Source organism: Branchiostoma belcheri, unplaced genomic scaffold, assembly GCF_001625305.1.
Source record: "Branchiostoma belcheri isolate BF01 breed outbred unplaced genomic scaffold, Haploidv18h27 scaffold31, whole genome shotgun sequence".
NCBI lineage: Eukaryota > Metazoa > Chordata > Leptocardii > Amphioxiformes > Branchiostomatidae > Branchiostoma > Branchiostoma belcheri.
In genome coordinates, this window is record NW_017803921.1 from 872,857 (window position 1) to 981,470 (window position 108,614).

General features: G+C 40.3%; 11 protein-coding genes and 1 pseudogene across 16 annotated transcripts in view; 3 read left to right on the forward strand and 9 right to left on the reverse strand.

The window, feature by feature from the left end:
• Positions 1-22,161, reverse strand: part of LOC109474597 — a 22,943-nt gene extending 782 nt beyond the window's left edge. The window contains exons 1-4 of the mRNA XM_019774936.1: positions 21,936-22,161; positions 1,687-1,819; positions 1,201-1,340; positions 707-845 (exon numbers count right to left, since the gene is read on the reverse strand). Coding sequence (XP_019630495.1) covers positions 707-845; positions 1,201-1,340; positions 1,687-1,819; positions 21,936-22,146 — 623 coding nt within the window. The 5' untranslated portion in view covers positions 22,147-22,161. The remainder of the gene's footprint in view (positions 1-706; positions 846-1,200; positions 1,341-1,686; positions 1,820-21,935) is intronic.
• A 4,089-nt stretch (positions 22,162-26,250) lies between these two features.
• LOC109474653 (probable tRNA N6-adenosine threonylcarbamoyltransferase, mitochondrial) lies at positions 26,251-30,059 on the reverse strand. The gene is made up of 10 exons (XM_019775001.1): positions 29,731-30,059; positions 29,259-29,358; positions 28,875-28,969; positions 28,678-28,740; positions 28,374-28,503; positions 28,055-28,265; positions 27,584-27,726; positions 27,204-27,334; positions 26,605-26,676; positions 26,251-26,456 (listed from the first exon to the last, which is right to left on the reverse strand). Exons 1-10 carry the CDS (start codon positions 30,057-30,059, stop codon positions 26,375-26,377), a joined length of 1,356 nt encoding a protein of 451 aa, XP_019630560.1. The 3' UTR covers positions 26,251-26,374.
• A 3-nt stretch (positions 30,060-30,062) lies between these two features.
• LOC109474642 (ankyrin repeat and zinc finger domain-containing protein 1-like) lies at positions 30,063-37,586 on the forward strand. The gene is made up of 14 exons (XM_019774990.1): positions 30,063-30,593; positions 30,966-31,062; positions 31,293-31,522; positions 31,732-31,847; positions 31,991-32,095; positions 32,222-32,270; positions 32,451-32,673; positions 32,968-33,234; positions 33,683-33,964; positions 34,060-34,525; positions 34,951-35,062; positions 35,147-35,326; positions 35,735-35,802; positions 36,283-37,586. Exons 1-14 carry the CDS (start codon positions 30,336-30,338, stop codon positions 36,398-36,400), a joined length of 2,571 nt encoding a protein of 856 aa, XP_019630549.1. The 5' UTR covers positions 30,063-30,335; the 3' UTR covers positions 36,401-37,586.
• Positions 37,587-38,416: 830 nt separating this feature from the next.
• On the reverse strand, positions 38,417-53,429 carry LOC109474638. Its single transcript, XM_019774985.1, has 16 exons — positions 53,052-53,429; positions 52,721-52,824; positions 49,968-50,049; positions 49,463-49,630; positions 48,847-48,965; positions 48,552-48,651; positions 48,064-48,147; positions 47,648-47,735; positions 46,089-46,395; positions 44,170-45,685; positions 42,375-42,671; positions 40,583-40,768; positions 40,051-40,095; positions 39,858-39,922; positions 39,369-39,462; positions 38,417-38,781 (listed from the first exon to the last, which is right to left on the reverse strand). The coding sequence occupies exons 2-16, from the start codon at positions 52,771-52,773 to the stop codon at positions 38,554-38,556; spliced, it is 3,432 nt and encodes a 1,143-aa protein (XP_019630544.1). The 5' UTR covers positions 52,774-52,824; positions 53,052-53,429; the 3' UTR covers positions 38,417-38,553.
• Positions 53,430-53,527: 98 nt separating this feature from the next.
• Positions 53,528-60,497, forward strand: LOC109474640. The gene is made up of 13 exons (XM_019774988.1): positions 53,528-53,622; positions 53,938-54,172; positions 54,414-54,517; positions 54,893-55,018; positions 55,241-55,443; positions 56,050-56,336; positions 56,709-56,969; positions 57,449-57,555; positions 57,778-57,891; positions 58,153-58,474; positions 58,907-59,816; positions 60,026-60,101; positions 60,249-60,497. Exons 1-13 carry the CDS (start codon positions 53,578-53,580, stop codon positions 60,264-60,266), a joined length of 2,808 nt encoding a protein of 935 aa, XP_019630547.1. The 5' UTR covers positions 53,528-53,577; the 3' UTR covers positions 60,267-60,497.
• Positions 60,498-61,369: 872 nt separating this feature from the next.
• LOC109474579 (isocitrate dehydrogenase [NADP] cytoplasmic-like) lies at positions 61,370-67,673 on the reverse strand. Of its 2 annotated transcripts, none has more exons than XM_019774911.1 (9): positions 67,556-67,673; positions 65,677-65,942; positions 64,990-65,157; positions 64,758-64,863; positions 64,241-64,419; positions 63,588-63,738; positions 63,266-63,406; positions 62,895-63,057; positions 61,370-62,686 (listed from the first exon to the last, which is right to left on the reverse strand). In XM_019774911.1, exons 2-9 carry the CDS (start codon positions 65,917-65,919, stop codon positions 62,602-62,604), a joined length of 1,236 nt encoding a protein of 411 aa, XP_019630470.1. In that variant the 5' UTR covers positions 65,920-65,942; positions 67,556-67,673; the 3' UTR covers positions 61,370-62,601. The 2 variants fall into 2 exon arrangements, with proteins under 2 accessions (XP_019630470.1, XP_019630471.1); XM_019774912.1 differs by having other exon boundaries at positions 65,677-65,945; positions 67,591-67,664.
• A 539-nt stretch (positions 67,674-68,212) lies between these two features.
• On the reverse strand, positions 68,213-72,188 carry LOC109474582 (GTP-binding protein 10-like). Its single transcript, XM_019774914.1, has 10 exons — positions 72,043-72,188; positions 71,427-71,620; positions 70,964-71,055; positions 70,436-70,580; positions 70,133-70,206; positions 69,916-69,968; positions 69,705-69,812; positions 69,324-69,401; positions 68,881-69,004; positions 68,213-68,633 (listed from the first exon to the last, which is right to left on the reverse strand). Exons 1-10 carry the CDS (start codon positions 72,085-72,087, stop codon positions 68,395-68,397), a joined length of 1,152 nt encoding a protein of 383 aa, XP_019630473.1. The 5' UTR covers positions 72,088-72,188; the 3' UTR covers positions 68,213-68,394.
• Positions 72,189-72,602: 414 nt separating this feature from the next.
• On the reverse strand, positions 72,603-79,921 carry LOC109474618 (ORM1-like protein 3). Of its 3 annotated transcripts, XM_019774961.1 has the most exons (5): positions 79,793-79,899; positions 79,013-79,093; positions 75,890-76,082; positions 75,287-75,441; positions 72,603-74,959 (listed from the first exon to the last, which is right to left on the reverse strand). In XM_019774961.1, exons 2-5 carry the CDS (start codon positions 79,042-79,044, stop codon positions 74,824-74,826), a joined length of 516 nt encoding a protein of 171 aa, XP_019630520.1. In that variant the 5' UTR covers positions 79,045-79,093; positions 79,793-79,899; the 3' UTR covers positions 72,603-74,823. The 3 variants fall into 3 exon arrangements, with proteins under 3 accessions (XP_019630520.1, XP_019630521.1, XP_019630522.1); XM_019774962.1 differs by lacking the exon at positions 79,013-79,093 and having other exon boundaries at positions 79,793-79,921; XM_019774963.1 differs by lacking the exons at positions 79,013-79,093; positions 79,793-79,899 and adding an exon at positions 77,444-77,553.
• Positions 79,922-81,665: 1,744 nt separating this feature from the next.
• LOC109474548 (late secretory pathway protein AVL9 homolog) lies at positions 81,666-91,367 on the reverse strand. Of its 2 annotated transcripts, XM_019774879.1 has the most exons (19): positions 91,088-91,367; positions 89,837-89,957; positions 89,532-89,617; positions 88,597-88,668; positions 88,249-88,338; positions 87,942-88,008; positions 87,784-87,824; positions 87,636-87,674; positions 87,325-87,394; positions 86,579-86,973; positions 85,911-86,123; positions 85,389-85,523; positions 84,939-85,077; positions 84,693-84,710; positions 83,305-83,385; positions 82,911-83,028; positions 82,693-82,746; positions 82,366-82,466; positions 81,666-82,128 (listed from the first exon to the last, which is right to left on the reverse strand). In XM_019774879.1, exons 1-19 carry the CDS (start codon positions 91,178-91,180, stop codon positions 82,043-82,045), a joined length of 2,019 nt encoding a protein of 672 aa, XP_019630438.1. In that variant the 5' UTR covers positions 91,181-91,367; the 3' UTR covers positions 81,666-82,042. The 2 variants fall into 2 exon arrangements, with proteins under 2 accessions (XP_019630438.1, XP_019630439.1); XM_019774880.1 differs by lacking the exon at positions 84,693-84,710.
• Positions 91,368-92,089: 722 nt separating this feature from the next.
• Positions 92,090-98,824, forward strand: LOC109474442 (annotated as a pseudogene).
• LOC109474624 (transmembrane protein 35B-like) lies at positions 98,230-101,481 on the reverse strand. Of its 2 annotated transcripts, none has more exons than XM_019774972.1 (3): positions 99,970-100,078; positions 99,441-99,591; positions 98,230-99,069 (listed from the first exon to the last, which is right to left on the reverse strand). In XM_019774972.1, the coding sequence occupies exons 1-3, from the start codon at positions 100,060-100,062 to the stop codon at positions 98,936-98,938; spliced, it is 378 nt and encodes a 125-aa protein (XP_019630531.1). In that variant the 5' UTR covers positions 100,063-100,078; the 3' UTR covers positions 98,230-98,935. The 2 variants fall into 2 exon arrangements, with proteins under 2 accessions (XP_019630531.1, XP_019630530.1); XM_019774971.1 differs by lacking the exon at positions 99,970-100,078 and adding an exon at positions 101,344-101,481 and having other exon boundaries at positions 98,234-99,069.
• A 679-nt stretch (positions 101,482-102,160) lies between these two features.
• On the reverse strand, positions 102,161-106,766 carry LOC109474565 (coiled-coil domain-containing protein 173-like). The gene is made up of 8 exons (XM_019774898.1): positions 106,472-106,766; positions 105,960-106,133; positions 105,444-105,649; positions 104,864-105,020; positions 104,451-104,590; positions 103,851-104,043; positions 103,321-103,485; positions 102,161-103,116 (listed from the first exon to the last, which is right to left on the reverse strand). The coding sequence occupies exons 1-8, from the start codon at positions 106,664-106,666 to the stop codon at positions 102,757-102,759; spliced, it is 1,590 nt and encodes a 529-aa protein (XP_019630457.1). The 5' UTR covers positions 106,667-106,766; the 3' UTR covers positions 102,161-102,756.
• Between the last annotated feature and the right edge of the window lie 1,848 nt (positions 106,767-108,614).

A 108,614-nucleotide genomic window follows, 5' to 3' on the forward strand; every position in this document is an offset into this window, starting at 1 on the left:
TACTAAGTACCTAATACCAGCCCAGAAAAGAACAAGAAATAGCCATGCATTCAAGTACCAGAGTTATTGAGGTGTTCAAAAATTAATTCTCTCCTAGAACAATCGCGGAATGGAACTCGCTGTCACCAAGTACAGCAGGGACATTATCACTAGATAGCTTTAAACAATATTTAGAGTTAGATTTCAATTTTTTTTTTTCATTTTATTAAGAATAGTCAACATAGCAGGGGTACATAGTACTCCTGAATTGTGTGGACTTTACAATTACATATTATTAAGTATAAGAAACGCACAAGACAGTTACGTACAAGAGTGGGACATGAAACAAAAGAAAAGAACACTATGTCTGCATATGGCTATTGTACAGTCTGATTGTGCAGTGGAGGAACGAGTTATACAGTCTGTTTGTCCGTGCCTTGGGCACCGTGATTCCCCCAGAGTTCCTCAAACACCTCCCTGTGCTGTCCGACCTGGCTCCTGGTACCAAATCATGTGGGTGGTCAGGGCTGAGCATACGCTTGAGCAGCTTGACAAGGGTTCAAGGGTTAGGTGTAACAAGTCGTTGGTGTAATGTAGCCAGCTGCTTCCGTGCCGTGTACCTGCGAAGCTGTTGTGTTAACGCTGAAGGACAGGTACACCGCCTAAACAGATACAAAATGTTCTATCTGGATGTCTAACCTTCATGCAAAACTAGCTGTGATTTTACCTGCATAGCCTGTGGTCTGCATGGTTGTTCTGGTACATCATGATGAGTCCCCGGGTACAGTCCTGACTCTCCTCCGTGTACCTGGCGTCACACGGGTTGGTGTGGTACTCACTGAAGTCAATCGGTCCCAGACCCGTACCTAAAGGGATTCAATTTGAAAGATTATTTGCAAGTTCTTGCCTGAAGGTGACATGTAACTATAAGTATGTGGACTACATAGATGAGACTTACAATAGACTTACACAAGCAGTACCGGTACTGTCTACTACTGTAAATCCTGATTGAAGTATGCATCTTGATTAAAATATGCACAATGCTCTATGGTTGGAGACAATTCTGCCGGTCTGACATGTAAACTGAAAGAACTCAAATCAAATATGCTCCCTTTCTATGCATAAGGACGTAACAAACATGCAGAGATTGCTGGTAGTATATCGAGAGAAGTTGGGTTTAGCTTCAGGTAAAAGTTAGAAATGAAGAAGCAGATGAAATACCTTCACAGAAGGCCTCCTGTGAGGGGAACTGAGTCATGATACTGCTGACCTCGTGGTTGAGCTGGTCTCCCTCGTACAGATCCACGTAACATCCTCGGATCTCCTTCCAGTAACAGAACTCTGCCTCTTTGTACCTCAGGCTGGATAACAAAGGAATTTTGTGAACACGATAAGACAGAATAAGAAAGGGATGGATAAGAGAGGGTTTAAACCACACTGCCGTATATCCATGAAAAATTTCATCAGTCTGTCTTGAGAAAAAAAATCTTGGGGGAAAACATAAATGCATCCAAATGACCACCAACAGGCACTTTCAATCCCGTGATTTGCCTCTCAAAATGTGGGAAATTGCATTTTTAAAGGACCCCCTAGATTGCAAGCACTCTCTCCCTAGGTCAAATCATTAACTTGGTGACAGAAAAAAATTTTGAGCTGGCTAGAGCCTAGGATGGCACCCATGCAATCTCAAGAACTTTCAGAACTCACCCACAGTCCCCCTCTGGGTCTTTCCTCATGGCTGTGAAGAAGTGATTGTCACAGGTGAGCAGTTTGAGGATGTAGGGCTCCAGGTCACATGTTCCGATACTGTGGGACTCGTACTGGCCACTCACGTACGCCACTGTAGGAAACAACACAACACGAGTCAACAAAAAGGAAAAATGAAAGTGATCTAGATTCAGCACAGCAAATGGAAGAGTTAATCCACCAAGCTGCTATGAAGCTGGTGTTACATCGAAGGGCGGTTATACCTGCTATACAGAATTGACTTTTTTTTTCTAATTGGCCCAAGTATTAAGGAGTCTGTAGTAGCCACCAGTGTCTACTGTGACATTTCTTCAAGTCACTTCAGTGATCACTATAAATGGGTTGACTGTATGAATAACCAAACTTTTTTTTTACATGGACCAGTCTTCTCTTTCAGATCCAGTGACATCTTTTACCGGTATTTGATCTTGGTTTATCATTGGTAGAAAAGTTACCAAAGCCTCTAGTTTCTCCTGACCTCCCAGCAGAGTTCAGCATCAGAAGGTTTCCTGAGGAAACGGTGAGTCCTGCCTCGCCAAACATGGACAAAATAACTTTCCACAACAACTACAGCAGAACTCCCAGGCGGAACAACACCAGCTTCCTGCTCACAACTCAAAACGTGTTCTGTGTGCTCTATCATTTCTGACCTTGACTGGGTATGCCTTTTTTTTTTCATAAGGCCACACTGACTTACACTGTCTAGTTTAACTGTGTTGCCTGGGTACTCTGCCTTTACGTGTTGCGTGCAACTGCAGTAAAGCCTGGAGACCAGGCTAGAGACCTGGAGACCACATGAGTGCACTCTCTGCTTGAAGTGTTACATGTAGCCCTGGGAAATGCCTGAAAAGTAGACTAGAGACCTGAGTAAACTATCTGCCTGAAGTGTTGAAGCCTGAAAACCAGGCTACATACTGAGTGGCAGAGAGTGCACTATCTGCCTGTTGTGCGTAGCCCTGGGGAGAGCCTGAAAACCAGACTCGAGAGCTGAATGCACTACCTGCCAGTGTTGCGTGCAGCCCCGAGAAAGTCTGAAACCGAGGCTAAAAGACCTGAATGCACTATCTGCCTTGCTGTATGCAGCCCTGAGAAAGCCTAGAAACCAGGCTTAAGACCTGTACACTACACGATTTCTCTGCCTGTAGTGTTGCATGCAGCCCCGGGTAAGCCTGAAAACCAGACTACAGACCTGAGTGCACTATCTGCCTTATGACAAGTATTGCATAAAGCCCCAAGGAAGCCTGGAGACTTGGCTAAAGACCTGAGTTCACTATCTGCCTTGCTGTATGCAGCCCTGAGAAAGCCTGAAAACCAGGCTAAAGACCTGAGTGCTCCAACTGGGTTGATCTGTTGACAGAAACACTGCAGGACGTCCAGTCATGGGGAACAAGAAGGGGATTTCATCAACTTATAAGGTTTACATGTGGTCACTGAGAGATTTATACTGCAATGGGAGCTGCCACTGAGTTTACAGTCAAAATGTATTTTCTGGAACAGCCTATGTTCTGACACCCCTATATATTCCGACATAGGGATAGGGTTGTCTGAACATAGGTTGAGTTGTTACAATATAGGGGTGTTGGGACATCAAGGTGTAACCATACTTTTCCAGGTGAAATCTCTTTCCAGGTAGCATCTAAATATGTGGAAAATTCTGACTTTAAATTTTGAACATGAAAGTTTCTCTTTCCAAAAAAGCTTTTTTGCTATTAAAGAGGATGACAACCTGAGGATGATCAAGATGAACTGATCCCATGTGTAAAGAACATGACAGGTGACTCAGAAGTCAGGAACAATCAACTTTTGACTCACATGTATGGCTCATTTTGTGGACTTGGGCCAGACACGTAACAACTACATCTATTCCTCATGATGACGCAAAAACCTTGTTCAGTACTCACACCCAAATTCCACATGACGTCAAACTTCTGTTATGCATCACGACACACCTGCTGTATTTCCATGGATTAACCAGGAAGTATACAGATAAGAACGAGGCAGATACAAGGAAGTGGTTCTATATCACTTATTAAGCGTGCTCATGACTTAATAGTAAATTCAGGCAGCTCTTGTGTAAAGTTCTGGGAACGACTTGGAATCATTGGAATGTTCTTTTGTATGGGGTGTCTGGCAAAACTAGTCTGTGGATCTTGGATGCTCTATCATGATTTTTGGTAATCTGTGTTCAAATACACCACACTAAGAATTTTTCAACACTGAATTTAGGATAAGAAATAATGTATGACATGGAATAAAAGCAGTTTCAGTTTCAGCAACCAATTACACTTCACAAAGAAATCAAGGGCTGTCTTCTACAATTAATGTTGAATTACAATGGTTTGCTATGCCTCGCGGAAAAAGGAATGCACACCCCTCATAAGAACATCTGCGTAATATCAGTTGATGTCAGATAATGACATTAACAGCAATGTCATCATGAGAAAACCTTGTGACTCACTGATATGGATTAGTAGCTGGGCTCCCCTTTTAGGTGATAAAGTCTAAAGTAATCATCGTCAGTAATGGTATTAACACTGTCGGAATGTGGGTATTTACGTCAAGGCTGACGGGACAGACAAGGAAATGGCAAAGCCTTCAGGAATGGTGTCTGACACATGTTCTCAGTTCTGGTAAATACATAACTTGATAAGAGCGTTGAAAACTCATGATGTTGATGATGATGATGATGCACTGTGTATAAAAACTAGTGGATATTGACGTCAAGACTGACAAGATAGAACAGGAAATGGTAAATCCTTCAGGAATGGTGTCTGACACGTGTTCTGAGTTCTGGTAAATACATAACTTGATAAGAGTGTTAAAAACTATGAAAACTCGTGATGATGATGATGATGCACTGTCCTTTTTGAACAAATTTTGTTCGTCTAGTAGAGTCTAGTCACCAAGTACTGTATTCTCAGTAGCTTAGAGGTACATGTACATTGTAGGTGTGCAAAGGTTAGTTGTGACAGCTAGCATGTTCAATGTAATATAACCATCTGCTACAACAAGCTAAGACAAAGTTGGTATCATGCCAAGGGGTTATACCAGTTGAACATCGTGCCATGTGCAGAGGATTTTCGTGACAGGCTGCAGCCCGGAATTCAAAGTCTTACACAAGGAAAATAAACTGACCGTACTGCTGGTGGATTACCCAAAATGCACTGTCGGACATGTGTCGAAATGTCCAAATAAGGGCATGAATGGTGCTTAACAAGGAACAATCCAGACTCAAAGTTATCAAATGATCTGATAAGGGAACTCAAAGGAAAACAGACCTTGGGAAAAGCAATTAATTTCTTAATGCTTCTAACAGCTTAGTGCAAGGCTACATCAGTTCACTTCCTTGGTTCTCACACCTTCTAATCTAACCTGTCTTCTGTAAAAATGAAGCAAGAAGTCGAAGATGAAAATAGCAGGCCTTCTAGTATATGATTGTCTCTTAGCACCCCTATGATCAATTTGGACTCTCCAACCATAAGCTTTTATTTCCAAGAAGTACGTAAAATCTGCAAGATTTTTTACCCATCCATGAACCAACAAACTGAACTGTCATGGCCCAACCCCACTGACTAGGGCTGTCCTTGTACTGACATGTTAGCAGTTTCCTGTGACTATAATGATTCAGACCAAACAGTGGTGTAACTAATTACATGTGTTAATTAGTTGTCAGATTGGTGTACTGGCTTCTTTCAAAGAGGTCGTGAAGGCATAGCTATCAGTACAAAACTGTTGAGGGTCATGAGCACAGAACACTGAGGGGTTATGGATTGACGTCTGATGTCTTTCTGATCAGTAATGTAGCTATAGACCATGAAATTTACACAAAATCTATGTAACAAGTTGCGAGTGTTATGCATGTCCAAGTGATACAATTTCAAAGACAATCTAAACTCTACTACTGGATATGTTATAGAGGTTACGTCCACACATTTTGAGTGACATCCATCACTCTTCTTCAATACTATATCTATTTTATATTGTTAATGTTGACCTGGATGTCAAACCTTCATCAATTTGAAAAAGCCAACTATTTTCATACAAATGATGTAACATCATTGAATGCAGTACAATATTTGGTACCTATAAGTCCTGGCTATTGGCAGTTGATTTTGTGTATTTAATTTGTTTCATAGTCTCTGCACTCTGACAACTTAACATGCATTTGATCCTGAGCAGAACGTCCAATCACAACATATGGAGATCTGCCATACAATCTTCACATGCACTAGAAGGTATCACCATGCACATTCACCACCCCAGCCTTAGAGTTCAAAATCACAAGAGTATGTTTTTAATTTCTTTAACGACCTTTCCAGCTCCATATGCCTTTGAGCGTGGTTCTTTGAGAAGAAACATGTTCCTGAACTTGGAGTCTTGACTTTGTCAATGTCACCTTGAAGGTCCCAAAGGTTTTATGGGTTGGTGGTGTTTGGTGGCAAAGTTACTTCAGCAGAACATATATCAACTGTATTGTAAACAACAGTGTTTTGTGTAAAAACATGTGTATGGAGACCCTACTTGAGTATGTTTTGAGTAATGTTTATAAGGTTATGGAACTGGAAGTCACTTTTTGTTTAAACAACTTTTTAGGAGACAACATTCTAAAGTAAAGAAAATAAGGGTTTTCGTATCAGTCTTATGGTCTTTGTGGGCAGACTTCCAGCTCCAGCCTGGTGTATTGACTGCTGTACCATATGACAAGTTAAAGACAAGACCATGCCAACCCTTGCTACCCCCTGTATAGCTGACTGTACAGTGACTGATGCACACCTGTATGGCACTAAGGGCAGTGCCGTTCTCTCCTCACCCCAGCAGAAACACTGCAGCAGAACTGAGGGCTGATATTTACTGCCTACCTCAAGATAAAGCCTGTCTGGCTGTCTTCCTTTGTTAGAAACATGGAGGAAAACTGCTTTTGATCTTACAGTGTTCTCTGACAGGCTAGGAGACTGGTGAAGACCTTTACTTAGATGGTCCGTCAGATAACTTCTACTTAGTTAACCTCTGGTATAATGAGGGTACATGTACTGCTGATGTGACTTATGTGTGGTACTCACTGGCAGATGACAGCATGGTTTACTACACTGATCAAAGCTTTGCAGAAAAAATCTGGCCAGTGGCCACCATTCATAATGATGGGGAAAATTTTGGCTTGTGCAGTGACACTGCTTTGGGCCTTTGGCAAAATATTCAATTCCCATAATACTAGTAATGCCAGATACAATGGGTGTCCATAGCTAGAAAAGGAAGAATACCAGGCTTACAACATTCTATCATAAGCATTTCCTTCACAAATCTAAACGATGCAGGACTTCAATATTTTGAAAAACTGAAGAAAATTGACAACACATGAAGAGTAATCAAACTGATGCACATCTCTGGAGCCTGAGGCTGTTACCATGGTGACGGGTGACCCCACAGTGGTGACCTCTCAGGGGGGGTCACCTGGTTTGACTTAGGACCAGCATTTGAGTTCAATTTTCTCCAAATTGCAGGCCAAAAAATCAGGTCAACTAAAATCTGTGCTTATTCATCTTTGCCTTGCCAATTTCAATCAACCTAAAAGTTATAGGTATCCTAAAGGATTACCATCAACCATCATGCTAGTAGATGTAAGTCTAACCATGGTCTAACTATAGAATAGATAAAACTTCTTCATGACCTTGATGTGAAGAAAGAACACATTGCCAAGGTCAGACCACCTGTGTACATGACCACTCATGAATTGGTCCTTGGAGACAACCTCCCTCTAGTCCTTCAGAGGGGTTCTGTGTATGGGTAGCCTGGGTTCCAGACCCATAGCACACTGGACACAAAATATCTCAGTGAGCCAGGGATGGGTAATGTTTTTCTCTAGAACATTTCATTATTAGTTCTAATCTAAGGAAAACATTTCAGGCTCCCAAATCTTTTAGATTTACTGAAAACAATTTGATGAAGTTGATTTTTTACAGGAAAGTTCCCAAGTGAGCCTTAAATTTCTTTCAACTTTCCCACTACTGGCCCCTGATCTCCTGACAAAAACATCCAAACACCCTGCAAACACTGACACTTACAGCTTGTCACCTACATGTTCCACAGACAGTTCACACCTTGTGCTGAAGTGCACCATTTGGCAGCTAAAGCTTTGCAATGTTTTCATGATCATTTGATGAACCCCAGAAGAAAGCGACAAGCTCATAAACTCAAAGCAAGAAGATTTAGAGAAAGGAAGGAGGTCTAGAGAAAGATGACTTGCTTCAAGCAGATATTGTAGGCAGCTGTTAAGTTTTCTGACTGACTAGCTCTTCTGACAGTCCTCTAGAAGTACCCCAAATCTCGAAGCAGATCTTTCAGTGGCAAAGCCACCTGGCAGGACAGTATCTATTAGGCAAGACATTATCTAATAGGCCACAAATGGATTTGGCCAACAAAGAAAAAAGATGTCCCCTCCAACCTCTACTTGGAGAGAAATGTCTTCACCCTACTCCAGGATGTGGAGACTGTAGAGATAGCCTCTACCAGGCACCGCGGATCGCTGGAAAAATAGTAGAAATTGGCCGAAATAAAGGGATAGTATACCAGAGAAGATCCAGGGCCATGGAAGCTCCAACTTGCGACACCAATTGGAGCTTCTATGGCCCTGGATCTTCTCTGGTATACTATCCCTTTATTTCGACCAATTTCTACTATTTTTCCAGTGATCCGCGGTGCGTGGTAGAGGCTATGTAGAGAGACAAGAAGTCTCTTTGAAGTCAGGATTGTTTGAGTGTTGAGGCACTGCAGAAACATACAGCTGTTCTCAATTTTGGGTGATTGTCTACCTTTTATTGGTGGGTTTACCTACTTGAAACCATATATAAAGGCCTAAACCATACGATATAAAAGTTATTAGAAAGTCTGAAATACATTTGTACTAGTAGTCTTTGAAGGTGTAAGAGATGTTTGCAAACTCTAAAGTCAGAGTTTCTAGTTACCTATTGTGTCTTACCAAGGACATTACATACATAGAGACTATATAATGTAGCCTGGCTGAAGCCTACTCTATGGCTTGTGTGTAATTATGACCATGTGTAATGTAGGTAATTGTAGCTGTCAAAGAGTTTTAAAAAGGTGCAATACACACAAGATGCCTGATAGGGGTTGCAAAATATGAAGTAGCTATCACCCCCTCCCCACTCACACAGACAGACAGACACCACTCCCAAAGTAATCATAACAGCCCCCTGCCAGCAGGAAAGAATCAATTATCCCTGGTGGGACTAATCCTTTCCAGATCACAGACTTGACAGTGTAGTAGTTTGTCTGTTAATCCCTGGACAGACAGACAAAACTTCCTTGCAATCTCCTGTATTTGTTCTCCTAGATCAAGCTATTTGATAGATGATTCTCTATCCAGATTTTAAGAATATTTTGTTCAAGAATCATCCATAACCAGAATTACACATTTAGGCCACACCAATTTAATTTGTTGGTTCTCGGATTTTTTCAGAAAAAATATGAAGCGACAGGGCGAAAAAGAATAAAAATAAAAACAGGTCTAGGCATCCAATTATAGCCCCAAATGCTACAATATGAGCCATGAAGTCAACAAAAAAGGCTGGGTTAAAATTTAAAGTATAAATTTTGAACTTTTAATCAAACCACTGCATTGATAGATGGAAAAAACTGTAAAAACTAGGAAGAAAAGGAATTTTCTCAACTGTTGGGGGCAAAATATGAGCATTTTTAAGTTGATTCAGAACCAGAATCTTTTTTTTTTTGCAAATCAGAAAAAAATGAAGAGGCGAATCCGAGAACCAACAAATTAAATTGGTGTGGCCTTATCTACAGATAGATCTAGGAGATATGATGATGGATCTTGAAATACTTGCATACCTGCATTGAAAATTACCTGCACCAGACAAATTTTACCTGCATCAGAAATACCTGCATCAGAAATACCTGCACAGCTCCAAATTTACCTGCACTGACTTGCACATGCAGGTGGTATTTCCAGCATATTTTCCCATGGTCAGTTCAAAGGACTAACAAGCACATGAAAATAATCTGATGTTGACTGACAACAGCAGGAATCCCAAATGAGCCTTGGATTTCTGTCAACTTTACCCTCCACTGGCTTCTGATCTCCAGCTGTACGCCTTATGAAAACATCCCAACACTGCAGGCCACTTGTCACCTACTTGCTACAGTGTTCAACGACAATTCACACCTTGTTGTGAAGTTTACCATTTGGTACTAGTTAATCTACACTGCTTTGCTTTATAAATTAATCTGTAAGTAAAGTGATTTCTATTTACCATTTGGTAGTTAATCCTACACTGATTTGCTTCATAAATGTCTAAGCAAAGTGATTTAACAAATTAATAGACACAATTTACACGTATGCAGAAACCTGACAGTACGAAAACTGCATACACATGCGGATGTACAAAAACTGCAAGGATCAAATTTTTAAAGTGTGTAAATGGGTCTGCTTTGACATACAAATGTACATAAAGAAGATACGTTCAGATCGTATGCCAGCCCTCCAGGTAATGTACAGTCAAAGCAGACCGATTTACAACAGGAAGAATTGTTTACCATCATTTTTCTGCCTACATGTAACTCAGGTATTAATTCGCATGACCTTTCCCCTAAAGGATGTGAGTTTGATGTTAGACTTAGAGACAGGACACTCCCCCTACACAGGACCAATGCCCTTCAAAGGAGAGTCTGATCCCTTTACATCTACATTTACATTCACATTTAGGCATAGGATTTATATTCCCCATGTACCTACTAATATTTACATTTATCATCCTAAAATAATCGCATGACAAAACAGGGAAAGAGGTAAAAGGAGCCGAAAGCATCTGGTAGAAAATTTGACCTTTAATTAATTTCAAAACAACCTCTCAGCACATATTTGGACACTCCCCCTGCCTCCTACATGTACAGGAATGAGTTAGCTCCCCCATAGAGGGAGGATCATCACAGAAAAACATAGGGATTAATGAGTGACATACTAGTAAGGCTTCCTACAACTTTAACATGCAAAAAATGAATACAAGAAAGTAGAAGTACACTACAATGTGATTTGACTAAACAAGTGTTCAGGGGATTTTGTCCTATGATGCACTTTATGGGGTTGTTAGAGGGTACTGCAGATGAAGATGAAGACTTTAAAATATCTGGGATGAATTGTTTTCTTTGATGCAAATGTGTACACAAGACTCAAACAAATTTGATTGGGCACAGCCCCAACACTGGCATAAGGATAGGTAGGGTTACTGTTGTCGAAACAAACATGTACTATGATGTAGGTTGAGTTGTCCGAACATTGATCTGCAGATGTGTTGCAACAAAGGGGTGCATAGGGGTGTTGGAACATACATGCAGGGCCAGTGCATCAGCATTTCTTTACTTTTTGACTTCTGGGGGTGGGGGGTGGTGGAATATCAGCATGTAGTTGACTTGAGGAACCAGGAATGGCACAGGAAGACAACCTCTTGGTCCCCGTCCATCATCAGAGGTCCTGACAGGCGTTATCATCACCTCAGTCTCCACCCTGGGCACCAGTCTCCAGTCTAGACTCCACACACTTCACAATCACTTGTTTGGACTACAGTAAACTCCTGGTACAGCTATACTAGAAGTAGGACTGTTACAGTACTCCAACCCACACCTTAAACATGTTCATGTCTTCTTAATATTTCAACTCAGAGAACAATCCATACAGATTAGAATGCCCACACTTCACAATCATGACAATGAGTTGTTTGGACTACAGTAAACTCTTGGTACTGAAAGTATCAGCTACACTGGGCTGCTACAGTACTCCAACCCACCCCTAACAATCCACACAGATAAGACTCCCAACACTTCACAATGAGTTGTTTGGACTACAGTTAACTCTTGGTACTGTTATGCCAGCTACACTGGGACTGCTACAGTACTCCAACCAGTGTTCTAGCCAGCCTCAATTTTGTCTGACATAACATCATCTAGAGGGCCGAAGCCAGGTGTCATGCCTCTGGAATTTTGAAATCTTGACCCTCTGAAATGCTATTTCTAGCACTTTGTCATGAGCAGCACAATGACTTGTTTGGACTGCAGTAAACTCTCAGTGGACTGCAGTAAACTCTCAGTACTGGTACCAGATAGTGTACACTGGCACCGTTACCTCAAGATGTTTCATTTCCCATGATTTGTCTCTTCTTAACAGTTACTTATATCAGGTATGCTGATTGAAAAGCCAGACTGAACAGAAAATGTCTGGGCCACAGCCTACAAGTATGTGAATAAATGATATGCCAGCATGTAACATTGATCAGTCTATCCTACATGACATTGCACAACTCCTGCTTACTAGTTTGGCTGGTATTAGTGGTAACCAGCCAGATAGGGCATGACTTCTTGACAAACAACACATGTACAATGGTACAGATTCAGTTGTACTAGCGGGTAATTAAAAACTTAAACTAAAATTTCTAAATCTGATCTTTAAATGATATAGCTATAGCAGGTAGACTTGGGGACATTTTTATTGGGGGGGATATTTTTTATTGGATATGCAGCCATAAAAGGTGCTTATTTAGTCGTTATACCCTCAACGGCGTAGCGAAACTGGTGTACGACTCCATAACTGTGGTTTCCACTTCCTGATGAAGTTCCTGTGTTTACATGATGCAGACTATCAGCAGCCCCTGCCTGTAACAGAAGGGGGGGGGGAGTTCCACACCACTTAACATGGAACTGACAGTGGATCTGACCTTCCCAGCAGGAAGTTGAAACCACAGATGCGATGTAACAAATGTCTTAAGTCTCTCACTAGAAGACTGGCAGATTGTTCTTGCCTCCTATTTCCTTGCCAAGATGAACTTCCAACAGCATTGTGTGGGGGAGAGAAATCAAGTTTTCATCTGTCAAAACAGTTGTTTTCATTGGGAAGTGAAAATGGGAAGAAGCCAAGTTAACCCAATACAGAGAATTATTAGAGATATTCATCTAATGAAGGAAGGAATGGATAGATCTTGTCCCCATATAAAGTGGCAAAAACAAATCCTTCAACTTCAAGCTTACAAAGACTTACTTGACCCACACATACTTATGTCAAGTGCCTGTTGTCCTCAGCTTTCAAGAGACGCTGATAGATTTAGCAACATGAAAAATGATCACACATGAATGGTTAGTTACAACATGTGTAGTATAGTAACACATGTAACAGGTCCCATATATTGTATATGTTAACATTCAACTTATATATATACATGTAACAACAAAAACGTACTTCACAAAACCTTTGAATCAAAATATTATCCACGAATATATGATGAGTTTTAATTTTTTCCAGTCTATCTTGCATCATTTGGGATTATCAGAGAGTGTCATTTGTAAAACTTGCTCTTATCAGAAAAGGGAGTGACTCGGCTTTAAAAGCATGACAACTTTCTGTACTATTTATTTTTCTTAGCCGACTTCCTGTGTACTTAACTACAAGTTATAGGTGTGACCTTGTTTCTTAGAACATAGGTTCCACCCCAGGAACTTTAAACTAAGTCTTGCCTGTACATGTAGGTGTGTATAGTTACACAAAATGACCACCTGTCCATTGTGGATACCTGCTCTGGTCCCTTGGATTATTTTGTGTATTGTTTCAACAGTTAAGAATCTTTTCTGTAGTGGCCAAAAAAGAAAGCCCAATAAAATACACATCAAAATGCATAAGCACAAGCCAAAACCTCAGGTTGGAGAGTACTCTACTACTACAATTCATTGATACCATCAACGTGACGGGCATGGACCTTGGTACCACACTTTCCTGTGTTAAGAGCAGATTAGACTAACTATTTCCTACAGCTCACTTGTGCAAGAAACCTTTCTTGTTGACGTAAACACGGTCACACACGTAGTTCTCTCACACTTGTGATTTTTAAGTGACCAGGTACAAACAAGTCAGTTGCTACAAAAACAGGAATCGCCACTCTATGGCACATCCTGCCTCGGAAAACAACAAACACTTTTTTTTAACTGGTTACAAAAATAGCTTGGCAAGGAATCTAGAAAACTTGGCTTTGTGACCAAAAGATGGTTAAAAAGTAATCCTTTCCTTCCATAATGGAACGATGCTAACTTTTAAGTTAACATAATGCTAACTGTTAACCACACATGTGGCGTCGTGTGGTGTAGTGGTACATCACTGGACTATGAAACGGGGAGACCCGGGTTCGATTCCGTGTCGTACCCGAACAAGTCCGAACATGCGCCCCGACGTTGTACCCTTGGAAAAGGTACTTTACACGACTTTCCTCACTTCACTCAGGTGTAAATGAGTACTTAGCTTCGGCTAGGGACGTCCCTCGGATAGGACGTTAAATGGAGGTCCCGTGTTTGGGAGAGCCACACCCCACGCACGTTAAAGAACCCACCGCACTTATCGAAAAGAGTAGGGGACCTTCCCGGTGTGAGTGGTTCAAACCTAACAATCTGGTTTCGGGGTTGACATCTTTGAAAAGGTGATAGTCACCTGTTATGTCAATCCTTCCACAAATGTGGTAAATCTTAATAAAATAAAATAAAATAAAATAAAATAAAATAAAATAAAAAACTGTTCATTCCCTTGGTTACTAATTAGGATGATGACACTAGTCCTTAAATGTGTTGACAACAAATAGAAGTAGTTTTCATGTTTTGGTACTGATGCCGAGATCTACCCATTATACTATCAAGGTTAGTTTTGTGTCCACACCCAGACTCTACAGTTGATACTGTATAAAGAAAGTCTGGGTTTCGCGCAGATGCTGTAGGTTGTGCTGACGTGGTGTGGTTCTCTTCCAGTTGTTGGATTCAAACTCTTGACCTTCAAGTACTAGCTTGAGTGTCAGCCTTTTTAGCTTTCGTCCACTCCCCACGATCCGCTACCGGTAGCAGATCGTGGGGATCCGGAACGGACGAAAGCTAAAAAGGCTGACACTCTGGCAGGCTATCGCAGTCCAGTAGCAGGATTACTCATCCCTGGAGCCCTGATGTTGTGCTGAGTAAGAGGAAGACCCCGGTGCTGTTTCCTCCACTTGGAGGGGAGAACCGGAATGTGGAGCAGCGCTGCGAGGAAATCCCATGATCCTCTCTGCTTGGAGGACTTCCCATCTGAATCCTTGTGACAGTGACTTGTCAATAGCCTCTACCAGGCAGGCAAACATACATGTAGTCTCCACCAGACTCCTTTGCAGGCTGAGTAACCACTAGTAGAAATCGGCCTAAAAAGAGAATTTCATTGGCCAGAAGGGTTGAGCAGGCAAATAGACCCTCTCTGGCCGCCCAACTCCTCTGGCAAGTGATATCCCCTTTTAGACCAATTTCTACTATTTATTCAGCCTGCAAAGGAGTCTGATGGAGACTAAGGCCAACAAGTTACGATGCATTGCATACCTGACTTTTTGGCAAATGAACTTTATGCTTACTTATGATTGCTTTCATGTCATTTTATCATTCTTGACCAAATTACTCATCCATGTTTATTCCAGTCAAATTTAGATTCAATGCCAAATCTTGTGTAGCAACTGTATTGTACATTAAATTTAGAAGTGTTTTGCAAACATGTACATAAATGGATGTTTATGTACTGAGTCTCTCCCCTGCCAATGATGATGTATTTCCAAGGTGTTTGAACACAGCACCAGCCTCACCCCAGCTCAAGGAGTGTAGTCTCAACAGAGAAGTTTTCTAAGGTCACAGACTTTGTTACCATGGCAACAGGGCCAAGGTCAGTCCCGATGCAGTGACCTTGCCCAGCCCTGTCTCCCGGCATTGAAAGGAACATTCGCTTACGTAATCTCATGAATCATTCCTGGGAGCAGGTCTAAGATGTGACAGCTGTCTTCTTGGAGACATTCTTAAGAGTCTTATTATGCTCCATCTGTTCAAACTTTAATGAAGTTTTTCTTCCTTGGGTGATTAGAGGTGGACTTGGGAGGTCAGATGTTGCGGTTGCCAACAACAGATCCGACCTTGAAGACGGGAGATTAACGAACGAAGGCGCCACAGCGGGAGACGTGGCACTTATCACAGAGGGTCTGCATGCCTTTTACTGTGAGGTGTTACGTGTAGCGAGAAATTTTTAATTACTGTTAATTGTAGCTGGTCACTTGAATTCAATGTGGAGCGTAGTTTTGAAATACTTCACAGAGCATACTTTGGTTGCTTCAAATCCACGTACAATGTTTATATCCTGAATTCATCGTTAATCATTATTGGGCAATTCTTTGTATCCTGCAGTCAAACGTCATGATCAGATTGACAAAAAATAATACTGGAGCGTCTAAGGTCCGCAGTTTTGCCAGGCACCGGGCACCCCGTTAATACAAAAGAACATCCCAATAAAGTCGCGTCCAAAGTCTTACGCAAGAACAACTGCATTTTCGCCAGCGTGCGTGAATTTACTGCATTGTCGAAAGTCCTAATTGTCATGATCCCCCCATGCAGACCCTCCTGTAAGTCACACTGGAGACATTCTTGTTCAAAAGAAGAAAGAAAGAAAGCCTTGACCTGTGGTGCAGTTTGATGCAGTTCTGGATCATTCATCAACAGTCAGAATTTGTAAAACATCTAGTAAAACATCTGCATGCACATAAGTTATTGTTTTGACATCTCTAAGCATACTAACTAGTAGTCAACCATACCACCTACCGATTTGGTTTAGTGCCCTGAAGTGGTCTTTTGGCCTTGCATTGAAGTGTTTGAAAGGTTGTTTTCATAGAAGCAGAATGCAGATATTTTTCCAGTTCAAACAAGGGCAATGGCATTACATAGAAAAGGACTGGGCATGGCATTAGTCCCTATCCAATCCTGTGAAAAAAGGAATTGGTTCAACTTCTTACTTGCACTGCTACCTACGGTACCTGCCTAAATACTCATGCCTTGCTCCTTTTACTATGTACAGACCTTCCACTCAAATATTGTTACTCCGTGAAGGAGGTCAGGACCTCCGGACGGAGTGTTGTAATCGGCTGATTTTTCATGTTCGCAGTCAAAACACTGGGTTCTCTTTGTGTAATCGGCACGCAATTTGATACGCCGTCTGCGGGCATGCCCGTGTTGATGCACGAATGTGTATTTTTGCCGTTGCTGCTTTCGCGGTCAATGTAATATCGCAGACGCACCCCTACAATTACGAGGCGAATTGGAACGGTCCAGAAAAACGCGTTGTTTGGAATAGCGGGGGGGAGGTAAAAGTTCATGCAGATACGGGGTGGTTTTTAAAAGTGGTTCCAGATGTTTTTGCCCATGGTTAAGAGATGCCAAGTTTTTTGGAAGATGTTCGCAGACAGAACGCATTCTGCCGTACGTCGCATATCTGTGTAATTTCGCATGTGGTGTTGCATTATGTCCGGGATGATGCACGTCTTTTTATTTTTACCGTAGCTGTTTTGATATTGGAGTAAATGCATATTTTAGAAACATCCCTACTTTTACAATCCTGTGGAATAGGCCGTAGGTTTAGGCAGTTGTCTGGTAGCAGAGGTACTGTAAGCAGATATCCTGGTTATCTGGCCGACGGTAGTAACACTCGCGGTGATTACGGCAACTCCAGGCGCGCTTAATTAGGTACAGGCACGGTAAGACGGTGGGGCTGACCATGATAGTCCGATCTTTACCTTCGCCAAGAAGGTTATGTTTTCAGAGGCGTTCGTGTATGCGTGTGTGTGTGTGTGTGTGTGTCTGTAAACACGATAACTTGAGAAGGCCTTGATGGATTGTCTTGATACTTGGTAGGTGGGTAGGTCTTAATGAGACCTCAAAATGATTAGATTTTGGGCCCCCTAGCAGCTTGTTACGGTACTGCAGCTGAACTTCCGGTTTTGATATCTCATGATCCAGATATGCCAGGGTGACGAAATTCAGATGGCACGTAGCTCTTGTGCTGGGAAAGAAGTGACGTGAGTTTGGGCCCCCTAGCGGCTTGCTCTGAAACTGCAGGACTATCTGTTTGAATATATTCAAAAGAGAATAACTCAAGAATCGGTTGACGGATCGTCGTGATTTTTGGTATGCAGGTAGCTTAAGTGATGCTTAATATAATTATGTGACAATTATAAAAATATGGATGTAATTTGCATAATTTATGGAGAAATTCTATAAATCAGCTGCATTCCATCATAGGACTATTGAAGCTTGTCGCATTGGTAATTTTGAACGAGATAAACACAGGCAGATATTGATTATGTAAATGAAGACTTAATTTGCATAATTAATGAGAAAATGTTATAATTCTGTAATGATAACTGCCTGGAATTTCATATTTATGGTCTTTGAAAGTACAGTGAAGGTGAACATCATTAAACATAATGTATTCAAATCAGGACCTCATTTGCATAATTTATGAGGAAATGCTAGAATGGCATTGTTTGTTAATATAAGACTGTCTTTTGGTTGAGAATATGATAAACTGATAAAATTCATAAGAAAGAGGATCCTATTTGCACAAGCAGGGGGAATAATCTATCATTTGTCAGCCATAAAGATTAACATCATTTGGCGAAGGTATGAGATCGGGGAGCTCTAGTTATGTGAATGCAAAGATTGTGTGTGTGTAATTAAAATGAACTTCGAACTTGAAGCACAGTATCTTTACACGCCCTGGGAGCAGTAATGGATTTAGCTCTTTGTATGTTTTATGGTTGTGACGCGCCCTCATTGTATTAACCGTTGCCTAATTTAATATAATGTCTGCACAGTAGGTCTGGCGTTGACGCTTGGGATTTTGTTTAAATATGTAAAACTTCACGGAGGATTGTCACCTATGGCTTCTTGTTTTAATTATTACTGAGAACCAAAGAATTGAATTACTGTGGCCTAAGTACTCGCTAAACGGCTGTTGTATCATGACAGCACTAAGTGCTTTACACGTACATGAAAATGACTCGAATGGAGTGTTAATGACCTCAAAATAGTCTGGGAACTTAAAAGCTTGTAAACTAAATTTATATCAGTCTGAGAGAGCTAGACCACCCCATCTGTACCCTTACAGGGGCAGGGAAAAGTGGGAATGCGAAAAGGTTGAGTCTGGCCTAAAACCAGGCTTAGCCGTGAGGAATTCTATTTCGCTTTTGGATCCAGGCTATAATTAAAATGTATAACAGGTGTCTGGCACAAAACTTTGTGATGTCAACCCTTTAATTGTGTCTGTGTATATAGACTACAGTTGTATTCTGTGTCTGGTGATTTAACTCTGTGTTTTCTATGTGGATTGGTAGAAATCATTGGTAGAAATCATTCTGAAGAAAAGTTGACCTGAAATTTTCATTCCAATGCAATGGACATGTAAACTTTCACCACAAATACCACTACCAGTGCAAAAATATAAGTAAGTCCAATGTTTCCCATTATGTTGGAAATTACATTTCAACTTTGACTAGTTTGCCTCTGAAATTTCTTGCAACACAACATCATAACTTATATTCTTTAAAAGACATTTCCAAGGCCTTCCTTAGCTACTTTCCTCATGCATATGAGGGTCCCCCTGGTCCTATGACTCTCCACATAATGATAATCACATTTTCACGCTGTTTTATAGAGATCAATTACTGGTTTCACACATCCAAACAACAGAGTCAATACTGCTTGTCATTGACAAAAATGCTGAGTTTGGTAAAGACGTTGAAATAACAGAGACAAAACTGTTTGACATTGGAAAATACAGTCCAGGGAAAAAGGACGAATTCCACATGTCTGTGTTATGATTACCACATTCCGGAGGGATTCGGGTTAAGTCTAACCTTGGTGGAAAACTTTCTTCTAATCCTCGGACTATCTTGGAAGACTTATTTTCTTCTATTTAACATTATCTTTCGAAAAGCTTCTTCACAGTTACGTAACTTACATTACTAGCGTACATGCACAAATATCTGCGCCTTAGACCTATCTCTTTCGTATTCAACATTTGTAAACACATTTCACAGTTTACAAAAGGCATAACCTTACCAAAATGCCCTTTCTTTTTCTTCCCTTAATGTTAAACGTTTTCTTTCGAAAAGCTTCTTACTTTCATACATCAAAATCTGCTCCTTAGCTTTCATATTCAACATTCGCGTAGACAAGTTTCACAGTTTTCACAGTTAGAGTACAAAAGGCATAACCTAAACCAAAATGCCCTTTATTCATAACATTGTGAGCATGCATGCCATGTGGCAGCTTTTAACAAGACATTTAAACTGTTGAAGTGGAGATAGTTATTGTAACTAATCAGGCTTTCCAGTGTGTAAGAGGCCATGAACTTTTGGAGTGTAGAACTTGTTTACCGAGTTCTGCCTCGCTGCCAGTGTATATAAACAACAACCACCAAGGGATGCAGATAGTCTTACACAACTTCTAAACAGCTCATGTTGGGACAACCAGGCCAGCTGTGTTACTTACAAGTTACAGAATTAACCTTCCAGTAAAAATGTTTTTCAGAACATCTAGATGCAATTGTTGTGATATTCTAATACAACTGAAAGTTATGGACATAAATGAAATAGTGCATTTTTCACTCTTACCATTTATCATTTAATGTCTGCAAAATATATGGAGAGCTCTGTGTGACCTTGTATCAACGTAGGGCAGAGTTCGACCTTCAAAAATGTTCTCTATGTCAAACAAGACACAAGAGAATGATAGAGAGTGGTTTTAGTTGACAAGCCTGCCCCCCTCCCTCCTAAAATGGAGCCTAATGTTATGAGAAATGGGCCCGCAGACATGTGTCCCTGTTTGACATATCTGTGTCAGGCCACAGTCCCTCATCAATCTTCATCAAGGCAACAACACCACTGTCTTTACTCTTTCATTTGTGTGGTTCACAAAGGATAATGGATGATCATGAAGGAAATCAACCATACAAGTAGTTCATGGCCAAAGAAAAGGGAAAACCAAGCCTTCCACAACTTTAACGATGAAACTGATATGCCCCAATTATGTAACACAATAGGCTACAAATTGACCCCTTTCACAATGACGCACTGTCAGATGACCTCTATTCCAAGAATCTTTTGTGTATTGACTAATAATTGAGGGAAAACCACAACAAAAGACACTGCACTCTGCAGTCAACCAAGTGTTTTTCAAACCATCCCACCTTTATGTAAACCAAACCATCTTGGAGTCGTTGGAGTTGGACAGACATCCTAATCCTAGATCCTTTTGCAGAGCTCTATCAAAGGAAAATAAAGCTGACAACAAAAGAACAACATTACACAATAAAATCTAAACACACAGCAGCCAATTTAGTACAAGAGTTTAGGCCAAGCTTGCAGGGTGGGCCAGGGTCAGACAGGGTTCAGCACTGAAAAGCTCTTAGCCATCAAAATTGGCTGACCGCCCTTGACACAAAGTAAACAAAGACTCCTGGTAGGACCAAGCACCTAATTGAATTGTAATATATAGGTTGCCCTTCCCTGCATCAACTAAAGACAAGATAAATTACATAGTGAACTGCTGCTTTACAGTTCACAGAAACTTGAAATTCAAACTTGTCAAAAGAGTCTATGAAATAAATCATTCTACTTTAGTTTAAACCAAAGTTTTAAGTATACACATCCCCTTTCCAGTAAGAATTTCTATAACACTATTTAATCTTAGCATGGATGAATTAACATTTTCCACAATGACCGGATGAGTGAGTGACCGGGCAAAAACCTTTCAGAGAGACTCAAGACGAAACCCTTCAAACTTCTGACTCATCATTTTGAGTGACAATTCCTCTATCTAAAGTTTGTGTTTAGTCTTCAAATTCTTCACAAATTAACATACAGATGTGCTTGTGCATCGTGTCTAGTATACTGTGCCAAAGACATTAAAAAAATCTGACTTGTTAGATTTTCTACCAGGAGACAAAAAGTTTACAAAGCCAGCCCTCCCTCTGACATTTGATCCTGCCAGATTGACCCAACTGCAAACATCTGTGATGATGAGCTTTTATCTGTGTCATCTGCAAATCATTAATGATTAAAGCACCCTATTTTTCCCTTCCACCAGTAGGAGCCTGCATTTATAAATCTAAAACACCACTACAGTAACCTATCCCAAGTCTCACAAACTGCACATACCAGTTCCAAACCCACAAACTTCTTAACTTGAACTCCAGATCTAACAAACTTGTCTACGCATAATCCTAACCATCCCTGGCTTTACCAAACCATCTGTGGTGTTGCAATTATACCATTCAAAAAGAATCCTCCTGAATTATGCAGAACTCAAAGCTTAGAAGTACTTACCAAAAGGCAGGAGAAGTAAGACTGTGTAGAGTAGCATCCTGAGAGTAGAATCCGAGGTTGACTGTTGTCTGGGTCCTGTGTGAGAGTGTGTGTTGGTTCCCTGCTGCCCGGCAGTCAAATGAACCCCTGGCTGGGAGGCAGGGCTGGCTGGCCCCTCTGCCTGAGTTCCCAGGAGGCAGTGCAGGAAGCATATGGTAATAGTTTCCGACATCCTGTGACACACACCGTGGTAGCAGATTACAGCTCCTGACTGGCTTTGAAGTCCCAGGCTTTATTTGGGGCTTCAAAGGGGGGAGATTCAGGGTTGACCAGGGGGTAGGGGTGGGGCTGGTCTGATTTGTAGACTTGAGATCATTAGGAGTAATTATCGGGAAGTGCCATGACTAAATGGTGGAATGATATGAGGGTGGAATTTCTATATTGCTCTCGTGGGAGACTTCTATTCACTTTGAAAAAAATTGGCCGTACTTTTGTTGGGATGTTCCATCTATCGTTGCAGGGGTGGTTGTGATCTTTTTAACCCATATAAAATGAGCAGTGCTCCCCTTCCCTATTCTAACTCTTGGAATTAATTGCTTTAATTAATTTTCACGGGAAAATTTGTACTTCAGGTTCAACAATATCAGGGTCATAGTCAGAGTTTAAATATTTGTCCTTTTGTCTTAATTTTCCAAGAAACAAGAAACTAAGTCAGTGTAGCCTAAAAAAGTGCCTTGGGATCCAGACATGTGAAACCAGATCCAGTTGAAGTTATCATATGGCTATGAAATTCTTAACAAAGGACAGATGTAAGAAATGGTTTCTTTTGTGAAAAAAAGTCTGCATTCAATCAATGCTCATAAAAGTTCCTCAAAATAACACACTACAGGAGGCTAGGTAAAGTTTGGACACTTGGAGGGATAGTTGTATCTTTATGCAGGATCTTTTGTCTGAATTTTTCTGCTTTTATGAAAAAAAAGGGGAATACTAAAAACAATACAAGAGACGACAGTGAAAGATAGCTACCCTGAAGACATAATCCCCTCTAAAAAGACAATTGTCAAGTTGAAATTGTTAGAATTTACTTCCACCTGAAAGCAACGTGCTTCTAATTCCCTATTGCATAATGATGTTGGCAGCAAGGAGAATTTCAACTGACATGTACATGAACCTATATAACAGTCATACTTGAATTGTTACTAAGGGCTTCCAAAGTGCTACCCTCGGAAATGTGGAAAATGTCTGTCTAAATTCTAAGTGACCTGCAGTATAGTATACTCGGGAAGGGGAGCCGCGAATGCTTCCAGCGTTACAACTTCCACCTGAAAGCAATTCTTTCAAAGCCTTTAAAAATCCCCAAAGCTTTCCTGTGCTGGGGGCTACAACAATTCCTTGGGATAATTTTAGGACTTCTTTGATCTTTATATTAAGTAACAAAATTTAACAATGGTTTTGGGAGTTCCACTACAATGAATGGAGGGAAACCACCATTATTACCATTTTTGAAATTTGGTCACGTCATCCTTTTCACAACTATAAGGGTGGCACCTTCCTTTCATGAAGCTTTAACCTCTTCTTTACAGTTAAGATTACTGTGGTTGACTTTGGCATTCCAAGGGTGTGAATGGGGGTTTCATGAAAAATCATTTTGAGTAGATCAAGTACCCAGTAGTTGAGAATTTTCAAATGCCTTCTTTCTTTCTATTATTTCCTTCATTTTTCTTGCAGTTTGTTTTCTTTTTCTTTCTTCTTTTCTTTCCATCTGTCCTTTTAATCTTTGTGTTACTTCCCACACACTCGAACAGGTGGTTTGTCCAGCATTACCTTGCTGTGACTGGTATGTAGAACAGACATCCCCGGCATGTACATATATCTGACAGCCAGGGGAGTTTTTACCTTCCACAGTCAGGAACAATTGAAGCAGATACAGACCAAACTTTGGGTCAGATTTTTTTTTTTTAACTTTTAGTTTTACAGTTATTGTTGACTCAGAATCAGAAGGTTCTTGGTTCGAATCCTTGGCAGGCCCCGGTGTTGTGCCCTTGGGAAAGGCAATTGTCATTTGTTTGATATGTCAACCCTTCTACCACTGTGGTCAATTGTGTGTATTCATGTTTGGGATTCTGATTTTCAGATTTTTTTTTTCTGAAATATCTGAGAACCAAAAAAATAAATTGGTGCGGACATTAGCAACAAGCGTTGTATTGGTGTAAGACCCAGTTTTGAGGTAATCTTCTGACACCACAGTATCCTGTGCAGACCTTGTATCCGTCCTCCTACCGTTTCCTCATCCTTCTTGTCATCTTATAAATAGTAAGCTTAGAACTCTCGTGAGCCAATAGGAGAAGCTTTGCAATCTGGAGATTTTGAAAATAACCTACTATTGGTGACAGATGCTGTGAAATGTTAGCCTGGTTACCAAACCTATTTGTGGAGAGGATGTAGGACTTGGGAGCTATAATAGGTTTGGTAACCAGGCTAGTGAAATGTCTGACTCTTCATAGAATTTTTCCATCTGCTTGATTTGTTACATAACCTATTCTACCTGGATGTCTATATGAACCTTCATCAATATGCAAACACAAAGCACTTCAGCAGAATACTGCACCTGCAAAAAATCTGCAATATATTGTGGTCTTAGTACTTTGGCAGAATGTCTCATATTTGAGGTCATATTCACACATTTCATTTATAGTTTTCAAATGTTGTGTCGGGAAAGATATTGCCAAGTTGTGTAACAGGAAAAATTTTGATGCAATGTTGACCAAACATCCAACAGAAACTGTGACTTCGTTCAGGCATTCTGCTGACAATTGTTGGCACATATTGAAGGCAACCATTGATATGAGATCATGACCTAATTCCAACATAAACCTCACATGATTACGAAAAACCTATTACTGCATACAGTGTCTAATGTTTTCTCATTTTGCATAATGATTTTGATAATAGACTTATCTTGCCATTAGAGATTGTTTATATCTGTATCCCCAAAAATGCTCCCTCTACAAAAGGTTTTGGTAACCTGGTAGCATAGTCATCAATAAACTATTAGTATATCTATATATATATATATATGGATTATATGTATATGATGATTGCCATTTAAGTCATTGCATTCTGACAAACCGGAAAAAATTGTTAAATTTTGCCATCATTTTGCATAATGATTTTGATGATAGAATCATGTTGGCCTTTAGGGATCATTTAGATCCTTATCCCCAAAAAGGCTGCACTCTACAAAAGGAAGCTTTTGAATAATCTTCTAAAACAGTGATATAAACAAAAAGCCTACATTCCTAGCAGAATTTGAACCCAATTATCCGTGTATTCACTCACCTGGCTTTTACAGACACACCTGGCTTTATTTTCTGTCAACCGACAGTTTAATGTGGATTTCTCATCCATCAAACTATGACATCACATCCCAAGTGGTTTTTGTCACGTACAAAATATTGTACTCCTTTGTGTCATGTATACTGATATGCATATAAAATTACCTTATTAAGGGTTGAGGTAGTTGACAATAACTATTTTATAGCACTACCGTATGACCTAATTCCTTATATACGTGTACATGTAAAATCTCCAAACCTACGTACCATTCGATTACAACAATGTATGTGGTACTAAATACCTAGTTACCCGGTATTTTCTGTAGATAATTAATAAAAAGGAAACAAAGCTCCCCTCTGGGTCTCAGCCTTCAGAATGTCCCTCTATCAAGTAACTGTAATACTGTATCTGGAAATATTGCGAAAGGGATACAGAACTCCCCTTCGTGAGCCTTTAGAATCCCTCTTCTATCAAGAGACAAAGTCAAGCCCCCTCCCAGACAGTCTCGGGAGACGGGGATTAGACACGCTAATCTGGGATGATCTCCTCTGCTTGGAATGTGACCTAATGAAGCACTTATGCACATGACATCATCAGGATTAACTGCCTACAGCTATTATGCGGGGTTTGAAATACCCACGCTCAGACTTACTCTTGCCGCACAAGTCATATTTTTTGCAAGACTTGTAGGAGACGTGAGGCACAAGTTATCATTTGCCTACAAAGCGCCTTTTTGGCCAGTTACAAAGCAGAGACCCCTAGCATGGAACAGAGGTACTGCATGACTGCAGGCATGACATGCAGATGTAACAGAACCGCTTAAAACTAGAACCAGAAAAATAAGATAGTAAAGGAAAAAGTTTTATTGTACAATATAAGGTACGTATATTTTATAACATCTGACAATGATATGCTACATGAGATTTGTATCAATTTTACCACCACACTTGTTTGTAGAGTAGAGGTTTAGTCCCATGTGCTCTGGTTAAACTTGGTGGCATTGCACTCTTGTGTAATACAAAGTTAATCAAGAAACAGGATAAATCTTCAAGAGTGAACAAACAAACAAACAAACAAACAAATTTTCTATCGGTACAGGAACGATGCATACCGGTACTGAGAGGTCATGTTGGTATTTTGATTTTTGGGCTTGTCTTGATTCCTGCATTAAGAACATCTGTAGACATGTCAACTCCGAGAGGACACCTGGAATAACAGGATAATTGGGATTTTAAAAATTATGAGAATATGGAATGGGAATTTAAAAAATTTACTTATTCTTATCTGAAAAGATGGAAAAAAAGAAAAATGGATCAAGTCAGGTAGTGATTTTAGATAAAAGTCAAAATCCGACCTTGGCTGAAACTCAACTGCTTCTGGGTCTTCAGCGATTCCCCGGCCTTCTTTTAACCACTCCATCCCAGTCCTTTATACAAAAAAAAGGGGATATAAGTGGCCAATTAACAATGTGAAATACCAGTTGAAACGAAATTCTGATAACAGTACCAAGGACAGTGTTGTCAGTGTGAATGCTGTTCAGTACCAAGGCCAGTTTTGGTAGTGAGAATGCTGTTCAGTACCAAGGACAGTGTTGTCAGTGTGAAATCTGTCCAGTACCAAGGACAGTGTTGGTAGTGAGAATGCTAGTCAGTACCAAGGACAGTGTTGGTAGTGAGAATGCTGTTCAGTACCAAGGACAGTGTTGTCAGTGTGAATGCTGTTCAGTACCAAGGATAGTGTTGTCAGTGTGAATGCTGTTCAGTACCTAGGACAGTGTTGTCAGTGTGAATGCTTAGTTAATGTTATTTAGTTCCAAGGTCAGTATTACCACTAAAATACAGTACAAATACTTAAAATACCACTACCACTAGATACTACATAAGTACATGTACACATGAAAGTCAGGACAGGTGAAAAGCACACGGAAGGAGGGAGAGGATGTGATCTTCTTACCATGCTATCATGACACCATTGTCTGTACACAGTCTGGGTGGTGGACAGACCAACCGGTACCCAAACCGGTCTGCAACTGCCTGTAAGGACTGTCTGATGTACATGTTACTGGCCACTCCTCCACTCAAAACCTATAAACAAGCAAAACTGGGATTAATAATATCTGCTATTAGACACTTTTGATATCTTATGATCTGAACATGCTGGGGTCACAAATTTTGGATAGTAGAATTAGCTCTTTTGCTTGTGAATAAGTATGTAAGTTTGACCCCCTTGTTCTGGAACTACTGAGGCATTTGTTTGGTGAAGCTATGTGGTCGTGGAACTCTTGTTTTCAGGACTGAAGTCAGAAACACCACATTTCTTTCCCTATGCCTTACCAAAGCCTTGCTGTGCTGTGGAATGATGTGTCTCTGTTGACAGTAAAGGACTGCCCTGTGGAGTCTCTGCATGAGGTGTTGTGTGGCCGTTCTCTGGAAACTCGCAGCGATGTTGTTCACACAGCTCAGAATCTGGTTTGAATCTGCAGGAATACCTGAGAAAAGAGAAAGAAAGCAGAGCCTGGTACCCATCCTTATACATGTACCACCTCTAGTCTAGTATTTGCAATAGAGAAACAGGGCTTGAAATATGCAGGTTAGTGCAGGCAAAATTGGAGCTGTGCAGGTACTTCTGATGTCTACTTCAGTACTTGCACTGGTGCATTGTATTGGTTGTAGGTGTAGGCAAATTTTTATTTGCTGCATTGACTGTTACCACCTATGAAGTATAAAAGGTAATAGCAAAATGGCAATGGTTTCTGAACAGTTTTTAGTATGATCCACGCACATTTTATCTACACTTTCCTATACATGTACCTTCTTCCTTTTCCATTTTATCAATGAGTCTGTAGGTCTGATTTTTGTGTCCGGAGAAGGAGAAGTCACAGTTAGCGTAGCGTGCCATGGGGACTGTGAACCTGAAAGCCTGGCTGTCTCCTTGTGCAGCGAGGACCTCTATAGCCTGTCCACCGCTCAGGGTACTGCAGTCAGGGTGGTGCTTCAACTTCAGCTTTCTGGCAACCTGGAGAAAGATGATACTGAGTATAAGAGTTGTTATGCTAACCCTAATTTAGGGTTACGCTAAAAAAACAGAATACAACAACAGTGAAAGTCTTTTCCTGAAGCATACCTGGTCAAAGACGACACCTGGAGCTTCATCTGTGGTGCTGCCTAGCAACAGAAAGTCACCGATGCCCCTAGCAACAGCCAGTAAACAGTGTCCACCCGACAACAGGAACACCAGAAAGGGAAACTCTATACTGCAGGGGAAAATATATTCAATATACATTGTGTATTCCAATTGGTATTGAAGACAATTTAAAATATATCATTATCTATATTGTTCAATCAAAAAGATGAGATGGAAGTTGTTGTTTTTTGTAAAAGGGTTTCAATGATGACACTTGTCAACAGTTTTTGCTATCATATCTTACTTTTCCATCATTCTGGCAGTGAGGGCATGGGCCTCCATGTGGTGAACTGGGATGAACGGCTTCCTAAAGAAGAAAAATGGAAGAAAAAATTCACCATATGCTACAGCTTAAGTTCAATTTTAACTGAAGAACTTAGCATAACCTAAGATAAGAACCAGAATTAATTAGCAGAACCCATAAAAGAACAGTTTTCTTACCCAGACTGTTTGACCAGTTTCTTGGCATACTCCACACCTATCTGCAGACAAAGGGCCAGGCCTGGCTTTACTGTAGCAGCAATGGCCGTCACATCCTGTGGGAGGTGTAGAATAATTATAACGTTACATGTACATTAGTTATGCAATCAGGGACTGTTAGAGCAAGTAGAAGACAAACTCAGTTAAACTTTTTGGGTGGTTGATGAGAGCCACGCCTAGACTGAGAGCTGATTATGACTTTACGCTTTGCGGCTAATGTACTATTACAAATTACGTTGATTTTTAGGGAGGCTTCCTACGGATTACGAAGACTAAAAAGGCCTGATTACGCCTTACAAAAATGGGCAGACACGCCCCCAAGGAGGTTCAACCATTGCAGCTTACCTGTAATCTGAGGCTAGCCATATCCAGTGCACCCTGTACTACCTCCTCTATGTGATCTCTGTGTAGCTGCTGGGCCACAGTCGGGACAATGCCACCATGTCTGTTATGTAGGAATAGTAAAAGTACAAACACTTTTAGACCCTCTCTAGAATGTCCAAAAGACTTGGAATATCTGAAATGTGCGTACCAAACGGTTCAGAACCAAGAGGTCCAGGGTTCGAATCCTGCTAAGTCACCAACATTGTGCCCTTGAGAATGGTACTTTACAGTCTACTTTCCCCACTTCGCTCAGGTGAAAATTAGTAATCCAGAATGATCATAATTTTTTATCATGATCGTGGGCATTAAAAGAAAACCAAAACCAAAAGCGCAAGTTATCTCTCTATGTAACGTTAGTATTTGGCCTATATCTACTCCTTCCAGCCACCTCCCGAAGCCTGGTAGAGGCTTCAACTTTAACACAAGGACATACTTGAGGTGCACAAGTTTCTGGGAATGTAGCGCCTCGCCAAGAACACTGCCTCTGTCGTCCACCACGGCAGCTCCCGTCTCGTCACAACTGGTTTCGATCCCCAGAACTAGCAGACGACTTTTTGAGTCGGCGTCGTCTGCGAATGTCCTTATTTGCGACTTCTCAACAGAAACAACCTTTCGAAGGTGCCTAGGTACATTAAAATTTCTGTAAGGTATCTTATGAAGTCTTCTGACCAACACGTTTGAGGACATAGAAGATTTAAAAGCGTATTTTTGTACGATTTGTAAGGAACATTTTCGACACATTTCTCCAATGGGCGCAGCCATCTTGGAAGTGAAGGGGTCTGGGTAAAAAACATGGCGGACACCAATGCACAATTTTGACGTCTTGCGTCGAAATCCTCAAAATTTTGTGTACTTAAGCTCAGGTTACGAAACTTGGAGTAACCATGTACTTACTTTGATACCCAGGGTTTGTATACCGTGAGTTATTCGCGCGATCTTATTTCTTGCTGTGCAAAATCCGCTGCCATTTGGTAGCGTTTCGCCCCCCTCCCTCTCTAGATTTTGAATTATCTAACCAGGTGAAAGAGGTAAATCTCGATGGCATCTTCACCTGTGAAGATCGTGTCCCTGTTCGATGAGTTGGTGTGTAAGACGTTATTTGATGGTGTCAAACTCGCGCGTTCAGCCATTGAGGACGATGGGCCAGGGACAATACTACCCGACATCGTCCCGGAGAAATCCGGATCCGGAGATCTAGAAGAAGGATCCGGAGCCCTGCTGCCGAAAGTCCACCAGGTGTCGGACCGCCGGATGTGTTCCTTCTGCGACGTGGTGTTTTCTTCTCGTGAGGAACAGGTGCGGTGAGATGTAACCTCAGACACTGTCCTATTAAAGTTCTCTGTACTTTTTGTGGTATCTAGGCCTTGAAAACCTCATGGATATCTGAAGTGTTCATGAATTATATTTCAGGTATTTACTAATGTTGCATTAGAATAGAAGATCTCTCTCCTGTGTCATCATTTCTTAACATGGCAGAATTATTATAGTTGATGTCAACCATCATTACTAGTCACTACAGTGATAAATGTATTTTGTATATGTTCCATTGTTGTTCTTGTTCATTTTCCATTGGCTTGTAATGTACTAATGCACAGTGGTACTAATGTAAGCATAACAAGTTGTTCTCCACTTGTTGTTTAATTTTAATGATGACTGATTTTAATACAGGTCCTACACTACAAGTTGGACTGGCATCGGTTCAACCTGAAGCAGAGGATCATGGGAGCTGAGCCTGTCTCCGAGGAGAAATTTGAAACAATTTCTGGTCAGTTATGATGATGCCAAAAAAGATGCAACTGTTAATGTTATACGTATAGCTGTTAAAGGGGGCCCAAACTAATTTTTTCTGCCCACTGTGGTACAATAAGTAAATGATTAAGGAACTAAAAAATATATAAATGAATATGATATCATTTTGTGTGAATTTAATTTATGTTCCAGTCAACTGACTTTTCTGGTAAAACACTGCTTCAATTCTTACTGGCATTTCTTCAGGTGATGTATCCAGTATCTCAGGATCTGACACTGAAGAGGAAGACTCTGAGAAGGCAACAGAAGCTCAACGTACAGCGTCTCCAAGTCAGGGTAAAGCCAACACGTCTGCTGACCCTGAAGAAACTACAGACACTAAGGACGGGAAAGGAAGGCGGTCGGCAAAAGTGTTCTTCAAGAACTGCACAGGAGAAATCTTCTCTGTGTATCGATGTCTGCTCCATGGCAAAAAGGTACCGCACAGAGGGTTTGTTTTTATGGTTACCTTTGCAGAAGGAAAACATGTTATCTTCTTCTTCTCTCAATTCCCCAAACAAAAAAAGATCAATGATCTGGACTGTCACCATGGTATCAGGTACTGTAGACACATTGGGGTGTTGGAATACATTATGTAGCAAGTTGCAGAACAGAGCCAATCTTGTATATTGTTGCATGTGCACAGGATGCTCCAGACAGTGAAGATGACCTGGTTTCCATAGCAACAACCCTACCCACTCTTGCCAACTGGACCATACTGATGATAGCAGGGGGCCACTTTGCTGGAGCAGTCTTTAAACAGTAAGATATGCACCACCCTTCTGTCACTCCAAAATCTGTAGTGTATCAGTTCTTGGTTTATCTTTTCTGTGTTCAGTGACTTGATGGTATAATTTGAACCTTGAAGTTGAACATGGACATTTGCTGCTTGTTTTTGTTCACAGATCAGAGCTTGTCGTGCACAAGACGTTCCACAGGTACACAGTCCGGGCCAAACGTGGGACAGCTCAGGGGCTCCGCGACTCCAAACAGGGCAGCAGCCACCCCAAGTAAGGACCAGAGATAACTGTTAACTAACTACTTACCAAGTAACTATTAGAGAAATGAAGTACATGTAATCAATCCTCGCAAGACCCTAAGTGACAAACTCTAAAGGCAGTTGTTTATATTTTCAGGTCAGCAGGGGCTAACTTAAGGAGGTACAACGAAGCAGCTTTAAATGAGGTAAGTTTTACCTTCAATTCAATTCAGAGATTAGTTTGCCTTGATGACTTGTTCCACCATGTGGCTCAAAAACAGTGACAATGAACTACAACAGTTCCTGAAAGTAGTCAAACATGATAGGTATTGTTAATTATTAATTTTCTGGTTTGGAATATAAGATTTTTTTTTTACTCTGCTTAGGACATACGACAACTGCTAGTCTCCTGGTCAGACCACTTGAAGTCGTCCCATAAGATCTTTGTGCGAGCTCCCAGCTACAACAAAGCCACCTTCTTCGGTGGGAAGGATGCTCCACTGGACAGGAATGATTCCAAGGTCGTTACGGTGCCCTTCGCGACCAGACGGCCGACCTTGAAGGAGGTCACAAGAGTCCATGAAGAGTTGGCTACAATCGAGTGCTACGGTTGGTTTAGATCAGCAGCCTATCATAGAGCCTAGACTCAGTGTTCTAGCCAGCCTGAATTTTTTTCTGTCATCTCCCTGTTAAATGCTATTTCTGCATTTTGAGGGGTAGACTAAGCTTTGTGTAATGACATTTCTTTCTTATCTATCTACACACCAATTTTTGGCTGTCAAAGATGATGGATTGGGCAAAATTTTTGCCCATCATGAGTGGAAAAATAGTATTAAGCATAGAGTGGAAAGACAGACACTGGATGTCTTCACTTACTTAGTGAAGACATCTTTTTTTCTATAGGTGCTGATTGCAAAGTGAGAGATCTCCCCCACAAGTCCCCATCACGTACCATCCCTAGAAACAACCCCGGCCGAGAGTCACCAAAACGCCTGCAAAACGCCAGGAAAAAGGCTGAAACAAACGACGCAGGTTCTGAACCTGAGGGGAAACAGACGAGAAGACCAAAGAGTGGGAAAAACAAGAAGGTCGGAGGTCAGCAGGCGGAGGCGATGGAGGATGAAGACTGCGGTCGGGACAAGAACAGAGGACCCAAGCAGCCTGATCCAGGTTTGGCAGCTTCTTTCAAAAGTTTTCAATAGACTGGTTTATTGTTGTTTAACATATAAATCCCAGGACCCTCTGGCAGCCGAGATGCATTCGGCTGAATTGTTGGGTCTGGTTACAAAATACAATTACAATTACAAACGCAACACACAGCTGTTTACACACATAGGGATAAGAGCCAATAGCTATACAGCATTCCGGTTGGCGAATTTGCAGGTGGTGATTCCTCTTGCTGATTGGCTGTTGAGATAATTGGATCACACTGACACTTGGCATCTTGGCTTATACCTCATAGATAGGTATAGTTATGGTAGTTATAGTATAGTATGACTATGAAGTAATATCATAAAGTAATATTATGAAGCAGTGTAGTAGTCAATTTGCCCAAAGTGATAGGATTGGTAAGTGGAAGGGCAGCTACTGTAATAAAGAAGCATTTTTTGTTTTTCAGAGTGTCTTGGGAGCTCCAGTGATGACAACCAAGATGCCTTGATTCTCAAAAGTTCCTTAGAAGTCATAGACACAGTAGCCACCCTTAAGGAGACAGGAGGAACCAAGAAACGCAGGCCAAGGAACAGGAAGAAGAAGGTGGACAAGGAGGACAAAGGGGCAAAAAAGGTCACAGATCGTACCAAAGACACCGCAATGGGGGAGGGTGATGCAAGGAAGAAGGCAGAAACACCTGACATTGAAACAGCTGAAATGGAAAAGGAGATAAAGAGATTAGAGAAAGGTGAAGAAAGTTTCCTTTTTCTTTTATATTTTAGTACCACATACACTTCCAGTATACTTGTGTCCTAAATACTTTATCACTATCTTTTCTCTCAGAGTTGGCAGAGAGACAAGTCAGGAACGCTCTCTTCACCTGCTGTAAGGCTGGAGATGCTGAAAATCTTCAGAAACTTCTTAGACATCTAATCGTCTCCAATGATGCCAACAAGGGTGCCGATCTTACGTCTACCATGTCAGAACAACAATTTCTGGGTGATTGTGCAAATATAACAACCCTAGACTCCTCACTCGACCAAGACAACATGCAGTCTTTGCCAGAAAAATCTACCTCAGAGGAAACAAGCCAAGACAAAGCTACGAGCAGTTCTGCTACAGGTATTAACACTGAAACAGAAGATGGTACGACACTGCCTGCCCCTGGTGCTGTGTGTGTGATCACCTCAGACACGTTAGTGGAGACTTTAGATGACCATGGATCTACCCTGCTGCATGTAGCGGCCCGGGCAGGCAGTAAGGCGGTCATCAACCTGCTTATGGCTGCTGGGGCTGACCCATCTGTCAAGTGAGTCTGTATTTTGTATTTGTGTGTAATTTTTTCACAGACAATACTGCCAAAGAAGACCACCCAGGGGACTGTTAAAATCTGAACTAAACACTAGAACCAACTATGATTGTAAAAGCACATTCTCATCCCATACTACAATCTTTTGTAAGGACTAAATTAGTCTATTAGTATGTTTGCTGTTGTATAGCAATAGGAGCCAAACTGTCCAAAGAGACCACTCAGAACACTGATGAAATTTGCCTATAGACTAGAGCTTCCAAATGATTGTAAAAGCAATTCTCATCCTATACTACAGTCTTTTGTGAGGTAGAAAAGATAATAGGTAGGTGCCATACATTGTACCTTGTACCATGTTTTGCAATAATTTTTTTTTTCCAGTGACAAACAATTGTTGTACAGTAAAGTTTATTTGTTTATTCCAGGGACAAGAAGGGCCGACCGCCCTACGTGGTGTGCAGCAGTAAGGAGGTACGGAATGAGTTTAGGAGGTTCATGGGAGAAAACCCCGGCAGATACGACTATGTCAAGGCACAGGTAACTTTTCAAACTTCAAATCTTTAAGTAAAAATTAGGGAAGAGAGAATCAGTGAGCTAAATATATAATTTTTTACACAATAGATCCCAGCACCCCTGACAGCTGAGATGGAAGAGACCAGGGCTGCCAAGCAGGCTGAAAAAAGGAAAGCACAGAAGATTGCAAAAAAGAAAAGAGACCAAGAAGAGAGGGAAGAAAGGATGAAGAGAGAAAAGGAAGAGGCAGAAAAGATCCGATTCGCTTCTCTTAGCGATAGAGAAAAGGTAGTTTGTATAATCAGTCTGGTGATAGGTTTTGCATCTGTATTATTTTCCTTCTCTTAGATGTAGTGATGACCACCCCCATGTAGCCTGTAGTTGGTACCTCCCAAGTTGAAAGGACATCCCTCAATGCACACACACCAGTCTAATTTTTTCAAGCCTTCGATTAGTAATCATTGATTTGCACAACAAAGGGAATTGTGTTGTCTCTAAGACTGAGAAAATTTTCTGTTGAACTCTCAGAAGAAAAGCCTACTCTATATGTGAAGCATTAATGGAGACCTTAATAAAACAAAGAAACAAACTTTGAAGACAAACTTTTTGTTTTGTTGTTTAACTTATTTGCGGCTACACAAGCTATTACGTTTTTACAATATCCATAGAAATTGTTACATTTTACTGTTACCACAGAGAGCGCTGGCAGCAGAGAGAAGACTAGCACAGCAGGGGCAGGATACAACAGGGCTAAGTAATGCCAAGTGAGTTTACACACATGCAAACTCACATGCATACATACACACACAGATATATGGTACACACACATAAAGACAGGCATACCATGGTCACACACACATACATGCAAACACACACGTACACATGGTACATAGATACAGACACAAACCATATGTATACACATATGGTACATAGACATGTACACAGACACACGCACATGCACATATGCACATGGACTTATACATGCAAATGCACACACATGAACACCCATTGGACAAATTTGTACATACATGTACATGTCTTACAAACTCATACACATGCACACACACACACATACACACAGACAGACTTTGGGTAGAGAGTAGAGAGAGCTGTAGTAGAGAGCTGTTTTTCCTATAACAGGCATACATTGTACACATACACATAAATGTATACCACATTAATAAGTGGCATCCTTCTGAAGTAAGCAGTGTTTGTTAATGATAAAATTTCTGTTCTCTCTCCAGTCGGTGCTGGGCCTGTGGTGAAACCCTGTTTGGCAAAGTTCCGTTTGAATACCAGGACTTCAAATTCTGCACCATGAAGTGTTTAAAAGAGCATAAGAAGAGCACGACATCGCAGTAATACCAAATCTGTTGCAGGTACGATGAGCTTAAAATCTAAGATAATTTGTCTCTATAGTTAATAGCAATTTTCAGCTCTTTCGGTCATTGTGCAATTTTAAGGGACCGTGGCTAATGTCAAACAAGAAGATTGAGAGCCACCTCAGGGGCTTTGAAGGCAGATGCCTCAGAAGGCAAAAAAAAAAGGATCCTAAAGATGCACTGGGAGCAGAAAGTCACAAACCAGGAAGTCAGTAGACGCCCAGGAATTCCGAGCATTGTGACAGAAGTCAGACACTTTTTGTTGTAGTAGCAAGTAGTCCAACAACCTTTTTGTAAAAACAACAAGACAGTCCAGAATATTCTATCATCTTGAGCAAAGGAGAAGCTCTGTTTAATGATTGGTAAGTACGAGTGCAACATCATGAAGTCTTGATACATTTTTTCTATGCCTTGCTTACATGTATGTGAACAATAACCGCTCAGAATATAAAACAACTTGCAACAACAGTAACCAAAAATGACATATTGCACTTGGACTTGTTCATATAATGTATTTACATAACATTATCTATATATTTCACACATGAAAAGGTCCTAATCGTAGTAAATGTTGTGCATATTGTCCTCAGCTTTTTGAAACAAAATCTTTGAATAAATACATGTATCAACATATATTGTAAGAAATGCCCACTTTTTTATTAAAAGTAGAACACCTCTTGAATCCTATAACTTCAGTCAGCATCATAAAGAAAAAAAGTGGCATGATTTAAGATGATTGCCAAAATTTTTATATAAATATTATATAGTACTTTCAACAAAGAAATGTTTCAACACTTGCCTTACCTGACTTTTATGTCCTACATGTATTTGTACATGATTAAATACTTATCAATAATAGTAAGAATAAAAAAGCTAAAGCTATATATATGGTACACTTTTCAAATGATTTGACACAGTTTCATTTAGGCATTACACAGCAAATACTGTCTGACATAATGCACTAGTCTAATAATAAGAGGTATTTGGAATTGTGCAATGCTGCCTTTTTACTCTTAAATAGAAGTGTTACTGTAACAAACTTCAAGAGGGAGTCTCATTTCTCAGTTACAAGCCAGACAAATTGAATTTTTGACAGCAAAAACTTAATAACCACATGTACTAAACCTTTAATTTTCATATTTGTCTCAAATTAAAAACATATGCTCATAGGGAGAAGATTGAAAAGGAAATTTTACATGGGTAGGCATAGATAAACATGTACACATAAATAATTGAATGTTATTGTATTTGTTACAAAGAATACTTGTTCACCAGAAATACAATAAAACGAGGTAAAAACACCTTGGCAATATTTCACTATTAAAACATGTAGAGTACATATTACACATATTGATAACAAATGCTCAAACTTTTAGTATCATAAAGATACTATAGAGTTATATCAATTATTTTAAAATCAAGTTCTGCCTCATTTCAAATGCGATAAGATAAATTGCATTAAAGTGATTCTTGGGGGAGGGTTGCAGAAATGCAGCCTGGATTACTTTTGACACTAAAACGAAAGTCTTTAAGTGATCTTAAATCCCAGCAGTATATCATACATGGATGGTCTAGGTTCAACATCTTGCTAAGACATTTCACGTAACTATGGCAACTGTCATCACATCATTCTCTAATTTGGCAACCTTGAAAGAAGTCAGAAACTACATGACGTATTATAATCTCGAAGCAGTTTCTATTTTAGTGGCCAAGACACTATCAAATTGGACATAGCTTTGCCGATTGGTTACAGCTTTTGCCAACAAAATACCTGCTTGGAGATTAGAGGCATCCAATGCAATTTCAGGGTGGCAAAACTGGATTTTCAATCCAGTCAATTTTCTGATCATTCTCTTATCACATGGTAATATATCTGAGAGGCAAAAATGAAATGTTGCTGAAGGAAATTTAAAACAGTTGCTTGTTCTGTATCGTAGGCTGGATCCAGCTGTTTTATTGTTGGTACTCCTCACATATCCTGCTTTTAGAAGTTTCAAAAGTATTAAATCATTAAGAAAATGTGCTAAGAAATGTAGTAAATATCAGTATCACACAGATTTCATCATCTAAAGTATTGCTGCCCTGAAATTGCACCGGATGCCTTCAAGAACATCTGCCAGTGGACGGCCTGCATCATTCATCCACCTCCTCCTCTTCCTCCTCCCCATCCCCCATCTCATCATCATCGTCCGTGATGAGGATCTCAGAGTAGCGCACGTCTTCACGCTCGTACTCCCCCTTTCGGATCTTGGTGTAGACCGCGCGCACGAAGACGAACAGCCCCACGACGCAGATGACTGACGCGGCGACTATCCCCACAACGGTGTTAAACCTGATGCCACTGGGATAGATTGACTTCACCTGGATGTTAATAGAAATCACTTGGAGGTTAGGGTATGTGATCTAAAGGTTATGGGTTCAAATCCCAGACAGGACCCAGTATTGTGCCCTTAATTTCACTGTGACCACTGTGTTGACCCTGATGCCACTGGGGTAGATTGATTTCACCTGGATATTCACAGAAATCAGAGGTTAGGGTATGTGATCTAGAGGATATGGGTTCGAATCCCAGACAGGCTCCAGTGTTATGCGGCTTGTGCCCTTAATTTCAGTGACCATGGTGTTGAACCTTATGCCACTGGGGTAGATTGATTTCACCTGGATATTCACAGAAATCAGAGGTTAGGGTATGTGATCTTAAGGTTCTGGGTTCAAATCCCAGACAGACCTGAGTGTAAAGTGCCTTTAAATTACATTCAATACCTTCTACTACTAGTGAAGAATAGGCCCTGGTGTATATTTAGCATGAGTGGATGAAATCTTACACTCAACTCTTATGCAGGGTGTCATTACTGTACAAAACTGAAGACAAGTGGGAACATCTGACAACCAAGAAACTGAATCAGTGTGGCCTCACATAAGAATGATAAATGTATGAATGTACAGACCTTCTCTGGTGAGGTACTGCAGTCCACTGGTACCGAGGTGTTACACTTCTGCAGGGTGTCCTGTACCACTGACTTGTACCACAGGCCTTGGTACCTGCAATATTAGGTACATTTTACTAGACTGATCTTCAAGTAGATGTAGGACATTCTTTTGACTATCAAAGACTGGAAAGGTATATATTTTGAATAAAATTGCTTAAAATGACATGTAAAAAACCCATGGCAATAGATTTTCTTCCAAATCATGAAAATACAGATGCTATATTCAAGGATGCAACCCAAAACGCGTTGCTTTGATAAACTGTTCATAGTGACTACTCAATGAACTTTACAGACACGATTCTTAACACTTGGGTAAGCGCAGGATAAATATGGTATTTAGTATAGTATAGTATAGTATAGTATAGTATAGTATAGTATAGTATAGTATAGTATAGTATAGTATAGTATATATAGAAACTGCAAGAAAGTATACAGTAGTATTCATACTTGATAAGTGTGTTGATTGTTTGGTTGACACAGCATCCCAGCATATCTGTCCGCAAACCCCATCCCTAGAAGTAAAAGTAGTGGATGTCACTTCAGTCATCAGTTACACTTTTGTTTCATTTGTATTTGACTCTATGTTTTTATCACTCGTATCTTGGTGATGTTTATTACTTAAGTTATTAGTCACACTTACCTGTGGAAAGTTTTGGGGACATCCGCTCTGTGCTGATGAGTTGATCTAAAACACAAGATGACAGACGTCAAGAAAATCATTACATTCAAATTCTTCAACATTTGAATGTTTATACAGTATGATTTACATAGTTTTGGAATCTAAAATGATGCATCTGAAGACTTAATGTAATAAATAAATAGACAATATATAAATAGAATTTTTACCATCACTTTTGATGAACAACATAAACTGAGACGAAGCTATTGTATTTTAATACACTGGCCTTTGACTTTTAACTTCACCTTTTTAAAACCTGTACCATTGCAAAGGCCAAAATGGTATTGTGGTTGACTTGTGTTTGTTCGGTCTTGACACAAACACAACTAGCCCCCTGTGGTAGTGATAATGCACAACTGCGTAACCCAAGGGCTAAAGTAAGGAGATGGTGGCCACCCTATGCACCCTCTGGTGCAGGAAGGGCTTTGACTTTTGCTTCACCACCTACCAACAAATTACTGTAAATTGTTGTAGCCTTTGTTTCACCACCTACCCTGGCCCTGAAGTCCGTCCAGGTGTCAGGTTTCCTGGTCTGACTGGCTGCCAGGGCCAGTCGGTACTGGTGATACAGGTCTCCACACGGCCGGCCTGCAGAGTCTGTCTGTTTACTACAGGACAGGTCCACTATGGTGGTGAACTCTTGCAGCTTCTCATCAACAATGGTCTTCAGGTCTTCAGCCTGTGGGGGGGGGGGGCACAAGAAGACACAAGATATAAAATATATGGAACATAACTCAAGAGAACAGAGGTACACATTGGCAAAATCAACCAACTGTATGTTTAAATTGAAATTCATAGTGCTCAGCATCAGCCTCGCCACCAAGCCCACAGTTTGGACTTCACAATATCACAAAAAGTGGCATATTTTCCCAACTATACTTTGCTAAGTAAATGGTTTGATTCCATATTTCAGCAGCAGTATTCCTATCCCATGTATCCAACAAGAAATGACACCATAGCAATAATGCTAATTAATGTATTAAATCAAGGACATCAGGAAAGGTAGAATATCACAGCTATATATGTATATATTACAGGCTAGAGCAATGTTGTAATTTCTGTCAGTTTAATATTTAGTCAGGAAATTTGGGTCAGTAATTCTCATGGAAGGTTACAATGTGTGCTGTGGGAGATAAGCTATGACGTATGTATCCTTTTGCCTTCAGGTAAAATTAATAGTGCGAGCTCTCATGCAAGGAACTAGGTACTTAATGGAAAAATCAATTATTGCTTATCCCACAGGGCTTAGACACTATTTATGTTCTTGGTAATTTGTGATCCCTAATACATTCAGAACTTGTATTCCTCTAGCTTGCCAAATTGCTTAGATTTTTTTCTGCACTCTCACAAAATGTTTTGCAAACTAGAGGATGCATGTGGTTATTTTGACCCTTGACCTGGAACTGTTTTGATAAAAAGAATCATAATAAAAAAAACTGTAATTAACAACAGTGCAGCATTTTAGAATTGAAATACGAAGAATTACACTGTACTGCATTGATATAAAGAGGCCATATTGTTGTTTGTCTATTAGATGTTGACAATCGCCATTTCAGCACCAAGGACAGAGTTACTTACACAACAACAACTACACAGTACACACAGGCTACTCCTCATTTTCAGCTTTACGGACTTGATTATAAAATCCTCCTATATATTTCACTGTATTCATAGGAACAGCGCTCAGAAAAATAGTGATTTTGGTAAAGGATGTTTTGTTTTCATTTCAAAATGTACCTAAAATAAACCGCTGTCCGAAATTCAAATATTTCCAGCCAATATACGTCCAATTTTTTCCGCCGGTAAGCGAGCGGGATTATGACGTCATTTGTTGTTGTTCCTTAGGATTAAATTTCGGCTTTTATTGAATCTGTTGTCATGGTAATACTGACGTTGTCGCCTTGTGTATTTTGGCCTTATTTTTACAGTGGCGCCGGTGTCCTTTGGGAGTACGTTACATGGTGCCTGCTTATTATTCAACTCCCTACGGAATATGATGCGGAAAATCATTCGTCTGATTTGGCCATTGTAATTCAACGGGCGACCAGCTTATGTTGGAGGAATAATAACTAGTACTATCTATTTTTTTATGATCAAGAGAAACCAATATCCTTATATCGGAGCACCTATATATGTACTGGAGAGCTAGGTATATTTCCGCGCGTATTAGTACCATTCACAACCATTGTTTTACCATGCTATATTGAAATTTGATATAGAAGTACATTAAGGTTTCTATTTTATTGGCAATTTTTGTAGAGATGGATATAGAGCGGATCACTTACCACCGGTGAACACTGCTTCTGATATTTCAGGAGAAAATCCACGCACCACCTTTTGGCACAATACTGGCCGTACAACTCCCGTGTGTCAGCGAGATGGGCTTGCCATTTCCTCCGCACGTCCGCGTTCTCATCGAAACATTGCCTGAAATTCGAGCCGCACTTCTTGGCGACGATGTCCACGAGTTGTGCGTTAAACGCGGTTTTCCTGAAGGTTTGTAGGACCCAGTTTTCGCACGTTTTGTGCTTGACGTAGGAGTCGTCGTATTTCAGATCGGGCGGACAGTCTCCGCTAGGATTCTGGAAAATATCCTCCAGGTGCCTCAGGAATTGCTGGTTATTCCGCGCGGTTTCGTTCCGTAGTCTCTCTACATCTGCATCGACTTCTGACGACAGAACGCTCCAAGAAAAAGACGCGAGTAAGAGAAGTAACATTGTCATTCTAGCCTTGGGGGCAGCCATTTTGAAAGTGAAAGTTCCCAGAATGCTGTGAGGCAAGGTCGCAGGTGTATCCACGTGGTGCGTTGTTATTAATTATTCAACGGTCGATTTTATTGAAAGTGGCATTTTTTAAAACCTTACATTCAAACTAGAAATGTATACTCTATAATTATGATTGTAACACGTTAGGCCGTAAGGATATCTGGACCAGTGCCAAATTGTCATCTGACTCACTCTCAGTCATGGATGAAAGAAATACTCGTAGTGTATGCTATCTGAATCGTCCGACTCCTTAGGGACTTAATCCGGTTGTTTCATTTATTTTTGCACAAACAGCGTGTTTTCTTTCTGTCTATCCTCCACCAGCCTTCCTAAATTTAAGGTGTTTGTATAGCAGAATTCGGCAAAAAAAGGGAGTATGTAATAGCTGGCCAGGAGAGTCAGTCCGATGGAGCTTTTACGCCTGCAAATTAACTCTTCGGCTAATGAACTCTACTCCGGACTTATTAATTATTCCTCCTATCTGGCTACATTTTGCTGTTTTCAAAGCCGTGTTGTTAGTCTAGCTAGACTATTTTCTGTCCAAGTCAACACAAAACAGTCACTCGAGCTCTTTCAATTGTTGGGAATGATTTAATAAAATCGTGTGCAAGCATATATGATTTGAAAATCACTGCAATCAATAGACATCACTTGATATTTACCTTTTATATCCCAAGTGAAAACACCTTGATAAATTTGGCAGTCTCTATAGCTAACCCCCAAGGTATGGCCAAGAACGGTTTGTAAAATGTAGAGAAACTGAGATTGTTTTACATCAAGCATTGCCAGGCTAGCTGGCTCGTTCATGTGCTTGGGCACAATTAAAATGTTCCATACATATTTTTATATACACATGGTATAGCAGTCCTACCAAAATCAATGTGCACTTGAGTCGAAAAACTAAAATGCTTTTAGCTCTTCGAGCATGGTAGGTGTACAACTAGGCAAACATTATGACCCAGATATAGAAAAACTTTGGCATTGATTTCAAAATTTGTACATGATGTATGAGTAAGGCACCAACATTGTTTCAAATTTCAAAAGTTTTGTCATGGACTTTGTGTAACATTTAACAACCCACAAAAACAGTGTTATATGTACATTACATTTTGTAAGCATAGTATAGCAAATACTGTGTAAACACTTCGCTTTTTTAAAAAGTATTCTTTCTTGAGAAAGGTAGATGCCATCTTCTTTGAAAGATAATAAGATGTGCTGAAAACCAACACAGTTAATAGACACAATGTCTCCATCTACCATAAGTGTCTGATTAGAATTCTGGCAGTTGTTTGTGCTCTGGACTGTCCGTATACACCATGTGATACGTGGCAGAGCTTATACTGTAGGAGTCCCCGTCTTTGTCCTTTCCCGTATCCTGTCCTCCATCAGATGAAGGTTTTGGGACATTCAGAGATGAGTTACTCAACTTCCCAAGTGATGAGGTGCTGCCACTTTTTAGATTCAAGTCTGTTTTAGGTTCATCATCAGAGGTATCTTTTTGGCTTGGGCCATTTGTGGTGTCATCATTGCATTTGCTGTCATCTGTATCATTTTGTTGCTCTGAGCTTTCTGTAACAGACTCCTGTGATGCTTTCTTCCTCAAACTTCTTCTGTGTTTTGGTTTCTTTTCCACTTCATCATCTTTGCTCTCTTCTTCTTCCTTCAAAATTGGTTGCTTGTCATCAATGTTACAATCTTGGACTTTGGTGACTGACTCTTTGGATGCTTTTTTCTTCAAACTTTTTCTGCGTTTTGACTTCTTCTCTGACCCGTCTTTCTGTAAGATAAGTTCCTTGTCATCAAGACTAGAATTATCAGTACTGTTAGTGTTAACCTCTGCTTCTTGTGCCTCATCATTTTCTGCGATGTTGTTCTCCTTGTCCTTGGAACTCTCTTCCAGCTCTCCCTCTGGCTTGTTTCCTGCACTGTCTTCCCTGTCATTTTTCTCATCCTCTCCTTTTTGTTCTTCTGCCTCCAGCCCACCCACTATTGTTTCATCTTGCCCTTTTTCAGCATCTGGCACACTTGCATCCTGTTCCTCTTTTCCACTGTTCTCCTCAGACTCAGAATGCACTTTCGTAACACTACCAGTTCTTTGCACTTCTGAATCTGGGTTCTCATCTACCTCTGTACCACCATGATTCTGTACCTGATCCTCCTGGGTCTCAATGCCTTCTTTGACAGACTGCTTACTTGAAGTAATCGATCTTCTTTCCTCTGAAGCTCCATGACCCTGTGCCTGTTCCTCTTGGGTCTCATTGTCTTCTTTATTTGTCTTGTTGCTTGAAATACTTGCTCTTTTTTCCTGCATGACAGATGCTTCAGCCTCACCAGCATTGTCTTTTTCTTCCTGTGCCTCTTCTGTCTCTTTCACAGCATCCTTGTCTACCTTGCTCCTATCCTCTACATCATTTGATGCTTCTTCCTTGTCTTTCTTACTCAGACTTGTCCTTGAGCCTAGAGATGTCTTCTCTTCGTTTTCAGGTTCTACAGTGTCGTTTTGTTCCTTTTCAGAATCTGTGCTTTCAATTTTAGTTCCAACTGACTCTTCAGTGCTAGGTTCATCTTCTTGCTGTATTTCTTGCACTGGAGATTTTTCCTCCTCATTTTCTCCTTCTGTGTCATTCTGGGATGGTTCCTCCAATGTTTCCTCTACTTTCTTCTCTTCAATTGTTTCCTCTACTTCTTCTTCCATCTCCTGGTTGCCATGGTGATCCTCAACTGTGGCCTGTGATTGGTTGCCATCCCCCTCATCATCTGAACAAGTGCTTTGTTCCTGCTCAGCTTTCTCCTCTGTATCATATTCCTCTGTCCACTTTTCCATTTGCTCACTGTTGAACCAATAAGATATCGGAATAATGTTAAAAAATGTTTTCACAGAGCATAAGAAGATCACAATGCAAACTTGCCAGTAGGAGGACTGTCACTGCAAATAGATTTGTATACACTGTTGTGTACAAATATTTAAGAATCTAAAGTGTAAACTGTGACCACTTCTACATAAGGACCATCTGACACTTTCAGGTGGTCCTCTTGATAATTTTTTTCCAATGGCACGAGCATTGAGAATCTTGTCTACAGTGGCCACCTGTCCACATAGTTAAGATTTCATCAGTCTCTTGAGTGATCTTCTTGGGAATTTTGACCGTATATCCTTTGAAGCTGGATTGTTACGCCAAGGAGCAGTTATACCGGCTTTACAGATACAGATGCAGAAAATTTGAAGCTACTTGCCTTAACCACCCTGTCAGCTGAACTGTTGTCCCAGCTCCTCTTGGCATCTCCTTAAACACAGCCTCTTCTGTCGTCGTGTCGTCATCCTTCAGGTACTCTGAGGTCCAGGCCTCACTTTCATCATCATCATCGTTCTCGTAATCCTCCACACGTGATGAGACAGTCTTGGTAGGTTTAGTTTTTAACCTGTGTAAACCCAAGGCTGACTTGGATCTCGGCTTCTCGTCGTCAGGTTTGGTTGGTTGAGGTGGACTCAGCTTGGCTGACTTGGCTCTGTACGCTCTCGCTGATTTCACCCTCTGTGTTTCTACATTGAAAAAGAAGAACTTCTTTTAAGATAAGTTACAAAGATTGAAATCAACAGATGTACACAGTTAGGAAAGGAATAGAGTCGTCTTTAATGAAAGAATAGGGTCACTTGGTTTTGTATTATTGGTTTAAACTGCTGTAACCTGCAACAATGTATACAGAAATGTCAATTAAACTTGGTGAATCATTCAAAATGACAAACAAAAAATAATGGGTGTGTTTTTGTCTTGTTCCATGTTCTCATTTCTTTACACAAATCTCTTAATGACGATGCCTTGTTGTTTTGAACCCATCATTTAGCAATTCTACACTTAAAAGCAAATAGATCACCAAATCACCACATTCTAGTAAACCATTCAGAGTTGTTGCACACAATAAAAGCACCCAGATGATGCTGACAATGTGTCAAACCTGTTTCTAATCAACAAGAAGTCAACAGTCTGTCATCATGACAATAGTACACTTTATCTATATTCATCATCCTATTGTCTGTACTGTCTTTCCCATTAAAAACTACAATGGTCTGAATATGTAATAAATAATTCAGAAGCAGATTATTGCTTTACATACATGAAACCACTGATCATTCACAGATGGAATGAAATATTCATACATTTCCAGGTGACATGTGGCGACCTACATAACCATTGTTTCCTATGGGACAAAATGAATTACGTTGGGTTGCCGTTTGAATAGGTATAGATGTGTACGTCTATTGTGCTGTAGAGTTGTAAGTTACTGTGTTTCGGTTGCCAGTAGAAAATGCAGACAGTAGAAAAGATCATTTCCTCGGTGGACGTCTTACACAATCGGCCTCCATTGCCTTATTGTAATTTGTGTCTGTACGTGATTTGAACCAGGTTGAAGAGAGGAAAATTTTCTTTTTTCATCATGTATTTCTCAATTTTGAACAGATGTGTAGAAAAAGAAACCATTTTTTGTGTGTGTGCACTGGTCCCATCTTTAACCTGTCCTTGGTGCTGAAGTGCTGTTCTAAAAACAGTTTGAATTTGAAAATGGGGCAATGTTTGGGCTTAGCAAGGTTTTCAAATGTCCCTCAGTCTTTTTGGAAACACATACATACAAATTTGTACTGATGTACAGATATTGTGTTTGACATGTCCTTGGTGCTGAAATCCTGTTCTAAGCACAATTCTCATTAATGAACTAGGCTTAAGCAAAGTTGCCCCCCTCCCCCTAGTTTGTGCGTAGATCTACACAGATGCAGTATTACATGTACATGCCCTCACCTGTTTTGCTGATGTATTCCCGTGTGGCCGTCCCATGCAGCAAGGCATGCACATTCCTGGACAGACTGCTGGCCCTGGGACTAACATCCTGAAATAATCAACACAAACAATATCAAAGAAAGAACCAATTTATGTTCATATTTAAAGTGAGGAGGTTAAGGTTTAACCTACTAAAAGGTTCAACCTCCTTGCTCAAAGGATGACATTTCTGTCACATCATGTATGGATGTATTTTATCTAATTTGTGATCCTACCACCTTCCTAACCTAGTACCCAGGTTAGCAGTGGGGAATTTGCAACAGGAAAACAAGGATAGCACCCATGCTATATTACTGGGGCTTCCGGCAAAAGGTTTTTGACAAAATTCATGCCAAACAGTTTATAAGTTCATAGTTTATAAGAGTAGTATATCCCACCTTGTGCCTGGGTCTGTGTGGCTGTGGGACTGGATGGAAGCGGCTGGAGTGCATGGCTGTCAGCTGGTCCAGTGGGAGGGTCTCCTGGAGATCAGACAACATAGATGAAATCTATCAAAGGACAGTCTATAAATTAGTCACCTCTTCATATACAGTATCCTTGTCAGATCCTGCACTTTAGTTATGTTATGAAAGATAACCAATGACATCTGTGAACTACCATGAAATACATAAGTTTCAGTTTTGTAGCATCTTACAGGTGGTGGCAGATAGTACAGGAAATAAAAATCAACACACGTTCACTTAATGTACACCCAGTACTCAGACCAGTGCAGGAATATACAGCTCAAATATTGCCTGCACTAACCTGAATGTTTCTAGTACATGGAACAGTGCATGTTAGATGTGGGTAGACATCAGAAATACCTGCACCACCCCAATTTTACCTGCACTAACATATGCAGGAGTAATGTACATGTGGGACTTACGATGAGTTTGGTGGCATGTTTGGCGAGCCTGTCTGCCTCCAGGACTGGAACTCGATGCATATGTCTGGCACTGGAGGTCTGTCTGGGGGTCAGTGGCAAACTGGAGGGGGGGGGGTAGAGGAGAGGAGGACTGAGAAACATTCAATCTTCCTAAATTTTACAAAGTCAGTTTTCAGTGTACCAAACCTATACTCAAGGCTTCAAGGCGCAACATCAAATTTTGTGAAATTCAAAGACTTAACAACGAATGAATTGGTGTGGCCTAAGTACTTGCAATATATCTGGTAATTTTCACCTGGGATGATCTGAACAAGCTCCTTTGGAAGTTAGCTGCGATTTCTTTCCGTTAATGTCCAGTTTTGGAATATGTGGTGTTCCACTCCTGCTTTCAAACCCGCTATCACTTCTAGCCACCTGTGGAATCAGTAACGAATTTGTCATTTTAACTTATTTCTCAGTAATGTGTACTCCAGGAAGTATTTCGTGGACTCCAGGAAGAATAGTATGGAGTTGACTTCCATACTAATGGAGATCTAAATAAACAAACAAACAAACAAACAAGTAACGTTTCTGTCATTAATCTACAAAGGATTGCGGAGGAAGCATTATATTATCCCCTAATATTTCTCTCAAACACATGATCTTTACACAACGGCCACTCTTCAACTGCTAAGAAGTTGCACAAAATCATCTGAATCAACAGGAAAGAGAGATTGTGAACTAAAAGCAACCAGACAAAGCTTCAGGTCCATGAAACTACATAACTGTTATATATATGTATTATCCCTTATGTATTACATATGTTATGTATGTTATGTAAGCCCCAGATGTATTGTGCAAGCACGTCTAACCCTAGCTCGGAAGATGGGGAACAACAGACGATAAACCGGACAGTGAAGTGAAGTGTATACCTGTGGAACATATTTCTCTTTCACGACTCTGCCATTGGTTCCAGCTTTGGCACTGTTTTTGGCTTCTCTGTCTGGTGTTTCTTGAGGATTCAGTTTTTGGGTAATTTTTCCCCGGAATCTTCTTGGTTTTCTGGTAGACACTAGAAGGTGTCCCAAGTCATAGGGTGCCTGTGAGAAAAATTTAAGTTTCATTCAAATTTGTTGAATAGTGTGACAGAGAGTATTGCCATCTGCTGTTAGTATTACATGTAAATCTCATTAAGGTACTGGGATATGGGAGATCTTAAATGTGTCAAAGTCACCCATCAGGCAATTCAAAGTTTCGATAAATGTATTTTTTTTAATCCAAATGAGTAACAAAAGTCTCATCTGACATGTCAATATTCTCTCAACTGTAGAAAACCCATCAAATTATATATTTAAGATTCAAAATTGTGATAAAAAAATCTAAGAACTAATGGCCTTATAATAATAGTTGTAATGCTAATAACGTAATGTTGCCTACCATGCGGTGTGATGTTCGGTATATGCCTTGTCCAGTCGGATCAAATCCTTCCTCCAACCTTTTTACGTTCATGTAATACTCCCTGTATGAAAATAAATAACAAAAAAGTGGATACATAATTCCTAGAGTCAAAGAATCCCTCTTCATTATACATTCTGACTTATCGTACATGTATATATATATATATATATATATATATAGAGAGAGAGAGAGAGAGAGAAGGCTAAAAAACCTTTTAAAAAATCCATCCTAGGTCCACCTATTCAAGCACTAAAGTAAAATTTGAAACGATACTCCTGACCCCCTGTGAACCCTCTGAATGGACTGGTCCTAATTCCTTTATGGTTCTTCTGACAACAAAAGAGTCTGAAGACGTCAGTAATCTTGCAGAGGCTTGTGTAAATGTCAAGTTTTATGGCTCATTCACCTGTAATGGGGACCAACCAGTGATGCTGTAGGAGTGGGCTGGGTATAACTAAATTGTTAGGCTTTGAATAATATTATTGATAATCCTGAAAGTCAACTGTTCCAAAGCAACACACCTAAATACTCTAGACAACTTTAATAATGTCAATACTACAAAAAGCTCTATACATTTATATCAGTCCTTTCACCACTAAAAATTCATTGGATTGTCCCTAGCTCTTGACCTTTGCAAAAGAATGGTCGCTAATATTGCCACATTAGCATTGACATTCATATGAGGAAAAAACTGAAGCCTTTCAATCTTTACTTTGCTGTTGAGCAATCGTAGAACTGAAAAGACTCAAACGTTTGTGTGTTGACAGTAGCTGTGCTGGCTAAATTTAGTTTACCTACACTACAGTAACATGGTTACATGGGCTGTGTTTGCAGGCCACTTCCCTTCTGTATGTTGTCTCCCTGTTGACATTTAACGTTTCCCATAGTATTACCCAGAGTAAGTGTTGTTCAAACTTGGCCCATGACACTTTCTGTAACTAATTTCTCTGCTATGACTTTGATAAATTTGTTGGCTAGCTTCTATATTAGTCTGGTGACCATTCTCTCGATCTGTAAGGACCGGGTTTTGGAGTGATTCAGCCCCAGTTTGTTGGCACACTCATGGGCATTTGCTCTATCTGGCATCCATCTTTCCAGCTGGCTTTTCTATATTACATGTAATTACTGCCATCCCATGCCCTGGGCAGGTTTGTTGGGCAGGTTTCTAAGTGCCGTAAAGATTCACCAGGCTACAACAATACCTGGATTATCAAGTCTTTTTGAATTCTAGTCGTATGACCCCCCTGCAATTCTTTTAGTGACAAAGCAAGCAAAAGAAACAGTCACCCCTCAGGAAAAAAATATAATACATGTATGTAAGCTGAAAAGGCATGTATGTCTAGATTCGGATCATTTAGCCTTCACTAAAAACATGACTGGTTTAAGTGTTGACATTTTACTTGCTAATCCTGACAAACAATTAATTAAATAGGTGTTTTTTTTCTCTGGAAGAATGCATGGTGCATTTAAAACATAAAAACACTCATACATTGCATAAAAATGTTAAAATTTGTAGGCCTCCTTGTACCAGCGGACTAGCCCCCTGCTGTAGTGCATTGCACAGTTGTGTGTCGCCCAAGGGCTACGAAATGGAGATGGGCACCACCCTATGCTCGGGCAAGAGCACGGGAGACCTTCCTTCCTCCTTGTGAACCAAGCAGCTGGCAGTAAATTCTTCAGGAAGTGGTGCAAAAACCTTGACACTGGTGTGGCAATCTGATCAACACATTCAATTGATTGGTGAAACAGCATCTCAAAAACACTTGAACTCATATTATGTATAGCAGAGGTCACGTTTGGGCCTGCAGTAGCGGGGTTCGTATTACATCCTGATGACGGCAACCATTAAAGTTGCCAAAACTTTGCTGAGAAAAGGCTGTAGCTTTGTAAACATAACTTCACTGTTAAACAACTTACCAACCTGTCAAATGTAGCTAAAAGTTAACCGAGTCTTTCTTTGACACCAAAAAAAAAAAAAAATGAAATAGTAGTCATGCCAACTTGAGCCTACCACAATTAAGCATTGCCATAAACCTGACCATCATAGCTTACTAAATTATTCTTGATAATAGTTTTGGAAGCTTCTGATTTTCTCACTAAACAGGCATGTGCTGTGAGTTCACTGAAGAAACACACAAGACCATCCAAATGCAAATGTTTGGCAAACTTTGCATCAGGGCATTACCAACATGAAAAACAAATTAATGTATTTTTGGGCTCGATACCGGTATTAGTCATCATTCAATGTCAATACAGGGGCACAAGTTGTACAATACCAAGTCCCACAGACTGGCATGTTGTCTTTGAACACCATACTTGAGCAAACTGTGAAGGGTATTGGAGTGAACTTAAGTTCATTAATCCAAAGTCCATAGCTGCGTATTGCCACCAGAGGGAAGATAATATCCAAGCAACGCTTGTTGATATAAAATGCCATCATGGTGATTAAACAATACATATTAGCCATGATAGGACAAATAAACCAATGTGGTTTAATACCTGGTGTATTGGGACACAAACGGAGCTTTAATTTGCCATATGTAGACAAATACAACAGGCAATAAACTAATTTCCTTCACATAACAGCCTTCCAAAGAGCCTATAAATTCAACCTAAGCTAACAAAGGCTTAAGAGTTAACTTGCTAGGCAGCAAATTTATTCCCCCAGGGAAACTGCACACATACATGTACTACTAGTACTAGGAGCAAAAGAAACAAATTTATGTACTTACAATCGCTTCTCCACTGATTTTGCAATTTCTAAGGCGTCTACATCCATTGCCATCTTTTCTTGGAGACTTCTTCCTTAAGAGTCCTTAAGAGTGTTGCAGCACACCTAAAAAAAGGGGGCGGAGTCTGTTACTAGGTCTTTTAAGTCCAGAAAATATGTTAATCTGAAGCTCTTTGAAGAAGTCGTGTTTGTTTGCATGTAAAACACTCTCGGGGCATTGCCTGCAGCCGTCCCGTAGCCGGGTCACGAAGCAACAGAATTCTCAACATTGAAAGTTATCGATGCGTGGATAGTTAAGACGCCACACCTGTCCCAAGACACCTTTAGCTTACCTCCCAGATGCTCAAGAATTCCTTGTCTTACAACATTTCTCCAAGGGCCGTTCGCTGAAACGAAGAAATGTGGAAAAGTTTCCCTCAAGGTGGTAGACGCTTTGATCTGCAATGTAAAGTAAGTGGTGAAAGAAAAACAACCTGGCGTCGAGTTCCACGGCGCTCTTGAGAGAGGGCGATCACTCAATGTACAGTAACCCCGCAACCAACGTTTTGTATGCACATGTTACTCCAGCTGATGGACGGAACCATTTTGAATGATTAGGGTGTACGTTTCATATTAATCTTAAAGAAAGTATTGTATCTCGACTAAATATTTGTATAGGACAGTACTGTGTTTAGTAGTATATTGTATCGATTAGATAGTTTTGTATATGGAAATAATGCAAAGATATTTAGTTATTTTTGACGTTGTAAAATCAACTCAAGTCCCCCATTCACAACGTTCAACGGTCAATGAATGACGTAATGCGAGGTACATCAGATTTGACCAATCAGAGCGAAGACCGGGCAGTTTGATTCCAAGATGGCGTCGGTTGGCAGGAAAGATTCGGGAATTTTCAGCAAAAAGGTGGGAAAGAAAGAAATTTTTTCGTATCTTTTGCAGTTTAATGTGATGTATTGTAAAATAGGCAATGCTGGAACTGACTGTCTGAAGGATTTTCTTATTGTTGCACTTTTTATCGCTAAGGGAAACCCGGGGGTACCCGTACTTACGCAAATTTGAATTTAAATCCCCCCCCCCAAAAGAAAAACATCGCATTTCAAAACCGTTATCAGAGGGATAACAACGCTCCAGAAGCATCATGAAAAAAACAAGCACATTTAGACCATGTCTAGCGTAAGATTAATAATGAACTATTCATGTATATTTTTATTAATTCAGAATACACCTGAGAAAGGCAAGGCAACTAGTAGAAGGTTAGCATCAACCATCATGGAAACTGATGACGGCAAAGCTTCAGATGAAATGGAGCAAGACCAGAGAGAGAACGTGGTCACTCGTGGAAAGCTCAACAAGTCCAGCAACAACAAGATGACCGAGCTGAAAAACAAAATGAAGAAGAAAATCAAAGAGAAGAAGTTGGAAATCTCAGATCCCAGGTCCCGGGTTTACAGTGGTAAGAAATAAGAACTCTTGGAAAGATATAAAAGATATGCTGTAGTTTCTACATTCTGTAGCCAACCCTACATTAAAGTTGCAGGGCTTGAAATACCACCTGCAGTGCATATATGCAGGTTAGTGCAGGTAACATTGGAAATGTGCAGGTATTTTGGTGTAGTCTTTTCACAAAGAGTCACTGTCCTATATCTTACAACTTTTTATAATATTGATAATTCATGTGTTTTCTTTTGTTTCAGGAAATTCATCCTTTGTCAGAAAGAAACTATCCTCCTTGAAAGTCAACAACAGGGAGCTGGCTAGCACTCTGGCAGCTGCCAGACAGAGTGTCGGCAAACTTTCGGTAGGGACTGCCAGCTTCATCCGTACTGGTTTGCTTCATGAAACTTACTGTGGGTTCTATACGCTGTATATGGAAACTTCATATCATTATCAATGTGACTGTCCATTGTATTTGGTATTTGGTATTTGAAACCTGTGGTAAAGTACTAGTACTTTTCTGATGCTAGTGTTTTGGAGATTTTGTTTAATACATGTATCAGGGATTGAAATACTTTCTGCACTAAAATATATATGTTGATACTTGATACTGTATATATAGACTTCATACTGAGTGATAGCATGTCAGATCTTCTTGAGAAGTTCTGAAAAGTTTCTTCTGGATTTGACCATCACTTTGTGTCATGTTTAATATTCTCTGTGTGAATCTTGACTTCAGAAGCGGAACTTGAGCTTACAGCAGGAGAACATGGCCATGGCTGAACGAGTCGTCAACTTACAGGGGAGGGTACGGGAACTCCAGGCTGCACTCAGGTGTAAAAAGGACAATGAACAGGAGTACAAGGTAGGTGGACCTTCCGTGATGCTACAAACAATACAACTGATCTGAGGACTGAGGTTTGGATTCTCTATGAATACCAGGCTTTTTCAAATGTATTCTGCAGTCCCCTCACTTCCCAGTTGTGTGAGTTTTCAATAAGCAGCAATGAGCATGTATAAATGCATAGCTGTAATGTGTATTCATAATCATTTGCTAAGGCCTTTTTAATTTGCTTTGCTTCTGCAGAAGAAAATGTCGGATGTCCAGAGTGTGCTACAGAAGGTGAGCAGCAGCCTGCTGGGGACGGTGGAGCACATCGGGTCAGCCATGGAGGTGTGTCACCCCGCGCTACGGGACAGCGGCTGGAGAATGTCCTCCCTCTCCGCTCATGTGTCCGTCTCCGACAACTCCGATGGAGCCCTGCCGCCACGTTCAAGACCCAGTGTTCTGTACGTACCATTTGAGACTGCGAATGTGTAACAGTAATCATACCTTGTGTGATTACTACATCCTTTGTTTGATTACAAATGATCTACAGTGTATAAGTTGAATCTGTACTGCAGTTATTAAAACATAGAAACTTGTAATTACTGGTACATAACCACATGTTACCTAACCTAGTACATGTAAAACATATATTTTTATTACATACATACATGCATGCATACAGACAAACGGTGTAAGTGACAGTACTAACACCTTGGACTTATAGTAGATTATTTTTTTATAATAGCTGTATATGTTGTAATAGTGTTTTATCCTATGTTTGTTGTAATCGTTTTTAGCTATATCATGTAATTTGTAACCGATCTTGTAACGCCGTAATTTTAACATAAAAGTGCAATAATCTAGTGCAATAAAAAGTGCAATAATCTAGTGCAATATTTGATGCTTATGCTTAAGTTACGTACATGTTAAATATATTCTACCTGTGTATCCCATTGTAAAAGCTGCCCAATTCAGCCTGCGGGCTGCAATTAGCAACTTATATGTATGTTGTATGTATGTTCCTTTCGAAATAAACCAGTCTATATACTTGTGTCATGTTGTTCCAGAGGAGCGCCCACTCGTGTTCCCCTCCCAGCCAGCCAGAGACAGAGCCTGGCACCCCCTGGAAGTAGAGCAGCGAGGCGTTCAGTGTCAGTCCCCCCACCCCCTCCTCCGCAGGAACCCCAGGAGTCCTCAGTAGCCCAGGCTGGTCCGAGAGACAGCATCGCTGCTTTGCAGACTGCTTCGATCCTGTTTACTGATGAGAGCAGGGAGAGTGTCAGTGTTACTGCTCATCACACAGACACCTCTGATAAACCACAGGAGTCTTCTAGTCTGGATACAACAGAACAAGGTCTGTTCATCCAAACGACTTAACATTCATTTTTAAATCTTAAGATATTATACCCACTGGTTACTGATTCTAACTACAAGTACATGTCTTTTCTGATGTGATAATGAATACAGTGTAAAATCTAACTTAATTTTCTAGCACGAGACAATTGCTTGCAATCACATGTCCCCATCAAGGCTTTAAATAATCTTCAAAAGTTGCATGCTGCATGCTTCAAGCACAGATTGGAACATTCAAATTTTGAAATCACCTTTCATACTTCCCTAACCTGTCACATTTTCATGAACACATTTATTAAGCACTTCTTGATTTTGTACACAGAATCCAAGTGCCAATTCTAAGTTGCTTCACAATTTCTGTGTACATTTATAGAACATAAGAAGGATGACAAGAGAAGAACTTACACACAAGCCCCAAATACCTCCAGACCATATGCAGTACCAGTAACAGAAGATAGGAGGCGTAGCACATTGAATATGCCTCCCCCAGTTAACATACCCAGCAAAAGTACCTCAGGGCAAAACAGACGTGGAACATACAGTGTTCCTACTCCTGTACCTGTTTCCACTGTTGTGCATACCTTACCCTGTGATTCAAGAAGGGGTACATATACAGTCCCTACAACTTTGGAAGGTATTCAAACTTTTGTTTCAAAAATTTACACAAAATATTATATATATTCACAAAAGTTAACTTTTTTGTAATATGATGGATAAAGGATAACAATGTGATGCTTGCATTGAAATTTTAACAGCATGCAGCATAAATATTAATACAAGTAAAATATGCAAACATGTACTAACATATTTTCATGCATCAAATGAAATTTCCTCAAACCCAACTACTAGTTGCATTTGAGATGTGTCAACCCTTCCATAACAAAATACCCAAACCTGTCCACCAATATTTTTTGGAATACTAGTATCTTGGAAATTATCCTTCACTTTCTCAAGATTCTACAGTTGTGTACATGTAAGCTTTGGGATACTAATTCACTCTTGAAGTAATCAAGTGAATTTGAAAATTTTTAGTAGGAATTTTAGAATTTCTGAATCACATTTTTCCTATGACTCTTATTCCAAGTTTTCTTAACTTGTCCCCTTAATTTGTAGTCCTCCCAGAAGGACCTGAGAAACGCTTGAGTCTGATGGACCTGGTGGCAGAGCACAAATGGAAATCCCAGGATGCAGCTGGACATGGAAGCTGTCCTTCCAATGAGGTAATTGCCTCAAATCTTGATAAAGATTGGAACTGACTTCAGTCGAGTTGATTTTTTTCTTTTGACTGGTACTTTTGAAGATGAATTATAACAATATCTTTTGCCACCAAGTTTTGGTTCTGGGAAGGTTCTGAATGTGTGACAGGGTCTTTAAACTTCACAATAAGAGGTCTTGAAAATGCACTGAACATATGTACTACATGTAAATATTCACTGCATTAGTCTAGCACAAGAAGCGAGCTGCCAGCAGAAGCTGAGGCAACAATCTATAGTGAGGAGGACATGGACCTGACCACAGTGCCTGCTACTGTCATCAGTACTGAGGAGACTGAACAGGTACATACGATTAAAAATTTCAAACAGACCAATAGTCAATGGCGAATATTATTGTAACTCTATTAATATTAACCTCTTGGTTTTGTAAAAAGAGTCTCTTTTTTTCAGTTACTACCAACCTGATGAAACTATTCACAGTTCTGTAGGCATGGTATAGCTCTCTAGTCCAGAGGATAGATAACTTGCAAACAGAACTTGAGAGTTCTGTCAGTTTCAGTGTACTGGTAACAATGTATGTTGTACATGTTGTCGTTTATACAGGCCACAGAAGATGCCTCTAAAGCGCCAAATGCCAAAAGGCCAGGTGTTGACAAGGATGCAGAAAGAAGTGCAGCATCAAAGAAAGGAAAAACAAGCCAAAAGGATTTGAACCAGTCTGGCTGCAAACCTGTAAGAAGACTGAAGAAAAAGAAAGCCAGTAAGCTGCCAACGTTCAGCAAGTCAGCAAAATCCACTGCAGAAAGAAGGGAGGAAGTTGAAAAGGATGGACACGACATTGTGAAGGAAGCAAGGAAGATTCAGGAAGTCCCATCGCAGGAGGTAGTAGAGAGTCCCTCCGAAAATGTAGAACCTTCTCAGGAAAGTGAGGCTGAGGTAGAGGAGTTTGATGCGGACGATACAACCGTCCCCAAACCAACGTGGGCCCTTCAGCAGGAACAACAGATCATCCCAGAAGACAGTCTGCCCAGCCAAGTCCCTCACCTTGCTGACAACTCAGATGATGACGATTTTGTGAACAAGAGAGGCAGAAGGGCGACTCGGAGAATTGTCTCAACTGACAGCGAGACGGAATTTCATGGGGACATGATCACCGGCCCTGAATCATCTGCGAAAGAATCTAGCCCAGAGGTAGCTGTGAGGAAAAGAAGCAAAAAAGTGTGGCAGATAGAAATGTTAGAGTTTCTGCTAAGATGACAAAGGAAGGGGTTGGTGGTACAGAGCACAAGCACTAAGAGTAAGACTTCTGCAAAGGATGCTGATGACACAACACCATCTAAAAGCCAGGAGAAAACAGTGCAGGAGAGTTTGTCTGTGTTTGATCTCTCCTCTGGTGACATGTTCAGTGATCCATCCCCACTCACACTCAAACCTGTCATGTCCCGGGAGCACGCATCAGAAGATGATGACCATCAGCAGTCACACTCACAACGAGGAAGGCCCAAAAAGCTTGCAAAGCTTAAACAAAAACAGGGCAACAAAACTTCAAATAAGAAAAGGCAAAATGTCATTGTGTGTGAGTCCTCTGATGAGGAAGACAACGAAGAAGAAAATAACACAAGAAGAGGGAAGACATCAAAGAAACATAGAGATGTTGCTTCAATCCCAGAAAGCCCAAGGCAAAGTGATGAAGGACAGATAGCTAGACCTAGAAGAAGGACGACAGCTGCTGTGAAGTATTTTTCAAGTGACTCAGAATCAGAGGATGATTGCTGGCAAAATAGGAAGTCCAAGCCTACCAAAAGGAATAGTAGCAACTATTCCATCTCTGAAGAGGAGGAGAATACAGGCACTCAAATGCCCCTGCGACAGACACCCCAGAGGTTACTTCGAAGTGCCGAGAAGGGCCCTCTGTCAGGCAGAAAGGGGAAGGTGTTCCAAGATTCGTCGGACAATGATACGACAACTCCGAATGTGGAACAGGCTTTATCCAAGAGACGGGCTTTCCAAGATGTGGGCAACACTCCACAGGGACACCGCAGTGACACAACGGGCACCAAAACCAAGGTCACTCCTCAGATGAACCCCAAGAATCAGAAAAAGAGACCATTTTCCTCCGTAGGAAGTTGTGAGGATGCTCATGATCAGGATGTACAGCAGAGTCACAGCAAGCAGAACGAAAATGGTGAAGATGAGTCAGCTGGAGGGCCGAAGAGAGTGCGGAGGTCTCGACAACAAGTCAGCTACAAAGAGCCCACTCTCAACTCGTAAGTAGATGAAATACCTGGTACAGTACTAGTAAGTTATTTGCTTCATAAATAGTTGGATCTTTTATAGCATGCATTTGTTTCTGTGTGTCTGTGTATTCATGTTATTATTAGTATATGTGTGTGAGCAACAAAATTCATCATAATTTTTAGCTTCTTTGCACATGATGCTGCCAAACTAACTGCGATGAACTTTTCTAACATTTCAGTAAGCTGAGGCGGGGAGACCCCATGACTATGAAGTTTGGAGACTGGTCACCTCAGTACCACAAGCATAAGACAGGGGTGAGTATTTTACATGGTCTTTACCTTCGAATTCCCTAATGCCTTGCAGGGCTCAAATTCTACCAGTGCTCAAATTCTACTTAAGGTCTTCTTCTGTTATCACTGTAATAGATGCATGTTTAAAAACTATTTTTCATTGCTCCACAGAAAAAAATCAACAAATGATGAGGATATGCCCCTGCTTGTTCTCTGTCATCAAGACATACCAATGCTACGTGGAGTTTCCTGGTGATTTCCAACCTGCCGTATTTGTGACCTGAGTTGTTTCAAAATGTTGCACTGTTGTTGTGATGTTTGTTATCAGCACTTAATCTTTCACCGCTGTTGGTACTCTAGGCCAAATGTTTTCATACATGTAAAAAGATAAATGTACAACATTGCATCTCCATTTTCTTAATCTGATAAAATGTCATTTTTTTTGGACTTAATCATATGTTAGGATGGTGTTTTTTTAGTATTGATAATGGTGTTTTTACACTTTGGTAGGTAGCTTTGTGTTGGAGCAATTTTTTATCTTTTGAGAAGTTCAAAAACCTTTGCACATTTTACAACCGATAGTTCTTACTTTTCCTCTAGCTTATTCTATATGTATGGTCATAGACATAGTTTTATGAATGTATGATAAGATGTTATTTAGATTCTACCTCTGTTCAGCAAAAGTACCAAAGCAAACAAACAGATTGCTGCAAAAATTCATTTATTCACTGCAGTTGAACCTGTACAGTCAATAATTTACGTTGCTTCATTATAATTAGCACTTTGCTAATTAGTGACAATGCCAACTTCAACATGTACAATTCAGTTCACAAGAATACCTGATACATAGTACTTACATTAAAGAATACACCTAAGTTTGCTTTAGGTGAACCTGCATCTCTGAACTTTTTAAATTATTGCCAATAAACATTGCAAAAACAATTATGATATTTGTATTGCTTTCTGGGTATCAGAATTTGCTAGAAATATTTGCTACTTGTATACCTAAGGCTTGTTTATGACAAGAAGCATACAAACCTCACAAATCTCCAAGGAAAAGGTGACATGTATAAACTATGTAAACCAAAGATATCCAAATTGTCAACTACATGTGAAACTATTTAAAGTACTAGAAACAATGTTACATGGCAAGAATTTATAAGTATTCCAACAATTGACTGGGCTATCATATCCACTCTTTAATACTGATCACGAGCTTTTGCTTAAGGTGACTGTTAAATACATTGTAACTTGTGATTGAATAAATTACTAGTACATGATTGCACTTTTTGAAAAGACAACTATATTACACTCTTGGTACACTGCACATGTGGGAAGACTCCAGTTAACGATATGTTAGATTCAAGTATATAGAGATAATGATTGCAATTATACTATTTACTTTAAACACCTCAGCTGTTTATAATTGTCAGTGGTTCAGTAAACAAGCTACATGTACTCAAGAACAACAAAGCAGCAAAAAGATTCTTAATGTAAAGTCTAAAAACTAGAGTTGTACTTCTCAGAATCTATATAGATTCAAGTTGGTTCTTATAATACTTAACTACACATGTAGCCTGCTTAGATATTCACCTTCATGTAACTTCAAAATATAGATACCATAGAAAAGATAGAGTGTCCAATGTGGATTTGTTACAGTTAATTTCTTACATTGTATGTGTAACACCCTAACTTGGCACATTTTGCTCCAAGACTATGACCTTTTGCTTTCTACTTGCTATATTTTTACCTTGACTTGTCTGAGAACCAACTAGAGGAACTGGTGTTTCCTTAAGTAACACTTAAGTATAGTATCATCATGCTTCACCTGTTTTAAATCTTCATAGTCGCACATGATTTGCTGTCTGACCTAGAACTTTACAGTATCAACATGTTGCATAAATGTTTCTATTGTATTTAAGGATTTATCATGACCATGATTTTAACCCCTCATATCTTAAGTGTCATGGCATTTCCAGAAATACATAAATTTCCAAGTGTGCTTTACTTCCATAGATGCTGTGACCCTTTTGAACAAGTCCTAAACATGAGGTAGAACAACCATCCTGGACTGCAGTAAGATGTTTAAATAGTAAAAAAGTTTCACCACCGTGAAAAACAAAACAGTAGTAGAGTTTCAGACATCCCCAAAGGACTCTATGAAATGTGAAAAATAGAATTTCTGTCTTATGTTTAAAATAATTCTGACCAAGATATAGTCAAGCTCTTGTACAGTCAGACCCAACCGTTTGCATTTTGAAACCTGTCGGTAGTAATCTGGAATGAAGAAAATGGTCAGTATAATCAGGATCAATGGGGAAAATACTGTAAAGGACCACAAAAAGTGGCCGAGTATTAATTTGCAGACTCGAAGGTGGTTTGACTGTACACATGTATCAATAGCCAGGTGGTCCTTATACATAGGTGAACTAGTACAGATTTGACTGTATATCAATGGCCAGGTGGTCCTTAAACAGAGTTTGAGTGTATTTTGTGATCAAAGTTTAGCGGTTCTTCCCCCAAGTCATTTGGCAGAGAGCTTCTTTTGTAGATTCTCAGCCAGAGCATCCAGGAACTCAAAGGTGTTGAGATAGTCCTCACGTGTCACACTGGGGAGAGAGAGGAACAAAAGTTTAAATAAAGGCTTACACATATACTCACTGCACTTTTGTTTACTTAATCAGACTTAAAAATAATAAGAAATACGTAAATAAGCGAACATAAATGATACATGTCATAGTGCAAGGGAGGCTGAAAGCTTTTGTTTATTATATATAGACACCCCTTTCAACAACTTACAACAATTGTGCTACTCACTTGGGTAGACCCTTGATACAGATGGCCAAGTCTTTGGTCATCTTCCCTCCCTCGATGGTCTCGATACACGTCTCCTCCAGGCGGGTGGCAAACGTTCTCAGCTCCTCATTCCCGTCCAGCTTGGCGCGGTGGAGAAGGCCTCGGGTCCACGCAAAAATGGAGGCTGGGGAGACACGAGTTTAACATTAAGTGCCAGGCAGTGTGTAAATGTGAGCTGTGGTATGGGAAACTGAAAAACTCCTTTCCATTGTACATTTTACAAGCTATTCAAGCTACATCAGTATCTTATTGGCATCTAATGCAATTTCAGGGCAGCATTACAAAAAAATATTGTAGATTAGGTGCTTTAAACTTTGATTCAGAGCCTTTACCGATGGGGTTGGTGGATGTTTCCTTGCCCTGTTGGTGCATCCTGTAGTGTCGTGTTACGGTGCCGTGAGCAGCTTCAGACTCTACTGTCTTTCCATCAGGACATATCAGTACGCTGGTCATCATCCCCAGGGAACCATAACCTGGCGGACAAACACGGTTTCGAAATTGAAAAGCTCTTTTACTTAGCCCTGTACTAATGGCCAAGTCCTTAAAGAATAGTCTTTCAGAATGTCCTTGATCAAACTATAAAAAGAAAAACACATTTTACACTATTCCTTACTGTTCTGAAAAGTTAACTTTTAAGGTACAGTGAAATCTTACCTTGTGCTACAGAGTCAGACTGCACGTCACCGTCGTAGTTCTTACAGGCCCAGACAAACCCGCCCTCAGACTTCATGGCGTACGCCACCATGTCGTCTATCAGCCGGTGTTCGTACCAGATTCCTGCCTCCTCAAACTTCGCCTTGTACTTCTGAAGAATGGAGAGAACAATGCGTACCTTCAGTTTCATTTCCTAGTATAATATGTGCAGTGTTGTTAGATCATGATGGCAAGCTCATTGAAATCCGTGGCATACACTGAGCAGGAGGCTGGGCGGGAGAGCACACTGTTAGTGACTAAGAGATAGCAGGGAGCCATGACCGTCTGAACCCCAGGCTAGGCTACAAGGTAGTCTGGGTGCAAGATTGTCACTAGGGTCAGTATACACTATCCTGGGTATATCCTGGTTAGTGTATGTCTGCTCCCACAGTCACTACCAAATACCAATGTAGCGACTGTGGGAGCGAACATAACCAGGGTGGTACCCAGGCTAAATATACAGTGCTTAAGAGCCAACATGCCACCCAGGGTCTTACTGGGGGCTTGCCTGTGTACTGGCCCTGAGAACAGTCTCAGGCATCCAGCCATCTAACCTTCATCAACATATTCTCCAAGAGTTATTTCTATTCTACTGCTGTCACAGTAACCCTGACCTGGTCGTAGATCTCCTGGAAGATGTCCTTGAACCTTCCGTCGTACTTCTTCAGGATGGTGTTCTTGGTGGACATGTAGAGCGGCCAGCTCTTCTGTAGGGCAAAGGTCATGCAGCTGTGGGCGAAGTCCCTGATGGAGGCGTCCGTGTTGTACATGCCCAGAGCCACCCCTCCCCCGTCTGAGGAAAAATGGAATCGCTCGATTACTGTGAGTGTTCCGGCACTTTAAATGACAGCCTGATTAAATCATTTTATGGTTGCTGCCTGCCAAACATCCAGCTGCCCCCCAAAAAAGACGCAGATGACAGGGTTTGCATTACACAGACTATTGAAATGATCATGTTTTTTGTTGTTGTTGTTGTTTTCTTCAAACATGTTTTAAACTTGATCATGGTTGTTTTATTTTTGTGGTGACCTCTCCACAGTGAATTCATCACACCACTGTGCTACACAATTGTTGTGGACATTGAGCACTCAGGGGAAACACAAATCTGTAAGACAAGGTGCATTAGTTCACCTTTGAAGTCGAAAACTGTGTACTTCTGTGCCTCTCCTCCGTTCTCAGATGTGAAGGTGATCTCCAGTTTCCCTGCTCCTGGTACCACAAAGTCTGTGGCCTTGTACTGGAAAAAAGAAGAAGAAGGGACAAAATAAGAAATCACAGGCAAATAGCAGAAAATCTTTAATTAGCACACGCAGAAACCATCATAAGATGAGGTACTTCTTAGCTTCCCATGTTATGTTCTTACCTGATCTCCAAAAGCGTGACGTCCAATCACAATGGGTTTTGTCCAGCCAGTGACCAATCGGGGAATGTTCTTACAGATGATGGCCTCACGGAACACTGTTCCGCCCAGGATGTTACGGATCGTGCCATTGGGCGATTTCCACATCTTCTTCAGGTTGAACTCCTCTACCTGGAGAGAGGGATGGATTGAAGGAAGAAAAGATTAGGATAAGTCCACACCGGTTTACTTTCTTACTTCAGATCCCACCGATGCAAGTTAGAACATAAACACATCCAAGTCAACGAGGTGGAAAGAAATGTTAAGCGCCTTTTGCTCTTTTGTAGTTTAAAAGGCTTTCCTTCTGAATCGCATTTTTGACAGCATGGAGAGACTTTCAAAACACTTTTAGCAGCAATTTAAATCACTAAAGTGGCTAGAACAGCAGAACTTCAATCAGTGAATTGAAAAGACCTCTTGAACCATCACACTGGCAAAAGTGGAAGTACTCCACTCAATCTTTGTATGCCCTTTTGCCTGTAAAGCTTTGTAATGTTCCGTCAAACCTCTTTCCTTCTAGCCTGATTGTCAGCCTTGGCTGTTGGCGGGGACCGGATCTTGGGGAGCGGATGAAAGCTAACAAGGCTGACACTCGGGCTACTTTCCTTCAAAACCACCTAAGAAAACATAGACTATAATAATTCTACTGACTCTTTTTTCATCTGGAGTGATGGTGGCACACTTCACCCCCACGCTGTACTTCTTGATGGCGTTGGCGCAGTCTATGGTGATCTGGTCGTCTGTACGATCCCGTTCCTCGATGGACAGGTCGAAGGTGTGCAGCTCCACATCCAGGAACGGGAAGATCAGCTTCTCCTTGATCAGTTCCCAGATGACCCGGGTCATCTCGTCACCTTTGACCTCCACAACTGGTCCGACATTGATCTTACCCATGATGCTACTGTTTTAAAAGTCAGCTGCAGTGAAAAAGGGAACATGACATTATGAATACAAAGTCAAAGACTGACATTTTTGTGTCAGACAGTGATGGAATAATGTCAAACACATACATGTAACTAACAGTTACATGCACAAGTACATGTATAAGTAACCTTACATTATTTTGAAAGATGAAAAATAAATAAGAAAAACTATCTTGTGGCCTATACACATGTTTATATATATGATTAAGATACATTGTATCGATAAAAACGATATCAAAATAACACAAAAAAGCACTTTAAACTTTAAGTAGAGTATGCCATGTACTATTACTACTACTACTGACTACATTTTGTGAACAACACAGTTATGATTATACAATTATCATAAGGAATTGCAGTGATAGGGAAAAATACCATATCTTTTCATTCTACAATTCTAAAGAGCAAATTTCGAAGGGAAACATTCTGCTCCAGCAACGCAATGGCGTTTAAAGCCAAGAACAAAATCCCACCGAACTCAAACCAAGCCTACTCTGCCAAAACAAACACAGCCTCAGGTAATGTTTGACTTTTAAAATCACATTACGCAATATTAGAACAGACGTCACAATGCGCAACGTCACGGCGTTACCTAGGTGACGGGAGGCGTGTAGGGGGAGTGATATGGGCGGGGTCATGTGATGTTGACGTTTCAATAGGTGACTTGCAAAATGGCCTATAAGCTATTGTCTCAGAGGCTTCCTTTTTTCTAGGAAAATCGCTTTGCGTGAACTTCGTTTTCTTTTCAGGTTTGCAAAGTCAATTAGATGTCGTTTGCGTATGCAATGGAGTATGAAACAGCGTCTGTTGTTTTTACAGCAAAGCTTTACCGCAGATAATTCCCTTGGAAACGCTAATTTACACATTCAAATCTGGTGCAGTAATTTACCGTAAGATAATTACCGTAGAAACACACAGACTCTGGTGGAAACATAACGTTGTGCCAAGTAGGTTTAAACCTCCTTGGTTACAACATTGAAATTAGGTGAAGTGAATTTTCGCTACGAAAATACGTAAATGTAAATTAATACGTGGCAACATCGAGAGCAGAGATTTTTTTTATGACGAATGGATGCCGGACAGATACAGAAATGACCTGTGAAATATTCATTTAGTATCAGCACGAATAAACAATCGTACTCAGTAGGCGTGTCATAAATATTACACCTCTACGTCACAAGCGATTCGAGCAATTTACATATCATTTCATACATCTGCGTCCTTTGTGTGAATTCTTTGTAGCGAAGTGCGGGGAAAGCAAGTTAAAAAGTCAAAATGGGGGCTTCTGTTTATTTTGTATTACCGTATTTTTCGATATCTAAGATCACTAACTTATAACGTTATATCTGGCCAGTCGGATCGGTATTATACAGGAAAAAAACAAGATTCATATCATCATGTCAGCTATGGTGACGAGGCAGTTTATACGAGTTCAGACAAATTTTACGCCAACCAGGCTTGAATGGGCGGCGCCTGGGGCGGTACACAGGATCGGAAAAATACAACTGTCAATCTCATCAAAAACGGCCTTTAAATTGGCATTTCAGACTCCAACCTCAACCGTATGTTACAACCAGTATATCTTACCAATATACTTCTCCACATACCTGTAAAATGGTAGTTACCGGTATATATCAGTATATATCTGTGCCGGCCGGTGTACGTCCGTCCTTCGCGGTCTGGGAGCGGAAATGGGGACGATCCCTAGCAGACGCCGAAAGTCATTCAGTTGGGGCGTGACGTCAAATCAGCTGATCGGGGTCGTTGACCTTTGACCTACTGATGACCAGATTTGCAGAAAAAAGTGTGGTTGCCCTTTATGCCTTTCATGTTCGTGAAAGGCGTCTGAAAACGTTTCCAAAACGCTCAATTTCGTTTATGAGTCAGTGTACATATTAAATGTGATTGAATGGGAAAAGGCTTGTTGGAAGGATACATGTGAGAAAAGGGAGAGAGGGGTGCTAATATTTCAATGACAGAAACCCCTTCATTTGCATGTAAACCACAAATAGTATACAAACAAAAAAGAAAAAAAATAGTATATGTTAAACATAATGTCACTTCAACATCCTGAATTACTAGTATGTGCATCCTTGGTCCTACCAAGTTATAAAATCTAGACTGCTGTGACCACTTCTACCCTCTACCAAGGATGTTGCTCTTCAACCGCCTTGCTTCGATATACAAAACTTGGGCAAAGGCATTATGGTAAGGGACCAATATGCTTTTATTTACATATAAATGGTATTAGACTGTTACGCTGCTCATAGTTTGTCTTATTTTTCCATACACGTATACGATATCTCAAGACAAAGTGATTTTGAATCAAATAGTTTATGCAGTGACTGCACATGTTACATGTACTGTTGTGGCCACACTTACAAAACAGAGAACATGGCTGACAATGAATCTTGTAGTGAGTCTGATTGAACTGTTTGTCCATGATTCAGATGACATCAGCTGTCCTGTCTGTTGTTTTTCCATAGGATGCCTCCTTCTGTAGTCTCTGCATCGCCTGCTGTTTCAGTTCATTCTGTTCTTCATCAAACCTCTCATCCAGTATTTCTCTGACTTTGTCTTTCAGTTTGTTCAGTCCTTGTTTTTCTTTGGCAGAGATCTGGAAGATGTCTTCAAATTGCACTTGTCTTCTTGGCCTCATGTCTTTGGGGAGCTCAGTCACTGAATCTGGAAAAGGAGGGGGAGGTTAGTGTACTACATGTTTGTCCCAAGTAGTAAAATGTGCACAAAACAGTCATTCACTAATAAAATACAATAAATACAACAAATTTTTGATAAAAATTTGGTCAGTAGAACTTGTCCTACGGGCCCTTTAGTTTCTGTCTTCAACTGTTGCTAATTCTTACTCTAAAATGTCTGGGAATTTGAACCCATGGAATAAATTGTATAAATCTTATAAGGAAACACAACAGACCTTCAAAGTGTTCAAGTTTATACAGCAGTTCTTCTGCCCTGTCCCCTGCACCTGTCATGTCCATTTTGTTAATGGCCAACACAGCAGGCTTGTCCACAAGGTCGCTCTTGTACAATTCCAACTCCTGTTAGTAAAGAGATAAAACAATCCTTGAGATCTTCTTTGTACTCTTATTACAGATAACACATTGCCCATTACCCATAACCCTCTGAGACACTACTTTCTGCTAATTGAGTGGCAAAGAATTGATGTTAGGTGAAAAAATTGGGATGAATGAAAACAATTCACACTGGCTGATTCAGGGAGTGATTGCTGAGGCACATTTTTAAAAGGCCATGGAAGGGGAGGGTTGAGTTACACCTTTAAAATACCTTGCCCTAGACACAATATATTAACAGCTCACTGCCCCTACATCAAAAAGGCTTTGGAAACTTTTTACCCACCTTCATGAGCAGGGCCACAGTTTGGAAGGCCGTCCGGTGAGGGTGCTTCATGGACAACACAAACCCATGGACATCAACCTGGAGGGAAAAACACAACACAGATGGTTACCACAGTTCGTAAAATGTGAATTTTGATGAACTGAGCTCAGACAAGTAGTACAATGTACTTTCATTTATTTTCATCGGATTTGAGGGTAGAAGGGAAAAGGATGAGGCATTGTTCTAAGTTTGTGATTGAAATGATTTTGTAACACTGTAGTGATATACTGGAAACAACTACTTGTGGTGTCATGAATTTGCAAAAACGCAAAAATAAAACATCATGAACATGTCAAGATGCGTTCAACAGTACATCACAGCAGCGCCCCCTATGGTCCTCACCATGAACAGCAGCAGCTTGGTCCTCTCCACATGCCTGAGGAAGTGATGTCCCATCCCCACATTGTTATGGGCGCCCTCTATCAGACCTGGCAGATCTGCAAGGGAAACCTGAGGAGGGAATTTTAACCACAAATGTAACATCAATTATAATCTAATACCTGTAAATAATTTTAGCAGACTGGCAAAAGTCCATAACGATGAGGTCTCTCACCCTTCTCAGATCCTTGTATTGAACGATGCCGATCTGGGGCCTCATGGTCGTGACTGGAGAAAAGTGGATACCGACAATCTCATGTTATGAGGAAAACAAACAAATACATTGTACATGCATCTTACAAGAGGTGGGATCAAACTGAAGAGAGGTTTAAAAACATTTTGGCATGATATTGAAGATACAGAAGAGTTGACTCGAAAGAGGTGAAACATACACGGGTAATCTGCAATCTTGGGGTCAGCTGAGGACACTGCCTTAAGCAGGGTGGACTTGCCAGCATTGGGGAACCTGAAAACAACATCAAAAGTTGAAAACATGTGTGCAATAAAATGTAAAAGCTGTATACAAAAAAAAAAAACTACCATACTCTTTCCCAAATGCTAATTTTAAAGTTGTTGGTATGACTCTGCCTGAGATTGAACTCACTACCTACTGAACACTCTATTCACTTGGCCATTGTACTAGTCAATGGTAGCTTAAAGTACAGAGTACAAAGACAGTACATGGATTTCCGTACCCCACCAGTCCTACATCAGAGATGAGTTTGAGCTCCATGGTCACACTGCGGATCTGTCCCTTCTTGGGGAGGAAGTCTGACCAGTGAGCCCCGCCCTGGCCGCCTTTAGCCACCACCGCCTGGTCACCAGGCTGGTTCAGGTTAGCTGGGAACATACAGGAATCAGCAAAACATAACAGGAACAGAAACACAAAAACTACATGTGTCTAACTTTCAGGGAGTCCCAAAACACGTATGAACAACTACTAAGAATGAATAAAGAGACTCTTTTTACACAACCATGTGTAATTCAGCCGACATTTTAGTCTGTCATCTTCCTCAGGGCTATTCTGCCTGGTTCAAATTGTACAGCACTAGATACGTTTCCAAATGTATCCCAACTACATAGACTTCAGGAAATATCAAAACAAAACTGCCCCAAAATAGACAACTCAAGGGGTTTATACATAAAATCTGATCTATCACAACTGTCTAAGACAACCATCCTGGTGTTTATTCATGGAGAAAGTAAGCCAGTTCTACCCTTACCGATAACCTGTTTAGTGTCGGTGAGTACAGTAATACCCGTCGGCACCTCCACTGTTAGGTTAGGCCCCCTGTCTCCCTGGATGGCTCGTCTCCTACAACAAGAAAGATCACTGCTGGCTTGGGTGTATACGAGATGTGAATTAATAAGTGGCAACTTGGTCTTGTGGTTAGGGTTGTTGGCTCAGAATCTGAATAATCAAAGGTTTTGGAGATACCAATCCCTGGCAGCAGGCTGTGTTGTATGTGCCCTTGGGAAAGGCACTTTACACCTATTTCCTCACTCAACTCAGGGGAAAATGTGTACCTAGTTTTAAGAGAACCAGTCGACACCTCAAGCACATTAAAGATCCCACCACACTTATGAAAAAGGTAACGTTATATACGTAGGGGTCCTTTCTGATGTGAGTGGTTCATTCTGACCCTTTCACTAGCTAACTCAACTCCTCATACCACCTCAACTTACGTAGCGTTGGCACCAACCCCAGCGATGAACCTCTTGTTCGGGGTCCTGTCAATGACCTGTTTTAAGGTCAGGTCGTCCTTGGCGACGAAGACAACGTGCCCTCCGTCGCCGCCCCTGCCGTTGTACTTGGGAAGCCCCATCCCTCCGCTGCCCCCGCGGACGTACACACGCAGCTTGTCCACAAACCCTCGCTTCTGTTATGAGAGAGAAAAAAAATGAAGAAAAATAATGATTATTGAAGCAAAAAAATGATTTGCAGAAAATATACTTAAAAGTCTTCAAGCTTGGGAATGCATCTGTGTGGGTTGAATTATTTCTGAAGCAGGATTTTAGCTACTACTGTGATTTGCAAAAAGGTTGCACTTTAAGTTAACGTTAAATGAAATTTTCAGCTGTCAGCACTGGCCAGTCGTCTTATATAGAATGGTGTCTGCATAAGAACATTGTGCATTCTAATACTGGGTAGTTCAGTGGTTGATTGTGTCATCAAAACAGCATGCTAAAGGACGTACATGTGTAGCACATGTATAAATTGTAGTAAATATAAGCCCCCCTCCCCCATAATTTTATTCACACGGGCACACAGAGCCCTGCTTGTCCAAAGAACCGTACCTACCCGTGCTCCGGGGGCGCGCTGGAGTATCCTCGTCAGGAACACCATGTCTACCTCCGCATCGCCTCTTACCTGTTCTTCAAAACTGTAAAAATCACACAAAAACAACACGATGTCGCTCGATTTTTTTTATTTCATGGGCGCCGCCATCTTGGTTACCCAGAAATCTTAGCGCCTGTAGGCCAGTACAAGTCAACTACATGTACATGTACTTTGTTATTAATAACGTAGGGACTGTGGTGTTACTGTACTTTGAACAAGATTAAAATCAACATGGTGATTTGACACCTCATTGCTTTGGAGAAATGGATAGGTAGACAATATTCAAACCCACAACAAAATCTGGTCTGACATCTGTGATACTTTGCTCTTTTTTTCATCAACCCCAAACTATTTAATATTATAAATGAGTAGGACTAGGATTTAAATTTATATTTTGTCAGAGTCTGACCCTGACCTCTTTCCTCATGAACATGGTGAAAGTGGCCAGCAGGAAAATTTGAATATTTCATGATTAAACAAAGGCTCAAACAAACAAACAAACAAACAAACAAACAAACAGACAGTTCCTGACCATTGTCTTTATTCTTTTCCCTTATCATACATGTAACATATTTATTCAATATACAGTGAAATGCTCTACAAAAAGCTGACATCTACCACAAAGATACATGTTGCATTGGTAATGCATTGCTTTTTACTCCCTCATCATTTCTGAGAGGAAATTCTACACCATAGAAGATTAACGTAAACTCTTGTTAATCTTACGGGTACACTAAGACCTCCAAATTTAAAAATGGTGAATTTAAAGAGATTTACTGATGCAGAATCTAAAACTGGCAAGGATCCAATTTTTTGTACTGGATGTTACAGTTTAACCTTGATGTAGATGACAAAGACTGGAGTCAAAAATTTGGGTAAGTCCAAGGCAACACAGATGAACTTTAAGATAAGGATCAAACTTTTGAGCAATTCACCATTTTTTTAAAAAATGTGGTGATCTTAGGGCTACCCGGGGGAATTACGTTACACCATGTAAGATTAGAAATTATGGACATTTTGTCACAAAGTTACCAGTCCCACAACCTATGGCCATCACTTACAAGTGGGTATCTTTGCTATATACATTTTCTTTCACCCTACTAAGCATTGTTAGATCCTTTCAGAAAACAGAATTGATAATACATGAATGAAGGATACTTAAATTCAACAGCAGTGCTTCAATACCTTTGGCAAAACTAAAACACAAAATAGACCCAGTAATGTTTTTAAACATATTGACCAGTATAGTGTATAACATTAAGTGCCATCATGTTAATAAGCAAGTGCTGATTAAGACGGTTTAACCCCATGCAGATATTGGAATTCCTTAAAAAAACATCTGATGAAGGAAAAAGAAATGTCAGCAGCACAAAGTTCGGTGGTACACACAGCAAAAAGAGATTTCTGTCAGTGTCACTCAATAAGAAACCCAACTTGGGCAGGGGGGTGCTAGGGGGTTTTGTGAAAGTTGTACGAAAGTTGTCTAGAAGGTTTTCTAGAAATTCTTAAATGAAAAATATCTCTGAAAATCCAGTGTAATCTTTAAAATATAATCACCCTTAGCATCTCTCTTTAAGATATACAAACATGTCTCCCTCTTGGTATTACAAGTTCATGTTCATTTGTTCCTGACCCCGAGAGTATTACTGACCCACAACCCTCTAGTTTAGTCCTGCACACCACACTCCTCGATTACATGTGATCAAGACATACAAATTGTCCATATTTCATGTTGATTGCCACTTGATATGGTCTTCCTCGAAATCATGCTCAAAATAAGATTACAATGAAATAATACTGGTGTTTTGGTATCACAAGCACCAATGCAAAACATTAAGAGTAGAAACATAAAATTCTTACTCTGGCATTTCTTTCTTCAGAGTCAAAGAATACAATATAGAAAGAAAAAGTTTAATCTTTTGATCGAAATGGCAGGAGGAAAAAGAAACACAAGAAGAAATAAAATATTTCTCTCCCTAGTATAGGGAGTGAAGCATAAAATGGAGTGGGTGAGTGAGTTAGTGAATGAGCTAGGCTGACAGTGGAAAAAATCATTTGGTGCCATTTTTCTATTTCAGACAACACCAAATTTCCGCTTGTACATACTATGGTTCCTGTGCACACAAATATATATATATATATTTATATATTATGGAATACATATCAAACTGAAGTTGAATCTACATTTAGTAGCATACCACATAAAGTATACCATCCCAACCTAGTATTCTTGATATAGCATACTGTTCTCCTTCCATTTATTGTATGACACTCGTACATAACAAAAGCCATGAGATTTCATAACTTTATCAATACTTACATTCATGTATATGCATCAATGCATATTATGATTGTGTTTGTGTATTTGCAATAAACTAGTGAATAAGCAGAAAGAAAATCAATGCATATGATGTAATGCAAAGATTCATCTAAATATCAAATTTAGTGACAAGTTTAGAGTTTCTATCAATGCACTTTCAGGGCGGTAAATTCAACCATTTTTGGTCAGCTACATGGCATTCTTGCCTCACAGATACTAAGGTTGATTCAACTTACTATATTACAAAAATGACCAGAAAATTGACTTTGAAAATCCAGTTTTACCACTCTGAAATTGCTTTAGGTGTCTTTAAGCTTCTTCCCTCTGAATTGCAGTACTACTAGTAGCACTACTAAGAATTTGTGAAGTGATCAACACTTCCTCAAGGCCTGTCCTCCGTTTACCCCGTTCCCCGATGGTCTTTAATACTTGTTGATTCCAAAAATCCTGACCCCATGGAGTTGTGGGAGTTTTGGGATCAACACCAGGAGCATGGTACTCAAGTTGAAGACGAAGTGCAGGGGGTCATACTTGGTGTAAAAACTGGCAAGGATGAACCTGTGAGTGTGAGGGAAGAAGAAAGAGGGTGAAAACTTGTATACAAACAAACAAACATACAAACAAACAAACAGCTACAGCAGTACTTTCAGGATAACCAGCACTAGGAATAGAAACTTGTAAATAAATAAACAAACAAACAATAAAGAAGGCTACAAAAACAACACTTATTCAAGGATAACCGGTGTGAGATACAGGCCTAGGAACTTGCCAATAAACAAACAATGATAAACAAGGCCACAACAAAACTTACACGATAATCGTCACCAGGAACAGAAACTTGCCAATAGATAAACAAACAATAACCAAGCCTACAACAACACTTACAGGATAACCGGTGCCAGGAACAGGAACTTGCGTGTGGTGGTGAACTGCTCGCCAAAGTCGATCTGTTCCCAGTGTGTGAGGAGCCGAGACTTGCCCTGGTCCCAGTTGGTCTCCCACGGCGTGCCTTTCAACATGTGCAGGAAAATGTAGTTACCCTGAAAAACAGAGACTTGTTTATTAAAGCGTAAATACAAGCAATAAGTACAAATGACAAGTACCATTGTGTAGAAACTGATTATGTATATGGATGTACGTATCCTACGAGATCAAGGAAAGCCTAGTACTATTACTACAACTACAACTACTGCTGCTACTACTAGTATTACATGTACTACTACTATTGCTACTACACTTACTACTACTACAGCTATTACTACTGCTACCACTACTGCTACTACTACTACTGGTGCTACTGCCACTACTACTACTACTATTACTACTGCTACTACAACTACAACTACTACCACATCTACTACTACTACTACTACTCCTACCACTTCTACTACTGCTGCTACTACTACTACTACAAAATGTACTACTACTACTACTACTACTACTACTACTACTATTATTACTGCTATTAGTACTACTTCTACTACTTACGATATTGTGGACGACGTTGGTGAGCGTCCAGGCTTGCGCCACGTTGAGGAAGGGAATGCTGAGCAGGATGAGGTGCAGGATCGTCACGGCAATGACGTATGACAGCCAGATGCCGCGGCTGTTCAGCCACACCGCGTTTGGGTTCACCCCGCTGTAGGTCGTCCCTCCGTCTCCCATGGTGCCCGCTGGCACTCTGCAACGGACAAAAAAAATGTAGGAGATGGCAGACTTCACCCCCTTACACACACTATGTAAGGGTTACAACAATCAGAGATGGTAGACTTCACTCCCTTACATGCACTCTGCACTAGTACAAATGTAGTATCCAATCTTGTCCCTGTAAGGGTAACAACTGTCAGAGATGGTAGGCTTCACCCCCTTACATTGTGCACTATGTAACTTGTAAGGGCAAAAACAATCAGAGATGACAGACTTCACCCCCTTATACTTGCCCACTGGCACTCTGGAATGGAAAAAACCCGGTTAGACTTGGAGATGGCAGAATTCACTCCCTTACAATCACTCTGAAGTACTGGTAGTAGTATCCAGTCTTTGATTATACCGCTGCAGGGATCCCTGTAATTTCAACAATAATCAGTGATGGCAGACTTCACCCCCATATACGTGCCAACTGGCATTCTGTAAGGGAGAGAACAATGAGAGATGGCAGACTTCACCCCTTTACCCAAACAGCTTCACTAAGAATCTCAGTAACCTATGTGATCTTTTGTACTGTAATTTCACATCACACAGTAGCTGAGAATCCTAGCATTGCAGAAAGACATTGTACATAATGACGTTAATCCTTTTTCACCTTTGTGCTCTCTATAAATTATGCACCAAGAAAACCTACACTCGGACTCAGTGCTTCTGTGAACAAACCTAACAAAGAACTCAGTAAACTAATTACTCCTGAAGCAAGCTGACCCAGTTTGCAGTCTGAAATCTGGTGCAGGTGGTCCTTTCTTATGGTATACCTAGTGGCTATGTAATGAAATATGTAAAGTAGTTACATGTAAGGCAGCAACTTTCCTAGAAGTTTCTGTGTCAAGACTTTTGATATACACATTGAGGGGGTATCTTATCATAAAATACAAGTGTGTCTTGAGATTAGAACAGACATAATTTGGCCAGCAGACACCACCAGTCTCCCACCAGGCTATCCCATGGGGGTAATGGATTGTAGAATCATTAGAATGTCAGCAAAAAATTAAAGAATTAAACTCAGGCGGATGGGTCAGTCTTTGGGAAGGTTTACATGTATTTTAAATGTACGCTACGGTGGCTAAACTCTACTGGGCAATTATTCACCCTATTTGGCTGAATCTTATTGTTCCTGAACCTGTGTTGTTTTTCTGGTGGAGGTTAAGACACAATGGTGAACCAGAAACCTTACTGATAAGTATGTTAATCTTTAACAACGTACCCAAGGTAAGTATACATCTATTTTACTCTGTCACATACGTACCAGTATATGACTGTTACCAAAACCAAGTACCTGTCACATACGTACCAGTATATGACTGTTACCAAAATCAAGAACACAAAACCCACCTTCAGCCTTTGCCAGTATTTGGATCGCTATAAACCACTTGACCAAACAGAGACCTTTGTTTGAAAAACTAGAAAGGCCAGCTGCTACTGGAATTGATTGAGTTAGCAGTCTGGCCAATCACACGCCTTTCTGAATTTACTACCCTGCCTTTGCACCATACAGTGCGACAATGCAAGTTAATGAGAGAGAAAAAAAAGAGCGTCACGTGTGCCTTTAGGACTTTAGACCCCGGGTCAAGTAACCTGATAACAACAGTGCAGATAAAGCCAGGAACTGAGAGCTTATGTTGTAGTCATAACAAAGTTGTACTTCAGAAGTTTTTCAATGGACAAGTATGCACTTTGAACAAGAAGGTTAAATACCTCCTTGCTTTGAAGCAGCAGCATTTATGGAACCACTATGAGTCTCAAGGAGGACAGAAACATCCTGGAAATTTAATACTTTGCCCTGAAATATCCTGTATGTGATATGTTACTTGGTTTTGATTCAAAAACATTTTGTAATAACTATAACTATAACTACTCCTTGGATCTGAAAGGAATTCTGAAAACTAGAACAGCATTTTATTTACTAGTAGTTAAGTAGTAGTTCTTTATTCACAACCAGTCTTGTTTCGATGACCATCTGTCATCTTCATCAGGGCAATTGTGACTGACCGTTATCTTGTTAAACAAGTGGTTATGAATAAACAAATTCTGAAATATACACGTATATTCTAATTGTCAATAAATTTCATCATCTAAATCTTTCATTTGGAATGCTTACCTAGTGGTATGCTTTGAGTTATCCTGATCAAAAGAAGACTGTCGTAGACCAAATTTAAAGAGGCAGCGTCAACATTGTATGCAAACATGGGAGGAGCCCAGCAAGGTGGCAAAGTGCAGAATAAACTCACCACAATGAGAATATTTAGAGAACCAGTAGTGTTATTATGTCTGCATAATGTAGTGTGTTGGCCTACATGTATCTTAATCTTTTGAATGAATTTCTAAGCCTATTTATTATCATCAAAATGATACCTTTTTGCAACACCCAGAAAAAAAAGAAATACATGAATAACATATAATAAACATAACACTGTGCAAGAGGAGGGTTGAAACAACTGTCTCACCGAAAGGTTCCTGTAAACAGGTTATTTTTTGACAGAAGATTAGAATTTGTCAAACTTCAGGCATTACCTAAATGGTTCAAACAACGTGAGGAGGTGGTAAGTAAAAGAAAAAAAACACAAGTGATAATTTGTGAGTCAAAAATAATTAGAAAAGATTGTCCTGACAGAATGTGTTAACAAATAGCCTCCTTAACTAGGCTCTACCACTGGGGCTTTTATAAATTTATACAAGCAATACAAGCTGTCTTTCCAGCCACTTCTGAAGGAAGAGGCTAAAGGCATGTCACAAGAACCAGTTGTAGAGCCTACGGAGGCTGAGGTAAAGAACAGGAGAGAACAATGAATCCGAAACAAACAAACAAAAAAAAGTGACCAAAGTCGGAGCGGTGTTAGTGCCAAACACGTGCCACACGAAACAAACGCGTCCCTCGGCCAGGGCCACGGTAATGTTCCTCACCTTGGCGAACCTTTGGGTTGCGTACGATCCATGGTATCATTTGTTGGTTAACCTTTTCTCTTACTTCTTAGTATGGCCCAGCTAAAAATGTGGGGAGGGAGGGGGGCGAAATGCAACAACACAGTGGTATGGTTAAACAGGGGAACACAATCTACAGGGTTCGCAACAACCACATTCACATGGAAGGAAAAATAATAAAAAATTATAATATGAATGGAATATGAATGGAACTAAAAAATGTTCAGTCTGGAGGTCAAATTATCTACTAGTTAGTGGCCTCTTTTTCACCCATGCAATAATTTGCACCCAACAAATTGTTTTTTTCTTTGCACTAACATAATTCCTATGTCCCGTATCTACATGTAGATATTTGAGTGCCTTTCAATCGTGCGTGAAAGCTAGATGTGTAATCCACGGAGGGCTCAAACTAATCCGTCATAATTTGATCATCTGACAAAGGATCAAACAACATGATATGATCCAAAGTAACGCTTACAAACTAAAACAAACGCAAGGGGAAATAAAATTATGCATTGGGTTGCAGGCAAGCACACACATACAATAATTTTTATATTGAATATTGCTATAAGAAAACCACAACAAAATATGTTCAACTTACTGGATTTAGGACGTGTTATGAACTAAAATGGAGGTGTCAAATTTGTACACAAAATATTTTGTGCGCATCATCTTTCGTGCCACTACCCTTTGTTTTTCCAGCGAAATAGAGCAAATAGGGCATTTTATATGGGCCCTAACTTCTACTCAAAGGGTCCTTACCTTTCGTACTATCTCATACAGCAATGCAGTCGTGCAGGAACCAGGAAAAACAAGGTTTGGAGACGTTTTATCGAGAGGTTTACAACTGAATACGCAATTTCTAACCTCCCTACTCCCTCCTACGTGAACACGTCTGCGTTCTCCCAGAATGCACACGTAATAATCATCACTTTCACTTCCGGGTTGGAATAAACCACATTTCAGTAGGGGTGTTTAATATATGTACACTTGCAAAGGGTTTTGTTTGAATTTTATGAAGTATCTACAGCAATATTTGCTCCGTTTTCAGGGTTTCCGTGTTGTTTATAGGATAATTTTGTGAATTTATGATGACTAAAACAGGACTCTTTATTCCTATCAATTATTTGCTAAAAGTACTAGTATTATAAAAAATTATTCATCATAAATAATTGTGTATATATATATATATATATATATATATATAAATAACTAATTGTCCTTTGTAAGAATTTGCAATAAAGCAAGAGTAGAACCGTACTATTGTAGTGATGTATAGTTTTTATTGAGGGTATTCCTGATGATAATATGATAACACTAAGCAAGGTGACCAAGATACTGCATGGCTCACAATAGTTGTCATTGAATAGTATTTATACATACAATGCATTGTCTCGTCTGGGCTATGTTTACAATGTATGCATTTTCTACGAACATTACATTTAATGCATTTTCCAACGTGTAACAGTGTGATGACAAGATTATCAAACATGTATACTATGTATATTTTCCCCACCAGCATACACTTTAAGTCATTACTTTTTTTTCAGTCAGACAGTGCACCAAAACATACATAATGTACAATACACTATACATATTGATTTGGGAACAACACCAACAATTATAAGGCGGATAAGCTGCATACATCATACAGTATTTGCCTTTGAAACAATAAGCAGCAATGAAATACTTGGTAAAAGTAATGGCTTCAGATATAGTAGAAAATAAAAGTTCCCTCTTGAACAGCACAGTGATTAATTAAGAATTTGTTGTGTTAGAAAGTAAAAAAATGTATACGTACATAGCGCAATAATTTATATCTATCTGGTAAGAGTGCCCTTATAAACCAGGGTACATGTATACAGGTCATTTTCAAAGTTTGAAATGCATAATGTTATACGATACACCACACACTCAGACACTGAAACAGACCAGAAACCTTTTTAGACTATGTGCAACATCAACTACATGTACATGTATAAGTATTTTGCGTAGTTTAGAATTAACCACTGAATAAGAATTGCATAATGAATCAGGGAATGTTACAACAAGATAGATACAGTATCTGTTTTTGTGTGCGTGGGAGGGCAAGTTGTAAAGGTGTGTATGCATGTTTTGCCCTGCCTTTCACATTGAAATAAACTCATATACACAGTTTCACTCCATATTGGTGACAAGTACATTGTAGTACATTATAATGAAACGGGCCATTCAACATATACACATCATTGCTCTTGTGTAAAATATGCTAGATATCTCTCTCAATATCTATGTACCTTGCTTTGCTATATTGCGGACATTCGGACAAAACAACATTCAAATAATCATTTTTTTTACACGTATTGAGTCTCTTTTAGTGTGTCATACTTTCATACTTACCAATAGATCTTTGACGTGGAACACATCCGACATGTAATATACCCGGTACCTACATTCAGAGATTTAATACATTATTGCACCAGCTGCTGTAACAACATATAAGCACAAATATACAACCTTCAACTCTAACACCAAGAACATCACCTTCTACAGCAACCTTAACCAGGAACACAACAAGTTCAAAATAATCAACTACACCCCAAAAGGGAAGGCAAGTTCAAATAACACCATCCTTATTCTATTTACATTTTTATCTTGTCTTGTGTATGAGACAACTCTTAAGCTACTACAGTAACCGAAGGTTTTCAGAGCCACCATTTTCCTCAATGGTATCTGCTAACTAACATGGCTTTCCTACAGTCTGCAAGAGATAATTTCATCTTTTCATTTTTTGGAACTATTTACATACCAAGCTTAACACTTTTCGGATGCACAAGGGGGAAAAAAATCAAACATATCCTATGTAATCTTATTGATTGATCAAGTCTATCCCACACAAATAAAGTGCAACATAAGGATATACCATTATTGATTGATCAAGTCTATCCCACACAAATAAAGTGCAACATAAGGATATACCATTCATCATTGTTTAAAAGTACATTCCTGTTGTATTCTTGTTGTATTAAGTATCTATTCCCCATCTTGTGTCTTCCAGTCCTGATTGAGATGAGCCCACCAGTTGGACATGGCTGACTTGGCTTGATTCAGAGCTCCACCTAAACATAGAAGAGGACACACAGTCAGTCAGATACAGTCAAGACATACTGGGTATTCTGCAGTTACCTTGAGGGCTGGTGTATGATCTATATTCTTGATGTACGTCAAAGCAGGCCGATTTACATGCTATAAAAATTCAAAGTACGCAGTTTTTGTACTGTCAGGTTTTTGCTTGTGTGTAAATCAGGTCCAGTTTGCAACAGTGTAGCGTTTTGAACAGTGTTGTGACAACTTACCCACAGCTTTTCCTGTCTGCTGTACGGCTGAGTTGACCGCCTGGCCGGTTTTGGCCACGGCTGTTCCCAGGCGCTTGCCTCGCTCTGTGTTCTGCATCACACTGAGGAAGGTAGAAATCACAAGAGTGACTACCCTGGTAACAGTTTCTCTACTAGTATAGAATAGGCGATTCTTGAGAATTTGTCTTCAGACTCAATTATAGCCTGGTTACCTGACCTATTATAGCTCCCAGAAATATGTGATGTTCACCCTAGATATCTATGGAACCTTACTTGATGAAATGATTTAAAAGACTTGAAGTCAAGTGTATATATATATGGACTTACTGGGACAATCTGAGCTTGATGTCAGCTGCACTGTACTGGCCCATAAACGGGTGTCTGGTGAAGAAAGAGAAACAAAGTAACGTTACCCAACTGTATGAAATCTACAAGCAACCAAAGGGCCGTTTGAACTTTATAAAAAGAAATCTGCAATATTCTATCTGAGTGTTTTTTTTTTTAATCACTGGTAAACCACAATGGTGTTTGATGAGATGACTTACCCAGTGTGCATTGCATCAATCCCATCATGCTGTGTGGCCTTCCAGAGGCGGTAATTGTGGGTTGTCTTGTAGGCCTCCACAAACTGAGTGTTGAAGTCGTGATAATTTGTCTCTTGAGCTTAAAAAGAAAATTAAAAAGGGCCAAACATTAACCATTGGGAATTGTTCAGTTTAGGATTGCTACAAAACTTACATAATACATACTTACATAACTTACATCAACCCACAGGACAGAGGCAAGTGGCGGGCTACCATCAAGCCTCAGTATGTAGTGCAAGCATATCTAACCCTCGAAAGACGGGGAACAATAGACAATAAACTGAATAGTGAGTGTGAGTGAGTGATCATGCATGATCAATGATGACAGTTTAAACTAATGATGACTGGCACTTACCTCCGTTCTCAGTGGTAGACAGGAGTGACAGCAGGTACAGGCAGAACTGGGAACGCACCCACTCATCTCCACCCTCCCAGCCTGGAACGGTAAACCAACAATTCTAAGAGCACTGTGTACCACAAGGGTGGACACCAGGACCACCACACCAACATGTACTAATTGCAGGGCTCAAAATACTGGGTGCATATGCCCCTTAGTGCAGGTGAAATTGGAGCTATGCAGGTATTTCTGCAGGGAATCTTATGAAGACTGTGTACTGCAAGGGTGAATACTCAGACCTAGGGGTGGGTACCGGTTCAGTCGGACCGGTTTGGACCGGAACAACATTCAAGAACCGAGTCCAAAAAACCGAAACGTGAAAACCGGATGACCGGACCTGATGTACATTTCTGTACATTGTACACACAACACACACATCTTTAGATAATCTGGCCATGGCAGGTAAAAAAAAATAACCCTGAATCATACTAGATTAGCCTAAATCCATGTTTATGCGTTCAAAAACAAGAAAAAATTGTTTCCCGGTATTAATCTCTTGAAACACGGCGCTGAATATTGACGCAAAAATATTTCGTGCACGGCGAGCCCTCCCCCATTGTTCAGGCTGTGAAGCAATCTCGCGTCACGTGTCGGCATTTCGCATCTCTGATTGGTTGTTGCGCCCGCTGCTGGCAGCGTAAGCGGCAGACTTGAGCGAGCCGACGCGCGTGTAAACAACTTTTCTTTGTTCGATATCGGCGCTAAAATGCTATTTTCCACAACCACACATCGATATTCTAGTGAAGAAATGTATAGTTTCAAGAATCTTTGGGGAAAATATATGCTTCTATGCGGATTTTTAGCGTTTTCGACGTGATTTTGTCGTCACTTAACCCGGAAGTGTGGACCGCGGCGTGGCTAAATTTTTAGCGTATTTTACCCTGCGTTTTACCAATCAAAACAATAAACAACCCCCGCTAAGAGAACCCTGTAACATTTTAGATCGCAGCAATTAAGTATTTGATCAAATTATTTGTGGATGTGCTGGCATTTCAGCCGTATTATTCATCGGGAAAAGCGGCCTCATGCACGGCCGTGTCGTGTACACCAAGAAATTGTGTCTCGCTTGCCAAAATATGATATACTATACAGTATACTACTGTACAATAATCAGGTCCGGTTTCAGGTCCGGACCTGGACCTGATCCTCTGAACCTGATCCGGACCTGAATTTTCTATACCGGTACCCACCCCTACTCAGACCCCCACAAGAATCTTAACTAATAGAAAATGTGGGTTACTAAATTTTACAATGTAAATGCAGCATTTAAATGAGCAATGTGAAAAATCATGCATGCAACTATAAAAAAAAATAACATATGTTGACTTTTGACTTGTGAAACTTACCGACATGACTTTGTTCAGCTGTAAAGATGCCACAGAGAACACACACACACACAAACACTGGTTACAACATCAAAAATTGTACTAAAATGTTGAAAAGAGTATCACACTTAGAGTGAAATGACAAAATTGGAAATCAGAACCATTGGAACAACCAGTATTTAGAGAGCACATAATGGAAAGATACACAGAAAACCACCTCTATGAAATGAGAAAAAAAGGAAAAATCAGTTATATCGAAAATTTTACCAGTTCCGTCCAGAAAGATGTCGTCTCTTTCTTCCACCACATGTTTGACGAGGAAGTCAGCGAAGCGCAGGTCTGCGGTGTGGAGGTGAAGCTGTTTCCTAAGTTCTGCGTCATAGATTTCAATCTTATCCTCCTCTATCTGTTAATGAGAAGAAAATATTTTATTACAATCATAATATAATTGGGCCAACCAATATGACCACACACATGGTCCTTATGTTGATGTGGAACAGACTGGAGTGTACTAACACAAAACTATTTTTCTCCAAATCTGTAAGGTCTTACATCTTAAATGATGTCTGTGAGGCAAGAAAAAATACAGGATCACCACAACTGTTATAAAGACTTGTGGTCAGACTGGCCAGGTGGTCCTTTTGTAGATGTGGCCACTCGTACAGGCTTGACTGTATTGGCACTAAACCATTGTTCTCCAAATGTGTAAGATCTTACATCTACAATGACATCAGTGAGATGTCTCCTCTGCTTGAAGAGAATGTTGGTAGCGCCGACGAGGAAACTCCTGATGTTCACGTCCTGCAGCAGCTCGTGATGTTGGAGGGCCAGGTACGGGTGGCAAACTGAACCCTGCACAGGCAGATAGAGGACACTGGGTCAGGGCTAGGTTACAGGGGAAGGAAAAGTACTGATCGGGCAAGTGTATGTGCGCCTAGACTTGCCCGATCAGGCAAGTAAGATCTTTTGGGATACCCCCAGTATAGCAGTGTTTTTGAGGCAACATTACTGATTTTTTCCTGTAAAATTACCATATTGATGCCAGTCAAAATTATGGTTGTTCAGTTTAACTTAGCCAGTCATAGTTCAGTTTAACATAGTCCTTCTGTATAAAAAAAGGTGAATACATGAATAACTGGATCTCAGATTGGTCCTGAACACCTCCATTTTCAATTGGAATAGCAATAATGGTGCGTTCAACTATAAACTTTTACTTCTTCAAACAAAATCATGCCTCACCTTGGTGAATATAGCCAGAGGGAAGCCAAACTCATCAGTAGGGAAAGGGCTGGGCGACAATATAGGGGACGACTTCGGGGTGACATCGCTCTCTATCATCCCTCCACTCTCTCCCACATTCTCTCCATTACTGCTCCGTGGCGTCAGGCCGTTCTCCGAGCTCGACAAGGCCTTTAGTTCGTTCTCCGCTTCCTCCACCTCCATTTTCTCCACCTTTGGATGATGTTGAAATGTTGTTTATTGTTTATTCATATTCAAGTAAAATTGCACACTCCAAACAGTGAGAAAATTTTTAAGTACTAATAAACCAGACCAATCGGGGATTTTAGATCACAGGAAAAGTGCAATTCTGAGTTTCCTGAATTCCCCCACAATGATCGCTAATTCTTGTTGGCCAGATTTTGAGACCTTCGCATTCAATCCATGTCAACCTAATCTATCTAAACAAACAGATACAGAAACCCACAGCTCAGCAGGCCAGAACAATACTACAGTGCTCGGAGTAAAAATACAAACTTGTGTTATCTTGAAAGTTCATTTGTGTTGGTAGAAGTCATCATGAAACAAGTTTACAGTTCAGTTCCACCTTGTTTCATACAAACCTATGTTATTGTTGTGTTAATTTGTTATTCTGTAAAATGAACAATTAACAACAAAAAAATACAAACCTTCTCCCAGTCACTGCTGATGCCGCTCATGTTAGTTGGGGAGGTGAGTTCGGACGCAGTGCTGTATGTACTCGTGGACGTCTTAGAGGAATGGTCCGCATCTTCATCGCGTTCCGTGGAGTTGTCGCTGCTCTCTTGCGCCGTGAGAATAACCGCCGAGCCAACCCCAGCCTTCGTTGCAGTCCCCCCTACAATGTCTATTTGGTTCTTCTTGAATTCCTCTTCTGATACGGTGTTTTTTGGCTGCACCTCCAGGTCAGAGCCTGGTACAGCTGATAGCTGGACCTCGAGGTATTCTTCAGTGTCTATGCCAAAGTCACTAAGGATGAGCTCGGTTGAAATTTGGGTGCCGATCTTGTGTGAGACTGACTCTGACAGGCCTTGCTGAAGGACTCCTGCAAGGACAAAAGGATCGAGAATCTGAGTTCACAAGTACAGAAATATTAATCGCATGTTGTCAACAGACTCTGTGTGCAAACGGAGCAAGTAACAGAATCATACATGTATAACAGGACTCAAAATGTTTTTGAAATCACCTGCAAAAGTGCAAGAACTCTACAAGTTTTTGAAAACTGCAGGTAAAACTTCTAACAACAAAATTGCAGATTCCACAAAAATCACTTTGAGTTGAGTTTGAGCACTGGACTAATACTTGCTTACTAGTAGCTTCTAACACACGGTAACATGGTGGTTAATGTTACTACTTCAGAGTCTAAAGGTTCAGGGTTTGATTCCCGAGCACATACCTGGGAAAAGCGAGAGCAGAGACAGCAGAGTGGTGGACAGTCTGCCCACAGGTGAAGAGTAGAATAAAACCTGTGGATGGAACACAGATGCCATGAGCTCACTGCACATACACATTGTTTGATTAGAATCTTCATTAGTGTCACAAAAATTGCACAGATTTCTTCTTAGAGTCTGCAACAGTTATGCTGTAAAAAACAAAAACTTTGGCTGACCTATAGCTATTACAGCCATCCTCAGTATGACATTGACAACGAGCATTTTGTTTCTGAATCACCTAGTTTGTAAGGAAGATGATTGATAAATAACTTACCCTTCTTTCTAATAGCAGCAACTTGAAAATAACCAAAAGCTGCAAGAAAAATAAGAGAAAGGGTAAAAAGTAGTGTCTTATGATAAAATGTTCCATACTCAAATTTGAAATTTTACAATATTTCTCAAGACGCAGTGGAGGAGATTACCTTATGTTTAAAACGTAAGACCAGGTCTCTTGCAGAGAGTCCTACAAAAACAGACAAAATACAGTCATTCATAACATTATAAATGGTTCATCAGCATCCTTAAAACTGTTAGAATCAGTTCTACAGAAAAAAATACATATTTATATAAATATAATTACCTATAAAAACCTGTGGTCCATCTATGAGGTCAGAACACAGCAATCCAGACAAGTTGTCATACAGTTCCTGAAAAACAGACAAAATCAATCCTCACACTGAAAAGATTGACGTAATCTCATAATAAATGTTATAGTCAAAATACTGTTGCCTTCAGTTCAGTTGGAAGTTTGAGACAGTTAACAATATGCTTTCAACTACACGTACACTGTAGCATGCTACATGTATACTAGCTTAGATTGGCTGCAGAATGTACATACTCCTAAATGATGTACCTTTAGGATGACCCCACCTTTAGGATGAACCCACCTTCAATATGGTTACTTTTGAAAAGTCCCGCTCCTCAAAGTAGGCCACTGTGCACAGCTCAAGCTTGGCTTTAATGAGTCCAAACAGTGGCTGGAATTATAGGAAACACCATGAGTTTGGAAGGGAATGATATACAGGTTCTCAATACAGTACAACTTTACTGACATAACACAGAAGCACAGTGATATTCTGCAACAGTACACACATAACATAAATGTCAGCATTTGACTATAAATTTACATACAAAGTGTTACATACTTTGCATGTATTTACTGATTTGTACACAATAACGTTTTCCTCCTCTCCAGTATCAGTAGTAACATAACTAGTAGATTTGGTAATCCTTACCAGGTGGCTGAGAACACAGACACTTTTCTGCACTGTCTCCCTGGTGATGTCAGCTTCTCTGTTTATCAAATCCTACAGGAAACAGAAATTCATGTATTAGTGTCTATATCTGCATAGCCCTTTTGCAGTGCCAACAGCAGTTATACTACCGGTACATTTTCTTGCCGCTTTCTAAACTGGTACATGTAGTTGGTATGTTAAACAGTTTAGGAGTCATTTTCATTTGTATATTGCGCATTTTCTGAATCACTATTGCAGACAACAAAGTATTTTGAGCCCTGCTTGAGTACATATGTATTTATCATGCTAAGATTGTCTGTTACGTTCATCTACTGACGACTGTGACACTGGGGGATAAAAACGACCTTCAAACGTCCTCTACCTTCAACATCACTTAACATAAATCGTGGAGGAGAAATTTGTACAACAAGCTTCCAGACTTAATTGGGTCTGGGGTAAAATTGTTCAAACATTCAAGCTCCGCAATCAAGATTGGATTGATCATAAAGATTGCCCTTTTAAAGATGAGCAGAGTGACGAGCCTTTATTAGTTTTGTTACTGGATGACCTAAGTAGGGAAAATGTCAAAGGATGATATCAAATAAATCTGCACAACATGGGGTCTAATCCTAGGAAATTTTCTTTTTTGACTGCTAAACTGGTCCAGAAAGAGCCAACAATGTTGATTTGTCTGAAACATTGAATTGAATTGACAAACTACTGATAATGTCACAAACGTTTTCATCAGAAAAACAATCATGTGGCAGTTGGGTTTGTCCTTGGTGCTGACTGCGTATTCTCTTCAGCCTTCCAATCACAGTGCAGGGCTGGTACAATAATTCTACCAGGGGGAATCAGATCACCAAGAAGGTCTGCTTGGCACCAAATTTATATCGGTTCTGGGGTATGGCAGCACTATAACAGTTTGCACCTACCTTTGCATCAATCTGCCTGTAACAGGACACACCATACACTGTCTTCTTACTGCCTCCTCTCCCAGGCAAGTGGAAGTAGATAAAATCTGTCAAATGGAGAAAACAAAAAAGAAGAATTGCAACTAGATGTACGGTACACATGGCAGTTATACCAAACTTGAATGCTCACGATCATACCGGTACATATGTTATGAGAGATGGACTTCTTGAGCTTAGAAACACTGAGAAAACCTTCTTTCCCTTTCTACCAAGAAATCAACTTCCCGTGAAAATAAATGGACTTACAGTACTGCTACAGTACCTACCTTCTTCAAAGTTGTGAGCTCCATCAGGAAGAGCCAGGAAGGGAAGGTACTTCCACTCATCAGGAAGGTCATGGCTGTCAGGAGGCTGTCCTTCCAACAGGGGAGGGTACGCATACTCTATCTGTGAGGACAGGGATTTACACGACACAAAGTTTACCGGTATTTGTTTGTTTCCTTCATATAACTGGTAAATGCCTTTATAAGCACAACACACCTGGTTTGGAACAATAACTACAAGTGTAAGACTGAACTGTAAGGTTTAAACCTCAGTGACTCACAGCTGGTGTGTTACGCCGAAAGGCGGTTATACCGGCTATACAGATACAGATATGGGAAGCACTCATAACTAAGGCACAATTTGCGGCGTCACTCTCCTCAAACAAGGGACAGGGCTTTACGTCCAAGTCCATGAGGACGTCTCTAACTGAAGCTAGCTAGGTATTCATTTTCCCAGGGCACAACCCAGCACCACCTTGCCATCTGATGTCTATCTAATAATAGGCAAAGGGACAAGGTTATCCAATAGTCAATATTGAGTCTCCCATTTTCGTCCATTAAGCTTCAAACAGAAATTGGAATGAGTGAATGGTTCTCACGCCCAAACAAAGGATCTAGGTATTAAAGTGGTGATCGGCTGCTACAAAAGGTATTTTCAGAAACAGCTGTTACGACATAAAGGCCTGTCCAATAATTCCATACAACAATGCACACCCCTATCAATATGGCTTTACAAATGTAGAATTTGTATTGGCTGATCTATCAATAATTCATAGCATATATTAAGGTATATTTATAACATTTGATGTCTAGACACAAGCAAATGTTCAACATTTTTCACTTTTGTACTATTGTTACATATCATTCATTCTGCATCCTAAAGACTAGAAAAGATGTGGAAAACTGACAAATAAATTATCATAATGATATGCACGAATCATTAATTAGTGAACCGAATCAATATATTCCCATGGGAGTTATATTTGATAGCTTTAGACAACAGAAAATGGCAGCATTGACAGACAATTCTATGAGCTACACTCTTGTCTATGACGACAATTCAAAATTTTAATCAAAATCATAATAACATTTTAATTGGTGTTCATAATATTGCTCTAAGAAACAATATCATACAATCATATTTTCATAAAAAAACGTTATATAACGATCAACTAATGCAATACCTTGTAAGGTAGTGATTCAAACTAAATGTTATCAACATTTCCATATAGATTTGTATCTAATTAGTTGTACCTGGCAGCCCTTTTTGTGGTGAAACCCAACCACAACGACGTGCAGAACGGACTTGTCGTCGGGGCCACCCTCGCCTCCCACCGAGCTCGCCATCTCTAACGTGCGATCCCTCAGCAGTCGGTCTGCTCGCCGCTGGACGTTCGTTACAGAATCGTCAAGCACACCAGGAGCACTAGGAACAAAATAAGGAAGGACAAACCATCGTAGACCAGTTTGTTCATGTCCCGAAACGAAAATTCCAGGGCTGCACCTGTTTGATGGGTGATGTTCAGTTCCTGTAAACTTCCAAAATGGCGGAAGAAGAGTCGAACCAACAGTCGTTTTATTTTAGGGAGGGATAAAAATTGTGTCAATAATTTCTCGCATAACATTGATATTTTGAGACTTTTGTAATATCATTATCACATAAGATATTTTGGTACAGAGAAAATTAGTAAAAAATGTTCAGATTGCTCAATCAACAATATATTCTACGAAAAATGGTTAACTCGATAACCCATCTTTAGAAATGTAACATTCCATCCTGCAGAGCACAGAATGACGTCATGTTGTGGAAATTTACCTCTCATTTGATTGGTTTAGAATGAGTATTTTTCATCGAAGCGACCAATCAGAACAGGTTTAACTTCTTGAAGTACCAAAGTCCAGTTCAAACCAGGAAGGGGACCTGGATGGAGTGAACGTGCTTGTATGTTTGTGTTTATGTTTATATTTATGAATATACAGGTCCAATTTTCGCGTGGAGCTTGAACAGAAGTGCATGGTTGCAATAATTTGCGATTTCGTTGGTACAAGTTTGTTTAAAGGTACTCTATAACGTTTTGAATAGTGTTGAACTTGTTCAACTTGGTCTGGAAGTCATAATAATTTGAATAATAATATTATAATTTGTTTTGCAAGAACAATAGGAATATAGTTGGCTTTCATGTTGTGTTGGCCTCTCTTCTGATGAAAAAAAATTTGCATAGTTGGCATGTAAAGATTGACACTTTGTGGATCATTATGAGTCAAGAGGTCATAACATTGATACCTAGCAGCCACACCCACTATAACTTTCAAGTCAGAAGTTGTGATGGTCATGTAATGAATGATTGATTAGTATACCTCAAGTATATTTTCTTGCATTTTACTGAACTACAGCTACAGTTTGCCCAATTTCTATGTATATCTCGCATGTAGAAACCAGGACTTGTACTAGTATCACCAGAGCGTGAGAGTGGGTATTTCAAACCCTAAGTTTAATTTTCATTCAGTTATTTGGAGCTATTCTAAGGTCACCAGCTGGCAGATTTCATCAAAGTTTTTTTTTTATCATCCAGGGTGAGTATTGAAGTTATAACTCTGTTACTCCTGGGTGCAACTTTGCAAGTGTGTATTTCTTCAGATTCAGACAGTCATCTGGGACTCAAGCAAGAAGCTTTTTGTTGTTTATTCTCTCTGCTGGCTTTATTTTTCTTAAGTAAAAGCTCGCTAACTCCTATTCTTTCCCCCCATTTCTAACAAAAATATTAACATAATATTCATTTATTGATTTATTTTGATTGATTGTTTTTGGATTAGTTTGGTTACGATATGAAATTATGAATCATTGTTTCGTTACTGATATCAGCTTCATTGTTTTTTCAGGTGCAAAGAAAAAAAAACAACTTCTGGACCTGGAGCAACATCTTGTAGAAAATGGATATCATTGCAGTAGTCACCATCATTGCTGCCAGCCTCCCAGCATGCCTTGCTTCTCTAGGTGACAGGTCATACAGTTTCCTCTCCTGTCTACAGACTTGTGAGAACACAAAGTGCCGAGGAACCGGACTAGTGCACTTCAACACAAACCAGCCTCGCTACATGACCCTGCTTGGCTGGGACTGTTATGAAGAGTGCAAGTACACGTGTATGTGGGAAACAGTGGAAGTGTTTCAGAGGGTTGGAAAAGATGTGCCACAGTTTTATGGAAAAGTAAGCTCTAAGCTTATCCAGTTTATTTATTCAAATTTTCGTCACTATGGCCCGCCATGGATTTTAACCCAGAACCTTCAGATTCTGAGTCAACAACCCTGACCACAAGACCTATTTGCCACTTTTGCCAGTTTGCAAGTTGGCAAGGTAGTCTTTTGGTTGACTTCGAATCTAAAGGCTCTGATTTCTTGTAACATGATGTTTTCTCTTGATTTCCCAGTGGCCATTTGTTAGAGTGTTGGGAGCCCAAGAGCCAGCTTCAGTGGTGTTCTCTGTTCTGAATGGACTGGCCCATCTCATCATGGTGGGGGTGTTCAGGTCCAGAGTGCCCAAAGAAGCACCTCTGTACTGGACTGTCAATGTGTACGCTTTGGTGAGTTCTGTTCTCATACTAGTATCTTATATAGGTTGAGACAGTTGAATGATGCTACATGTATTACGTTGTATATGATGTAATGTGAGTATCTTTGCCAAATGTATAGCTAAGAAATTTTTCTGTTTTTCACTTTCAGGTAGCTGTTAATGCATGGGTATGGTCCACTGTGTTCCATACTAGGGACCTAGTGTGGACAGAGGTATGTTTAGTACTGTAACTTCAGTGTGGTTTGCTTTTTGTAAATTGAAGTATAACAGGTACGATGAATTGCCATTTTTCTGATTACCATAACTGTTATCAGTTGTAATGTTGCTGCTACAGGAAAAAGATCCCTTGGAAGTTGCTTAGTCTTTCAACATATTTTGTTTCAAATCTACCTGTTACAGAGACTGGATTACTTCAGTGCAACATCCATCATTCTCTACCAACTGTTTCACTGTTTTAGAAGGTAAGTTGAATCTGATCTTCATACTTTGGCAAGGCCCAAAATCCTTTATTCTAAAACAATTGTCTGGTGCAGGTAATTTTCAAGGCTTGAAAAGTGCCCCAGAGGAGCTAACCTTTTGTTGTGTATATTGTTTAAAGTATTTGTAGAAAATACTTACTTCATTGTTTTGCAGGTGTTTTGGTGGTTTCTGGAAGTCCTTGCTGTTTGGAGTTGTCTTGCTCAGACTGTTTGCTGGCCATGTGTACTACCTGTCTGCTGTTAGCTTTGACTATGGGTACAACATGAAGGTCATGGTCACAGTAGGTGAGTCTGTCAAAATGTTGCCATATTCAGTCAGAAGATTTGTGTATATGTACATGCACTGATTCTTTATGATTAGTGATTTGACTGTTCAACCAATCAGAGACAGTTGACAGTTCGACCAATTAGAGAGCTTGTCTCATAGTCTTTGGTTTTCCACATCCTCATGTTTAGCTGTAGTGAATGGAGCCTTCTGGTTGGGTCTGGCAGTGAAGAACAGAAAGCAGCGGCACATGTGGAAATGCGGCACCGCCATCGTCCTTGTTAACCTTTTTGGACTGTTAGAGGTCGGAGACTTCTCTCCAATATGGTGGACGTTTGACGGCCATGCGCTGTGGCATGCTGGGACAGCACCAGTGGTGGTTCTATGGTACAGGTGTGTGCACCTGTTGTTTGTGTAAAAATTGAACCTTCATCCTGCTGACTTATCTGGAAAAAATTGCAAATTTGGTGCCAAAAGGTTTAAAGCAGTGGGGAAAAGGCTAACTTAAAGGTACTTGCTAGTAGATATATGTGTAGTTCCATAGATTGTAACACTATTTCTTTTAACAACGGCCACTCTAAGTCTAACTTAAAAGAATTGATATCAAATATATTTTCTGAAAGTTCTAACTTTCATGTTTTTCTCTTTCAGTTTCCTGATTGATGACTGCAGAGAACAGCTGAGACAAACACAACTGAAGATGTCATGATTTTTTTACTTAACTCTAGTAGCTGTGAAAACTTGTGTTACGAAATGTAATTTTATATATACCTGTTATACTACATTATTGACTACCTACTATGTACTAACTTTTCAGAACTGCCTGCCTAGCTATCACAGATAAATAGATTTGAATCAATAACAAGTGCAATGTACAACACAGGATGTGAATTAAACCTTTGTACATTTTTGTTGTTGCTCACAGCTATTTATAGAAGTTGTGTAAATAATAACAAATATACATATGTAACTGTATGTTACATGACAGATATGTAAGGATATAACATTGACATTGAAAATTACAGAAATCTTCTGAATTACTTTTTGTGAGAATAAAATCATTAGACTTTCTTTCATGGTGTTTTCTTCTCTGTTTTCTGCAATGAGGGTATGTAGGAAATATCAAAAGTTAACAAAACATACTTAACTTTTAGCATTAAGAATTCTGTCTTGTCTATTGCAACCATTTCTTCAAGATCCTATATTGGTGACTTTTACAAAGTACATTTGTAAAACTTAATAGTTGGCCATACATGTTTAAATCAGTACGGATAAGTTTTGAACTGACCAATCAGTGACAGTTATTTTTTCTCACTAGGGTCTTCCAGCAGAGGATGCAAGGCATTCTGGGATTGCTATGTATATTCTGGGCAATCCCAGGATCCATTGCTTCCCTGGGGGACCTGTCCAGGCCCTTCCAGAGATGTCTCTCTGGTTGTTGGAAGAACAACTGCACAGGTATTCTATTTGGAGTAGGATTTAACAGCTGCAATTTCTTGCACAAGATTAAGAAATCAAAGATGTTTAGATTGTTTTTATTCATAACTGTGTGAATTTCTGACTGATTTTGTGCACATTCTATTGTAACTTCCTCCCAGCCTATGGTTAGACAGTTTTGACTTCTAATTAGACCTTCCTGTCAGTCCGTGGTTACACCATTTCCCGTTATTTTCTGTGATTTCACTCACCGTTATGTACTAAAACTTTTATTCATGCATTCATTACTTTATTTTGTTCTTTTCTTTATTTTCCATTCATCCCTTCATTCATTCCCTGTACAGGGAGGGCCCTGGAGAGGTTTGGGCAACAGCAGCCGATGTACATGTTGATGTTGGGCTGGTACTGTCAGGAGGAGTGTAAATATGGCTGCATGTGGAGAACAGTGGAGAAGATACAGGCTGACCCCAGGGCTGTCGTACCACAGTTTTACGGAAAGGTGAGGTTGATTTTAGCATCATTTGGGTCAGGGAGGAAGAACACTGTTGTAATTATTTTTTGTGCCTTACACTGAAGTTTTACTGATTTTGTACACACACATGGGGCAACAGCTGTATTCCTGGTACTGGAATCCTCCCAAAGGCACACACACACACAAACACAGGCGAGTGCATGGCCCTGTGCTTGGTGCTGGAACCTACCAAAGACACAAGGAGCACACAGGCTGACAGACCTGTCCTTGGTGCTGAAAGATTTCCAAAGGCAGAACAAAGACACAAAGGCCTACAAACCAGCCTTTGGTGCTGAAAGCCCTTCAAAGATACACATACAGGCTAAAGAACCTGTCCTTAGTGCTGAAAGCTTTCTAACAACACACACAGGCTAATAGCACTGTCCTTGGTTCTGAGTACTACCTAAAGACACACATGGAAACAAAACAAAACAGACAGACCAGCAAACCTGTGCTTTGTGCTGGAAACTTTCCATTGACACATAGGCCAAAAGACTGGTCCAATCATCGACAAAATATTGTAAAATTATTGCTTCTTTTTTTATTTCCAGTGGCCGTTTGTCCGTGTACTTGGTATCCAGGAACCAGCCTCAGTTGTCTTCTCCATCCTGAATGGACTGGGCCATGTTGTGATGATAGGGGTGTTCAGGAGAAAAGTGCCAAGCCATGCCAAACTGTACAGTGTGGTGCACTGTTTAGCTGCAGTAAGTCTCAAGCTTTGATGCTTGATCTGGTAGAATGACAACCATTAAACCATTTCTTGTTCCTTTCATCTTTTCAAGTAAATGTGTTTATTTAACTTCTGGGCCATTTTTGCTCCTCTTTATCTTTCTGTTCTGTAACATACTGTTAGAAAGAACGTCAACTTTGTTTCAGGTTTCCATCAATGCCTGGTTTTGGTCAGCAGTTTTTCACACCAGGGACTTTTCATGGACAGAGGTACATACAAACATGTTGTCTTTATTTTCAGTTTCACTTGAGCACACACAGAAGTATGTATTTTCCAGACTTTATTTGTGCGGTATGTTTGTTGTAGAATGAAACATTTTAATTAAATGAACCATCTCAGATCTTTATGACTATGACATAATTAAATTAATCATCAAATCCTTTTCCCACCAGAAAATGGACTACTTCTGTGCCACATCACTGATAGTCTTCCAGCTTTTCATGTGGTTTACCAGGTATTTCATTTCATTAAAATAATCTATTCTGTTTTGTAGAAGATGAAGGTCATGATGAAATTTTTTCATGTCAAATCATAAACTTGACCTTATTTATTGAATGTCAGATGTTACATACTAGTATTCTTAAAATCCTTTTTTTCGTAGGTTTGGTGGTTTTAAAGAGTCTGCCGTATTTGGAGCCCTGCTAGCTGCACTGTTCAGCTCCCATGTGTACTACCTGGGCTTTGTCAAGTTTGACTACGGCTACAACATGCTGGCCAATGTGGCAGTGGGTAAGTTCTGAGGAGAGTTTTTTTATTAAGTCAGTGTATGTAGATAGTTATCCTTACCAGTCAGTGTAGAGTAGTGCCATCCAAAACGATTTGAGGGGGAGAGGCAAAACTGGATTTTCAATGTCAATTTTCTACTGATGTTTAATGTTACAGTAAGTTGAGATGGTCGCTAAACTTGAGGGTGTGCTGCCTCGAATGCAAATATGAAACAAACTGGGGTGTGACATCTTTAGGGGACTCTGCTAATTGCAGTCTTGAAAGTGTTTACATTTTGGAGTGTGAGTGAGATGTTTTATTGTACTGTTCTTGCAGGGCAGCTGAATGCGTTCTGTTGGCTGGGGTTTGCATTCAGAAACGTGCGACAGCGGAGGTACATGTGGAAGTGCATCGTCACGATTGTCTCCGTCAACTGTCTGCTGCTACTGGAACTGGGCGACTTCCCTCCAATATGGTGGACGTTTGATGCCCACTCACTGTGGCATGCTGGGACAGCGCCAGTGGTGCCGTTGTGGTACAGGTGAGTTCTGTGGGGTTTGTTTGTTTGTTTTTTGTTTTCATAACCTATGTGCTTTGGGATACTTTGTCTATGTTTGATGCATTGTGCCTGTCCTTGGTGCTGAAAATTATTCCATACTGTAAAAAGAAAGACTTCAAAGGGAAACATTATGATAACTTTTTAATAATCTGTAGAAATATAACATGGCATTGATACTAATCAGAAAAGCGTACTTAAAAAGTTTGGTCACATTTTGATCACAAGAATAACAAAGGTGTCTCTTTTCAATAAAACTGTCTGTTATCATCTTCACAGTTTCCTTATAGATGAGAGTCTGTACTTGCTGAGAGAAGCAGAGGAGAAAGATGTCTAGAAGACTGCACAAAGAGATTTGACTTTTTCTACCATTTTCTATGCAGTGCGTCGTAAGGAGTTATGATACAAAATTCTTGGTTTTTTATATGATTCTTCTACTTGTATCCACAATATTCAGTTAAAAAATCGATACTTTTAACATGTAAAGTACTGCTTTTTCAAACAGTGAACACCATATCAGATAATATTATGTTTCCAGTTACATATAATATTATATCATATGTAACAGCCAAAGCTAAATATGAAATTGTCCAGTTGTTTCAATGGGCAAGAATGTTTTGTATTTTCATCGTCATCTTAGACCTAAAGATTCCAACAGAAAAAAGTATCTGTGCCTATGCGCGAGTATATATGCAGAGATCATATTTGCAGGCCTAACAGAATGCATCAACAGGCAATGATTGCAGCAAAATTAAGCAATAAAAACAAATCAAATGATATCTAGTTTGTAATCCATGCCACAGTACCCTAACTCTTGTACCTAAGATTTGTTCTAAGCACTCAATTCTACTATAGAGTCTGGAACAGGTACAGCCCCAGTAAAGCCATGCACACAATTGGAGGGATCCAGTCAGTCTGTTTCCTCCCCAGTGACACCAGTGTGTAGAGTCCTCCCACCATTATTCCAAATAAGACCATGGCACCTAGAAATACATGTAGGATTTCTTTAATACATGTACATAATACATAATACATGAGTTGTTAAACTTTTGTATGTACACTAAGATTCAAGAATCACTCACCAATTTAATATTATCAAAGAATCTTCCACTGTCATCATAATCAGGAATCTGTCAATTTTTCTTCTTTCTATAGTATCTGGGGCCCAGTACAGGTTAGGTGCAGGTAGACACCGGAAATACCTGCACAGCTCCAATTTCCCCTGCACTAACCTGCTTATACCTAGTACATGGACCAGTGCAGGTTAGGTGCAGGTAGACATCAGAAATACTGGCACAGCTGGGTAAAAATGACTGAAACAAATTGCGAGAGTTGGAGAGTTAACGGTACATACTCGTGACTTGTTGTTCGTGTGAACCCAGTCCCAGCATGACCCCTGCGCCGAACTCTATCACTCCCACAGCGTACATGTACAGGGTCGGGTTAGGGACGATTCCCAACGGCTTCAGGGGAAACACTGTCGCAAACTTCACAAAGTCATCTTTCTGTAACAGAGAGAGAAACAGTATGCATCAATTAAAGCCTATCATTGATGTTATAAGCATTAACAATTGTCATGTAATTTGAATACCCCAAGCCATGGTGCCGGAAAGTAAACGTTACCTTTTCCATGATTAGGGGAAATATGGGAAATCTCCTTAAGAAACTGAGAATTTGAGAATTTCTTCTATTATCAGTGGGTCTGTTTTACAACACTGAGTGTGATTCCATTGCAATCCATTGCAATCCGTTTTAATCAATTGTTACGGGGCTCCTTGCACTCGCTGACCCGTGGCGAGAACAAGGAGCCCCGTTACAAAACGGATGGTAGTCCCGCTAGCAGGATCATTCATGCATTGTTCAACAACATAACAGATTTTCACCAGCTTAGCTTGTACAGGAATGAACGGAAACAGTTTGACAGCTCCAGCCGCTACGTAGAATAAACCGAGTCCGCCGCTGATGTATTCAGCCATTGTTGGCCTGCTTTTTTACGAGGGTCAGCTTTCATCGGGTATCAGACCGAAGTTTCGTTTACCATTTCGTCGGTCAGGGCTGTCGAAGGTAAAACTTACCTTAAGCGTGACACCCCCAGGCCGAATGATTAAGGTATGATGAAAGAAAAGTACTGTATGCCGGAAAATTTTATCATTCTCGTTAAAAATGGTTTCATGCTGCTTTCCGACTTGTACTGACTTTAAAAAAAAGCTTCGGGGACCGACTAACTGATTTAAAACGCGAAATAAAACAGGCTTTTTTTTTCAGAAATCAAAAACGGGAGAACCATGCACTCTTAACAAAATTTCAGTCAATTCAAAAACTCGACATTCGTGGATGTACGATGAAAAGATTGTCGACGTCCGGTTTGCATCGGCCGTCGGCCATAAGTGACCGATTGAAGGTCAGGTCAAACATATAGAATTACACTGGCTCACGTGAGTCTCTGCTGTCGTGACGCTTATAGATACCTCTCGAACCGGACAAGCGTTCGGTCGGTCGGTCAGATTTTGTCCGATATTCTCTGAAGGTAGATGTACGCTCAGTGGCCTGGCGCAATACACTGGGTTTTCTCTGCGCAAAGTTTCTGAATCTCAGTTCAAGTAGTGGTTTGAAATAAATGCGTTACGCCATCATAATCTCCTTGGATTCACTACGGGAAATTGTCTAACTCGCATGGACACGTTATTTTAGTTTGTTTTGTACGTCAGGGAATACACTAGCGTTTACAACCGTTTTTAATAAAACCTTCGGTAGCGGTTTATTTGTAACATTGAAAAATTTATCGCTCCGAACCTTATTTCATATCAATTTCATTACGTACAGTAATGCCAGAGTCAGTGATCCTTCCTCTTGAATTATTTTAACCATAACCCACAAAATCTTGTAGTATGTTTACCGTCTTTTAGCTAGACGAGACACATGCAACTCTATTTTTGCTTACTCATACATTTGTACTTCAGAAACTTTAATGCTATACAGTAATCGGATCATATAAGAGCAATTTTTTTAGAAAGGTGGAAATACTCTGCTTGGTCCGATGGCATGCATAGTAGTTTTAACTGAATTTTGAAGTGTTATGACAATTTGGAGTACGTTATCATTCTTATTAAAGTGAGTGCGTGCTTTTCGCACCCTTAGAACAAATAGGCGTTGGTCGCCTATGATTTCGGATCCCGAATCACAAACGTTAACGTTTCAAATAATAATCCACAAACCGTAACCGTTCTGTCAAACACACAAAAGAAGACTTTCCTTACCAAAACTCTGTGTGCTGGAATGAAAGAGAAGAGCTTGGGTAAACCAGTAGTGCAGTAGAACAGACCCAGCCCGATCGAGAGTAGATGCCCCAGTCCTGTCGCCATCTTGGATTGGAGTAGACTGTATAACGTTAGAGGTCGTCGCACCTTGCCAATGTGTAACCCTTTAGATCAGATAAAGTTCACCCGGACGGTGAGTGACATCGTTGGCCTGGCGATGACATGTTGGCATGGAATTTTTGATTCATACAGACAGGGATGACTAAATATATTTAAGCAATTGTGTAATCGCATTGGTCAGAATTGGTCTGTAGTGCAGGTAACGTTACCTTGATACAAGTGAGTCATGAGTGTATTTTTGTTTAGTAGATCAATTTTAGGAAATGTTTGTAAAATGCAGACTGATAAGTATTTGATTGTGTTTATCTTACATAAAGATCCATGACAGTGGAAGATTCTAGAACGCGCCCGTCTAACTTTGCAAGTGGGCGTGTCCGGCTGCTAACTGCTCAGATCACCTGCTAACAGGTGGTTGCAGTACCTAGATTAGCCACAGGGGGCGCTGCAGTTGCCGCATGGCTGACTGATGCTTTTGTTACAGATATGATGATAACGGTCTCAGATCATTCCAAAAAGTCACAACTTGAATATTTGAATTTGAAGTAGCCTTCATCCATCCATTCATCCATCCATCCATCCATCCATCTATACATACATATGTACATCCATCTATACATCCACACTTATTCTCTATCAAAAGTATATGTACATGTATAATAGAATTTGTGTCAGAAATGACTGAAACACCAAGCATGTGTAGGCTTGACTGTACAAGATGGATGCATTTTATTTGAAACAATGCAATAAATCTCTTTGTGATAACTTGGAAGCCTTGCCTGTTAGCAGCCAAGCAACTGGCAAATGTTACAAACTGTAACTCTAAAGTTTGGCATATCATGCACAGGACATGTCTATCTTATTTTCTACACCCATGTTTATTTACTGCATGTAATGTAACCTGAGGGCAAGTGTAAACTTTCCTACTTCATGCAAGCTGTGGTTTGTTTTAACAGTTTACTGCACTGGCTTACAATAATCTCCATCTGTTTCTACATGAAAAATATACAAAAGAGTAGTTTTTCTTGTAATAATCTTGCTGACATAACACTTCACAATATATACATGTAGACATATTTCTAGTAATGGCCAGAATTCATGAATCGTAAAATCAAACAAAACGATAACTGTAGCATATGTAAACTGCAAAGTAAATTGCAATGATACAATGTATATGCTATGTTTCAGTATCATTTCTGTGCATTTTAATCTTATGAAGACATTTCAACACTTAACGTATGAGACAACATACATTACTGTACAACCTTGTTAACAACATATCAATGATTACTGACTTCACCATACAAATCCTAGTCTTTTCTTGGCTTTATCTGCGGGAGCGATGTGTATGTTTTTAACATCCTCAGTTGTGGGACCCTGGTAAGCCGACAGCTGCGTACCCTGACCGTCAGTCGCCATGTAGCTGGGACGGATCCCTCCCTTCCCGTCAAACAACGGTCCCTTCCCGCCGCCGGCGCCCTCACGCGCCGCCTTGATGAGCGGGTACGGGTTCCTCCCGCCGTCGACCGCCTTCTTGATCACGTGACCGGCGTACTCCTGGAACTGCTGCTCCTCGACGGCGATGAGGTCAAAGTTCTTGCGGTCGTACTCCAGGTCTTCTTGTTTCTTGGTGACAAGCTGCTGTTTCTGTACACTCTGTGGGATAAAAGAGAATGTTTCATTAGCAAACAACAAACATCAGAAGCTATGAATCCAGCTTAAACCAGAAGGCAAACATCAGGAATTCAGCTTTGAATAACAGCAGTCTTTGACCACAAACAGTCTAATAGGGGTGGGGGCACTCTGAGAAATTGAATGAGTGAGTGAGTGAGATAAAAAAACATTAGAAACAGCCCCTACCGCTTGTCTGAGGTGCGTTGCGGCCAGGTTCTTCCTGTCCTGCAGCTGTTTGCGTTGTCTCTCCTCCTGTTTGGCCTGGAAGATCTTGTCTGCCTCCATCTTCAGCTCCAGAACCTCCTGGTCCTTCCTCTCCTTCTCTCTTCTCATCTGCTCCTGCTGGGAAAGCTGCAAAGTTGAAAATAATATGGGTTATTAAAAGTTAATCCTCTACAAATTTCATCAGGTCTTTCTTAGTAAATCTAGTAATATTAGCTATTTTATTTTCCCATATTTCAGTAAACTTTGGGTTTGGAACCACATCCTTGCCACAACATCACAATGTGGCAAAGAGTAGCAAATACCAATTAAAACTTTATTCTTTAATTAACCCTGAGGAAGGTTATTTGAGGTATTTCTGGAATTCCAACTGTTAAATGATGTTTTACAATCAAAATCTTTTTAAAAACAAACATATGAAGCGATCTACTGATTCAGAACTTCAAGCAACCGCTCTTGACTAGAACCCCCCAAGTTTAAGACAGCGTCCTCACCACTCCTGTCCTGTGTTCAGCGATGGACTTCAGCTCTGCCTTGATCTTCTCCTCCTTCTCCACGCGATCCGCCTCCATCTTTGCCTCGTTCTCGGCCACCGCCTTCGCGATCCGCTCGTCCTCGTTGTCCACCTTCTTCTTGAGCTGCTGGGACAGAAGGTCCACCATCTTGTCTCGGTGGTCCTGAACCTTCCTACAGTGGCAACAGAGTAATTGTTCGGTGAGTTTCCAGGTAGCTTTAGTGAAAGAATATAAATATGCAGTGTTCTAGCCAGCATCTGTCTTTTGACTTAATTTTGCTGCTCGTGACAGACAAAAAATTTTGCCCAATCCATCTTTGACAGACAAAAATCAGCATGCAAAGATATGGAAAGAGATGTCATTGAAGTAAGCTTAGTTGTGACAGAAAAAAAACAGTCCTAAGGACTGCAACATTTTTCAGCAACGTGCAGGCCGAGTGAGCAACATAGCTGGGATTCGAACTCATAACCTCTTGCTTCTGAGGCAGGGTCACCACAGGACAGCCTTACAAAACAGCTAAAAAAAATCTAAGCATTTGTAGGCCTAAGAAAATATCTTTAACTCATCATCACGACTTACTTGAACATTTCAGACTCTCTCTCCCTCCTGAGTTTTGTCATCTTTTTCTTGGCTGCAGCGAACAGACGGATTTCCTCGTCTTCCTCCTCCTCCTTCTGCTGCTCAATGGCTCGGATGGCGTCACGGTTTGCCGTGTGTTCCTGTTCATAAAATATGGAGTCAACATTAGAGAAAAGCACAATTCCTGGTGTAGTATGAATGACAAATACATTGTACATTGTTTTCTCAATGATGTATGTAGTGGAGACTCTTTGAAGCACTCAAAGTAAGCTCTCATCAAGCATGGGACAATGAGGTTAACGTCTCTTCCATTGAACTGTGTCTCTTTCCAGTAGCATACTCCAGGAGTTGTAATTGACAGGAGAATCAAGAGACAGTTCATCAAGGTGTCTATTTGTTTATAAGTTATTTACCTGATGTGCCATCATGAGCTCCATCTTCTCCTGTCTGCGCAGGTCGTCGAGCTTCCTGCGCTCCCACTCGTGCAGCCTGGCCAGCCGCTGGATCTCCTGACCCTCCCGCCGGTCCTCATGGTCCTCCGCCTCCAGAGCCTGATGGTGCTCCTGGATCCTGATGGAAGAACAGAAACATTAGAAATGTTCCTTTGAACTAATATTGTGATTCATAACAACAAGATTGAATGTTTGCCTGAAGAATTGCAGCGAGTTGATATTTTGATGGAAGATGTAGGCATTTTCCTCTGCAATAATATTGTGATTCATGGTAAGGAGATTGAATATTCGCCTGCAGAATTGCGAGTTGATATTTTTCTGCAATCAAGTAACTTTCCCTCTAAGTTGGAGGTAAGCAAAAATGATTGCGGACAGCAATGTTCATTGTCACACCATAATTGGACTCATTTACACATGAGGGTGCACAAATCTGGAAGAGATGCTCATCCATTGTAACTGACAGGAGAATCAAGAGAGTGACTCAGTTTAATATCAAACCAGAAAGTTTTAGATGAACAAAAACAGCAGTAAGAGAACGTACTGTTTGATCTGGAAGTTGGCGACGGTGGCCCTCTCCTCGTAGCGTTTCCTGGCGGCCATCTGGTCCTCCAGGATTGCACGCTCCCGGTCCTCCTGGAACTTCCGCAGCAGCTCCTTATCTTTGCCCTGATTGGCTCGTTCCTTCGCCTGCTTCAGTTCCACCTGCGCGTCACGCTCCTTCAGAACCTCCGTCAGCAGCAGGGCACCCTGGGAACAAACACAGGACCGTTAGATTCAAAACTAACAGGTGTACAGTGTGACCCACAAAAATTATATACGATGGTACAAAACAAGTATGTACAGGTGTAAAGACTTATGTAGAGCATTTACACCTCTACATAAGGACTACCTGGCCAACCAAGAGATTATTTTTACCATTGACAAAAGCTTTAAGAGAGTGACCACCTGTCCACATAGAGCTGAGATTCTTTCAGTCCCTGGAGTGGTCTTCTTGGTCAGCTTTGACTCTATACAAGAAAAATACTGTTCAATCACAAGATTAGACATCAACACTTACATGGAAGCCCTTGACCCTGTCAGTCTGGTAGTACTGCTGTGTTTTGGCCTTCTCTATGGCCTTCCTCCGCTGCTCTGCCTGGTACTTTGCCTCTTCAATGTCCACCTGCACACGTTCAGCCTCCTCGATATCCTCACGGATCTTACGAGCTTCCAGCCTCTTCTGCCGCTGGCCCTGTTTGGAAAGATTAAAATGATTGATTAGTTTTTTTTTATATTTGAAAGAAAACAGAAAAGTGATTTGTGCACAATTATAATGCCTGAAAGGAATTTTAGTGACAACTTGTGACTGCTTTCAAACTTAGTTGCAAATCCTGGGCAATTTTGTATTTTGCTAACACCAATTTCCTGAGTCTAATTACCTTTCAAAATTTTTGCCTAGGCAACACTGATGGTGACTGCTTAAAATTTCTTTTGAAAAATGTTGACATACCACAAAACTAAATGTGTAGAACTCATTAAACTACAGTACACCAAACAGCAGTTTAGAATTTGGTATAAAAGAAGGCTTACAGCGATAGTGTTCGCCCAGTTCTTGACCACATCCTTGGACCGTGAGTGGAGAGCCTCCTTGTCCTCGCGGATGCGCTGTGCTTTCTGTGCCTCTCGGTTCTGCATAGTCCCGTATGTCAGCGTTCCTTGGATCCGCTCAAAATCCTTCTTAGACAGAACCATCACGTCTCGGAGATCTGTCCCACCCGGCGCCATGAACTCTGTATGCTGGCCGTTCTCTGTAGGTGTAACTGTAGATGTAGAAAATATATATTCATGATCATCTATCTCTTAGTCTGTGTTCAATGTTTTGGTAGATAAAAAGGCTGGATAAGAAAGACTCCGAGTCAAGTATTGTGACGTCTTCTGTGGAAATTGTTTAATACATGTAGATGTTATTTCATGGTTATATTTCGCAATGTAATTAAATTATGGCATGTGGTTGACATAATCTGAGTCCTCATTGACATACGTTCGTTTCATTGTCATTATTTTTAAGATTCAGAAATAAAAACAGACCAAACTTAACGTTACCATGACTGATGCATCAAGGCATCCAAATTGGATAATAATAGCAACACATAACGTTAGAAACAGTACAAAAAGTATGAGTATAAATTAAGACGAGGCCATGAAAATACAAATGTAGACGATGAATACAGTAAAATTATGTTATCTTACAATGAGTGTATCTCGTGGAATAATCGTCAGACCACTGGTATAATTCATGGCCCAGAATAAAAGGAAAATCTGGAATGATTTCCCGGGGTTGGAAAACCTACCTGCAGGAGGCGGAGTTCTGGCCTGTCCCTGTCTTCTTCCGTGTCGAATCACTTGAGACGAGCTTGTCATCGTTTTGGTCGCCATTTTAGTCGGTACAGACACCTAGCTATCGTTCTGTGTTGGCGATTCTTCCTAAACTGAAGTAGCAACGACCTAAACTCACTAGAAAACGCCTCGTGTTTTGTTGTCCTCAGCTGCTTGGCGGCGGCTCTGTTAGGCCATTGTATCCATGGTTGCCTAGAGACAGACTGTTCCATAACGAAAAGGGGTAACTAGATTTTTTAGAAAATAAGATAGATAAAACTCAACAATCAAGAGCAACAAAAGTTTGAGACATAGAAGAAATATAATAATTTAATTAATATTTGATGCTTTTTACTAATGTATTACAGAGATAGAAGTACATATAATATCCCAGTAAAATATTTCTTACCCTTTCCAAAAATGGAGGTGCTTCACCCCGTGCATGCTGGGTAAATGTCGTCATTTGACGGGAGATACTTTTTCACATTGGGCTAAGGGTAGGGGTCGAAAACGAGGCGGAGGTCACTGGAGGTCACCGGAAGTGACGCGTAGGGCTGGACTGCTACTCATATGCTGCAGCAATACCTCAGTTTCGGTAGTATGGGGACAAATGGGGGAGGGCTACCTGCGTCGTTCCCTCGATTTACGTGCAAAAACGTCAACTTTTACGTCTATATTCACTGCATTTGTTTGGCTCTTACCTCTGGGGACAAGGAAAAGCACAGTTCAGATCATATTTGAGGGGATTTAAGCTCTGGGGACCAGGTAACACTCCATATAACGTTACATGTAGGTAATGGGGACCAAATTGGTTATCAACGTTATATTTGTGTGGCTCTTAACGTTACATCTGGGCTCTTTTTTAGCTCTGGGACTAGGTAAGGCAGCTAATACAGGAAACATTTGCACCGTACAGTAATAATTGCAGGGCTGTCAGGTCTGGGGACCAGGTGAGGTACCTTACAGGTGAGATACGTGTATTTCCTTTGACTTGGGTTGACTATAGACCAGGTGAGGTACCTTACAGGTGACTGACGTGTATTTCCTTTGACTTGGGTTGACTATGGACCAGGTGAGGCACCTTACAGGTGACTGAGGTGTATTTCCTTTGACTTGGGTTGACAATAGACCAGGTGAGGCACCTTACAGGTGAGTTACGTGTATTTCCTTTGACTTGGGTTGACAATAGACCAGGTGAGGTACCTTACAGGTGAGTTACGTGTATTTCCTCTGACTTGGGTTGACTATGGACCAGGTGAGGTACCTTACAGGTGAGTTACGTGTATTTCCTTTGACTTGGGTTGACTATGGACCAGGTGAAGTACCTTACAGGTGAATTACGTGTATTTCCTCTGAC

Excerpts from the sequence above, each read along its gene's own strand:
- LOC109474624 (XM_019774971.1), bottom strand. The coding sequence starts at position 101,448 with ATGGCGACAGGACTGGGGCATCTACTCTCGATCGGGCTGGGTCTGTTC. Across the intron at positions 99,592-101,343 it reads TTCCAGCACACAGAGTTTTG|AAAGATGACTTTGTGAAGTT; the intron begins GTAAGGAAAGTC and ends TCTCTGTTACAG. Across the intron at positions 99,070-99,440 it reads ACACGAACAACAAGTCACGA|GTGCCATGGTCTTATTTGGA; the intron begins GTATGTACCGTT and ends ATGTATTTCTAG.
- LOC109474548 (XM_019774879.1), bottom strand. The coding sequence starts at position 91,180 with ATGGCGAGCTCGGTGGGAGGCGAGGGTGGCCCCGACGACAAGTCCGTT. Across the intron at positions 88,339-88,596 it reads TCTGTGTTCTCAGCCACCTG|CCACTGTTTGGACTCATTAA; the intron begins GTAAGGATTACC and ends CTATAATTCCAG. Across the intron at positions 87,675-87,783 it reads TCTTACGTTTTAAACATAAG|CTTTTGGTTATTTTCAAGTT; the intron begins GTAATCTCCTCC and ends TTTTTCTTGCAG.
- LOC109474579 (XM_019774911.1), bottom strand. The coding sequence starts at position 65,919 with ATGGGTAAGATCAATGTCGGACCAGTTGTGGAGGTCAAAGGTGACGAG. Across the intron at positions 64,864-64,989 it reads GTCACGCTTTTGGAGATCAG|TACAAGGCCACAGACTTTGT; the intron begins GTAAGAACATAA and ends TCTTTTTTCCAG. Across the intron at positions 62,687-62,894 it reads TGTATCAAGGGTCTACCCAA|TGTGACACGTGAGGACTATC; the intron begins GTGAGTAGCACA and ends CTCTCTCCCCAG.
- LOC109474565 (XM_019774898.1), bottom strand. The coding sequence starts at position 106,666 with ATGGCGCCGGGTGGGACAGATCTCCGAGACGTGATGGTTCTGTCTAAG. Across the intron at positions 105,650-105,959 it reads ACAGGGTCAAGGGCTTCCAT|GGTGCCCTGCTGCTGACGGA; the intron begins GTAAGTGTTGAT and ends GTTTGTTCCCAG. Across the intron at positions 103,486-103,850 it reads CTGAACACAGGACAGGAGTG|CTTTCCCAGCAGGAGCAGAT; the intron begins GTGAGGACGCTG and ends TCAACTTTGCAG.
- LOC109474640 (XM_019774988.1), top strand. The coding sequence starts at position 53,578 with ATGGCGTCGGTTGGCAGGAAAGATTCGGGAATTTTCAGCAAAAAG. Across the intron at positions 53,623-53,937 it reads CGGGAATTTTCAGCAAAAAG|AATACACCTGAGAAAGGCAA; the intron begins GTGGGAAAGAAA and ends TTATTAATTCAG. Across the intron at positions 55,444-56,049 it reads CGTTCAAGACCCAGTGTTCT|AGGAGCGCCCACTCGTGTTC; the intron begins GTACGTACCATT and ends ATGTTGTTCCAG.
- LOC109474582 (XM_019774914.1), bottom strand. The coding sequence starts at position 72,087 with ATGGTGTTCCTGACGAGGATACTCCAGCGCGCCCCCGGAGCACGG. Across the intron at positions 71,621-72,042 it reads AGCGCGCCCCCGGAGCACGG|AAGCGAGGGTTTGTGGACAA; the intron begins GTAGGTACGGTT and ends CTCTCATAACAG. Across the intron at positions 69,005-69,323 it reads CTGTGGCCCTGCTCATGAAG|GAGTTGGAATTGTACAAGAG; the intron begins GTGGGTAAAAAG and ends CTTTACTAACAG.
- LOC109474618 (XM_019774961.1), bottom strand. The coding sequence starts at position 79,044 with ATGGATCGTACGCAACCCAAAGGTTCGCCAAG. Across the intron at positions 76,083-79,012 it reads CAACCCAAAGGTTCGCCAAG|AGTGCCAGCGGGCACCATGG; the intron begins GTGAGGAACATT and ends TGTCCGTTGCAG. Across the intron at positions 75,442-75,889 it reads CCAACGTCGTCCACAATATC|GGTAACTACATTTTCCTGCA; the intron begins GTAAGTAGTAGA and ends TCTGTTTTTCAG.
- LOC109474642 (XM_019774990.1), top strand. The coding sequence starts at position 30,336 with ATGGCATCTTCACCTGTGAAGATCGTGTCCCTGTTCGATGAGTTGGTG. Across the intron at positions 33,235-33,682 it reads ACCCAAGCAGCCTGATCCAG|AGTGTCTTGGGAGCTCCAGT; the intron begins GTTTGGCAGCTT and ends TTTGTTTTTCAG. Across the intron at positions 33,965-34,059 it reads GATAAAGAGATTAGAGAAAG|AGTTGGCAGAGAGACAAGTC; the intron begins GTGAAGAAAGTT and ends CTTTTCTCTCAG.
- LOC109474638 (XM_019774985.1), bottom strand. The coding sequence starts at position 52,773 with ATGGCAATGGATGTAGACGCCTTAGAAATTGCAAAATCAGTGGAGAAG. Across the intron at positions 46,396-47,647 it reads GGAATACATCAGCAAAACAG|AAACACAGAGGGTGAAATCA; the intron begins GTGAGGGCATGT and ends TTTTCAATGTAG. Across the intron at positions 39,463-39,857 it reads ACAATCAACACACTTATCAA|GTACCAAGGCCTGTGGTACA; the intron begins GTATGAATACTA and ends CTAATATTGCAG.
- LOC109474653 (XM_019775001.1), bottom strand. The coding sequence starts at position 30,059 with ATGGCTGCGCCCATTGGAGAAATGTGTCGAAAATGTTCCTTACAAATC. Across the intron at positions 28,741-28,874 it reads AAACTGGTCAAACAGTCTGG|GAAGCCGTTCATCCCAGTTC; the intron begins GTAAGAAAACTG and ends TTTCTTCTTTAG. Across the intron at positions 27,727-28,054 it reads GGAAAAGGAAGAAGGTACAT|ATTCAAACCAGATTCTGAGC; the intron begins GTATAGGAAAGT and ends GTATTCCTGCAG.